General features: G+C 45.5%; 2 protein-coding genes across 3 annotated transcripts; one reads left to right on the top strand and one right to left on the bottom strand.

Annotated features, from left to right (window-relative positions):
- Positions 1-45285: 45285 nt before the first annotated feature.
- Positions 45286-53000, bottom strand: LOC122921017 (interferon-induced transmembrane protein 5-like). Its single transcript, XM_044270889.1, has 2 exons — positions 52631-53000; positions 45286-45995 (listed from the first exon to the last, which is right to left on the bottom strand). The coding sequence occupies exons 1-2, from the start codon at positions 52814-52816 to the stop codon at positions 45771-45773; spliced, it is 411 nt and encodes a 136-aa protein (XP_044126824.1). The 5' UTR covers positions 52817-53000; the 3' UTR covers positions 45286-45770.
- A 34953-nt stretch (positions 53001-87953) lies between these two features.
- On the top strand, positions 87954-136503 carry DAGLA (diacylglycerol lipase alpha). Of its 2 annotated transcripts, none has more exons than XM_044270081.1 (20): positions 87954-88053; positions 102526-102663; positions 105973-106184; positions 106270-106371; positions 106505-106643; positions 106732-106819; positions 113390-113524; positions 121033-121110; positions 121202-121326; positions 122548-122707; positions 125141-125224; positions 125653-125730; positions 126219-126299; positions 127547-127689; positions 127771-127839; positions 127914-127986; positions 128068-128264; positions 128344-128473; positions 129871-130061; positions 133466-136503. In XM_044270081.1, the coding sequence occupies exons 2-20, from the start codon at positions 102569-102571 to the stop codon at positions 134385-134387; spliced, it is 3102 nt and encodes a 1033-aa protein (XP_044126016.1). In that variant the 5' UTR covers positions 87954-88053; positions 102526-102568; the 3' UTR covers positions 134388-136503. The 2 variants fall into 2 exon arrangements, with proteins under 2 accessions (XP_044126016.1, XP_044126017.1); XM_044270082.1 differs by lacking the exon at positions 87954-88053 and adding an exon at positions 89544-89689.
- The last annotated feature ends 7676 nt before the right edge of the window (positions 136504-144179 follow it).

Below are 144179 nucleotides of genomic sequence, written 5' to 3'. Positions count from 1 at the left end.
CAATGGACAGCATCTTCCAAGGACAACTGATGGACCACTGTATGTCTCAGAATAGGTCAGCATTCTTCAGGGAGAATGGTCGTCGGAACACTGCGCGTGCCACAATAGTCAGCATCCTCCTGTGACAGTGGACAGAACACTGCATACAGTAAGTCACAATTGGCCAGTATCCTCCATGGACAATGGTCGGAACACAGTGTGTGTCACAATTGGCTAACATCCTTCAAGGAAATTGGATGGAACACTGTGCATGTCACAATGGACCAGCATCCTCCAGAGACAATAAACGGAACACTTCGCACATCACAATGGACCAGCATCTTCCAAGGACGACTGACGGAACACTGCACGTGTCACAATGATCCAGCATCACTCTGTGACAATGGTCGAAACACTGTATATGTCACAATGGGCGAGCATCTTCCAGATACAATGAACAGGACATGGGGCGTGTCATAATGATCCAACATCCTCCAATGACGATGGACAGAACAGTGCCTAACACAATGGGCTATCATTCTCTAGAGACAATGGAAAGAACTCGGGGCATGTCACAATGGTCTGACATCTTCCAAGGACAAGAGATAGAACAAAGCTCCTATCACAATGGGCCTGCATCTTCCAGAGACAATAGATGGAACGCTGCACATGTCACAATGGCCCAGCATGCTCCTATGACAATGGACGGAACACTACATATGTCACAATGGATCAGTATCCTACAGGAACAATGGTTGGAACAATGATCGTGTCACAATGGTCCAGCATCTTCCTGTGACAATGGATGTAACACTGTGTGGACAGCATACGCCAGGGACAATAGACCAGACTCAAGCTTCACTGCAAACATGAGCTGATGGGTTTGAGTTTGGCACACCACATATGCAATGGCCTCCTAATTCAACTTGAGGCTATCTGCTTCCCTTGTGGCTTTGTTGCACACTATTTGTCTTTCACCTGTAATCAGAACTCTTATTCTCTATGTAAGAGCGAGCATTTGATGGCTCAAGCAACTAGCCACCAGATCATTAATTTCTTCTACAAGGTTCCTCAATGCTTGGAACATTCATTCCTCCTCATTGGTGCATGTTGGCATCATAAAATGTTAAAAGGCAGCACTGATTTCTCCTGAACATCTTCAAGAATGGAGAATATCCAGTAGGGGAGTGGACTGCATTGTGGTACAACAATACCAGTTCTGCTACATAGTCTAGCTAGTTGTCTTTCTTCTGGTAGTAGAATCTCTGCACCTGAAGTCTTTTCTGAGCAAAAATGTCCCTTTTTCTCATGAACTCAGGTCACCACTTCTCAGTCCATCTTCTGATTGAACAATCTGCTATGTTGACCCCCATCTCACTCAGGAGCTAGAACACCATCTTGAATTCTAGTTGGTGGCATCTCCTCTCTCCATATGGCTCAGCTCAAAACAGTTAGGCCTCTTTCACATGGGCGTCCTGGATTTGCTCCCGATGCGTTGTGTGTGCATTGCAGGAATCCCGCGTGAGTAGGCACGCAATTGCAGTCAGTTTTGACTAGTATTGCGTTCAGATGTTCAGTTTTTTCCGCGCGAGAGCAATCCGTTTAGAAAAAACTGAATGTGTTACCCGGACTTCTTCACTGAAGCTCAGGTTTGGGTTAGGTGTTCTATTCATTTTATTATTTTTCCTTATAACATGGTTATAAGGGAAAATAATAGCATTCTTAATACAGAATGCTTACTAAAATGTGGATTGAGGGGTTAAAAAAAAAAATATGAATTCACCTTATCCAGTTGATCGTGCAGCTGGCATTGTCTTCTTGCTTCTTCTTTCAGGACCTGCAAAAGTACCTTTGATGATGTAATCTTCTATCTTCATTCAGCAGGACCTGTGCTGACGTCACCTCGCTCACCACGTGGTAAAAGCGATCACTTCATCAAAGGTCCTTTTGCAGGTCCTGAAAGATGAAGAAAGAAGACGATGCCGGCAACGCGAACACGTGGATGAGGTGAGTTAATTATTATTATTTTTTTTTTAACCCCTCAAGCCACATTTTAGGAAGCATTCTGTATTAAGAATGCTATTATTTTCCTTTATAGCCAGGTTTTTTTTTATCAATTTACTAACATCATCTCCTAGCAACCATGCGTTGTGTGAAGTTGCGTGAAAAATATTACAGAATATAGAACATGCTACGATTTTCACTCAACGCACAAGTGATGCGTGAAAATCACTGCTCATGTGCACAGCCATGTGAAGTGAATGGGTCCGGATTCAGTGCGGGTGCAATGCGTTCACCTCACACATTGCACCCGCGCGGAATTCTTGCCGGTGTGAAAGGGGCCTTACACTTCAAGCCCTTGCCACCCCTGACAGTTTCGGTCCATACATCAAAGCTCCACTTTTTTAATCTGATGTGTTAATTTATGTGGTAGTAACTTTAGAATGTTTGTATCTACATGATTTAGATTTTTTTCACCACTTAATCATACTACTGAAAAAAACGAAATAAGTATATATAAATAAAAAAGATTACAAAATACGAGAGTATTGCGGTGTGCGGGGATACTTTTTTATTGTACTAACCTGATACTTAAAAGACAAGCTTTCAAGAGTTTTCCTTTCTTCTTCGGTATTGCTTCAGACCTGAGAAAGAGAGAAACAATCTCGAAAAATTTCTTTATAGTTTAAAGCAGTTTCAGCAAACACCAGGGCTGTGTAAATAATCCCATATGTTAAACATGTCACTAAAGAAGACCAATGAACAGACGCTCACAGGCTTATTCACAAAAGGGTGAAAAGTGAACAATCTAGGACAACATAACTGAATAGGAAAGTGAGCTGAATTGGAGAATTGTTTTCAAACCAGCCATGTTGTCCAATATTGTTCACTTTTCCTGACTTCTCCAAACTCTTCACCCTTTAGTGAAATAACCCTGGGGGTGTTGTTGGTGTGTGCAACTAATACTACTTATTCTGCTTGTAACGCAGAGTGCGGCGGTCTGGGGTGTGTGTAACTCAGGGTGCTCTGGTCAGGGGTGCTTGTAACACAAGGTGTGCTGGTCAGGGGTGCATGTAATGCCAGGGGTGCATGTAACGCAGGGGCGCTGGTTAGGGGTGCATGTAACGCAGGGGGCGCTGGTCAGGGGTGCATGAAACGCAGGGGGCGCTGGTTAGGGGTGCATGTAACACAGTGTGCGCTGGTCAGGGGTGCTTGTAACGCAGGGTGCGCTTGTCAGGGGTGCATGTAACGCCAGGGGTGCATGTAACGCAGGGGGCGCTGGTTAGGGGTGCATGTAACGCAGGGGGCGCTGGTTAGGGGCGCATCGCAGATAGAAAAGGTACTTACAGTTCTGATGTGCTCTGTCCTCGTGCCTTCTTCCCCCAAGCCTCATTTTTTTCTGCCTCTGCAGGCCCTGCTAGGCTGAAATACACAGGCAGCCAATGGCAGTGCTGCCCTCTCCCTCCCAGCCAATAGCAGCTGAGGTGGGCGGGGGAAGATTCACTTGGCTGCCGACTGCCGAGGAGCCTGTAGTGAAGCGGGTGGGCAGCACGGGCAGTACTTTCAGTTTCGCAAAACTGAGAGATCGCTGCTGTACTCAGGGCCGTCTCTAATATTGATTGGACCCTGGGCAAGAATTTACTTGGGCCCCCTGTATCCCGCCTTCCCACACCCTTGCATGCGATCACGCCCTCCACCACAACACACACAAAAATAATAATCCACACACCTCGTAGAGTAGTAAACTTTAATAATGATGAGTGGCCACTAGAAGGGTTCCATGGCAGTAATGTAAATACTGCCTTTTTTTCTGAAAAGGCAGTGTTTACATTAAAAAGCTTGCAGAGACGCGCTATAGGCACCAGAACTACTACGTTTAGCTGTTGCGGTTCTGGTGACTATAGTGTCATTTAGGGCTCTTTCACACCTGCGTTATTGTCTTCCGGCATAGAGTTCCGTCGTCGGGGCTCTATGCCGGAAGAATCCTGATCAGTTTTATCCTAATGCACTCTGAATGGAGTGAAATCCGTTCAGGATGCATCAGGATGTCTTCAGTTCCGGAACGGAACGTTTTTTGGCCGGAGAAAATACCGCAGCATGCTGCGCTTTTTGCTCCGGCCAAAAATCCTTTAGACTTGCCGCAAGGCCGGATCCGGAATTAATGCCCATTGAAAGGCATTGATCCGGATCCTGACTTAAGCTAAACGTCGTTTCGGCGCATTGCCGGATCCGACGTTTAGCTTTTTTAGAGTGGTTACCATGGCTGCCGGGACGCTAAAGTCCTGGCAGCCATGGTAAAGTGTAGTGGGGAGCGGGGGAGCAGCATACTTACCGTCCGTGCGGCTCCCGGGGCGCTCCAGAGTGACGTCAGGGCGCCCCAAGCGCATGGATCACGTAATCGCATGGCACGTCATCCATGCGCATGGGGCGCTCTGACGTCACTTTGGAGCGCCCCGGGAGCCGCGCGGACTGTAAGTATACCGCTCCCCCGCTCCCCACTACTACTATGGCAACCAGGACTTTAATAGCATCCTGGCTGCCATAGTAACACTGAAAGAATTTTGAAGACAGATCCGTCTTCAAATGCTTTCAGTACACTTGCGTTTTTCTGGATCCGGCATGTATTTCCGGCAAGTGGAGTACACGCCGGATTCGGACAACGCAAGTGTGAAAGAGGCCTCAATATAGAGGGGGGAAAAAGAATCAGCACAAAAGTATCAAATAAAATCGCTGTATAATTATTCAAAAAATTAAAAAAGCACAACTTCTGACACAAATATATAGTATTTTTCAGATTTTTTTCCTTTTTACAATGTGCAGATAGTACTGTACTACTAACCCCTCCATCCACCTCTACATACAGGGTAATACATCGCCACATACAAGTTGTGTTCAAAATAATAGCAGTGTGTTTAAAAAAGTGAATGAAGCTCAAAATCCTTCTAATAGCTTTTATTTCCATACACACAAATGCATTGGGAACACTACACATTCTATTCCAAATCAAAACATGAAGAAAAAAATAACAAATTTGTGTTGTTTCTCTAAAAAATTGAAGAAAAGTGAATATTAGACTGTTCAAAAAAATAGCAGTGTTTGTATTCTTCTTCACAAACTAAAACATTCATATATAAACTGAAAAACGTTTGAAGATTTTGCTTTCCTTTGAATCACTTCACTAATATTTAGTTGTATAACCGCTGTTTCTGAGAACTGCTGTACATCTGTGTTGCATGGAGTCAACCAACCTTTGGCCCCTGTGAACAGGTGTTCCAGCCCAGGATGATTGGACTACATTCCACAGTTCTTCTATATTTCTTGGTTTTGCCTCAGAAACTGCATTTTGGATGTCACCCCACAAGTTTTCTATTGGATTAAGATCCGGGAATTGGGCTGACCACTCCAGAACGTCAATCTTGTTGGTCTGGAACCAAGATGTTGCACGTTTACTGGTGTGTTTGGGGTCGTTGTCTTGTTGGAACACCCATTTCAAGGGCATTTCCTCTTCAGCATAAGGCAGCAGGACCTCTTCAAGTATTCTGATGTATTCAAACTGATCCATGATCCCTGGTAGGCGATAAAATGAGATTTTTGTGAACTCACCTGTAAAATCTTTTTCTCGCTTGATTCATTGGGGGGACACAGGACCGTGGGTATAGCTTGCTGCTGCCACTAGGAGGCGACACTAGGCTGAAAACTGTTAGCTCCTCCCCTGCAGGCTATACCCCCTCCAGCCTGGAGAGAGCATTTCAGTTTGTGCTCCAGCAGTAGGAGAGACCAAATTAAAGTAAAAATCAACAGAAAACTGTACACTGTCATGAGACCGAACCAAACACAAGGTCCCAACAGACAAATCAGGAACCCCACTTGCCTCACAACAAAATGTGGGTGGGTGCTGTGTCCCCCAATGAATCAAGCGAGAAAAAGATTTTACAGGTGAGTTCACAAAAATTTTCTCGCTCATATCATTGGGGGACACAGGACCATGGGACGTCCTCAAGCAGTCCCCGAGGAGGGAAACAAAATTCTCCCAAACCAACTCTCTATGGAAGTCACTGAACTGCAGCCTGCAGAACCCTGCGGCCAAGAGAAGCATCCGCCAAGGCCAATGAATGCACCCAGTAAAATTTAGTAAAGGTGTGTAGAGAGGACCAAGTCGCTGCTTTACACAGCTGAGACACAGAAGCGTGGTGGAGGTGTGCCCAAGAAGCCCCGACCGCTTTGATAGAGTGAGCCTTGATCCCGGGTGGAGGAACCTTGTCCCTGGAACGATTGGCCTTGGCAATGGCCGAGCGAATCCACCGAGAAATAGTCACCTTTGAAGCCGCCAAACCTTTACGAGGGCCTTCCGAGATAACGAACAGAGCGTCAGTGGGTCTAAAGCGGGCCACCACCGACAGATAGATCTTCAAGGCCTGTACTACATCCAGACGATGGAGGGAGACCTCCCGCGGATGAGAAGGCTGAGAGCAAAACGAGGACAAAACAATGTCTTCATTCACGTGAAAGGCAGAAACAACCTTTGGTAAAAAAAGATGGCACTGGACGAAGAACCACCTTATCTTGGTGAAATACCAAAAAGGGTTCCTTGTAGGAGAAAGCTGCCAGCTCCGAAACCCGTCGAATAGAGGTAATGGCCACTAAAAAGGCCACTTTCCAGGAAAGTAGACAGACGAAAACTTCACTCAGAGGTTCGAACGGCGCTGTCTGGAGTGCACCGAGAACCAGGTTCAGGTCCCAAGAATGTAATGGGGACCGATATGGGGGAACGGTGTGAGCTACTCCTTGCAAGAAAGTCTTGACCGGACCTAGGACGGCTAGAGTACGTTGGAAAAAAATGGACAGGGCAGAGACCTGCCCTTTGAGGGAACTGAGAGCCATGCCCAGGTCCAATCCTGACTGAAGGAACGCTAGAACCGTCGGAAAGGAAAAATGCCTGGGAGGAAGAGCTCGTTCCTCGCAGAAACACAAGAAGGATTTCCAGGTCCGGTAGTAAATCCTAGAAGAGGAAGGTTTCCTGGCCCTAATCATGGTTCGAATGACCGCATCAGAAAAACCTCTGCGTTTCAACAGAAAGGTTTCAACAGCCACGCCATTAAACGTAGCGTATCTAAACTCTAATGGAAGACTGGGCCCTGGGCGAGTAGATCGGTTCTGATTGGCAGAGGCCACGGAGCATCTCCTAGCAGAAGAATGAGTTCTTAGTACCAAGCTCGTCGAGGCCAGTCTGGGGCGATCAGGATCGTCTTGATGCCTTCCTTCCTGATTCTGCGTAGGATCCGAGGTAGAAGTCGTAACGGTGGGAACACGTAAAGAAACGCGAAGCTGTCCCAAGGCACCACGAGCGCGTCCACGCCGTGTGCTGTTGGATCCCTTGCGCGAGAGAGGAAGCATGGGAGCTTGTGATTGAACCTGGACGCCATCAAGTCCACTTCCGGACGTCCCCACCTGAGGCAGATGGCCTCGAACACCTCTGGATGGAGGGACCACTCCCCCGGGTCCACTGTTGTCCGGCTGAGAAAGTCTGCCATCCAGTTGTCCACTCCCGGGAGGAAGACTGCCAAAATCATCGGAACATGGGACTCCGCCCACTGTAAAATCTTCGCAGACTCCTGCATCACCGGAAGGCTGTGTCCCTCCTTGGTGGTTGATGTAGGCCACAGCTGTGGCATTGTCCGACTGCACCCTGATCGGATGACCCTGCAGAAGTGGAGTCCAATGGACAAGGGAGAGATAAATGGCCGGGAGTTCCAGTATGTTGATGGGAAGTTTGGACTCCGATGGAGAACTCCGCCCCAACCGCGAAGGCTCTGGATCGTCCATATCACTGGAAGGAAGGATTTCCCCGCCAACAGGTGTGCAGACTCTGTCCACCAACCGAGGGCTGTACGTGTTTGAAGAGACAGCCAGATCCGGCGATCCAGAGAATCCGGGGATTTGTCCCAAGATGACAAGATGGCTCGTTGAAAACACCTCGTGTGAAATTGAGCGAAGGGAATGGCCACCATCATGCCCAGCACCCGCATGCAATTGCAGTTAGACGTATTGCGGCGTTGGAGTAATATGCGTATAGATCTCTGAATGTCCACGCTCTTGTCCAATGGCAGGCGTACCACGGCTGCACCTGAGTCTAGTATCATGCCCAGAAACCTGATTTGTGTGGTGGGAGATAAGCAGGATTTCCGCCAATTGACTATCCACCCGAAGCAGGACAGGGTGCTCAAAGTGATCTGAAGACTCTCCTCGCATTGGGAGACCGTAGATGCTTTGATCAAGATATCGTCGAGATACGGGAGGAGAGTGATGCCCCTGGAGCGCAGGAGACCCAGGAGGGGGGCAAGCACTTTTGTGAACACTCTCGGAGCTGTCGCTAGGCCGAATGGCAGGGCGACGAACTGGTAGTGACATGAATGAATGGCAGAACTAAGAAAACGTTGATGAGCGGGTGCGATGGGAACGTGTAAGTAGGCGTCTTGGATGTCTATCGATGCCATGAGTCCCCCCTGTACCAAAGAGGCAATCACGGAGCAGAGTGACTCCATCTTGAACCGTTGAATGCGGAGGAAGCGATTCACTATCTTGAGGTCCAGCACTGGGAGAACATCGCCTTCCTTTTTGGGTACTACGAAAAGGTTTGAATAGAAACCTGAAAATCTTTCGTGTAAGGGGACCGGAATTATCACGCCCCATATGAGAAGGGACTGGAAGAAAGCAGCCGCCCGACCTGGATCCTTGGGCAGCTGGGAGAGGAAAAAACGGTTGGGTGGGATAGATTTGAATTATATCTTGTATCCTGATGTCACTACCTCTCGTGCCCAAGCGTCCGATATATGAGTTCGCCACATTTCCTGAAAAAGAAGTAGACGACCCCCCACCTGTAAGGGTGGGGCCGCACCTTCATGCTGAGGGCCGTTTCCCGGGAGCAGAACGAGGCTGTTGCGCTCGTGGACGCCATGCTGGCTGGGGTTTGAAGGATGGGCCTTTTCGCTGGTCCTGATTGGGTGGGGCCGCCGGACGAGAGCCCGCAAACCTACCAAAGGACTGATAACGGGAAGATGTGACCCTAGGAAGAAAGGAACGTTTCACCTTGGGTTGCGGTAAATGGGTGCTTTTTCCCCCTGTTGCTTCCGAAATAATATCATCTAGCCGGGTACCAAAGAGTCGAGACCAGGCAAAGGAAAGTCTTGAAAGAGAACGTTTGGAGGATGAATCCGCCGACCAGACTTTATCCACAGTTCTTGGATATATACCGCAAGAGCCGAGGAATGGGCGACCATCGTCCCCGCGTCCAGAGCCGCTTCGCAGAGGTACTTTCCTGCCTGCGAAATTTGTACCGCCAAGGACTGGAGTTCCGCCGGAGGAAGATTGGTCGCAAGATCTTGGTTCTTGCGGAGGGCCCACTCCGAATCCGCCTTGGCTACCCATGCCGATGCGAAGATCGGGCGTAAGGCTGAACCACTGGCTGCAAAGACCGACTTCGATAGCGAGTCAATGCGCCGATCTACTGGGTCCTGGAGAGAGGAGCCATCCGCCACCGGAATAGTTGTGTTCTTTGTGAGGCGAGCGATCGGTGGGTCTACCTTCGGAGGTGAGGCCCATTTTTCCACACAATCAGTTGGAAAGGGGTAGAGCAAGTCTAACTGCTTTGGTACAATGAAACGTAAACCTGGCTGGTCCCAAGCCTTTGCGACAACAACGGAAAAGTCGTCGTGTACAGGGAAGGACTTAGGGGTCTGCTTTGTACGCAAAAAAAAAAACTACCATAGACGCAATCTGGGAACACTGCTCCAGGTCCATCTCCGTATCTGAATCCGCAATCTCACCATCTGATAGTGCGTCACCTAAAATGGAGGACGTCTGAGATCGGGAACTGGGAGGGGATCTAGAGGCGTCAGAAGAGGAATGACGACCTGATCTGGGACGCTTGCTAGTAAGCCTGCTCCTAGTTTGTGCTGCCTTGCGAAGGTGAGGGCTGCACTGTGGGTGATCTCTCTACCAAACGACCCAGCAATGAAAGGGTGGAATGGGAGACTTTGGAGAGGTCTTCTACTGCCCGGGACAGGAACCTTGCCCAGTCAGGTTCTCTACAGCCAGAAGGGTCTTGAACTCCTGTGGGTTGTGACAATATGGATGGATGGCTCTGTGGGGCCGCCTGACATGCAGAGCATAGTGAGAGTGACTGGCCACGAGGGAATTTAACAGAACATGAAGTGCAGGCATAATAAATGGTCCTGCATGGTGCCTGGGGAGGGGTCTTGGCTGGGTCTGACATTGTGTGGCTTCTCTATGCTGGAGGGGGTAGCGATCTCCTACCATTAGAAGTCCCAGGTCCTGTGTCCTTGTGGCAAGGGAGCGCTGGAAAGGACTTCCGGAGTGCCGCGGTGGGAATATAGGCTCCGCCCCCCGCACAGGGAAATAGGCTCCACCCCCCACACGGTCGTGTGAGGAAATGGCCGGGAAGAAGCCACACCCCCCGCTTGCATGCTAGGAGCCGCCATGAGACGGGAAGGGGTTAATATAGTGCCGGACATGTTGCCTCAGGAGATGCCTGGAGACTTAAGAAGTGGGGTGGGGAGGAAGAGGGCTGAAGAGGGAGAGATTGGACCGCTCTCCTTGTAGTAGCAGAGCCGCTGCAGCCGCTATGCTGGCGACATTAACCCCCGCAGTGCCGTACTGCCACTGCTGAGGATCTGAGGACGCAGGTAGGGAGATCGCTACCCAGCAGACAGGGGTGAGGAGCTAAGGGAGGGAGAGAGGGGAGTAATACTCACCTGTCTTCTGTGGACTTCGCCCTTAGATGTTGTCCCAGCAGGGCCACCTAACGGCCGCTGGCAGAGGCATCGGGGGTCCGGCCGGGCAGGATAGGGCTGGTGAGTAGGTGGCCCTATTGCTGGTGGGAAGCAGGGGAGCGAGGCTGCCCTGGTCCACTTGTCTTCTTGGGGGGGTGGGCAAGGCGGTGGGACAACCGTCATCGTCTAGCCTCCCAGGGAGACAGAGACGCCATGCGAATCTGTGCCCCATGAACCTAATAAAATAAAAAATAAAAATAAAATTTCCAAAGAGCCACCCTGCTAAGCAGGGAGGTCTGCCTCCTACGACACTAAGCTAAAAAGTGAAATGCTCTCTCCAGGCTGGAGGGGGTATAGCCTGCAGGGGAGGAGCTAACAGTTTTCAGCCTAGTGTCGCCTCCTCGTGGCAGCAGCAAGCTATACCCACGGTCCAGTGTCCCCCACTGATATGAGCGAGAAATAGGCCCAACACCGCAGTATGAGAAACATCCCCATATCATGACGCTTGCGCCACCATGCTTCACTGTCTTCACAGTGTACTGTGGCTGAATTCAGAGTTTGGGGGTCGTCTGACAAACTGTCTCCGGCCACTAGACTCAAAAAGAACAATCTTACTTTCATCAGTCCACAAAATGTCTCTTTAGGCCAGACAATGTGCAAATTGTAACCTCTTTAGCACATGTCTTTTTTTCAGCAGTGGGACTTTGCGGGGGCTTCTTGCAGATAGCTTGGCTTCACATAGGCGTCTTCTAATTGTAACAGTCCTCACAGGTAACTTTAGACCTTCTTTGATCTTCCTTGAGCTGATTGTTGGCTGAGTCCTTGCTATTTTGGCTATTCTTCTATCCATTCGAATGGTAGTTTTTTGCTTTCTTACACGTCTTTCAGGTTTTGGTTGCCATTTTAAAGCATTTGCAATCATTTTAGCTGAGCAGCCTATCATTTTCTGCACTTCTTTATATGTTTTCCCCTCTCCAATCAACTTTTTAAGGTACGCTGTTCTTCTGAAGAATATCTGGAATGACCCATTTTCCTTAGAATTTCAGGGAGAAATGCACTGTAACCAGCATGTACATTTGCTGCCTTCCTTCCTTAAATAAGGGCAATAATTGCCACCTGTTTTTCAAAGAATGAATGACCTCACTCATTGAACTCCACACTGCTATTATTTTGAACATGCCCCTTTCAATAAGTGATTGGATTACAGAGAATCAGCAGCATGCATGTCATGACTGTTGGGTTTCTATTACTCTACTACACCTGCTAGTAAATTATTTGCCATGTAGAAATATAATTTCTACCAAAAACAGTGATTGATCAGGTTAGTGATGTCTGACTGCTATTATTTTGAGCACAACTGTACCTTTTACATCCAGTGACGTCTCTTTGATGTAGATGTTCTCTTTCCTCATCATCTCCTTTCAGATCTTCAGACCAGACCACCATTTTTTAGCCATTTCTCGTCTCTGCAGTTTGACAAACAAAATCTTAGTTTACTACTTTTCCATCATCCTCCCATCTTCTGGACAAATCATCCTACCATCCTATCCTGCCTGCAGCCTATCAGAGGAACGGGGAAAGGAGATGCCTGAGGTCGGCGATACAGATGACTATGGATATTAGCACTTCCACAATGGAAGCGCTCATCTCCCTGTGCCCTGATGCCGCCCCCCACGTCACCAGTGGCCAGCGGGGCTCAAGAGGCAGCTGCCTTAGGCCCTCCAGGAGCAACTGGGCCCGGGGCAGCTGCCCTTTTTGCCCCGCGTTAAAGACGGCCCTGGCTGTACTAGCGGTGGCGGCAGCCAGCGTTCTAAAAGCAAATCACTGGGAAGACACGGGTGGGGCAAGGTGTAAGCCATGTACCGGGGTGGGCTCCCCAGTATACAGCAAAGTCACAGACAAGGAAAGCGACACTGACACCAGCTTTTTTATATGCAAGAACAGAAACGTTACTTTGGCAAAAGTAATAACACAAGTATAACCGCAACAATACAAACATGCATAGAAAATGCTATATCCCGGACCCAAAGTCACTGTCCCTGCCCACTGGACAGGCCTAGCCGATGGCGGACACAGCAGAGCCTGCAAAGTCAATACTGTGCCGCAGAACAGTTCTGTATAGCCTGGCAATCACACAACCCGAACTATCTATCTAGTTTCAGGCCTAGGCTTAGTCTCTGTTGCTTCAGGCGCCACTAGTATAAAGCAAGGAGTAAACGGGTGTACTGACCTGCATCCGTTCTGGGCCCTAGGATGCCGCTTACCAGGGATGGCCACCAAGCTCTCAGCAACCATGCGGCCTTGCTTGATGATAAGGCTTTCTGTCCACACACTGGAACTGGTCTTCCTGTTACAACCTCTCTTTCAAAGAGCTGGATCCAGTAAGGGGACAACAGCTACTTTCCTTCCTTTGAGTGTCCATTCACTGCCGGTGTAAAGGGGGAATATTAATCACCAATATTATGCGAATATCGATAATTAATATTCCTAAATAGGAGGAGCCACCTGGTGATGACTCCGCCTATTTATACCTTTATATGATAACAATTACAATACTTTCGCTATGCTTTACACTAATCACTAATGCTAGCTGCATGCGCCTTACTTACTACCACTAACAAATATACACTACACACAGAGTGCAAATATAACGGTATTTATTACACACTAAGCACGCAATACAGTAATTACTAACAATACACAGCACTACACATATACAATACTCAACTACACTATACGTTCCCAATGTCCACCCACAAACTATCTAGACAATTCACACATACATGTAACGTTAACAACCCACCCACCTGACTAATATTCTATCCCTAGGGGGGCACAACAAGGGTTAATCAAACCACACACTAAGGGGGATACAGGGGTAAGAATACAGGATAAATCAGTGGGACAGGGTTACTTAGGGGCAAATGACAGGGTTAACCAGGGTTCAGGGGTGATAGGATCAGGGCGGGGGATCAAGGGTACCTGGGACTGGGATGATCAGGGAAGGGACTAGGATGTAGGGTCAGATATGGGGTACAGGGAGGTGGGATAGGGGGGGAGATTTGTGTGGTATAGGGGGGTGGTGAGGGTATAGGAGGGTGTCGTTGGTAGTATAGGGGGGGTGGGTGATACTTAGGGTTTATTGCTCGTTGTCCAGGGGGGGCTCGTCGTCCAGGGGATGATCCTCAGGTAGGGTGGGCGGCCGGGTCTCTTCTCCGGAGCGCCGGACGCGCTCTCTTCCACGTGGGGGCCCTCACTCCAACTGCCCTCCGAGCGCAGGACGCGCTCTCTTCATGTGGGGAGGCCCACTCCTAACTTCTCCCTGAGTGCCGGGCCGCCGGATATTTAAACCCGGCCGCCCGCACTCTCGCGCCGCCCACCAGGGGGCGCGCGCGCCCCCATCATCCACGTGGGCCGGCGCAGTGATATGACGTCACTGCGCCGGCCCGCACATCGGGGACGCGCTGCAGACAGACGGGAGATGCCTTTGATCTCCCGTCTGTGGCGCTCTGCATTCCGGCCAGCGAGATGTAAATTTCGCTGCCGGAATGCGCATAATAGAAGGAGGAGAGGCTTCTCCTCTTCTATCATGCGTAATTATCTCCAGCGGCGCTGGAGATAATTACAACAAAGGGCTCAGATTCTGTTGAATCTGAGTCCTTTGTAGTCATCAGTATGACCAGACCTTAGTCTGGTCATTCTGATGCCAACCAGACTGCATCTGTGGGAATGCTTGGGGCACATTCACACAGATGTAATCTGGTTTCAGGTATAGGGAGGGGGGGGGGGAATATATATATATATAATATATAGATATATATATTATACATGGGTATGGATGCTTGGGGCACATCCATACCCATGTATACAGTAACTATACATCAGGGGGCACAGATAAGGGGGCACAAGCCCCTACATATAAGGGGACACAAGGCCCCTACGCTATAAGGGGACACACGGCCCCTACCATATAATGCATGCATATATATCATACATGCACGCACGTGTTTGCATGCATATATGTATATATATGCATGCGTCTCAACCCTTCCTCAACAATCCCCCTGTTGTCGGACTATATAATACGACAATATATTGGGGGAACGGGTTGAGATATTTGCCCCCCCCTCAACCCTATCATTGGTGAAAGTTCAGGAAGAACTGTAGTGCACACTGCTTTAGGTACTTAGACATCCCTAATCCAGCTTCCTCCGACCTGCCCTTCACCGTAACCTACTCTTCCGTCCACAGGATACAGTCTTCTTCTTGACATCTTTAGGATACCACACACCCACAGTCTCTCAGTTAACTGGCCTTTCTTTATCAGTCTCTTGGTGTCGGCCACCCCCACTTTGGAGTGACCACACCCCCACAGTCTCTCGGTAATTCTGCCGATCTTCAGGTATCTTCGTCCCCCCCAATTCTGGAGCGGGTTCACCCTTACAGTCTTTAACTGGCCTTTCTTTTATCCGTCTCTTGGTGTCAGCCACCCCCACTTTGGAGTGACCACACCCCCACAGTCTCTCGGTAGTTATGCCGATCTTCCGGTATGGCCCGCCTCCAAGGAATCTGGAGCGGGTTCACCCTCACAGTCTCAGTCCCAACTTTCTTCTATCTTCCATCTTGCGATTCTCCCGTGGACAGATTAATAGTTCTTTACAAGGCAGGTCAGACTCTTACGCGGCGATGTCACAGTACCTAAATTCTACTGCGGAGAACACCTCCGCCATACTACACCTCCAGCCCTTCCCTTAAGAACCTCACCGTTCCAGGGTTCAAGGTGGCAAATAAATGATGCCTGTCCCTATCGTGACCTAACCTTATCCCCATTCACACAAAATACATGTCATATCCCTCCCAATACCAAATTCCATTATATGTGTGTACCCATAGAGACTCATGCAACCTGGCATATCTCTCTACACCTCCAAAGACACCGGTAGGTCGCAGACCCCCGTGTCAATGGGAAACGACTATAGGATGCAAATGTGTACAGTCAAATATAGGCTGTCACACATTTGCACCTAGAGTGTCCATGGGTACACAATCAACCAGCAAACAAAATCAATAAATCAATGTGTACAAAATCAATAAATACAATGTGCTATGGGGTTACAGGGTAGTACAAGTTATACGTCCTGAACCCTCATAGAAAACAAAGTGTGTCCATACAATAATATTTGGCTACAGGAACTATGTTTGGTTATGTCCTGAGCCTCCTCCTCCAGATAGTTCTGTAAAGTTCTGTCTGGTTCTGGTGTATTTTGGTCGATAAGTCCCTTGACCCTCCGACTGTAGATGACGATCACCAGAACCAGAAGAAGTTTCACTGGGTGAAACAAGTGATATGCTCTTCCACCCGAACGTCTCCAAATCTTCCTCCAGAGCCTTAAGTAATGCTCCTGCTGGATTGTGGCACAGTCTTCCATCTAACACCTCTAGGCAGAGGTCGCTTGGTTGCCAAAATCCAGTGGGATCCTCTGGAGCCTCACAAAATTGTCAGGGGAAATAGCTGGCCTCTTCCGTGGCCTCTCCTGGGTCTTTCTTCCGCTCTATACAAAACCTATGGCAGAAGAAAAGACCAGGTGCTCCCAGGGGAATTTCTCCCCTAACGGTGCAGTTAAAAGGTACAAAAATTCTCAACACCAATACCTTTGACCCATGGGTAGAGAAAGGTATTGGGCTGCCCTTTGTCTCACAGGACTCCTCATTATCCCAACACTGGTGTCTGAACACCCTACCTTCAGAGGAGCGCGTCCTCTGCTACACATCCCTCTGTACCAACAGATAAGGATGGCCGGCCTACTAGGTTAGGATAACTGGAGTTCTGTGGACAAAGCATCATCTTGTTATTGATGGCACCGCATCCCTGTCCACTCATGTGTACCCAGGCTGACTTCCCCCTGTGATCCCATCTTGTGGAGGCCCGCAGAACCAACGGCATAGGCATGCCCCGGCTCCTCAGGACCCCACAACACAAGAACACAGTCCACACTCTGCTGCCAAACACTCTGCGTCCAACCCCTATCAGAGCTGTGCTACCTGCTCGGACTAGATTTAAGTGCGCAGCACAACATTACACCAATGTTGTCTGTCCGCCCCAGTCCCCAGCGCAACACAGCCCTACCGAAAACCTTGAGCACAACAGTGTTATCTGTATCGATCCGAGACCCTGGTTGCCCAGAATAATATCACATCATCCTTTGTGTGCTGCATGAAGAAGGTCCTTATGCCTTCTCCCGACCAGCAGGATTTCCTGTGTGATATTATCTGCTCGCGACCCTATACGTTCTCGATCCACAGTATAACACTGCTCCGCTCCAAGGGGACACAGAATGAAACAAGACAGCAGACGGGACATTACAACACTACATAAATCAGCCTGGTGGAACACACTCATAGACAAGGACCACCATCAACATCAAAGAGAACGTTACAATGGACAACAAAAACACACAACATGGACATGTATAGGGTACAAACGGTGTAACAAATAGTACAGGGGTGTCAAATGTTGCCTAGCCTAGCTTGGCCACTCTGGTTCCTCAGCAGCTGATGATGCTGCCAAGAGGTTACCCCTTTATGGCCAAGCTGACTAGACCCCGCTGCACGATTTGCTACCTGAATCCCATCACTGGACACATTGCAATTACTTGCACAAGGGCAATTCCTTGCAATGTGTCCTTTGTTCCCACACCTGAAGCACCTGATTGGGCTTTCTGTCCTGTGTGTTTTGCAGTGCTTCGCTATATGACCCAAGCCACCACAAGCAAAGCATTTGATGTTTGCCCGGTGTGGCCTAGGTCCGTCCACACTGCAACCGCGCTCCCTGAATTGTTCCATCTTCAGGGAGGCACTTTTCACGATGTTTCTTTTCCCCAAAGTCAGGGAGAAATCTCTGTTAGTCTGGACAGGCTTGGTCTGGTGATTTGGCCTGTCACAGACTACTCTCCCCCCTATTTGCCCTGCATAGGGCAAAGTTTTGGGATATTCCGACCCTGACTTTATGGGAAAAGAAAGGGCCGGCACCAACTTGGTGAAGACCTGTTGCAAGCCAGTTATTATCTGGGAGCTTACAGCAACGTGAGCCTTCAATTTGGCTACCGTCACATTAGTAGAGGCAGTCCGCTCTTTGAAGGCCTTGACCTCAGTATAAGACTGGGTCAACTTAGCCTCAATTTCCTCCTTCTGCTTCTGCATTTCCACTAATTGTGACTGTATTCGAGCCACCTGCGCATCTCGGTCAACAGTAGACTGCACATTCTCTGCCAGCTGTGCCCGTAATGCCGAAACCTGGTCGGAACTATTGGCACAGCACTGGCAGTGAACAGCCGGAGGAATTGTCTCTGTTGACTGAGACACCAGCGCCACTTCCTTTGGCTTACAGATGCTAGCCTCAAACGTATGAACGAGTTTGGCCAGCATCCGAAGCCGTTTAGTGGCCTTATTCAACACCGTCCGTTTGTTAACACAAAGCTTGTCATAACTACAAGCCTGTGCCAACAAATCGGACCACAGCATTTCTGCTGACTTGTATGTGGTGGGGAGGATGGGACTGAATGTACTGTGTTTGCTCAAGTGCTGCAGTGTGGGGAAGTCCATACTCACCGTTTGAGCATCCATCTTCTCCTTGGGGCCGTACCTCCTCGCAGCTGCTTGGAAGAAGTCCATTTTCCCGGAACGCCTCTTCCCGACCAGCCTGACTTTGTACGTTGCTCCCACGAAGATGGATCTCTTCCAGTGACGTATCCTCTTCTCCCTCGCAATCACTCGAGCGGTGTAGTGACCGTGCAAAGCAAATAGCAAAATATTAATTCACAGATAGAACATAGATTCTCTGCTAAAGATTTTGATCTGCGTTTGGTGCTGTGAGGAAGAGTCGCGTTTCCTGTCCGAATTATCAGGTCCTAGACGCTCAGACCGCTGACCACGTCTCTCCTAGACGCTCAGACCGCTGACCGCGTCTCTCTTGCCTGACAATTCACAGGACAACCGACCTCTATCCTCAAAACCAAACACAGATTTCAAAATCCAAGCAGTGGGCCTGGCTCGCCAATGTAAAGGGGGAATATTAATCACCAATATTATGCGAATATCGATAATTAATATTCCTAAATAGGAGGAGCCACCTGGTGATGACTCCGCCTATTTATACCTTTATATGATAACAATTACAATACTTTCGCTATGCTTTACACTAATCACTAATGCTAGCTGCATGCGCCTTACTTACTACCACTAACAAATATACACTACACACAGAGTGCAAATATAACGGTATTTATTACACACTAAGCACGCAATACAGTAATTACTAACAATACACAGCACTACACATATACAATACTCAACTACACTATACGTTCCCAATGTCCACCCACAAACTATCTAGACAATTCACACATACATGTAACGTTAACAACCCACCCACCTGACTAATATTCTATCCCTAGGGGGGCACAACAAGGGTTAATCAAACCACACACTAAGGGGGATACAGGGGTAAGAATACAGGATAAATCAGTGGGACAGGGTTACTTAGGGGCAAATGACAGGGTTAATCAGGGTTCAGGGGTGATAGGATCAGGGCGGGGGATCAAGGGTACCTGGGACTGGGATGATCAGGGAAGGGACTAGGATGTAGGGTCAGATATGGGGTACAGGGAGGTGGGATAGGGGGGGAGATTTGTGTGGTATAGGGGGGTGGTGAGGGTATAGGAGGGTGTCGTTGGTAGTATAGGGGGGGTGGGTGATACTTAGGGTTTATTGCTCGTTGTCCAGGGGGGGCTCGTCGTCCAGGGGATGATCCTCAGGTAGGGTGGGCGGCCGGGTCTCTTCTCCGGAGCGCCGGACGCGCTCTCTTCCACGTGGGGGCCCTCACTCCAACTGCCCTCCGAGCGCAGGACGCGCTCTCTTCATGTGGGGAGGCCCACTCCTAACTTCTCCCTGAGTGCCGGGCCGCCGGATATTTAAACCCGGCCGCCCGCACTCTCGCGCCGCCCACCAGGGGGCGCGCGCGCCCCCATCATCCACGTGGGCCGGCGCAGTGATATGACGTCACTGCGCCGGCCCGCACATCGGGGACGCGCTGCAGACAGACGGGAGATGCCTTTGATCTCCCGTCTGTGGCGCTCTGCATTCCGGCCAGCGAGATGTAAATTTCGCTGCCGGAATGCGCATAATAGAAGGAGGAGAGGCTTCTCCTCTTCTATCATGCGTAATTATCTCCAGCGGCGCTGGAGATAATTACAACAAAGGGCTCAGATTCTGTTGAATCTGAGTCCTTTGTAGTCATCAGTATGACCAGACCTTAGTCTGGTCATTCTGATGCCAACCAGACTGCATCTGTGGGAATGCTTGGGGCACATTCACACAGATGTAATCTGGTTTCAGGTATAGGGAGGGGGGGGGGGGAATATATATATATATAATATATAGATATATATATTATACATGGGTATGGATGCTTGGGGCACATCCATACCCATGTATACAGTAACTATACATCAGGGGGCACAGATAAGGGGGCACAAGCCCCTACATATAAGGGGACACAAGGCCCCTACGCTATAAGGGGACACACGGCCCCTACCATATAATGCATGCATATATATCATACATGCACACACGTGTTTGCATGCATATATGTATATATATGCATGCGTCTCAACCCTTCCTCAACAGCCGGACATCCGCAAGCCAGGATGGAATCGGATTCAGTCCCTCACGGCACAATCCTTCCACCATGTCAGATCAGCTCAGACTTCCTGGTTTTCAGAAGCAGCTTGCATGAGTCATCATTTGCTTTGCATTTGCAGATCCCAGAGTGTGCTGACTGTAGCTGCAAAACAGTGGCCTCTAGTGCCCGGAATGCCAAATGACAGCTCCAATACAATCTAGGCATAAACATTATGCAAGCAGAGCTTTTCCACAATCTCACAAAGGAATAACTTGAGGGGGGGGGGGGGGGAATTGCCCCCCCCTTGCCCCCTTGAAGCGATGCCTATGGGGGCATGGCTTTTCTAGAAAGGAGTGTGACTAAAGATGAGTGAACTTCTGTTTTCAAGTTCGGCTCACCATGTTCAGATTCGGATTATCTAAGAATTCTATTATGGATTCCGCTACCACGGAACTTATGGTTGGTGGTAGTTGAATCCAGAACAGAATTCTTAGATAACCATAACCCCAACTTTGTACGCTGAACTTGTAAACAGAAGTTTGCTCAACACTAGGTGTGACCTCACCTAACTGATATGAAGTGTAAATTCAGTCTAGACAGTTTTTTGGCACATCGGCACAATTTTTTGTGAAAGGCCAAAATTCTAGCATAAATCTGGTGCAGGATTTACGACACTCCAAATTTGCAAAGGTCCATGCGCCAGAGTAGTAAATTTGTCCTCCTTCTGCTTTTTACACTTTTGCGAAACAAAACAACTTCATATAGGAAATAGCTTTTTTTAAGAGTAAACTTTTTTTGTAAATTTATGTTATTAAAATTTTAGCTTAGTTTTTAGTCCCACTAGAGGACTTTACAATGCAATCACTTGATCACTTCTATAATGCTTTGGCATACTCAGTATGCAAAGCATTATTGGCTGCCACTCAAACTGACAGGCAGTCTATTAGGCCATGCGTCTGGCAAACATCTATGGCTGGCATGGGAACCTGTTCTAAGCCTCCTCCTTGCCATAAAAATCCATTGGTACCCTGCAATCATGTCTATGGTCATAGTCGGAGCCCCCTCCCTCTTTCAAACCACTTAGATACCGTCATGAACAGGGCCGCATTGTAGGTTGAGAGTAGACGGCGTGATGACGTGAATACGTCGCGTCTCGTCCTCCCCCTCCACCGGCCTCCCCCTCCCAGGCTCTCGCGTCTATCCGAATAGCCGATGCCGAACAGCTGATGGCTAGTGCTGCGACTCGGCGCTATCTTCTATCTCCGTTGGAGGCTCTTACCCCGTGCTCTCTGGGTCTGGCTGCCTGGTGCGTTGCTCTGGATCGCTTGTTGGCCGGTGTGCGGCGCGACGTGCGGTGGGATTCTCTGCTCCTTACCCTGCTACTTGCTCTGTATTCCGGTCGGACCATCTAGCTCTGCTCAGGAGGCGGGCTTCAGCTGATTGATCGTCTGGACCGTGTGCTGCTGGGTCGTCTCTCTGCCTGCCGCTTGCTTGCTGCGGACTGTCTGTCGCTTCGGTCCTCACTGTCCTGCTGCCCTCTACCTTGGACTGCTGCCAACTCTCTCGTCTGTCCTCGACATTTGGATGTCAGCTGTGGAGTGCCCCACGAGCAGGACTTCCTCTCTGGATACGTGAGAAAAAAAATATACATATATATATATTGCCTATTTTTGACTCTCCTAAGTTTTTTCTGAGCTGTTCCATTCCCGATGTGCAGGCTTTTCTTTTTCTTTTTTTTGAAAGGAAAAGGGTAAAAGGCTATAAAGAAAAGGAATAAGGAAAGAGGGAGAGAGAGGGAAAAAGGGGAAGAAAAGAAAAGAAAAAGAGAAGAGGGGAAGGGAAAAGAAGGGGGGAGGGGAAAGAAAAAAAAAAGAAAAGGGGGACAGAAAAAAAAAAAAAAAAAACGGAGAATACATTCTCTTCTTATTAGAGAATGGCTCCAAAGCGACGTTCAGTCGATGCCTCTGTAATCAAGGTGGGCTCTAAAACTCCAGAAAATAGGATTGATAAATTCCTGAAATCACCTCTCCCATCTGAAAAGAATTCAGTAAAAACGAATCCCTCCGCTAATTTGAGAAAATTTGCTAAAATTCCCCAAAGAGTTGATCAGTCTGAGGACGGATTAGAGGATGCAGATCAGGAGACGGGGGAGGAAGGCCTCCTTTTACAAACACAAACTGAATACGATCCATCTCTCTTGGACAAAATCCTTGGCGCTGTGGAAAACAACGGCAGCTTAGTACAAGGGATGTCCGTTCAATTGGGGTCAATGCAGATCGATATATCCTTAATAAGAGATGACCTAGCAAAGATCCGTGACCGAGTCTTGCATATGGAAAAAACAGTTGCCTCTCTGCAAACTGACATGGACATGCTAAAATCTAAAACTACGCTTCTCGCCGCAGAAAATCAAGCACTCCAAAATAAGTTAGAGGACCTTGAAAATAGGTCAAGGCGAAATAATGTCCGAATAATTGGCTTCCCAGAAGGAGTGGAGGGTCGACTCTTAGAGGAACAACTTAAAGACGTGGTTTTGCATAGCCTAGGTAGCGATAACTTCTCATCGGGATTTCAAATCGAAAGAGCTCATCGAATCCCAGGAGGGAAACCCATTCCAGGGAGGCCCCCGCGCGCAATCATAATGAAACTATTATTGTCCTCAGACAGAGATATGATACTGAGAAGAGCAAGAGAGCTGACACCCATTGAATACCAGGGCACAAGGCTGCTCTTCTTCCCTGATTTTGCTCGGCAAACTCAGGAAAAAAGAAGAAATTTTACAGAGATAAAGAAACGCCTAGCATCCAAGGAGATTAAATATTCTCTACAGTACCCAGCGAAACTGAGAGTGATCCACAATGGGACTCCCCTTTTCTTTGAGACACCGCAACAAGTGCTAGAGTGGATAGATCAAAAGGGCATCTGACATTGTGTACTTTCATTACTGGAGAGTTGGGAGGGGGGTGGGCTAGAATGGGGGAGAACGGCCGAAGGTTAGAGGTTCGCTGAATAGACCGGGCGAATCAACGGAGAGGGGGGGGGGAGGGAAGGGGGGGATGATTACCCACTTTGCAGGCGGGGTTTTTTTTTTTTTTTTTTTTTTTTTTCTCTTCTTCTGTAATTGATGTCTATTAGAATGGTATCTTGGAATGTTAGAGGGCTGGGGGAAAAGGTAAAAAGACAGGCCATTATGGATGCAGTAAAAAGATATCTCCCAGCAATTATCTGCATAGTAGAAACCCATTTAACTAAAGAAACCGTCTCTCGTTTGACAACGGGATGGTATTCTCAATCTTACCATTCTACTTTTAGCAGTTCTGCTAGGGGGGTTTCAGTTCTTATCCATAATTCCATAGATTTTACCCTTATAAAATCCCATGTAGATGATCAGGGCAGATTCGTCTTCCTTCATGGCGAGCTATCTGGATGCAGCTATATCCTCGCTTTTTTTTATATACCCCCGCCATTTTCAATGTATCCACTGATCCAGTTGATGCTCTTCTCTGAAGGGAGACCAGAGTCTCGGCTGATCTTGATGGGAGACTTTAATGCGGTTATGGACCCCAATAGAGATAGATTTTCATCAGACACAGAAAGGCGGAGGAATTCTTGTAACTCCCCGCTGCCTCAGTTTTGCTTGGAAGTAGGGCTGGTTGATATATGGGAACATCTTGGCGGAGGAAAGAGAGTGTATTCCTGTGTCAGCAGGGGCGGTAGAGCAATGTCTAGGATCGATTTAGCACTCACTAATGAGTGTAACTTGAGTAACATCCGCAGGGTGCGATACGGAGTAAGAACAATCTCAGACCATTCGCCCGTTTTGATTGAGGTTTGCACTGGGGAGAACAAGGATATTAGGGGGCTGGGATTTAAGCTGAATCCATACTGGCTCACTATTATGGAAAGTCATCAAGCTATTAAACTGCTGATTTCTTCCTTTTGGGAGGTGAATCTGCCCTCTGCAAATATCAATATGGTATGGGATGCCTTGAAAGCATACCTGAGGGGGACTTTTATAAGTGAGATTGCTGCATTAAAGAGAACATTTAAAAGAAAGGAGGAGGAATTGGCTAAGACTGCGGCATCTACAGCTGAGCGATTCACCAGGCAACCCTACGGAGCAAAACAGGGAAGAGATGCAGAAGGCTAGCTGCCTCCTGGAGAATTGTGTAATAGAGAAGGCAAACCACAGGGTATTTTTTAAGGGGTTAAATTACTTCTCCGAGTCTGGACGACCGGGCAAGCTTCTAGCCAGAATAATCTCACAACAAGATAAGAAAAATCTATCTATTACCCTGATTCGGAATACAGAGGGGGAAATTATAACAGATTCAGAAGGAATCAGGAATAGCTTTCTGTATTACTTTGCTCAGATATATAAATCCTCCCCTGGCTTGACATCTGAACTGGCGATGCGGTTCTTGGAGAAAATTCCACTCCGCACCTTAAATGAAGCTCAAATAAAATATCTGGAAGAGGAATTGTCTCTCTCAGAGCTGCAGGAGGCCCTGGGGTCTATTTCGGGGAACTCATCGCCAGGCTTGGATGGCCTGCCATACGAGGTTTATCGTAAGTATAGTGACGTGATTCTTCCTCAATTGCTCGAGGTTTTTTCCCAAGCAACACAGGGAGGGGGACTACCAAACTCCATGATGGAGGCTCTCATTGCTTTAATCTTAAAAAAGGATAAGGACCCGGCAGAACTGAGCTCTTATAGACCAATCTCCTTATTAAACACGGATGCTAAGATACTATCCAAAGCTCTGGCTAGAAGGCTGTCGCGGGTCATATCCACCATTATCCATCCAGATCAAAATGGCTTTATGCCAAAAAGGGGTACTCAGCATAACTTGCATAGATTATTTACTGAATATTCAGTCCCCGGGAGGTGGTGCCCGCTCCATCCTGTCGTTGGACGCTACCAAAGCCTTCGACAGGGTGGAGTGGACTTTTCTCTGGGAGGTAATGAAGAAAATGCGTTTTGGACCAAAATTTATGGCAATGATTCAGCTGTTATACAATTCCCCGGTTGCCAGGATTAGGATTAATGGGACAGTGACAGAGAGTTTCATCCTGGAAAGAGGTACCCGCCAAGGCTGTCCCCTCTCTCCCCTGCTATTTAATATTTACATCGAACCTTTAGCAACTAGTATAAGGCAGGACTCAAAGGTGGCCGGTTTCGGCATAAATGGGGAGTATGATCGTGTTTCACTTTATGCAGATGATATCTTGGTTTTTATGCATCAAACAGACATTACTCTCCCTCGTATAATGGAGCTGGTTGGTCTCTTCTCTGATCCATCCGGCTTGGAGATCAACTGGGATAAGACCGTCCTCCTTCCTATAGACGAGCTGCGTGGCGAACGGGATAATCAGTTGACGATCTCTGAGTCAATAAAATACCTGGGGATAACAGTTTCTGCCAAACCGCATGAATATCTACAATTAAATCTGATTCCGCTGTTAATGAAGGTGAGGGCTAAAATTAAGGTATGGCAAAAAATCTTGCTCTCTAGAGCGGATAGAATTTCATTAATAAAAATGGTAGTGCTGCCCCAGGTTCTTTATATTCTGCGCAACTCGCCTGTATGGATTGCAGATAAGTACTTCAGACTGATAGACCGAATGCTCAATGATTTAATATGGGGGAGGAAGCGGGTGAGACTAAAGGTACTCTATTTCTCTATGCCCTATGAGCGGGGAGGTCTCAACCTCCCCTATTTTAGGGGTTACTTTATGGCCTCCCAATTATGTCTTTTTAAGGACTGGGAAAATAGCCCTCTCTGCAGTAGAGTGGTGAAAGACTCAGGATTCTCGGATTTCTTCACTGTATTGGAGTCTGATTATCTAGTAAACATACTGAGTGGGTATACACTGTTCTGCAGAATGGCTATGAGGACTTGGTTGGCCATAAGGAGATGGTGTGGAGTTAAGGCTTCACTTATTTGTACCCCATTGTGGCACAACTCTAAGCTCCTTAATTTAAATGACTTAAATTGTTGCCAGTATTGGAGGAACAAAAATGTTCAGTATCTACACCAAGTGGTCAGTGAGGGACAAATATTGCCCCTCATGGAACTAAAACAAAGGGCAAATTTAGGTGAGGTGGTTTGGTTTCCATATTTCCAACTGAGGTCAGCACTATCTTGCATACCGGATAGCCAATTTTTTATTGATACCCCTTTATTTCTACACGATTTAATTTGTAAGAAAACTGTCACGAGAATTAAAATATCACATTGCTATAAACACTTAATGAATAATTTTTGTTCGGATGTTCTTTCTCCAGGACAGAGAGCCTGGTCTTTCTTACTTTCAGAGGTGGGTTCTCCAAGTTGGGAGAACATGGGGGATAGTTTAAAGTTGGTTTCACACAATTTCAATCACATTGTTGTACAATTTAATATTTTGCACAAAATTTATGTGACACCCACATGGTTATATAAAAGAGGCCTTAGGGCCTCTTCTGATTGCCCACGCTGTGGCGATCCCGGGGCAGACCATTTACATCTGTTCTGGGACTGCCCCATGGTGAGCAGATACTGGAGCCTGGTCCAAAACAATCTGGCTCACAAACTCAACATTTCTATCCCTTTGTCACCAAGGATATGGGTCCTGGGAGATTTATCGGAGCTTAATTGTCAGCCTATAAAACGCCAAATGCTGATTAAGGTTATGTTTTTAGCTAGGCTCCTGATCACTAGATTATGGTTTTCCCCTTCTGCACCAGAGTACAACAAATGGTTGGGCCTGGTCAAGAAAGTGAAAACTTATGAAAAGATTCTGCACAAACAAAGAGGATCTTACTTGAAATGGGAAAAACTCTGGAAAGATTGGAATAGGGTTAATTAATTAGAACCTTTTTCCCCCTTAGGCTCTCCATGAAGAAATCTTTTTCCTTTTTTTTTTTTTTTTTTTTTTTTTTTTTTTTCCTGCAAAGTGGGGTCGGGTGGGGGATTGGCGAAGGGAAATTAATGTCATTTAATATAATTGACGGGTTTATGAATTTTATAATATCGCAAAGTAATATTGATATAAAGTTTTGTACTATAACAATAAAGTATAATAAAAGAAAAAAAAAAAAAAAAAAAAAAAAAAAAAAAAAATGAATGGGTGAACAGGATAAACTATAAGGCTCCATTCACACATCCGCAACGTGCTTTGTGGGTCCACGGAGCCACGGATCCGCAAATCACGGAAAGCGGCAATGAGCGTTCCGAATTTTGCGGACCGCACATTGCCGGCACTAATAGAATATGCCAGTTTTTGTCCGGACAAGAATAGGACATGTTCTATTTTTTTGCGGAACGGAAGTGGGGACCCGGAAGTACGGATCCGCAATCCCGTGTCCGGGCAGCACATCGTGCTGCCCCATAGGAATGAATGGGTCCGCAATTCTGTTCCGCAAAATGTGGAACGAAATTGCGGACGTGTGAATGGAGCCTAAAAATGATTAATTCTCCAATGTGAAATCATTGTCTTTTTTGCTTGGCTATGCTGTTACTACTGAATGGTATCACTCTTAGGATTGACTGTACATTGCTATATGTATTGCGGTAATGAAGGGATAAACATCTTTCTATGATTATTACAATTAACAATAGAGAAACAATGGACTACGAAAAAATGGGCCATGACCTTCAATAGATGGATGAATGAAGAGAATGCAATCTGTCATGGAACATGTGAAACACATAAGCTCCAGCCCCCACTGTCTCCTACAGCAAGCAGAAGACCAATTGACTTTGCATTGAAGGTCAGGATCATACAGTCCTCCTGGCCTGTTCCAATAATTGTTAGGGTTGATAAATCTATCTTAATATTTGGCTGGAGAATAATACAGTAGGCAGACATGCCCACACCATGTACTGACAATCATACATGACGTACTGGACATGGACACAGAGCAGTGGATCATATAGAATAAGAAGGATATTATGGAAGATTCCAGAGACACGTGAGGTACATGCTAACACATACGTGAAAGAACAGATCCGGAAAATCATATTAATCATGCCAGAGGACTGGGACTTACAGGGGATACTGGGAATTATTTTCACTTTCTAACACTGAAGCCATGGAATTAGGTAATACACAAGCATGCTGCTGCCAAGGCCAATAAGATAATGGGTTGCATCAGAAGGGGCATAGATGCCCGTGATAAGAACATAGTCCTACCACTTTACAAATCATTAGTCAGACCACACATGGAGTACTGTGTACAGTTCTGGGCTCCTGTAAACAAGGCAGACATAGCAGAGCTGGAGAGGGTTCAGAGGAGGACAACTAAAGTAATAACTGGAATGGGGCAACTACAGTACCCTGAAAGATTATCAACTTTAGGGTTATTCACTTTAGAAAAAAGACGACTGAGGGGAGATCTAATTAATATGTATAAATATATCAGGGGTCGGTACAGAGATCTCTCCCATCAGCTATTTATCCCCAGGACTGTGACTGTGACGAGGGGACATCCTCTGCGTCTGGAGGAAAGAAGGTTTGTACACAGACATAGAAAAGGATTCTTTACGGTAAGAGCAGTGAGACTATGGAGCTCTCTGCCTGAGGGGGTGGTGATGGTGAGTTTAGGAGGGGCCTGGATGTATTTCTGGAGCGTAATAATATTACAGGCTATAGTTACTAGAGAGGGGTCTTTGATCCAGGGAGTTATTCTGATTGCCTGATTGGAGTCGGGAAGGAATTTTTTACCCCTAAAGTGGGGAAAATTGGCTTCTACCTCACAGTTTTTTTTGCCTTCCTCTGGATCAACTTGCAGGATGACAGGCCGAACTGGATGCACAAATGTCTTTTTTCCGCCTTCTAAACTATGTTACTATGTTACACAAAATAACCATTGTTAAAATGTGTGTTCCCATTTGCAGAGTCTACAAAAATATATTTCAGAATTGATACTGTACAAGTTATCTCACATTTCTGCGGTACTCTCTGCCCAAGAAACTTGTCACGCCATATATCAAATGCTATTGTAAGGGTACGTTCATACAACGGATTTTACAGCAGAATTTTCTTGCCGACAGCTGCAGGGATAATTCCGCCGAAACCTGCCGGCAGGCTGTATCTTTCCTGCTTCCCATACATCTCAATGGGAGGCCCACCTGAGGATCGTGGAGTAGCCTCTTATACCTATGTAGACATGACCCTTCTTTGCATGGCCATGGCTTTAACCCGCCGCTCCGTGATCCTTAGCAATGCTTCCCATGATATGAATTGGCGGCAGAAAGGATATGGCCGCTAGCAGGTTTTTTGTGAAGTTTCGGGGCAGCTGTGTGCGTTAAAATTCTGCTGTAAAATCCGTTTGTGTGAACGTCCATTAACAACGCTGGTTGTACACTAGACTGGACTTCACCTATAGGAGTAGTCTTTCCCAGGAACTGACAGTGTCTCCCAGTACTCAGATACCACCAGGACTGATACCACCCTCTTGAACTCTTTTTGGATGACGGCATAAAAGGACAGTCAATGGAGCAGATGAAGATGGTGATGGTTATACAGACTGAGAGTGGATAAATGACAGCGAACAGACTATAAATGACAATGACAGAAACTGATCTACTACTCTAGCAAGGCAACAAGAAGGATCAAAGACCAAGAGAGAAACCAAAAAACTAAACAAACAGGCAACAAAGAACAATGAGTACAACCAATCAAGACCTCCTCCGTAATATAACCAAGCTGAGCAAGGTGATCATCTGACCCGGAATAAGGTGCGTGTAAGGCAGTTGCATAGCAACTGCTCTAAACAATGCTAGTAAACAGGAGAAGACAAGACAATAGGAAAATCCCTGCTGCCTGTAACATAAGTTTAGACAGAAACACAATTCACTTTATCAGTGATCAGTGAGGGTTCTGACGCTTATAACCCCCTCTAACCAGCTTCATTGTTTACCAGGCACACCTGTCACGGAAGGTGTACAGAAAACTAGAAGACACAAAATGAAGATCCGACTGACTGGATCCAAAACTAAGGAACCAAAGGGAGAGCCCTGCAACAGACCTGGCTCTCTCCCTAACTGCTCAGCCTGTGCAAAAATCTCAATGGTAGATGATCGCATATCCTCGTTCCTCGACTGTATAACACCTGAACACCCTATAATAGTGAGGGGACACGACCACCGGCTCCCTACACTTGATACGGAGGGAGTCAGGGTCACCTGGGATCCAGCAAACAAGAAAACAGAAATGAATGAACAAAACTTATCTGTAGAAGACTCAGTAGTAGCATCCAGTATGCACACACTCCAGGAAGTTGTATAAACCGCAAAGTGATGCAGTATGGGAAGGGATTTAAAGGGATGCAATTAGTGCAACTACATGACAGCTGAGAGAGGCTAACGAGATGAGAAAACGAAAGCAAAACAAAAGGAACCTGAAGGAGGAGGTTCTGAAGAACGTCTGTCAGAGCTTTTCAGATGTCTGGTGGTGACAGTACCTCTATACTTTCTGTAGAGGCTGTGAATGTTATCCAAGGTGTCTGAATCCAGAACCGCTTTTTGGATACCTAATCTGGTGTTGAGATTCCTCCAGGATTGGAAGTATTATATCCTAAGCTTCTGGGGTCATGAAAACTGAATTATAGGACTCTAAAATGCAGCTACTATCAGCTTTATACGGAGGCTCAGTGGTTAGCACTGGTGCCTTGCAGCGCTGGGGTCCCAAGTGTGAATCCGACTATGGACAACATCTGTGTTTGTGTGGGTTTCCTCCATGTTCTCCGGTTTCCTCCCACACTCCAAAGACTCCACAACCTGTAAAAGTTCTCCTCTGCTAGAATTGCTGAATGGCCACACAGCGCCCTCTAATGTTTAAAGCTGAAAGCTAAATAAAAGACAACATTATAATAAAAGTAATCATTGTAATAATAAATATGCTATGGATTTTTCTGTTTTGTTTCATGGTTGTTTGATTTTTCTTGCACGTACATAACAGGCACATAAGAAAAAATAAAATCAAGAGGATCATTGTTGGATATACACTCATTTACGTACAGAAAACTGACAAAGAGCTGTTAGGACATAACGTTTACCAGAGTATTAGATGATTCTCCAGTTGGCTCAGACTCTGATACCATAGTAGGCCCCAAAGATCTAGGTGAAAAACAACTATTGGCTGCCTTTGAAGCCAATCACTTGCCATTGAGGTTATCTCTTTGACTCAGGTGTGTACCACCAATGAGGACAGGTGAGACGATCGCAAGAGGGTGCCCCCCTCTTGCGGAAGGACCATGGGGAATGAGCGCTTTCATTGTGGCAAAGGGGTTAGGTTAAGAAATTGGCATGGGGGGGGCACCGTTTCAGTTTTCGCCTCAGGCAGCAAAAAGGCTAGGTGCACCCCTGCTTTGACTCAAAACAATATTAAACTTATTGATGATATAGGGGCTTCGTCTCAAGAATAATCTTCATCCCAGTTTCTTTTGAGTAGTGTGGGGGTTTTGCTCTGGTAGATAGGGTAAGCGGGCGCAGTACAGAGGCAAAATACAAGTTCTTAACTCAAAACGTCAGTGTTTATTCACACTTGAGGCAATTGAACAAAACAGCACGTAACTTTGCAGTCTTGGTGTTAATTCACACACGATGGAAAGTTCATATAACACAAGTCACCTGGCTGGCAGTTCTGCCTCCAGTAGTCCACAGCAGGCTTTAGGGGGCCTCTTTTCCCAGCATGCAGCTCTCAGCCCTCCAAAGCCTCAGATCCCAAAAACAGAGACATCTCTGCTGAGCCCAGCTGCCTATTTAAGGACAGTCAGGTGCTGCCAAAACCTGGACCGGCACTTAAAGGGAACCTGTCACCAGGATTTTGGGTATAGAGCTGAGGACATGGGTTGCTAGATGGCCACTAGCACATCCACAATACCCAGTCCCCATAGCTCTGTGTGCTTTTATTGTGTAACAAAACTCATTTGATACATATGCAAATTAACCTGAGATGAGTCAGAGCTTGAAAATTTGACTCTTCTCTGGTCACTCAAGTAAGATATGACTCTTTTAAGTTAATTTGCATATGTATCAAATCAGGTTTTTTACACAAGAAAAGCACACAGAGCTATGGGGACTGGATATTGCAGATGTGCTAGTGGCTATCTAGCAACCCATGTCCTCAGCTCTATACACAAAATCCTGGGGACAGGTTTCCTTTAAACTCCGGTATTTGACCTCACCTGGCTGGAAACCAGCCCAGCTGTACATGCTGGGAGGAAAATACCTGCCTTGCCAGACACAACCCCTCACTGTGTCACATACCTTTGTTCAATCCTGAGGCGGTGGACAGACACCAGACAATGCACTCGGGACAGGGCATCCGCGTTTTCCTGCAACCGGCTTGCTCTGTGTTCTACCGAGAACTTAAAGTTCTGCAGAGACAAAAAACATCTGGTAACCCGGGCATTCCTGTCTTTGGCCTGGCTCATCCATTTGAGAGGGGAGTGGTCGGTCACCAGGCGGAACTTTCTCCCCAACAAATAGTAGCGGAGAGACTCGAGTACCCATTTGATAGCCAGGCACTCTCTCTCCACTATACTGTACCTGGTTTCGGCTGGGGTGAGCTTGCGGCTTAGGAAGACAACGGGATGCTCCTCCCTGTTGACTTCCTGAGACAGTACAGCACCGAGGCTTACTTCGGAGGCATCCGTTTGTACCACGAACTCCCTCTTGAAGTCGGGCGTCACCAAAACCGGTGACCCACACAGGGCCGACTTCAAAGAGGCAAAAGCCTAGCGAACCATCACTGATTTTCGTCCCTTCAAGAGTGCGGCTAGTGTAGCAAAGTGGTGGACAAACCTCATGTAATAGCACACCATTTCCAGGAATGACTTTATTTGCCTAGTGGTGACACATCGGGGCCAATTCCGTATCACCTCTATTTTGTTCACTTGGGGTTTGATGACTCCCTTCTAACCCTATGGCACATTTTTGGGTTAGCGGTTAGGCCAGCTTTCTGAAGAGAGTCCACTACAGCCTGCACTTTGGGTAGGTGACTTTCTCAGTCGGTACTGTGGATGACAATATCGTCCAGGTAAGCCGAAGCGTACCGACGATGTGGATGAAGCACAATGTCCATTAGTCGCTGAAAAGTGGCGGGGGCGCCATGCAGACTAAAGGGTAAGACCTTATATTGATACAGCCCCTCAGGCGTGGTGAAGGCAGTTTTTTTTCTTTGGCAGCCTCTGTTAAGGGCACCTGCCAGTACCCTTTTGTGAGGTCCAAAACAGAAAAATACTGGGCTTGCCCTAATCTCTCGATGAGCTCATCCACCTGGGGCATGGGATACACATCGAATTTGGAAACCTCGTTAAAGTCGAAAGTCGTTACAAAACTGCAACATCCCGTCCGGCTTCGGTATCAATACTAGAGGACTGGCCCACTCACTTTTTGGACTCCTCAATGACGTCTAGCTGCAACATTTGCTGCACCTACTACGATATGGTTTGTCGCCGAGCCTGGTATGGTTTTAATCAGACTTTTGATTGAGGCTCAGTGACAATGTCATGCTAGATTATGGAAGTGCGTCCAGGGAGGTCCGAGAACACATCTGTGTTCCGACTAACGAACTCCATGACCTCCTGAGTCTGTTTAGAGGAGAGGCTGTCAGCAATTTTTACTGTGGCAGCCGCCTCTCTAGCATCAGACAGAGGGGCCGGTACCTCTTCTCCTAGAAACCCGGCCGCGGGCTGTCTTCTGTACAGGTTTCCCTATCTTTTCACGGTTTGAGTAAATTCACATGGTAAACCTGCTCCGGCTTTCGACGCCCTGGCTGGTGTACCTTATAGTTTACATCTCCAATTTTCTCGAGTACCTCGTAGGGCCCCTGCCACCGAGCCAGGAACTTACTGTCCACGGTCGGCACCAGAACCAAAACCTGATCACTCGGGTTAAAGATCCGGACCTGGGCCTGCCGATTATAGACCCGACTCTGGGCTCGCTGAGCTGCCTCCATATCCCTAACAAGAGGCAACACTGTCTCTATCTGATCTTGCATCTGGGTAACGCACTCAATGACACTTTTATGTGGAGTGGGATGTTGTTCCCACGCCTCTTTGGCCACGTCCAAGAGACCGCGAGGGTGTCTGCCATATAGCAGTTCGAAGGGGGCGAGAACCCAGTAGAGGCCTGGGGTACCTCTCGCACTGCGAACATGAGATAGGGCCTTCCCATCTTTAGACACTACCTTTTTCAACATATTTTTTAATATTTGGTTAAACAGTTCTACCAGACCGTCCGTTTCCGGATGTTAAACGAACGTCCGTAGTTGTTTAACATCCGTAGTTGTTTTATGTGCAGCAACTTACATCACCTTGGACATAAAAGGGGTCCCTTGGTCGGTCAGAACCGAGTGGCGTAGTCTAGAATGAATAAGATGTGTTGATGCCCTCTGGCGGACTTTGGTACTGGGCCTTTGAGGTTCATAGCTATTCGATCAAATGGTACTTTGATAATCGGGAGAGGTACTACGGGACTACGGAAATGTGTCTAGCGGCTAGTTATCTGGCAGGTCGGGCAAGACTTACAAAACTCTTCCACTTCTTTGAATATGCTGGGCCAGTAAAACCACTATAGAATACGATCCTGAGTTTTCTGCAGCCCCAGTTTTTTTAAATTGATGATGTATCCTTTGAATTCACTTGAATGGAGCTTGGCCGCCCAGGCCAGTGATACTAGTCGTGATGTCACTGGGCCTGCGGTAAACAGCAAGAAGGCCACGGTGCTACTGCCAGCGCCGCTGCCTTCTCAAACAGCTGATCAGCGGGGGTCCTGGGTGTCGGACCCCCGCCGATCATCAGTTTAAAAAAACTGCAGAACCCCTTTAAAGGGGTTCCCTGGGATTACTTTTTGATTTTTAACAGATCTGCTCATGTAGTTGCTTACCACACAAACTGACCTGTTTTCACCATGCAAGCCACCCCATCTGGTTTGTTTCCATCCTGTATGCAGCACTTCATGTTGCTGTATCCAACCAAACCCATGATGCACTTCTCCTTTCACTGCCACAGCTCCAGCATCGCCCCTAACAATGCCCTGGCTAGTTTATAGCTCCTCCCACCAGCTAGTTACATAGACACTCCCCTATCACTGCCCCTAAAAACGACCATCCAGTTTATAGCTCCTCCTACCCAACTAGTTACATAGACACTCCCCTATCACTGCCCCTAACAACGCCAAGCTATTTTATAGCTCCTCCCATCCAACTAGTTACATAGACACTCCCCTATCACCGCACCTAACACCGCCCAGCTAGTTTATAGCTCCTCCCACCCAACTAGTTACATAGACACTCCCCTATCACTGCCCCTAACAATGCCCAGCTAGTTTATAGCTCCTCCCACCCAACTAGTTACATAGACACTCCTCTATCACTGCCCCTAACAACGCCCATCCAGTTTATAGCTCCTCCCACCCAGCTAGTTACATAGATACTCCCCCTATCACTGCCCCTAACAACGCCCATCTAGTTTATAGCTCCACCCATCAGCTAGTTACATAGACACTCCCTTATCACCGCCCCTTACAACTTCCTTCTAGTTTATAGCTCCGCCCATCAGCTAGTTACATAGACACTCCCCTATCACCGCCCCTAACAGGGTTCATCCAGTTTATAGCTCCTCCCACCAGCTAGTTACATAGACACTCCCCTATCACCGCCCCTAACAACACCCATCCAGTTTATAACTCCTCCCACCAGCTAGTTACATAGACACTCCCCTATTACCGCCTCATAGACATGACATCACAGTAAATAAGAAAGATCTGCATGGACATGGTCATGTGACCACAGCCCACAGCAGGAGATCGGAGTTATAAAGGTAAATGATTATTTTACAGGATGTTTATTCAAACGGGAAAACGCCATTAATTAAAATGTCTGCCAGGCTCTCAGACAATCCTATGCAGCGTGTGCTTTGGTAGTCCAAGACATGCCCTCTTCGGAGAGACAAGCGGTGATATCCCTGTTCAAAAGTCACATGCTTGGTGACTGCAATCTTTGAGGCAGGGTGGGCCCTACATTTTTGGGTCATACGGTGCAGACAAACATTTTTATAAAGTCCAAAATTAGACTGGTTCTTTAAAGCGTAGGTACTATTTTACTGATTCATACTGTGTGCAGAAGGAGAAATTGGGGCTCACAGGTTGGGGACAGTCAACATTTTCTGTGCTGTTCTCATATTCTTCTCCACTAAATCACTTTAATCTGGATTAAGAATCCAAGAAACATAGAATCAATCTTCCTCGTAAAAAAATAACCATATGCTGTGGTGAGTAGACCACATGTGGGAGCACTTACAGAGGGAATATATAGCTTTGACGGCTCTTTAATTACAGAACAGGCATCCATGGTCTTCATAGTGTGCACCCTAAGACAACCACCAGCATGAGACCCCTCCTAAAATACCGGGTACAGGACCAGTTTGAAACACGCAGGAACAAAAAAGAAAAAATGTTTACAAGCTTCTTCACCTATAATCACAGGGCTCCCATCTTGGTCAGTTTTTCTGAAGACTTCAATCATCTATTTGCAGAAACTTCACACTTGGTGGGATCTTGGCTATAAATATATGGTATATAAGGTATGTACCGCAGTATAACTACTATCACTTTTATTTCAAAAAGAATAAAAAGAAATAAAACAAATTAAACTGGATGGGTTTGACTTCTAGAGATGCCAGAAAAAGGTGCTCAACACTTCATATGCAGAATGGTGGACCTGTAGAGTAGTCTGGTCGCCCATTACTAAAATACTCGCTTGGGCAGAGGTATAAATAGTGGGGGGAGCTAGCAAGGTGTGTTCCCTGGGTGATGGGTACCAGGGGGGTAGCTACAAGGCACTTACCTCTGTCCATGATATTTACATACTGGCTAGGACATTGAACTCAAGCTTTGTCTGGGTGAAGGAAAAACCTATTACAACTGCACCCAAATGCCACACACAAGCCGAGTCACTGGTCTAATGCAATAAACTGATTTGATAGGATCTGACAATAGTACATATCCCTCAAGACCTACTTTATTAAACTCTCATGTTCCTCTGGGGTCCAGCTCTCCTCAGAGTACACCGCCCTCAGGGATCTCATTATACCCTTTTAAAGGGGTTTTCCAGGCTATAGATATATAGAGGAACAATGCTTAGGATACTTCATCCATATCAGATTAGTGGGGGTCTGACACCCAGCACCCCCCATAAATCAGCTGTTCACAGCAGCTAACAGGGCCACAGAATCTGATTGTTTAGTCAGAGGGAGGGTGCTTCCTCAGACCCCCAATGGCTCTCTCCTCTCCACCATGAAATTGAAGGGTGCCGATAAGTTGTTATGGCAGCCTGGGCCTTGTGAAGACTCTCAGGTCTGCCATAGTGATCTCCCTGTGGTAGAGTTCAAGAGGAGCAAATAGGGAAGATCAGCACTCGACCTATTACCTGCACGAGAAAAGAGCGAACTCCAGACCAATAGCAAAGGAATCTTAGTGGACTGCGGCTTCGTCAATTCATATGCTTAGTATTTATTCCATAAATCCTTACAGTAATTGGACGCGTTTCGGCCCGTCCAGCCTTCGTCAGCAAACATTTCACAAAGTGATATACATCTCAAATTATAGTAGCTATCCCACACACATGGGCTGACATCAGACGCCTTACAAGTATCATGGGGATGGGGCTAATAATAAAAGTTTTAAAAAAGTAAAAGAAAATATTAAACAAAATAATGAAAAATTTAAATTTACATTTTACATATACAAATCAATCAATAAGTAAAAAATAAACATAATTGGTAGTGCTGCATCTGAACATATCCAAGCGATTACAATCTAAAAGTATTTATCTTGTATGGTGGGTGCTGTAATGGGAAAAAACAATTCTAAGCCATAATTGCTGTTTATGGTCACCACACTCCGTGAAAAATATGTACTAAAAAGTGATCAAAATGGCGTATGTCTCCCAAATTAATGCTTTCCCTGCAAAAAAATAAATCAAATGAGATAGTAAAGCAAGAAAATGGAAGAAGGAGGATTTTCGGTCACACACAAATTTATAGCTGTCAGTACGGGGAACTGGGGCTGTCACTATTCTCTACTATTGAAATGGATGGCGTCCATGATTGAGATTGGCAAATACTGTAATGTTGGCATGATGGGAAGTCCAGCAGTAAAGCTGCAGCTATTGGTACAGTTAGAGCTGCTGCACTGGCAGAGGTAGAGCCGCAGCATTGGTAGAGCTAAAGCCACAGGACTGGTAGAGGTAAAGCCAGAGGACTGATAGAGGTAAAGCCACAGGACTGATAGAGGTAAAGCCACAGGACTGATAGAGGTAAAGCCACAGGACTGATAGAGGTAAAGCCACAGGACTGATAGCGGTAAAGCCACAGGACTGATAGAGGTAGAGCCAGAGGACTGATAGAGGTAAAGCCACAGGACTGATAGAGGTAAAGCCACAGGACTGATAGAGGTAAAGCCACAGGACTGATAGCGGTAAAGCCACAGGACTGATAGAGGTAAAGCCACAGGACTGATAGAGGTAAAGCCACAGGACTGATAGAGGTAAAGCCACAGGACTGATAGAGGTAAAGCCACAGGACTGATAGAGGTAAAGCCACAGGACTGATAGAGGTAAAGCCACAGGACTGGTAGAGGTAAAGCCACAGGACTGATAGCGGTAGAGCCACAGGACTGATATAGGTAAAGCCACAGGACTGATAGCGGTAAAGCCACAGGACTGATAGAGGTAAAGCCACAGGACTGATAGAGGTAAAGCCACAGGACTGATAGCGGTAAAGCCACAGGACTGATAGCGGTAAAGCCACAGGACTGATAGAGGTAAAGCCACAGGACTGATAGAGGTAAAGCCACAGGACTGATAGAGGTAAAGCCACAGGACTGATAGAGGTAAAGCCACAGGACTGATAGAGGTAAAGCCACAGGACTGATAGAGGTAAAGCCACAGGACTGGTAGAGGTAAAGCCACAGGACTGATAGCGGTAGAGCCACAGGACTGATATAGGTAAAGCCACAGGACTGATAGCGGTAAAGCCACAGGACTGATAGAGGTAAAGCCACAGGACTGATAGAGGTAAAGCCACAGGACTGATAGAGGTAAAGCCACAGGACTGATAGAGGTAAAGCCACAGGACTGATAGAGGTAAAGCCACAGGACTGATAGAGGTAAAGCCACAGGACTGATAGAGGTAAAGCCACAGGACTGATAGAGGTAAAGCCACAGGACTGACAGCGGTAGAGCCGCGGTGTTGATAGAGGTAGAGACGCTGAATTGGTAAATGTAGAGCTGAAGTGTTGGTAGAGGGCATAGCCAAAGCATTGGTGGAGGTAGGGCTGCAGCATTGGTAGAGGTAGGGCTGCAGGACTGGTAGAGGTAGAGCCAAAGCATTGGTAGAAGTAGGGCTGCAGGACTGGTAGAGGTAGAGCCAAAGCATTGGTAGAGGTAGGGCTGCAACACTGGTAGAGGTAGAGCCAAAGCATTGGTAGAAGTAGGGCTGCAGGACTGGTAGAGGTAGACTCGCAGCAGTAGAGACACATTGTTGGTAGAGATACAGCTGCAGCTTTGGAAGAGGTAGAGCTTCAACATGGATTCAATAGGAATTTTCAGTAGAGCTGATTACTGGACTTGATTCGACTGTTTCCTTCAGCACCATACACTTTGAATAGAGCAACAGAGGGCTTGATTGCCACTCCATGCAAACTCTTCCCAGCCCTTTCTTTTGGTTGGGGCAAATGAGGGGCTCATTCTAGAGATTGTTGGGATCCCAATGGTCACACCACCACCATTCTAGCATTCACCACCTATCTAGTGGAGAGGTGATAAATGCTTCAGGCTGGAACACCCCGGTATGGACTTGATAGCTTCCTGGTCTGGCTCTGTGTAGGTATTTTCAAGGCAAAGGGCAGGCAGCAAGAAATCACAGGGTTGCAGGAAAACACGGGGCAGCCATTATGAGTTGTAATCAGTTTGCTTATCTATCTTTCTAAGGCCGAATGCACACGGCCGTGTTCCGCGGCCGAGAGCGGTCCGTGGTATGCCGGGCTGGATTCCTGTTCAGAGCAGGAGCGCACGGCGTCATTGGTTGCTACTACGCGTGCGCTTCATGCCGCCGCTGCACTACAGTAATACACTAGTATAGATCATACGAGTGTATTACTGTAGTGCAGCGGTGGCATGAAGCGCACGGCATCATAGCAACCAATGACGCTGCACGCTCCTGCTCTGAACAGGAATCTAGCTCGGCATACCACGGACCGCTCTCGGCCACGGAACACGGCCGTGTGCATTTGGCCTAATACTGATGGCCTATCCTCAGGAAAGACTGCAATGATGGGATATCTGTTTTTGGTCAACCATCATAACCATATATAAAGGGGGTTATTTCTATTGAGGGAAATGGCCATCCTTATAGATATGACATTGTTAGCAGATCTCTTTATAATTGGCCGCGGTGGATACAGGATAACTGTTAGATTGGTGGGGTTCTGACCACTGGAACCCCAACCGAACACAAGAACAGACGACCAGTGTTCCTCATTTGAACAGAGCGTTGGACGACCATGTGGACTCCTTCTTCATTTATCTCTAAGACTTAACTGCAGTCCAATAGGCTTTGAATGGAGAAGTGGTGCGCATGCATTTGGATCTCTACCAATCTAACATTATCCCCATCCTGAGTATAAGACTAGAGTGAAGACTGGTGGGGGTCTAACCACTGGGACCTTCACTGATCACAAGAACAGAGGACCAGTGTCCCTCGTTGAATGGAGCGTTGGTCTAGCACCCCCCCCCCCCCCCTTCATTTTTCTCCATGAGAATGCTGGAGATAGAACCGCTCCATTCATCTCTGTGGGACCGCCAAGCTCCTTCTCCCGCAGTCCCATAAACTTTGTATGGAGCGGTGGTGCTCATGCCTCCGAGAATCCAAGCCTCCATCAAACTAACAGTTATCCTCCTATCCAGTGTATAAGAGTGGATTGTTCTAACCAGAGTATTGCAATGATTTTTATTATTACTAGTATTATTATTAAAGACGGGAAGTATTTCTGCAGCAGTAGAAGGGTGCTGCTTTTTTATATGCCTTGCTCTAACCAAAAGCTAACAGGTAGAGGACATGCGGAAGGATGAGCAAACCAGATGTCAATGGTAGAACAAAGGAAGACGTGAATTGCGCTTTGGTCATTGAGGGGCATGTACTCTAAGATGTGCAATCTCATCCATTTTAAATTATAAGCTTCTAGTATTTCATAGAAACAATGCTGGCACATTGTCGAGAGGTTAAGGGGTGTTTTTGGGACTCCTATATTGATGACCGATCCTCAGGATAGGATAGGTGATAAGTGTTGTTTGTGAGCCAGACCCCTTTAAATACTCATTCAGGTTATAACAGGTGGACGAAGATTTCTTCATGAAGGTTCTAGTAGTTACAGGAATATTGCTGCAGTTATCGTCATGTCTTTCATGACCCGGAGATCCAGTGGCCACTTCCTTGTCTGTCTCTGTCCAGTGTCCATCATATATACCCAATCATATAGATGAGTCTTGGATATTTAGGTACCGTATATACTCGAGTATAAGACAAGTTTTTTGGCACATATTTTTGTGCTCAAAAAGCCCCCTCGTCTTATACTCGAGTCTAGGTCTGTATTATGGCAACTTACATTGCCATAATACAGACCATGACATGTTGGGGGCCGGAGAAGCTGTTACTTACCTTTACAGCTGCTCCGGTCAGCTCCCAGCACGTCCGCGCGGCACCTCTTTTAAGCTCCCAGTGTAAATCTCGCGAGACACGCGGGCCGCGAGATTTACACTGGGAGCAGACCGCGAGATTTACACCGGCAGTAAGTACCGGCCCCTGCACAGCCTCCCCTCCCCCTGGACAGCCCTCCCTCCCCCTGGACATCCCCCCCCTCCCCCTGGACAGCCCCCCCTCCCTGGCCAAGTATGAAGTAGGGAGGGGTATTTTCTTGATTGCGAAAATTAGCAAAAAAATCGCATTCAAATTTTCGCATATTCGCATGAACTGGTATTTTCCCAAAAATCGAATATTCGCTTTAGTTGGTTTTTGTACTGTTAAAGTTATTGTTGATACCATATTGTTTTTCTTTGAAATAAATATTCAAAAACCTTTAACCTACTGATGCCTCAATTAATGTAATTTTATTGGTACGGTATCTATTTTTATTTTTGAAATTTACCAGTAGCTTCTGCATTTCCCACCCTAGTCTTATACTCGAGTCAATAATTTTTCCCATTTTTGGGGGGTAAAATTAGGGGCCTCGGCTTATATTCGGGTCGGCTTATACTCGAGTATATACGGTACTTTTATCTCAACTTGTATGGAAGACTACAAATATAGGCTCAGCATACCTGCACAGTAATTGTGCTCCGTTTCTCCCCACTGCTGTTTGTTTTCCTGCCTGCAGCAGTGAGGTCCCATGTGAGGGCCAGTGATTGACTGCAATGGTGACATCCTGTGCACTAGTAATGCCAGTAAATGGCTGCAGCAGTGACATCCCCTGCACTGTTGTGACCAGTCATTAGCTGCAGCGGTGACATCCTGTGCACTACTGAGGCCAGCGATAGGCTGCAGTGGTGAGATCCCGCGCACTGCTGAGGCCATGATGACATCCCATGTGTAACGCCCCAGAGGTGCATTACCACCTTTTACACCCCCCACTATCTTCTATTGTTGATTTAATGTCATCATGTGTATTTATTCCAGGTCCTGCACATTCTGTATCTGTATTCCTGATTTTGTAACTGTTAACATGTAATGTGCCTGGTTCGTCAGCAGGTGGTAGCAAGCTTGGCAGAGCTGTTTTATCTGGAATGGAGCTTTTCTTTTCCATTCTAGCCCTCTCTAGAGAGGGAGGAGTTTAGTTAGTGATGTTCAGTTGAGACTACCCCCTCTAAGGGGAAGGAAGCAGGCCCTTGTCCCTGCTGGACAAGCCCTGCTAAAGCCAGCAGAGCACCATCAGCTCTGCTGGACCTGAAGGCCCGAGCTACAAGCCTCAGGAGTAAACATTCCCTGGATAAAGCTAAAGAGAAAGAGAAAAAGTCAGACTACAGAGAGTTGAGCATACAGCAAAGGAAAAGTTCCCATTTAACCCTGTTAGCACAGCAAAGCCAGATAGCAACTGATGTAGCAGAGCCGAGTGTGTTTGCCTGCCAGAATTTATGCCAAAGCCTGCTGGTGACCAAGATAAAGTTGGAAGATTGTTGCCTGATGAAAGTTTATTCAGGTAAAGTTGTTATCAAGTTCATCACAAGGTCTGGACTCAATTTATTCCTTCCTCCCATCATTCAACTATCCCTTTTTCCTGCAACGGACGACAACACCTGGGGTTCCCGGATATCCAGGTAGGAGCACCGTTACAAGTGGAATACCACTAAGGGACATTAGGCCACCCTACACCACTCTGGCATCCCTATACTGGGTACCCACCACCAACACCATCTACTTATGGGGGCCTTGTGCCCTCGTTGCTGCAATGCAGCTGGCGTCACGACAAACACTTATACCATCATCTTAAAAAGGGACCCCTTGCCGCTGCAGTGCATCGCACATGCACTGCTGAGGCCAGTGATTAGCTGCAGGATTGACATCACATGCACTGCTGAGGCCAGTGATTAGCTGCAGGATTGACATCACATGTACTGCTGAGGCCAGTGATTGCCAGCATGGTGACCCAAGTACATGGAACCTCACTGCTGCTGCCAGGAAGATGATGTTATTGGCAAGGAGGACTGGAACTCAGCATTGATTCTTTTGTTATGTTATCACATTTACAGAGGCTGCCCGAGTTTATGTTTAAGACAACCCATTGAACACCATTTTACATTAAAGGTGTAGACAACCAATCCAATCCTTGGAACCTGTGCCCAATAAAAAAAAAAAATGCGGGGGGAGGGGGGCTTGGTCCCACACCAGTCAAAGGACCAAGCCACTTCTGCTTCAGTGGGCACCCAAAGCAGCTGAGGATTGGGTTGGTCAATATTACATCATATTTAACATTCCCCACATTCGCTCTGGAGGACCCAATACATCTGTGCTTTGCAGGGAAAGCCCATAGATTTTAGTTGAAACTGTGTAATGATTAATTTCCCCTGTGGGGCCGCTAATTTTCGCAGATTACAGCTGATTGCAGCTACGGACAACTGGTCATCAGCTTATTGTTAGAGGAGCCTCCTCACAAAAAAGTGTTCTCCAAGACAAGTAGACAACCACTTTAAAAGGGCATCTATCAGCAGTTTTGTACCTATAACACTGGCTGACCTGTTATATGTGCACTTGGCAGCTGAAGACATCTGTGTTGGTCCCATGTACATATGTGTCTGCATTGCTGAGAAAAATGATGTTTTATTATATGCAAATGAGCCTCTAGGAGCAACGGGGGCGTTACCGTTACACCTAGAGGTTAAGCTGTCTCTGCAACTGCTGTGCCCTCTGCGCTTTGATTGAATTTTGGAGAAGTCAAGGCCAGATGTGATGACATTTTCACTGTCTGGTTCTGTCAAAGTACAAAGGACACGGCAGCTGCAGAGACAGCAGAACCTCTAGGTGTAATGGCAACGCCCCCGTTGCTCCTAGAAGCTCGTTTGCATATATCAAAACTTCTTTTTTCTCAGCAATGCGGACAAATATGAACATGGGACCAACACAGATGTCTTCAGCTGCCAAGCGCACATGTAACAGGTCAGCCAGTGTCATAGGTACAAAACTACTGATAGATGCCCTTTAAGTCTATCCCATAACACGCAATAAGCAGCAACAACTTCAAACATAAAGTTCATTTTATTAGATAAAGTATATTAACATAAGGATGATATGTGAAATCAATAATATTGTTCACCCCATTGCTGGTGACACGTTGAAGTGATTTGTATCTTGACATTATATCTTTTTATTTAATAACCACGTGGGCATGGTTCTGTATCTTCTCAGATGTCCATGCTCTTTTCAGTTGTCCATTGTTTGGCTTCGTCATATACTAAATATCTCAATATTCTTTTGAACTAATTAGCCTTTCTTGATTCACTCGGCCTTGTTACCTTCTATCAGAAGAAGACTTTGCAGGAGTCTGATCCAAGCCGAGGACAGGGAAAACCAGTCCTACAGTTACTATAAGAAGTCCTGCCTTAGCCTGCCATCGGCGGGAAGGACTAAATCAAAGCTTCGTGTGATGTATAATTGTTCTTCTCAGGAATAAATGCTTTCGCAAGTGATCTTTGGGGGTTGTACCATGAATATCCTTGGTTGATCTTCTGAAACTTTTAATATATTTCTTTTGGTCAGTGTGTAACTATTACTTTTCTCTTGTTCAATTACTGTCATCATCAGTATTGTCCAAGTAGCCTCGAAGGCTGAAGAGGTCAAGGGAAGCATTTACCACCTGTGACAGGTGCACAATGCCTGTGATCACCAGAGCCATGACCAAAGCGGGGAGAGCAATGTTCCACACCGTGGCCAGGATATTGTAGCATCGTGCCTTCTGACCATAACGTCGAGCGGCCGGCTCGTTCCCCTGCACCCTCTGGTCTCGCGCCTAGGAGAAAATACATGACACATTAAGATAAAGTAAAAATCTTGAACCACTTTCTCACTGTATCACACTGAAATCTTTCCTGCGATGTAGGTGAACAAGAAGAAGGAGCAGGCGGAGGGGAGTAACACATGACTGCATAATCAGACTACATACAGGGTTTGTTTGTAGTCTGTAACTATGGAAACGCATAGGTCTGTGCAGGAAATGCGTATAAAAAAAACAGCAGAATATCAAAGCAATATTGCTCAATTTTTATATTAGATCATAACTTTTTTCACATCGAAAATATTCATGTATAAACCTGACATTTAAATGCTATTTTGACCATCTTGTTTATTCTGGTGTTACAACCAAAAATCACTAGTTTCTGCTGCAAGCTAGCCACACAAGAGGAACATACAGTTCACAGCGCCAAAAATAACTCAGAGGTTTCTTATTGAGGACATGGACACATGATGTACACTGAATGTATTAACTTTTCTATTTGGTGCTACATGCAGTATATGGTGGGTAAATATGGTATAAAATATCTAAAACACAATAAATAAAATACATTCTAAGGTTAATTAGTCACAGCTTTCTAAGGGCTCATGCACATCCATTTCTGCTCTGTTTTTTTACAGGTCCGTATGTGGAATCATTCATTTTAATGGGTCCACAAAAAAATTTAAATTACTCAGTGTGCATTCTGTTTCCGTATGTCTGCATGTCCCTTCCGCAAAAAAAAATAGAATATGCCCTATTCTTGTCCATTTTGCGGATAAGGACAGGCATTGTTACAATCCACACAAAAAAAAAAAAATGATGCAACATGGATGTCATCTATTTTTTGGGGGGATCCGTGTTTTGCGGACAGCAAAATACATACGGTCGTGTGCATGAGCCCTAAGGTTAATTAGTCACAGCTTTGTAAGGGCTCATGCACACATATTTTTTTCTGTTTCTGTTCTGTTTTTTTTTTTACAGGTCTGTATGCTGAAGTCATTTATTTCAATGGGTCCGCAAAAAAAAAAATGAAATGACTCTGTGTGCATTCCATTTGCATGTCTGTTCCCCCAAAAAATAGAACATGTCCTATTCTTCTCATGTCCATTTTGCAGATAGGCATTGTTACAAATAACGAATGAAACGCGGATGTCACATGGATGTCATCTTTTTTTTTTGTGGATCCGTGTTTTACGGACCGCAAAATACATGCGGTTGTCGGCATGAGGCCTAATATAGAAAAACAACAACACATTTATTATTATATTTGGCAGCTTTAAAGTTAAAGAGCGTCTGTCAGCATGATCAAACCTAGTATCAACCAGGGTTGATCATGCTGAGTGCAAGGACACCCTCCAATGTATGTTGTTTAGCAAGAAAGGCATACTTTCATCTTTATGCTAATGAGGTGCTCTGAGCACCGAGGTGTGGGGCTAGCCCCTTGGAGCTCCGTTTCACCCTCCGTCTTTCACTGCCACTCCATCTCACTGACTGATTGACAGGGACAGGCTTCCTCACTGTTCCGATGCCTGGAAATGAAATCCCACGCATGTGGCGGCAAGAGCACAATCGGCGCATGCACAGTTCAGATCTCAGAGTGGGGACAGCTAGATGAGATCCGCTGCAGCAAGAGAGAGGTTGCTGCCCTCAGCATGATTAACCTTAATGCCTGGTTTACTAGGGTTGATCATGCTGACAGATGCTCTTTAATTATGATTTCATTAAAGTTAAAGTAACACACACAGGGAGTGTGTATGGTGTAAGGGAAAACTGGCTTAGTTGCTCGTAGCAACCAATCAGATTCCACCTTTCGTTTTACAAAGAAGCTATAAAAAGTGAAAGGTGGAATCTGATTGGTTGCTAGGGGCAACTAAGCCAGTTCTACTTTACACCAGTTTGATAAATCTCGCCCATAGTTTGTAAAGTTGAAAAAAAGCCATACGTCCATATAGTTCAGCTTATTAACCCACAAAGTTGATCTACAAAAAAACAATTTTGCTCATTTTAGGGAAATAAATGTCTTGTTTTGAGTTGGTTTCCAAAGCAGAGTTACCCAGAAGATAAGAGTGGTCCTAATATGGCTGCACGCTTCTCATAAATGCCTGCCACGGAGGAAACAGGTAGTTAATCTAATCTAGAATACAGAATTCTTTACCCACTCCTATATAATGTTACCCGGAGAGTGGCAACATGACTTAGGGGTTCCTCCTTTGTAATCAGACCACTGGGTTGGGCCTCACGCACAGGAACGTATTTTCTTTCTGTATCCGTTCCGTTTCCGTATGTCCGTATTTCCGTTCCGCAAAAAAATAGAACATGTCCTATTATTGTCCACATTACGGACAAGTATAGGACTGTTCTATTAGGGGCCAGTTGTTCCGTTTAAAAAAATACAGAATGCACACGGATGTCATCTGTATTTTTTGCGGATCCGTTTTTTGCGGGCCGCTAAATACATACGGTCATGTATATGAGGCCTTAAGGTGTTGCAGATAAAAGATTGCTAAAGGACACTAATGAAACGCATACGATTTAAAGGAGCCTTTTCAAAGGAGTTGTCCCATGAAGACAAGATCTTCTTGAATTGAATCCAACCCATTGATCAGCTGATTGACACAGATTTGGTCCCCGAATCCCCAGACAGATGGCTGCTACCCCTGGTTAAAGGGAATATTTCACCATGATTTTGGACTATTATCTACAGCAGGGATCAGCAACCTCCGGCACTCCAGGTGTTCTGAAACTACAACTCCTAGAGTGCTCCCCCGTCATATGCCGCGTTCATCATTGATTAAAAAATAATAATAATAATAATACTCACCTCATCCGTTTGAGCACAAAGAGGCCGCCGTGGCCATCTTGATTGAAGATCCTGCGTGAAATCTCACGCTGTGCGTGATGACGTCATCACACTGGCCAGGGTGGTGACGTCATACGCCACCACACATGAGATTTCACGTGGGATCTTCAATCAAGATGGCTGGGGCAGCCTCTTTGTGCTCAAAGAGATGAGGTGAGTATCTTTTTTTTTTTCTTTTATGCCAGGTCAGGGAAAATTGATTCTTTACCACAAAGCACCAGGAAATTTGGGTTTGCAGTGAATCGAATTCTCCCTGAATTCCACTTCGGATACTTCGATTTGCTCAACCCTACTGTAGATAATAGTCCAAAATCGGTGGAAAAAGATTCTCTTTAAAGTTCTGGCCAGTGGCCACTGCAGGTGAAATGCAGTATTACATTGAAAGGGGTTGTCATCCTGAAACAATCCCTTTAAATTTGCTTACTAGGCGCCTATGCCGAAGGCCAACATACACCTTCTTGCAGGAGATTTATTAAAACCGATGTAAAGGGAAATTGGCTTAGTTGTCCATAGAAACTAATCATATTCCACCTTTAATTTTTTTGAGCTCCTTTGGAAAATGAAAGGTGGAATCTGATTGGTTAATATGGGCAACTAAACCAGTTTTCCCTTCCTTCCAATTTCCCCCTTGTTTCGTAAATAAGCAGCTGCTAAGGTTGAAATCTTATTTTGCACCACTGGTTTCTGGGGAACCAGTGATCTGAGTCTTCTGCTCTCAGTGGCAATTACAGGGTCAGTGGGCGATGCACCTTCTTGCTGGTACATGGGTCACATAGCCTACAATACAGAAGATTGCTGGGTTCTTGGAGCGTATACTGCAGCCACAAGATGACAGAGAAGTAAAGCCAGAGGACAGCACACTGCTGTAATTAAAGCTTGTGTGTTCCACAGGACTATATTTGTGACATGCCACTAAAGTTGCTAAAAATGACCCCTTGCTGCCGCTTCTTGCTTTCCCTTTAATTTCCAAGTGCATTAGATTGTATAAAATGTCCTAATATGAGTACAGAAGATTGACTGTGAGCTAGTCAAGACTGAAGCCACAGAAGTAGTCTCACCAGACGATGGTACTGGACAGAGACGGTAAAACGGGTTTCGGGTCTGATTTGGTCGATCTGGACGTCACATTCGATTTGGTCCAAATAAATTTGATCTGTATTGAAAGTGCCCTGAAAAGTCATGTATGATGCTCTGAGGTCTCATAGGACTGTATCCCACCCCTTTCATGCTTTTCAATACCAAGGAAGCTTTACTAAATGTTATAGTGACATGTATGACTACGGGTAAATGGACGGTAGCGGGTGGTAACAGCCTGTTTAATAACACCCTGCACTGTAGATTATTTAAATCCTTTTTTAATGCTTTTAAAAAAAAATGATACCTTTTTTGTGGCAGATGTCTTCTCAACTGTGAGATGGAGGCAGATATTTTCAGTGATTCGTGCGGGACGAATAACAAAAGTTTGGGTTTTGCCCAAAATTTTTATCTTTTTGGTAAAAGTTTGTAATAAATTAAATTTGCTCATCTCTAGTTGACGGTATTTTTTGTACTACTTTAGAGCCAAAGCTGATGTTATGTATTTTGGGAGGTTGTAAACTATCATAGACCAGTGTTTTACGCCAGTCTATGATATCCCCTACACTGCCAGAGGATTATATCTAATTTAGGCCTCACGCACACGACCGTTGTGTGTTTTGCGGTCCGCAAATCTGCAAAACACGGATGGTGTTCGTGTGTGTTCCGCAATTTGTGGAACGGCACGGACAGCCATTAATATAACTGCCTATTCTTGTCCGCAAAGAAGACAAGAATAGGACAGGTTATATTTTTTTGCGGACCACGGAACGGAGCAACGGATGCGGACAGCACATGGTGTGCTGTCCGCATCTTTTGCGGCCCCATTGAAATGAATGGGTCTGCATCCAAGCCACAAAAACTGCGGCTCGGATGCAAACCAAAACAAGGGTCGTGTGCATGAGGCCTTATGATGAGGTGCATGCTCTGGCAGTTTGTACACCTAAACTGAAATTTACACCAGCTCAGAGCTGGCATAGATTTCAGTCTTCTTTTACTCCAGGAAACTGTTGTAAAAGAAGATAACTATGCAGGGGCGCAGGGCACACTCCCTTCTTGGATTAATGGGGAGGGCGGCGTAGAAAAGACACTAGGTGTAATGGCGTCTAAAAAGTTGGAAACATGAGGTTTGCTACTTTTGTACGCAAAAAAAAAAAAAAAGGTGTGTGTGTGGGGGGATAATACATTCACCCTGTAAGATATAATAGATATAATAGATCCCATAAGGCAGTGATGGCTAACCTCCAGCACTCCAGCTGTGGTGAAACTACGACTCCCAGCATGCTCTATTCATTTCTACGGAGTTCTGAGAACAGCCAAGCAAGTGTGCATCTTGGGAGTTGTAGTTTTACCACAGCTGAAGTGCCGGAGGCTAGCCATCACAGCCATAGGATGTTGCTGAGCAAAGTACTGTTTCAGGCCAGATTATTGACTCCAAGAAAATGGAAATATAAAGCAGCATTTTCACTAATAGATTGGGGAAAAAACTATAGGATTAAGTAGGAAAAACATAAATATGCTGTATGAAAATAAAGCTCATGATTAAGAAGATAGGTGACATTGTATGAACATGCCATCGATATTCCATTCCTCCTACTTGGAAAAGTGGGTAGGTAGTAATGATTTATGGCCAGGCTCGGACTGGCCCACAGGGGTACAGGTGAATCCCCCGGTGGGCCCCTGAGTAAGGTGGGCCCTTAGTCTCCCACCCCTTGCACAAGTAAACTTACTGCACTACATACATATATTCAATGAACAGCACCTCAACCAGCCTATGTTCATATAAAAAAAACTTGTTAGATTATTTATTATATTTAAATGTATCCGTACGGTGGGCACCCAAAATAAATTTTACTGGTGGGCCCTAGGTACCCCAGTCCGACACTGTTTATGGCTACATCTATATCACTTCCTTGCTTTTAGGTTATCTTTTGTAGGTTCTTTTGTAGTCAGTAGGAGTGGAAATTTTTATGGTCTGTAGGCAAGAAAAGAAGATAATAGGGAAATATTTGTTTCAAGTTCTCAAAATGTTCATTAAGGTTGCAAAACAAGCGAGTCCTGTAGACCAAACCTGAGAGAAGGCATGGGTGAAGAAAGAGATGAGTAAAGGATATTACTCCACGTGGTGTGGAGAACAGAGGACTATGGGTCATTCTAGAAGCAGGAACGTATACAATGAAGTGGAAAACGAGTTGTACTGTATAAGCCCATGAACCTTTAGGAGATTTCAAATTAAAAATCTGTAAAACCAAATATGTTATGGTATACCCAAGACAGCACCAGTGATATTCCTTTTCTATTTCAAAATGTATCCTCATATTCTTTCTGGTCATTCTGTAAGATTGGATCTTTCATGTATAATTTCCCATGTATATGAATGATACACACCTCTAAAACGAATTCTATGGAACGAAAAGAGACGAGCAGCTGCCAGAGGGAAAACAATAGAACAGCTATTATCTCTAATATATTTTCCTGTCTTTAGGTCTTGTAGCCCCATTGACCCTAGATTGCCATTGACTTGCTCCACAATCCTTAGTATACACCAAAAATGTTAAATGTTAATTGACTGTATATGAGTAACATCCCCCCAGTAAAAAAAGTTAGGGTATAGGTTCAGCAATCATAGAAAACCATATGTACACTGTACCAAGTCCACACCTTTACAAGTTATAACAGTGCCCCCTTCCATAACCCATTACATGCTTTCTCTCACCTTGACAGAGTAGACCAAAGCCATGAAGCCAAGACAGAAGAGGTTCAGGTACACGGTATTACACAAGGACCAGAGCAGATGATCTCTGGGAGTTTTGGGGGCTCCAATATCGACAACAGTATGGGCATTATCTGGCTTGTTGGGGTGGGTGGTGAAAATATCTTCACGGGGGTAGGAGGTGTCCATGTCTGGAGAGGTGATGAGTTAATGTAGGCCAAGTGGATCAAGTGGAAGATAAAGTGTGATCGGTGAGCTAGGGATGAATGGGAAAGGATTGTACATGTATTAGATGTAGGAGCAGGTGGTTAGTTGTAGGTAGAAGGAAAAATGATAAATGTAGTAGATGCAGAAAAGGAAGCTGCCAGCTGGACAGATGTCTGGGAAGAGAAGGATTGTCATGTATGTCCTCTTTATACACACCACCACACAAGCTACGTCTGTCCCCTCCCTGCTTCTATTACAGGGTCCCTTTCACTACATACTCATTTTGGTCACCATGTAGCTGTTTTTGCCTTTTCTGTTTGCTGCGCCTGCCCCAGCTTCATTTCTCAGATTTGCTACTTTATGACATTTATTTTAAATTCAATGTATAAATATTGTATCGACATGACATGTAATATCACTTTTAAAAGCTGTGAGCGCAATCTGTGCTCTTCTGCCTTCCTAGCATGGCTCCTGACTAGATAAAAGAATATACAAGCTCGGAAGAAACATACAACACCCACTATGATCTCAAAGCAATTTCCCATTCATTATCAAAACATAAAGAGTTTCATAGGCAACAAAACAAAGAAGGCCACCGCCAAGGGAGTGGAAATCGAAACTAGCAATTTGATTAGTTATTCGTATAAGGCAATACTGCCTGACCATACTAACGGCATCTTAGTAGTTAAAATGCTTCTGCAGCATCTTATCTCATGGTTAGCATTCTTTAGCAACATCATATAAAAGCCAGAAAGAACAGAATCTGTCCGGCCTTAAAGCTACAGTTTACCATAGTCCACACCATTTCCATCACAAAGCTGTAGACACCTTTGGGGGCAATTTGTTTTTATTATTGCATTCTCCTCATTTTGGGCAAAGAAAATAAATTTTTCAATTGGCCTTTATTAAAAATGTTCAACAGTTTTGCCTCTATAGCCTTCATGCTCAGTATATCAGCAGACTATTGCTTCTGCTTCTCAGTGAATCCGTCAGATGGCTGCTCTGATGGTTAAATCTGTAGCCCTTATGTCTGAACTCCTGACAGCTCAGCAGCACAGATTTAAGAGGGTATCCCAGTTATATAAAGTTATCCCCTATCCACAGGGGCATTCTGTTTTGCATTGAATCCATCAGAGGGCTGCTCTGGCAGCTCGATCTTTAGCCTTTATGTCTGAACTCCTGACAGATCATCAACACTCATTTAAGATCAATTCTTATCAAACTGATAAAAAAATTAGCTGTAATATAATATACTGCATGAAGCACATAAGGGTCTTTATCTGAGTTGTGGCTGCTCTGAAGGTTAAATCTGTAGCCCTTATGTCTGAACTCCTGACAGCTCATCAGCACTGATTTAAAAGGGTATTCTGGTTATATAAAGTTATCCCCTATCCACAGGGGCATCCTGTTTTACATTGAATCCATCAGGGGGCTGCTCTGGCCGCCTGATCTTTAGCCCTTACGTCTGAACTCATGACAGATCATCAACACTCATTTAAGATAAATTCTTATCAAACTGATAAATATTCAGCTGTAATATAATATACTGCATGAAGCACATAAGGGCAGGGATTAGCAGGGTGACAGGGTCCCCTAGATATAACTTTGCTCGGGACCCAAGGCACCACTGGATGTACTGGGCTAGAGAATGATCTCACTTCTGCAGTCACCATAATTACATCCAACTTGCTGACTACACCAAGTTGCAAGGTGCAGGTGGAGGGACAAACAGACTGGTTTGAGAGTAACTATTTATTTACTGAGGAGAATAATGTCAAATCGGGCTAGATGTAACTTGTATATACTTACAGAACAGCCTATATATGCTCACCGAGGCAATCAGGATAATATAACACTTGAACAGTTTCTGCACTCAATCACTCTTGATAGAGCTGATGACGACTCCAGTCAGACCCATAGCCTCTGCGTACATCAGGTGCCCTTTTCTGAGGATGTCCGTCCCGGGGATGCGACTTGCCTTTATTTTTTCAGGCAGCACTGTGTACACTCCTGGGCGTCTTTAAGCTTCGCTTGCTGCCAGCTCCTCTGGTATCCCTCACCACCAAGCTGAATTTCCTCGTGCTTCGTGGTAGTGAATCGATTTTCCCTGAATGGCGGTAAAAAAATAAAAAATAAAAATCATGATTACATCATCTGTTTGAGTGCAAAGAGCCGGCCGCCGCCATCTTGATTGAAGAACTTGTGCGCAATCCCGTGCTTGGTGAATTATTATGTCACCCTGCCGGCCGACGTGATGATGTCATCACGGATTGTGCAAGATTTCACACTAGATCTTCAATCAAAAGGACGGCAGACAGCTTCTCGCGATCAAATGAATGATGTAAGTACAGTATGATTTTATAAATTTTATTTTTAATTTTACACTGTATTATTCCTATCAGATGCCGAAATCAGCTATAAACGTGGCATCTGAGGGGTACAATGACGGGGAGTGGCACAAGCACCGTTCCCTGTCATTGAACCCACTACTTACAAAGAAATGCAATTCGGCGAAGCTTCCGAATCGAATTTTTCAATACTTCGCTCATCACTGACTAGGACCATAAGGCTGTACCTTCTCTCCTCTCTAGCTCTGAGCTGCACACCTACTTTCTGCACACACGCACACACACTGGAACAGTACTCGCTGCACACTTCCTATCTGGGCTGAGTCTCCTTCCCTGTCCATCCTAAAACTACAACTTAAAACTGCTCATAAAACAAGGGGTGATTTATTATATGTCATCATATATTGTGAGCCCTCACTGCAGGAAGTACATATAGTAAACTTCCTTTAAAGGGGGTGGCCCATTTGGGACATTAATGGCATATTGCTAGGATATGCCATCAATATGAGATAGGTGCAGGTCCTACCTACTATCTAAAGAACGGAGTCACCAAAGTAAAGCGCACACCGCATATGCAGCTCTACATCTGCATCATGCACAGTATTATAAAACTGTCTTGCTGAAGCCACCACTAGGGGGAACTCTAGTGCACAGGAATTCAAACATTAACCATTAACTGCAATAGAAACTGTAAAAAAAAAAAATTGCTTGGCATTTGCTCTTCCTAGTGGTGGCTGCATTAAAAATTTTCATGTTGGAAGGAGTTCAATGCCGGGCTCCCTCCATGCCCCATAGCAGTTGCATAGTCTGGCTTAATGGTAGGTACACCGCTGCCTATCCTGAGGATAGGTCATCAATATCCACCTTTATGTGAAAATCAGAAAACAAACAGAGGACAATATCAAATTTCATGATGCTGTAATGGAGACATCAACTAACGTATCCAAACAGTCACCAGGGGACCACAACTTTAAAAAGGCTGTCCGGGACTTAAAAAACATGACTTTTTCTTCTTAAAACAGCACCACATCTGTCCACAGGTTCTATGTGGAATTATAGCTCAGCCCCAGTCACTTCAAGGGAGCTCAATAGATATTGCAGGTGGTGTTTAGCTAGGAAACACAAAAAGACCCAAAAGGGTGATAAAGTACAGTACAATAAAAAAAAATCCAAAGATGGAGGCTCACCTTATGTGGTTGTGCTAAATGTAGGCACAACTCTAGTGTAGGCTTATCGGGGGTGTTGAGTACCCCTTGCGGTCGGAGGTATGCAGCCAAGGATGCAGTTGCTTCTGATGGGGGAAAATTCTCACCAACATTTTTGCAGTGGCACCAATTATATCAACCAACTTCTGTATAACTATCTATCCCGATGTGAATGTCAGCAAATCCAGGACTAGAAAGTTTTACAGACCTGGTGTGCCACCTAGTGGTCATTTTACCACTTACAGCAAAACCCAAAATGAATCATGGATGGTAAGATCATTGGTGTCTGTTGCTCTAGAACTGATGTCATGGACCTACTTATATAAAAGTGAGCAACTAACTACCTGTATGATAATAATTAGTAGTTAATCTCACCACAGACAACCCTTTTTAATATAGGAGACATTACTGCGATCAACTACCAGACAATTCACCCTCTCAGTTTTGGATGTCATCTTTGTTTTAAAGGGAATGTGGCATCATAAAATGACCTATTGTTTAAATCATGCTTTTATGTTCAACATATTTTTTTGTTTGAATTTTTAGCGATTTTTGTTTGAATTTTTTATATCACTATCTATCAATCATCTATCTATTACCAATCTGTCTATCTATCTATCTATCTCGTATTTTTCGCTTTATAAGACGCACTTGATGATAAGATGCACCTAGGTTTTAGAGGAAGAAAATGAGAGAAAAAAATATTTTAAATCAGACCTCAAAACAGACCCCCAATCTTCATAAGACTTTAGATCAGACCCTCATATCAGATCTCAGATCGGACCCTCATATCAGACTTCCATATCAGACCACCATATTAGACCTCAGATCAGACACCCATAATAAACCCTCAGATCAGACAACCATATCAGACCACCCTCTGAGCTCAGATCAGACCCCTATCACAGCTTAGATCTGACCCTCATATCAGATCAGATCCCCATATCAAACCTCAGCTCTGAGCCCCATATCAAACCCCAGATCAGACCACCATATTGGACCTCAGATCAGACCACCAAATCAGAACTCAGATCAGACCACCAAATCAGAACTCAGATCAGACCACCAAATCAGAACTCAGATCAGATCCCCACAATAAATCTCAGATCATACAACCATATCAGGCCACCATCCAGACTCAGATCAGACCCCCATCAGAGCTTAGATCAGACCGCAATCAGAGCTCAGATCAGACCCTCATAAGAGATAATTTACGTAAATAATCTTACCTCTCCTGCCCCGCTGTAACCCTGCAGATCTGGCTGTCTCTCCTACAGTCACCGCTCCCTAGTCTTCTACGGCCCGTGCTGCACTGTGACATGAGGTCATAGTGCAGCGTAAGGTTGTAGTGTGAGCACTATGTCCTGACACTGTATGCAGTCAGGACAAGTGCAGCATGGCACCCAGAGGAAGACCAGGGAGAGGCGAGTACAAGCTGCGCTTCACTCCCCGCGCCTCCAGCATACTAGTGAGCACTTCCATAATGAAAGTGCTTGCTGGTGTTCACTTTATAAGACACACTGACATTTTCTCCATGTTTGAGGGGGAAAAGGTGTGTCTTATAAAGCAAAAAAATATATATTAAAATCCTAGTATGTTAAGACTTCCTGTCCTGTACAGGTAACTTATCAGTAGCCATCACATTATCATGGCAGGCAGAATTTCATTGACAGGTATCACTTCTGTATAGATAACACAGGATCTACTACCGTCAATATGCAATATCACAGCTTATCTACTCCCTCCTGACATGTCACAGAGCATGCCTAGAAAACTTTCCCATTGAAGTCAATGGGGTCCCCTCCTGTCCATTGTGTTTAAGGCCTATGTGGCTGCTCGGAAAGAACAGGGAGCCTTGACATATTTAAGGCCTAGTGGTCAGTGTGAAAAAAGTGCATGACAATATAGATAGGGATGTTGTTGTTTTTTTAAATCACCAAAAATTCTAAAACATTATATGCATAACATCAAAACTTTAACCCCTTAAGGACCAGGCTCATTTTCACCTTAAGGACCAGGCCATTTTTTGCAAATCTGACCAGTGTCACTTTAAGTGCTGATAACTTTAAAACGCTTTTACTTATACAGGCCATTCTGAGATTGTTTTTTTGTCACATATTGTACTTCATGACACTGGTAAAATAAAGTCAAAAAAATTAATTTTTTTGCATAATAAAATACCTAATTAGGAAAAATTAGCAAATTTCAAAGTTTCTCTACTTCTGTAATACATAGTAATACCCCCAAAAATTGTGATGACTTAACATTCCCCATATGTCTACTTCATGTTTGAATTATTTTGGGAATGATATTTTATTTTTTGGAGATGTTACAAGGCTTAGAAGTTTAGAAGCAAATCTTGAAATTTTTCAGAAATTTACAAAAACCCAATTTTTAGGGACCACTACAGCTCTGAAGTCACTTTGCAAGGCTTACATAATAGAAACCGCCCAAAAATGACCCCATTCTATAAACTACACCCCTCAAGGTATTCAAAACTGATTTTACAAACTCTGTTAACCCTTTAGGTGTTGCACAAGAGTTATTGGCAAATGGGGATGAAATTTGAGAATTTCATTTTTTTGCCTAATTTTCAATTTTAACCCATTTGTTCCACTAACAAAGCAAGGGTTAACAGCCAAACAAGACTGTATCTTTATTGCCCTGACTCTGCCGTTTACAGAAACACCCCATATGTGGCCGTAAACTACTGTACGGCCACACAGCGGGGCGTAGAGTGAAAGGTGCGCCGTATGGTTTTTGGAAGCCAGATTTTGCTGGACAGTTTTTTTGACACCATGTCCCATTTGAAGCCCCCCTGATGCACCCCTAGAGTAGAAACTCCATAAAAGTGACCCCATCTAAGAAACTACACCCCTCAAGGTATTCAAAACTGATTTTACAAACTTTGTTAACCCTTTAGGTGTTGCACAAGATTTAATGGAAAATAGAGATACAATTTCAAAATTTCACTTTTTTGGCAGATTTTCTATTTTAATATTTTTTTTCCAGTTACAAAGCAAGGGTTAACAGCCAAACAAAACTCATTATTTATGGCCCTGATTCTGTAGTTTACAGAAACACCTCATATGTGGTTGTAGACCGCTGTACGGGCAAACGGCAGGGCGCAGAAGGAAAGGAATGCCACATGGTTTTTGGAAGGCAGATTTTGCTGGACTGGTTTTTTGACACCATGTCCCATTTGAAGCCCCCCTGATGCACCCCTAGATTAGAAACTCCAAAAAAGTGACCCCATTTTAGAAAGTACGGAATAGGGTGGCAGTATTGTTGGTACTAGTTCAGGGTAGATATGATTTTTGGTTGCTCTATATTACACTTTTTGTGCGGCAAGGTAACAAGAAATAGCTTTTTTGGCACGTTTTTTTTTTGTTATTTACAACATTCATCTGACAGGTTAGATCACGTGGTAATTTTATAGAGCAGGTTGTCACGGACGCAGCGATACCTAATATGTATACAATTTTTTTTATTTATGTAAGTTTTATACAATAACTTCATTTTTAAAACCAAAAAATTGTTTAGTGTCTCCATAGTCTGAGAGCCATAGTTTTTTCAGTTTTTGGGCGATTATCTTGAGTAGGGTCTAATTTTTTGCGGGATGAGATGACAGTTTGATTGGCACTATTTTGGGGTGCATATGACTTTTTGATCGCTTGCTATTACACTTTTTGTGATGTAAGATGGCAAAAAATTGCTTTTTTTACACTGTTTTTTTTTTTTACGGTGGTCACCTGAGGGGTTAGGTCATGTGATATTTATATAGAGCCGGTCGATACGGACGCGGCAATACCTAATATGTATACTTTATTTTTATTTATGTAGGTTTTACACAATGATTCTATTTAAAAAAAAAAAAAATGATGTTTTAGTGTTTCCATAGTCTAAGAGCCATAGTTTTTTCAGTTTTTGGGCGATTATCTTGAGTAGGGTCTCATTTTTTGCGGGATGAGATGACGGTTTGATTGGTACTATTTTGGCGTACATGCGACTTTTTTGATCACTTTTATTACCTTTTTTGGGAAGTAAGGTGGGCAAAATTTCAATTTTCTCATAGTTTTTATTTTTTTATTTTTATGGCGTTCACTGTGCGGGGAAAGTAACATGACCGTTTTATAGATCAGGTCGTTACGGATGCGGCGAAACCTAATATGTGTAGTTTATTTAATTTTTTTAATTTTTATTCAGTGATAAATGTTTTTTTTTTAATCTTAACTTTTTTCACTTATTTTTTTTATTTTTTGACCCAGACCCACTTGGTTCTTGAAGATCCAGTGGGTCTGATGTCTGTAAAATACAGTACAGAACCTATATAGGTTTCTGTACTGTATTTTACTTACACTGAACAGATCTATGCTTTCAGCACAGATCTGTTCAGCACCATGGACAGCAGGACGCCTGAGCAGGCGTCCTGTTGCCATGGGAACCTTCCCCGTCTGCTCAGTTATGGTCAGAACTGCGCAGACGGGGAACTGTAAGGACGGGGCTCTGGGGGGGCTGTCTGGGGGGCTCTCTCCCTCTCCCATCGGGGGGCTGCAAAGGCACAGCAGCCCTCCGATCGGAGAGGGAGGGAGCTCCCTCTTACTGTTAACCTTTTCCATACAGCGGTCCGTACGGACCGCTGTATGGAAAGGGTTAAACGGCTGACATCGCATCAACGATGTCAGCCGTTTATACCAGGGTGCCAGCAATGTGCTGGCACCCTGGTATACCCACTGTACACCAACGATTACGCAATAGGAGGCGGGCGGGGGATCGCGATCCCGCCTGCCGCACCGCCCGCCTCCCGCAACGCCCCCACCGCTTGCGACACCCCCCCCTGCACCACCCGCCGCCATCAAATCATGCAGGGGTGCAGGGGGGGGGATGTACTATATTGATTTTAGGCACTCTAAAGTTTCTGATCCCCGCGGTCAGGGACCGCGGGGATCAGAAACTGCAAAGAGCGCAGCAAACCGCAGGTCTGAATTGACCTGCGGTTTGCTGCGATCGCCGACACGGGGGGGTCACATGACCCCCCCGGCGTTTTAACAGGATGCCGGCTGAATGATTTCAGCCGGCATCCTGTTCAAATTAACCCCTGCGGCGCCGGAATGCAGATTTTAAAGTCAGGACGTACCGGTACGTCCTTGGTCCTTAAGGACTCGGGAAATAGGGCGTACCGGTACGTCCTATGTCCTTAAGGGGTTAAAGGGAACCTGTCATCAACTTTATGCTGACCTTACTGAGGGCAGTATAAAGTAGTGACAGAAATGCTGATGTCAGCGGTGTGTCACTCATCAGCTAAAAGTAAGTTGTTACTGAGAACCAGCATCATTATCATTGCAGCCCGGGCCTGGAAAAGAGTCAAATCTACCTGAGAAGAGTCCTGGTTATTCCTAATCTCCTGCTCTCACCCATCTGCTGATGATTGGCAGTTCTCTCCTAGAGAGAAAGGGAGAAAACTAGGTAGAAGCCTGTCAGTCATCAGCAGGTGGGCAGGAGAGCAGGAATCCATGAATAACCAGGACTCTTCTCAGGTGGCTGGGACTCTTTTCCAGGCCCAGTCTGCAATGATTGTGATGTTGGTTCTCGGCAACCACTAACTTTAAACTTTTAAGTGACAGAGCGCTCACCTGTCTGTACTTTATTCTGCCGTTAGTATGGGCAGCATAAAGTTGATGACAGGTTCCCTTTAACAAAATAAACATAAAAACTAAACAAAATAGGTCATTTTCTAAATCATATATTTCATTTCCAACGGGGGGGGGGGGGGGAAATCCCATTGTTTTGTGTCGGTGCAGACCTATGTGTCTCCATGGTTACAGACTACAAATTCTGTGTAGTCAGATCCTGCAGTCATGTACTACCTACTTCATCTGCTCCCTATCCCGTTCTCTGTGGTTTAGTAAGAACAGGGAGCAGAGTACTGGAAGAATCACAGCCACACGCAGGGTTGGTTTGTAGTTTGGGAGATGCAGTACGTAGGTCTGCACAGGAGCTGTGTACACAGAACAAAATAGTTCACTGGTCGCTTTAGTGTTTCTTTTTGATGATTGGCGTAATGACAAACATTGGCTGCAAAACTGTAGGCCCCCCTCATTGCTGCTTTATCCATCGTTCTCTGCCTTTTGAGATCTTTTTCTAGTAACAGTTGCTCCTTAGCTATTGCCATGGCTTGTTTTCCCAGGGGCTCTTCACAGAACAATTACTGACAAGAATGTACCTATTACTAAGGAACTCGCCATACGTGGAAAGGTATTCAGAAATATGTAATTAAATATATAAATAATATTTTAATAAGTTTTACCATCTGGACCAAAACAAATTTATATTTAAAAACGTACAATAAAACAATATATTTGGGATGAAACTATTAAAAGCCCACTTAGGGCCAGGGCTTAGTCCCACCTTGCTGTTTCCATGGCGAGATGGGACAACCCGCTTAAAGGGGTTGTCCGCTTTTTACGATTGATGTCCTCAGGATAGGTCATCGACATCAGGTCCTGGCGGGGGAAGGGGTCTGACTCCGGGCACCCCTGCCAATCAGCTGTTTAAAGAGAAAGCAGCGCTCATATGAGTGCTGACTACTCTGCTTTGTTTACCTGATCGGTGCAGCAATTGCAGTGGTGGGCAATTAATTACAAGTATGGCGTCCCTATTCAATTCTATGGGACAGCTCTGTCTGTTTATGTGAATACTACAGAGCGTCCCATAGAAGTGAATGGGGACGCCATACTTGTAATTACACCTTCTCACCACCGCAATTGCTGCAGTCAGCAGGTAAATAGAACAGAGAAGGCAGTGCTCATATAAGCGCTGCTTTCTCTTTAAACAGCTGATCGGCAGGAGTGCTGGGAGTCGGACCTATCCTCAGGACAGGTCATCAATATCAGATCGGCGGGGGTCCGACACCCGGCCCCCACCGATCAGCTATATAAAGGGGACGGCGCGCGCTGTGCTTGTGTCCCTTCTCTCTTCCTGTCCGCTGCTGCTGCCCCATAGACATACAGCAGGGAGCAGGAAGAGAGACAGGAGACGGCACGTGCACACTGCGCACGCCGTCTCCTCATACAGCTGATGTGCAGGGGTGCCGGACCTCTGCCGATCTGATATTGATGACCTGTCCTGATGATAGACACAATATTTATATATCCGGTCTATACACTTCTGTATTAGCTTGATAAAGGCTAAAGATGTAGCCGAAACGTTGCTGTATCAAGATTGCGTGTACTGTCTCATGCACTATGTGCGAATAAAAGCTTGTTTGGATTGGAGATGCCGCCATCTATTTCTGCAATTTACACTGTCCTGATGACAGGTCATCAATAGGGATGAGCGAATCGACTTCAGATGAAACATCCAAAGTCGATTCGCATAAAACTTACTATACAGTGTTAGAATGTATTGGCTCAGATGAGCCGAAGTTATTACTTCGCAAAGTCTCGCGAGACTTCAGGTAATAACTTAAAAAATGTATTTTTACTGTTAAAAAACCTTTTCCCGAACTCGGGTTCGGTTCCAAGGTTGGAACCGAACCCGAGTTCGGGAAAAGGTTTTTAACAGTAGAAATTAATTGTGTTCAAACGAAGTTTTATGCGAATCGACTTTGGATATTTCATCCGAAGTCGATTCGCTCATCCCTAGTCATCAATATGAAAAAGCCCCGGAGAACCTCTTTAAGGTATGACCAGGTCACAGCTGGGGACTGTACTTTGTCTTAGGGTACAACCTTGCAGAAGTGGTTGCCACAAGGCCGCGCTGCGGTTAGATAACATACGGCTGCAGAGGGTTCCAATGAAGACTACACTGTTTGGTGACGCGTGCTATTGAAGGTTGTGGGCAGGATAAACAGCACGGTCTCATTAGTTTAATTAGGAACAACTGCGGCCCATACCTGACCACAACTGTGACATGACTGCACCGTGTGGTCATACCCTAGGATAAAGCGTAGTCCTCAGAAACGGGCAGAGCCTCAGCTGTGACTCTACTGTCCCACTTAGGCTACTTTCACACTTGCGGCAGAGTGATCCGGCAAGTAGTTCTGTCGCCGGAATTGCCTGCCGGATCCGGCAATCTGCATGCAAACAGACAGCATTTGTAGACGGATCCGTCTCACAAATGCATTGCAAGAACAGATCCGTCTCTCTGTTTGTCATACGGAAAAACTGATCTGTTTCTATTATTTCACATTTTTAAAGGTCTGCGCATGCGCAGACCGGAAGGACGGATCCGGTATTGCGGTATTTTTAATGCCGGAACCAGCACTAATACATTTCAATGTAAATTAATGCCGGATCCGGCATCTGATCCGGAAACGCCGTTCAGTGACTGAACTGAAGACATCCTGAACGGATTTCTCTCCATTCAGAATGCATGGGGACAAAACTGATCAGTTCTATTGAGCCCCTGTGATGGAACTGAGTGCCGGAAAAGAAAAACGCTATTGTGAAAGTACCCTTAGTCCTGATGCTTTACTAGCTACTGCCACCAGAGGGCAGCATAACTCTCCTGCGCTGTGCAGAAGACATAAAGGAGTTGTCCCATCTCACCGTTTCCACAGGGAGATAGGACTAAGGACCGACCCTAGGTGGCCGGGTTTATGGAGACATCAGAGAGTGCCGGTGCTCTGCTGTTTCCATAACTCTCATTGTACTGCATGCAGCACCGCAGAACAAGCTACGTTGCTTCCATAAAAGATGCATACATAGTGCTCACCGCGTATAGATAAAAATAGTCGCACTTTATTGTACTTACAAAGTTGTTGTCTTAATCAAATCACATAAAATATCACTGCCGTATGCATCTTTTCTTAAGGCTGCAGCACTGGAATAATGGGCAAAAACGAGCATTGCGGTACCTTCATTCAGCACTGAAGTATATCGCCGTTACACAGTGGCGGATCCAGAGCCTGGTCTCGGGAGGGGCACTTCCAGGTTATTTTCTGTCCGCCGCCACAAAACAATGGTGCTTATAGAACAGACTACACAGTGTAGCGGTATACTGTATATTGTGTGGCACAGTGTAGCGGTATAGGGTACATTGTGTGGCACAGTGTAGAGGTATACTGTATATTGTGTGGCACAGTGTAGCGGTATAGGGTACATTGTGTGGCACAGTGTAGAGGTATACTGTATATTGTGTGGCACAGTGTAGCGGTATAGGGTACATTGTGTGGCACAGTGTAGAGGTATACTGTATATTGTGTGGCACAGTGTAGCGGTATACTGTATATTGTGGGGCACAGTGTAGCGGTATACTGTATATTGTGGGGCACAGTGTAGAGGTATACTGTATATTGCGTGGCACAGTGTAGAGGTATACTGTATATTGTGGGGCACAGTGTAGAGGTATACTGTATATTGTGGGGCACAGTGTAGAGGTATACTGTATATTGTGTGGCACAGTGTAGCGGTATACTGTATATTGTGTGGCACAGTATAGAGGTATACTGTACATTGTGTGGCACAGTGTAGAGGTATACTGTATGTTGTGTGGCACAGTGTATGCTATATGTGTATAATAAATATATTTCACATGAAAACGTACAGTTACTTGGCTTGGCCCTTGGGGATCTCGGACGCCACTTCCACACTTGGCCGGGGGCTCGGTGGAGCTGATGTGTTTTATCCTAATGAGAAAGATTTCATAATAAGGATTTGGAGAAGGGGCAGAGGGATAGCAGAGCAGGGAGAGGCTGGTGCTGCTACTAGGGGGTCATACCATGGGGGAGTAATAAAGCCCACCATAATGCCCCCCCAGTAGAAATAATTCTCCTTATAATAGACAGTGCAAAAAATACCCCCTTGTAATGCCCCCAGGTGAGCTAATGTACCCATAGTGCCCCCATAATCTCAGCTGATTGTAATGGTGGAGCAGGAAGCCATCCGCTCCCGCTTTACCATGTCCCTCAGCAGCCGGCGCTCCACAACAGGCAGGATACTGAGGACCAGAGACAACCCATTCCTCCTCAGATGGACAAATGGAAGTCTCTGTCTCAGGCCCAGATACAACAACAGGGAATATAACAAATACAAACAAACGTGAAACTTAACTTCTGTAGAGATGGAAGAACAGGAACACCAGGGAGGATCTCACACCAGCTCAGCCAAACCCAAATGAAGCTATCAACCGCATAGTCAGAAGAGTGGGGTGAGACTATAAAGGGTAGAAGTGATGACCAATTGACCACTGAGCAACAGCTGAGAAAAGGGAAATGGTCATTAACCCTATCAACACTGAATCAAGAGAAATCAAGGAGGCTGTTAGATTCCTCCACGCTCAGCCAATCTCCTTGATTTCCTGACATCAGAGGGACCGTGACAATATCTTGGTTTAACTATTGTGAAGGGGGCACATATCTGGGCATAACTACTGTGAGGGGGCACATATCTGGGCATAGCTACTATGGGGGGGGGGCAAATATCTGGACATAACTAATGTGAGGGGGCACATGTGAGCATTCTTACTGTGAAGGGGGGACATATGGGCATAACTACCGTGAGGAGCACAATGTGGCCCTTACTACTGTGAAGGGGGGACATATGGGCATTACTACTGTGAGGGGCACAATGTGGGCATTACTATTGTGAAGGGGTACATATCTAACCATAACTACTGTGAAGGGGGCACAATATGGGTATAACCACTGGAAAGGGGGCACATATTTTGGCATACCTACTTTGAAGGGAGCACATATCTGGGCATCACTGCTGTAAGGGGGCACATGTAAGCATTACTACCGTAAAGGGGCACATTATAGGCATTACTACTGTGTGCTGGCACAAAGGGGGGATAATTAATTACTATGTGGGGGCATTAAGGCGACAGTGTATAGTTATCCTTTGGCAGAGTTAGAGGCATGGTCTAATATGAAAATATTGTCCCTCTTTGCGATTTTCTAAAGTTGGGATGTATGCCTTTAAGGATGTGTACATATCTTCTGCTGATTTGATTGGAAGAATAGGGATACAACCAGTGGCGTACATAGAGAAATAAGGGTCCCATAGCAAGGATCAAACCAGTCTCCCACACAGGACAGAAGGGTTTCTGCCTAAACCCTTTACAATGACCCTTGGGCCATTTTTCCACTGCCTGATTTGCTAAAAGTTGTTCCTTTAGAGGGTAAAGTCCTGACCAAGTTTTCACCCCCAGTAGAAGAGAAGATGATCCCAACTTAGACTGGGCCCCCTCTTGCCCTGGGCCCCATAGCAGTTGCATGGTCTGCCGCTAAGGTAGTTACGCCCCTGGATGCATGTAGCAAATGGAATTTGAAAACCTCCAACGCAAATGTGCTTAAATAAATGACCCTGACAATTATCAAGCTGAACTTCTGTGCCCAGGGTGAACGGGTGCATGTTGGTACCTGTATATATACTTACATGGGGCAATTAGGCATCGGGAAAGAGATAATTGCATGCCTTCTCATCCAGAATGTCAAGGAGTCTCTAGATTCCTGGCAGAGCAGGCAAAGGAGCTAATTCTGTAGCCACCACTAGAGGGAGCTAAGTGCATATGAATTCATATTACTCACATTTAGGATTTTAAGGTGCTGCTACACTGTTTTGGTGCGCATTTTTTTGTAAAAAGAAAAATGTCTGCCTTGTGCTGCATTTGTTTGCATTTTTAGTCACATCTCAATACTGTTTTTGTGGGATTTTTTTCCCACAAATTATAGGTTTCAGCACATGGTTTTTTATGGATTTTTTGCAAAACACTTTCTACAGGAGAGTTTGTACCCCCCTCTGATGTCACCTCCATGGTAAACCAGTATGAAAAAAGCCACTGTAAAAGACACCGCTGTGTAATGTCAAAAAGATGCAACACACATGGCCTGTTGCTTTTTTCAAGCAGGGCTATAAAACTAAAAAAGATATCTATTGGACAAAAATGTCAGAAATAAACGCCATTGACCTGAAAAAACGCAACTCAAGTAAGGAAAAATGCCATCCGGAAAAATAAAACTTTATGTTTGCACTTCATTTTATAATTCCCATAGAATTCCAATTAATATTTATGCATAAAAGAAAAAAAAAAAGCAACAAAAAACACAAACACCACAAAAATGCCAAAATAGACTATGGGGGTTATAGTAAATGCCAGAAACTGGCATAAAAAGTCACAAACCAGAGGTTTGCAGCTTTTTAACCCCTTAAGGACCTTGCTATTTTTCACCTTAAAGGCTATGTACACCTTTTGGTGCATTTTTATTATTATTATTATTATTATTATTATTATTATTATTGCATTTTACTAATTTTGAGCTAAAAATCTTTTTTAAATTGGTGTTTATTAAAAGTACTAGCATTTGCAAGGCATACGGTATTTCATGTAATGATTCTGGGTGTCATTAAAAGATATCGACAGTATCTCCCATAAGAGTGACCTCTACAGCACCCAGCCCCCTTAACAGTGAACTCTACAGCCCCCTACCCCCTTAACACTGACTCTCCCCAAAGTTCCCTGCCTCCTTAACCACCTCCCGACCGCTGTACGCGTATATGCGTCCGGGAGGTGGTTGCTTTATTCCTCCTGGACGCATATACGCGTCTTCTCGCGAGACGCGAGATTTCCTGTGAACGCGCGCGCACAGGCGCGCGCGCTCACAGGAACGGAAGGTAAGCGAGTGGATCTCCAGCCTGCCAGCGGCGATCGTTCGCTGGCAGGCTGGAGATCCGAATTTTTTAACCCCTAACAGGTATATTAGACGCTGTTTTCATAACAGCGTCTAATATACCTCCTACCTGGTCCTCTGGTGGTCCCTTTTGTTAGGATCGACCACCAGAGGACTCAGGTAGGTCAGTACAGTCCCACCAAACACCACACTACACCCCCCCCCCCCCGTCACTTATTAACCCCTTATAAACCCCTGATCACCCATGATCACCCCATATAAACTCCCTGATCACCCCCCTGTCATTGATCACCGCCCTGTCATTGATCACCCCCCTGTCAGGCTCCGTTCAGACGTCCGTATGATTTTTACGGATCCACGGATACATGGATCGGATCCGCAAAAAGCATACGGACGTCTGAAAGGAGCCTTGCAGGGGGGTGATCAATGACAGGCGGGTGATCACCCATATACACTCCCTGATCACCCCCTGTCATTGATCACCACCCTGTCACTGATCACCCCCCCTGTAAGGCTCCATTCAGACGTCCGCATGATTTTTACGGATCCATGGATACATGGATCGGATCCGCAAAACACATGCGGACGTCTGAATGGAGCCTTACAGGGGGTGATCAATGACAGGCGGGTGATCACCCATATACACTCCCTGATCACTCCCCTGTCATTGATCACCCCCCTGGTAAGGCTCCATTCAGACATCCGCATGATTTTTACGGATCCATGGATACATGGATCGGATCCGTAAAAATCATGCGGACGTCTGAATGGAGCCTTACAGGGGGGTGATCAATGACAGGCGGGTGATCACCCATATACACTCCCTGATCACCCCCTGTCATTGATCACCCCCCTGTCATTGATCACCCCCCTGTAAGGCTCCATTCAGACGTCTGCATGATTTTTACGGATCCGATCCATGTATCCATGATCCGTAAAAATCATGCGGACGTCTGAATGGAGCCTTACAGGGGGGGTGATCAGTGACAGGGGGGTGATCACCCTGATTACCCTGATCACCCCCTGTCATTGATAACCCCCCTGTAAGGCTCCATTCAGACGTCCGCATGCGTTCTGTGGATCCGATCCATGTATCCATGGATCCGTAAAAATCATGCGGACGTCTGAATGGAGCCTTACAGGGGGGGTGATCAGTGACAGGGGGGTGATCACCCTGATTACCCTGATCACCCCCTGTCATTGATAACCCCCCTGTAAGGCTCCATTCAGACGTCCGCATGCGTTTTGTGGATCCGATCCATGTATCCATGGATCCGTAAAAAATCATGCGGATGTCTGAATGGAGCCTTACAGGGGGGGTGATCAGTGACAGGGGGGTGATCACCCTGATTACCCTGATCACCCCCTGTCATTGATAACCCCCCTGTAAGGCTCCATTCAGACGTCCGCATGCGTTCTGTGGATCCGATACATGTATCCATGGATCCGTAAAAAATCATGCGGATGTCTGAATGGAGCCTTACAGGGGGGGTGATCAGTGACAGGGGGGTGATTACCCTGATCACCCCCTGTCATTGATAACCCCCCTGTAAGGCTCCATTCAGACGTCCGCATGCGTTCTGTGGATCCGATCCATGGATCCGTAAAAAATCATGCGGATGTCTGAATGGAGCCTTACAGGGGGGTTATCAATGACAGGGGGTGATCAGGGGTGATCAGGGAGTCTATATGGGTGATCACCCCCCCTGTCATTGATCACCCCCCCCCCCCTGGTAAGGCTCCATTCAGACATTTTTTTGGGCACAAGTTAGCGGAAATTTTTTGTTTGTTTTTGTTTTTGTTTTTTCTTACAAAGTCTCATATTCCACTAACTTGTGTCAAAAAATAAAATCTCCCATGGACGCACCATACCCCTCACGGAATCCAAATGCGTAAACATTTTTAGACATTTATATTCCAGACTTCTTCTCACGCTTTAGGGCCCCTAAAAAGCCAGGGCAGTATAAATACCCCACATGTGACCCCATTTCGGAAAGAAGACACCCCAAGGTATTCCGTGAGGGGCATATTGAGTCCATGAAAGATTGAAATTTTTGTCCTAAGTTAGCGGAAAGTGAGACTTTGTGAGAAAAAAACAAAAAAAAATCAATATCCGCTAACTTATGCAAAAAAAAAAAAATTCTAGGAACTCGCCATGCCCCTCATTGAATACCTTGGGGTGTCTTCTTTCCAAAGTGGGGTCACATGTGGGGTATTTATACTGCCCTGGCTTTTTAGGGGCCCGAAAGTGTGAGAAGAAGTCTGGGATCCAAATGTCTAAAAATGCCCTCCTAAAAGGAATCTGGGCCGCTTTGCGCATCTAGGCTGCAAAAAAGTGTCACACATCTGGTATCGCCGTACTCAGGAGAAGTTGGGGAATGTGTTTTGGGGTGTCATTTTACATATACCCATGCTGGGTGAGAGAAATATCTTGGTCAAATGCCAACTTTGTATAAAAAAATGGGAAAAGTTGTCTTTTGCCAAGATATTTTTCTCACCCAGCATGGGTATATGTAAAATGACCCCCCAAATCACATTCCCCAACTTCTCCTGAGTACGGCGATACCAGATGTGTGACACTTTTTTGATGCCAAGGTGGGCAAAGGGGCACATATTCCAAAGTGCACCTTTCGGATTTCACCGGTCATTTTTTACAGATTTTGATTGCAAAGTACTTCTCACACATATGGGCCCCTAAATTGCCAGGGCAGTATAACTACGCCACAAGTGACCCCATTTTGGAAAGAAGACACCCCAAGGTATTCCGTGAAGGGCATGGCGAGTTCCTAGAATTTTTTATTTTTTGTCGCAAGTTAGTGGAATATGAGACTTTGTAAGGAAAAAAGAGAAAAAAAAAAAATCATTTTCCGCTAACTTGTGACAAAAAATAAAAAATTCTAGGAACTCGCCATGCCCCTCACGGAATACCTTGGGGTGTCTTCTTTCCAAAATGGGGTCATTTGTGGGGTAGTTATACTGCCCTGGCAATTTAGGGGCCCAAATGTGTGAGAAGTACCTTGCAATCAAAATGTGTAAAAAATGGCCTGCAAAATCTGAAAGGTGCACTTTGGAATATGTGCCCCTTTGCCCACCTTGGCTGCAAAAAAGTGTCACACATCTGGTATCGCCGTACTCAGGAGAAGTTGGGGAATGTGTTTTGGGGTGTCATTTTACATATAACCATGCTGGATGAGAGAAATATCTTGGCAAAAGACAACTTTTCCCATTTTTTTATACAAAGTTGGCATTTGACCAAGATATTTTTTTCACCCAGCATGGGTATATGTAAAATGACACCCCAAAACACATTCCCCAACTTCTCCTGAGTACGGCGATACCAGATGTGTCACACTTTTTTGCTGCCAAGGTGGGCAAAGGGGCGCATATTCCAAAGTGCACCTTTTGGATTTCACCGGTCATTTTTTACACATTTTGATTGCAAAGTTCTTCTCACACATTTGGGCCCCTAAATTGCCAGGGCAGTATAACTACGCCACAAGTGACCCCATTTTGGAAAGAAGACACCCCAAGGTATTCTGTGAGGGGCATGGTGAGTTCCTCGAATTTTTTATTTTTTGTCGCAAGTTAGTGGAATATGAGACTTTGTAAGAAAAAAAAATAAATAAAAAATCATCATCATTTTCCGCTAACTTGTGACAAAAAATAGAAAGTTCTATGAACTCACTATGCCCATCAGCGAATACCTTAGGGTGTCTACTTTCCGAAATGGGGTCATTTGTGGGGTTTTTCTACTGTCTGGGCATTGTAGAACCTCAGGAATCATGACAGGTGCTCAGAAAGTCAGAGCTGTTTCAAAAAGCGGAAATTCACATTTTTGTACCATAGTTTGTAAATGCTATAACTTTTACCCAAACCATTTTTTTTTTGCCCAAACATTTTTTTTTTATCAAAGACATGTAGAACAATAAATTTGGCGAAAAATTTATATATGGATGTCGTTTTTTTTGCAAAATTTTACAGCTGAAAGTGAAAAATGTCATTTTTTTGCAAAAAAATCGTTACATTTTGATTAATAACAAAAAAAGTAAAAATGCCAGCAGCAATGAAATACCACCAAATGAAAGCTCTATTAGTGAGAAGAAAAGGAGGTAAAATTCATTTGGGTGGTAAGTTGCATGACCTAGCGATAAACGGTGAAAGTAGTGTAGTGCCGAAGTGTAAAAAGTGCTCTGGTCATGAAGGGGGTTTCACCTAGCGGGGCTGAAGTGGTTAAATTGGGACCTCCACAGTAGCCCACCCCCTAAACTTTGACTTTCACAGAAGCCCGCCCCTTTAACAGTGAGTTCACAGCACCCATCCCCCTTGACAGTGATCTCTACAGCACCCCGCCCCTTAACACTGACCTCCATAGCAGACCATCCCCTTAACTGTGACCTCCACCGTTCCCTGCCCCTTAACAGAGATCTCCACAGCGCCCGCCCCTTTTAACAGTGACTGCCACAGTACCCCGCTCCCTTTAACAGTGACTCCACAGTATCCTGCTCCCTTAACAGTGACCTCCACAGTCCCCTGCCCCCTTAACAGTAACATCCACAGTGAACGCCTTTTTAACAGTGACCTCCACAGTGGCCGCCCCTTTATTCGTGACCTCCACTGTACCCCATCTCCTTAACAGTGATTTCCACAATAACCTTCCCCCTTAACAGTGACCTCCACAGTCTCCCGCCCCCTTAACAGTAACCTCCACAGCATTCGTCCCTTTAACAGTGACCTCCACAGTCTCCCGCCCCCTTAACAGTAACCTCCACAGCTCTCGCCCCTTTAAGGGTCCATTCACACGTCCGTTGTTTCTTTCCTGATCTGTTCCGTTTTTTGCGGAACAGATCTGGACCAGATCTGGACCCATTCATTTTCAATGGGTCCTGAAAAAAAATCAGACATTGAGCTGTCCGATTTTTTTCAGGACCCATTGAAAATGAATGGGTCCAGATCTGGTCCAGATCTGTTCCGCAAAAAACGGAACAGATCAGGAAAGAAACAACGGACGTGTGAATGGACCCTAACTGTGACCTCCACAGTGGCCCGCCCTTTATTTGTGACCTCCACAGTAGCCTGTCTTGTTAACAGTGATTTCCATAATTACCCGCCCCGTTACACGGCTTTTCTCTTAACATCTGACGACAATCATCCAATCGAATTCCTTTTCTCACAGGGCATTATTGTCTTTAATTGACAGTATATAAAACCCCACAGAATTAACATACACTTAAGGTCATGTGAGTTACATCAGCCTCTACAACAAGGTTGGATAAGCGTCAAAATCGAAATCATATTAACTCACACATAAGCTGTCTTATAATAGGAATGTCCTTCGTTGCCTATAGCAACCAATCAGAGCGTATTTTTTGGCAAATAATTGGAAAGCACAGAGTCAATGACATTTTCCGAGTCACAGGAGGCGGCTGTGCAAAATTTCGTGATTGTAAATGTGACGGTGCGGATTCCTTTAGCGAACATACACACATACACTCAGCCTTGTATATTAGATGGAGCCCTTTTTTCTGTACAGAGCTGAGATGCTCTAGTAGCAGCCTGTGGATTTTCTCTTTTTTCCATCATTTGGGGAGCTGACGGTTCCTTATCTCTGACCTTATAAACACTCATTATAGCTCATTTCTTATCTTACTGATAAGAATGTGGCTTAAATAAGTGTTTATGACCTCTTAGTAATTTAGAGATAAGTGGGGTCATTAATCAAACTGGTGTAAAGTAGAACTGGCTTAGTTGCCCATAGCAACCAATCAGATTCCAGCTTTCATTTTCCAAAGGAGCTATAAAAAATGTAAGGAGGAATCTGATTGGTTGCTATGGGCAACTAAGCCAGTTCTACTTTACACCAGTTTGATAAATTACCCCAAAGGTTTATTAGATGACCGTCACAAAGTGAAAGTACCAGTCACACAGTTAGAAAAACAGTTAACCCTTTGTGAGAGAACAGCTCAATATTTGTAATAAAGGCCAATTGAAAATATGGATTTTAGCCAAAAATTTGTAAAATTCAATCATAAACAAAAATTGCCTCCGATGGTGTACATAGCCTTTAAAGGTGTTTTCCCATTCTAGGATTTGGTCCCCCTGAGCGTGTGGTACCTAATGCAAGGTTCATACTCACCTGCTCCCCGCTGCTCCGGTCTGGCGCTCTGGCTCTGCTTGGCAATCTACCAGTCCCTGGCTTGTTTGCTTCTGCCTGGGGTATGGCTGAGGTCATTTGTGCCTCTGACGGCGATGACTGGTCTTAGCAGTGTCGTGTCCTCAAGTGGCATGTCACTGCTGGATCACGTGCCGCTGAGGTCAGCTATTGATAAGACCAAGGTCCGTACACTTGTCAGACATAACCAGGAGACTGGAAGAGCATCAAAACAGAGCCAGGGTGTCGGGACTGGTGGACCGATGCGGGGGAGCAGGTATGATTCTATCCTCAGGTGCCATATGTTATGGCGGCTACTTAAAGGTAACCTGTCAGGTTGAACATGGTGTCTGAGCTGCAGGCAGTATGTTATAGAGCAGGAGGAGCTGAGCAGATTGATATATAGGTTTATAGGAAAAGATTCAGTAAAACTTGTATTTCATTCATTTAAAGTCCTGCTCATTCTAAGCTTTGAAGTCCAGGAGGCGGAGCTATCAGTGATTGACAGCTATATACATGCATGGTCATAGACGGAAGGCTGTCAATCACTGATAGCTCCGCCTCCTGGACTTCAAAGCCCAGAATGAAAATAATAACAATAATCTTTATTAATATATAACGCCAACATATTCCGCAGCGCCTTACAATTCAGGGGTTCATGTACAAACAGTCATAAATAACATAGCAACAGACAAATCGATTATTAGAACAAGAGGAATGAGGGCCCTGCTCGCAAGAGCTTACAATCTATGAGCGGATAGGGGTGACACAAAAGGTAGAAGTGCTTGTTATGTACGATAGTCCAGCCATCTTGGGAGAATAGGGGAGCAGATATAAAGCCACATGAGCCGGTCAGCAGCCAATATACTAAGTGCTTCTGGGTGCAGAGGAGGCTCCGCTTCAGGGAATGATCAATGGGCTATGGGAGGTGACAGGCCACCCTGGAAGGATGTGTTTTTAACGAACACCTAAAACTGTGCATGTTGTGATTAAAGGGAACCTGTCACCTGGATTTTGTGTATAGAGCTGAGGACATGGGTTGCTAGATGGCCGCTAGCACATCCGCAACACCCAGTCCCCATAGCTCTGTGTGCTTTTATTGTGTAAAAAAACTATTTGACCACGGCCGTGTGCATTCGGCCTAATACAAACGCAGGCTGCGCTGCGGGTGCCCGACATATCCCATACCCAGCACCCAGCCTCTATGACTGCGCGCTGCAATCCGCCGCCATTAACCCCTCAGGTGCGGCACAGGGAAGAGGGACTGCCTCCTTCTCCCCCGTGCTGTGGAGAAGAACATGGCACGCTCTGACAGCAGCGCGTGCCATGTCAGTTTGTGAAAGCGGCAGAGCAGCAGCGGGTCTAGGCGCAAATGGCGACAAGACTACAATATCTTGTCACCATTTAGCAATTCTAGGTCGCATTTGCGACCATTTTGGTCGCCATCTGGAGCCCTGATGTATCAAATCGTTTTATTTTACACAATAAAAGCACACAGAGCTATGGGGACTGGGTATTGCGGATGTGCTAGCGGCCATCTAGCAGCCCGTGTCCTCAGCTCTATACACAAAATCCCTTGACAGGTTCCCTTTAAGCCTGATTTCTTGGGGTAGGGCATTCCAGAGAACCGGTGCAGCTCGGGAGAAATCTTGGAGCCGGGAGAGAGAGGTTTGGATTTTTGTGGAAGTCAGTCGTAGTCATTGGCTGAACGGAGAGCACGGGTAGGGTGGTAGACAGAGATGTAGGGTGGTGCAGCACTGTGGAGGGCTTTGTGAGTGAGGACGAGCAGTTTGAATTGGATTCTATAGTGTATGGGTAGCCAGTGCAATGACTGACACAGGGCGGAGGCATCAGAGTAGCGGTTGGACAGATAGGTGACCCTGGCTGCTGCATTAAGAATAGATTGGAGAGGGGGGAGTCTGGTGAGGGGGAGGCCGATTAATAGTGAGTTGCAGTAATCAAGGCGGGCATGGATCAGGGCAACAACGAGAGTTTTTGTTGTTTCCATAGTGAGAAAGGGGCAGATACTAGAGATGTTTTTGAGGTGCAGGCGACATGAGCGGGAGAGAGATTGAATATGGGGGGTGAAAGAAAGATCAGTGTCAAAAGTCACCCCGAGACAGCGGGCGTGTTACCTAGGAGTGATGACGGTGTTGCACACCGAGAGGCAGACATCAGGTTTAGGTAGGTTAGTAGATGGAGGGAACAAAAGAAGTTCCGTTTTTGGGAGGGCGCATGCGCGCGGCTTGCAGGGAAGACATGGCTCTGTAAGCTCCGCACTGACCGCTGACGGATTCCCTATACCAGCGCCGTTTAAACGGCTCCACCAGCCCTGAATACTCATGCAGGGGTCGCAGAAGACTGCCCGAGGCAAGAGGGGAGCTAAAATCCCTGGGTACGCCGATACCTTCACAGACCATACCAGAGATCTTACGGAGCACGAGGCAATCCATCATGGCGGATAAAGCTGCATCCCCAGCAAGCCCAGCCTCCTCTATCGAGAGTGAACCCCGCACGGACACGGCAACCTCACAAGCAGGTCAGGCTGATCTATATGCTAACATAGCAAGCCTTTTTAAAACCGAGCTTTCCCAGGCGGTTGCAGAATTCTCCCGCCAGATAAACGATCTGGGGTACAGAGTCTCGGACCTGGAGTCCAAAGCGGACTAACTTTCTGACGCCATAGGCGCCGACAGGAAAGGCATTGATGCGCATTCTCTCCACTTACAAGCGCTTGAAGCGAAACTAGAGGACTTGGAGAACAGGTCCAGGAGAGGTAACTTGCTGATCCTGGGGCTTACCTGAGTCCTACCAGGACCTCACGACCACCATGGGCGCACTGTTCGCCTCTTTACTACCCCAGGCCCAGCCGAATCTGTTGCGGTTGGACAGAATACATCGAGCCCTGGGGAAAGCACAAACCCCGGATACCCCCAGAGATATTATCCTGAAATTTCATCACCCGGAGGTGAGGGACATGATATTAAATGCCGCACGAAATATGACGGCCATGCCGGATCTCCCACCCACGGTGCACCTTTATGCAGATTTAGCCCCCACTACGCTTCGTAAGCGCAGGGAAATGAGGACTGTGACACAGGCGCTCCAACAAGCGCAAGTGCGCTATAGGTGGGGGTTCCCCTTTGCTTTATCTTTCCAACTGAACTCTCGCTCCTACACAGTTTATACCCCTGAAGAAGGGATTGAAAAGCTGCACCAGGCTGGATTGAAGGTGGATCGTTTGGAGAGACCAGCTGCGCCTCCGAGGCCTCAGCGCCCGGCCAGAGTCTGGACCCAAGTCCCCACAGCCACATTGCCAAAAAATAAGTCCCCGGGACATTGACTGAGCCATTATGTCCTACACTCTCCTGCCCAGGGATAAATGGGACACTAATCCAACATGTTCGGTTTTTACTAATGTTAACTTACTTTAAGAATGGGCTCTCTTTGTAGCCCGGTAATGTTGTATTTTAATTATAACCTCTTGCATGAGTTTCAATCAGGTTATCCGATAGGGACCCTGCGAATCGGATTCCTATGCTGTCCCTCCATTGTTGGGCTCATATTTGTGAGTGCAGGGATTGATATTATTCCCCTGATGCTCATATTCGGCCCAGTTATCTATGCTGGCCGTATTGGGCTCAGCCATTCAAGCTGTCTAACAGCGTTGTTTGAGTTATTGTCCTTTTTGTATGTTAATTTATTTATCTTATTGGAGATCCATACTTATGCTGTCCACTACGCTATGTGGTCTATTCAATTTGTTTTTGCTAAGCTACACTATTTACTGTTGGGATAATGTGTAAGTTGCTGTCACACAATGTGCGGGGTTTGAATTCCCAGAGGAAACGCAAAACGGCCCTTACATCCTATCTTAGGCATAACCCAGATATAATATGTATACAGGAGACACACTTTACACCTACCTCCCATCCCAAATTTTTCCACCCCCGCTACTCCAGATTTTTCTCCTCTACATTTCGCTCCAAAAGCAGGGGAGTAGTCACCCTTTTGCAAAATTCTTTCCCATTCCAGGTGGCTAACCACATTACCGATCCGGAGGGGCGTTATGTTATCCTATAAAGAGAAGTATAGTGTTCAAATACCTTGAACACTAGATATAACTTTATTATACATTTTTATTTTTTTCTCATTATTTCTATTTTTTATCCTCATTTCCATTTTTTATTCTATTTTAAATATATGTACATACATTTTTACATATATAATTAATTATATATAATAACGTAAATCAAATATTTAACTAAAAATAATAAATACAGCTTAATAAACCAAATGTGAGTGTGCCATCACAATTTTCCTTTCCGTTATGTTATCCTGTTGGGGGAATTGGAGGGGAAAATATTGTGTATAGTAAATGTATATGCCCCAATTGAGGATCCGATTGTCTTTTTCACCCAAATGTATCACAAACTTGAGGCACTAAGATATTATGAGATATTATGGGCTGGGGACTTCAACTTTGTGATTAATCCCTCATTGGATCGCTCCTCACCTCCTAACGCACCGCGCCCTGCAGCATAGGGATCCCAAATTAGAACTGTTATGGAGTCCCTTTCTATTGCTGACTCCTGGAGGGAACACAACAGCACCCAAAGAAGCTACACTTACTATTCACCAGCCCATAACCTCTATACTCGCATCGACCTGGTCCTGATCTCCACGTCCTTGCTACCCCTTTTGGCTTATTGCAGACACCAAGTGGCGGCCTGGTCTGATCATGATATGGTCATCACTGACATTTCCCCAGCTACTCCCACGAGTCGTCTCTTTACATGGAGACTTAATGAGTCACTGTTGTCCAGGCCGGCCGTGCGAGACCTGCTTCAGGATTACTTAAAGCAATATTTCCTGGAGAACACCAATCCAGACATTGACCCTGTTGTGATCTGGCTATCCCACAAAGCTTTTATAAGGGGCCAAATTATTAAGGAAGCATCACTGTTAAAAAAAAGAAAGACATGCCCTTCTGTCAAGCCTTGAGACCAAGCTCAGTAAATTGGTTAGGGCCCATCAAAGAGCCCCCTCTCTATATTTACTTAGAGAAATTAAAAACACCAAACTGCAAATAAAAATGATTCTCACGAACGATACAGAGAAAGCCTTACATTGGACCGCATCCTACTACTATAAATATGCTAACAAACCTGATAAGATGCTGTCCCGTCAACTTAAGGCTAGACAAAAAATCAACCAGGTGTTTCGGATTCGCTCAGGGTCAGGACAGGTGTCCTCCAACCCGGAGACCATATACCAGACCTTCCATAAATTCTACCAACAACTGTATGCAGGGCCGTCTTTAATATTGATTGGACCCTGGGCAAAAATTTACTTGGGCCCCCTGGATCCCGCCTTCCCACACCTTAGCAGGCAATCACGCCCTCCACCACAACACACACACAAAAAATCCACACATCTGGTAGAGTCCAGTGAATGACTGTAAATACTTCCAGTTCTGAAGACTCCAGCGGCTCAGGATCAGTGCTCTGGGCAGCTGGGCTCAGGCTGGAAGTGGGCACCGCTCTGCAGGAAGGAGACCAGGGCTCGGCTCACCCTAGTGTTACAGTGCACCCCAGCACCCCACAGTATGCAGTATAGCACCCTATAGTATACAGCACCACACAGTATGCAGTTTAGCACCCCACACTATACAGTACCCCACAGTATATAGTAGAACAGTATAGCAGCCCACAGTATACAGAACCTCACGGTATACAACACCTCACTGTATACAGCACCCCAAACTATACACGATACAGCCCCCCACACTATACAGTACAGCAGTATAGCACTCCCCCCCACTATACAGGCCCCCCCACACTATACAGGCCCCCCACAGTATACAGCCCACCACACAGTATACAGCCCACCACACAGTATACAGGCCGCCACCCCCCCCCCACACAGTATACAGCCCACCACACAATATACAGCCTACACATATAGCCACCACAATATATAGCCCACCACACAATATACAGCACCCCACTATACAGTAGTTTACAGTATTTTAACATAACAGCCCCTGTCACCTTTTTCTGATGTAATCTTTACACAAAAAAGCTCCACAGTTAACTTCTGCAACACTCCACAGGACCTGTGATGACCTCATAGCCATGTGACCAGTAATTGCTAGGTTACTGGTCACATGGTAATGATGTCATTAAGGTCCTAGAGCAAAACTCATTAAGGTCCTAGAATTAAGATCATTAACACAGTACGATCATGATGCCTGTGTAGCCGACAGCCTGACACCCGGGGCAGTAGCTAGCAGGGCTCAAGAGGCAGCTGCCTTGGGCCCCCCAGGAGCAACTGGGCCCAGGGCAGCTGCCCCTTTTGCCCCTTGGTAAAGACGGCCCTGACTGTATGCTAAGCCAGGTGCTACACAGGGACAATCGGATAGCAATTTTCTGAGGTCCATCAGGCTCCCACAGGTTTCCACCGAGGCTTTAAACGACCTAAGCAAAAAGATAGTGAATGAAGAAGTAGAGTTTACGATTAAGGCCCTGAAGTTAGACAAGGCACCTGGGCCAGATGGGCTTTCGGCCCTCTACTATAAAAGATTCGCCTCCTTGCTAACCCCTCATATCACTAAATTTTGTAACCATATAATGTTAGGTAATACCCCTCATCCAGATTTCCTTGCCGCTAACATCACGGTCATTCCCAAGCCTAAAAAGGACCACCTTTCCCCATCCAATTATAGACCCATTTCATTATTGAACCTAGATACGAAAATCCTCCCATCCATCCTGGCCCGGCGACTAAATAATCTCCTTCCGAGTCTCATTGGTAAAGACCAGGTGGGATTCATACCTGGTAGGGAAGCCCCTGATAATATCCGAAAAATCCTCAATCTGATCCAAGTAGCAAATAAACGGAACACCCCGTTAGCTGTTTTGGCCCTTGACATAGAAAAAGCTTTTCATTCTGTCACATGGGACTACTTACATCAAGTCCTCCTGTCCATGGGTATTAGGGGACCATTTGTGCAGGCAGTCAAAGCCCTTTACTCCAACCCAGTTGCCTATCTTAAGCTTCCGTCCAGGAACCCTGCTCCCATCCAAATACTCAGGGGTACGCGTCAGGGGTGCCCTCTTTCCCCGGCTCTCTTTACCTTAGCAATGGAACCCCTCGCCATTTCTATCAGAAACACTGAACATAAGCTGAGCCTGTTTGCGGATGACCTCCTCTTATCCCTTACAAACCCTCTAATTTCCCTACCCCGAATCTGTTACAAATCCTGAAATCCTTTTCAGAAGTCTCTGGGCTGCATATCAATCACCAAAAATCTGAGCTTATGTTATGCAATGTTTCCCCATCACTAAAGTCAACACTATTGCAAGACTTCCAGTTCCAATATTTGCCCAATCATATTTCATACCTGGGTACTATGGTGCCCACTCAGCCCCACTTGATGTATAAATTGAACTATTCTCCCCTATATCGAACAATTAGAGATGATCTTAAAACATGGGCCGCGCTGCCAGTGTCTTGGATAGGCAGGATACACATAATAAGAATGGTAGTTCTACCTACAGGGAGTGCAGAATTATTAGGCAAGTTGTATTTTTGAGGATTAATTTTATTATTGAACAAAAAACTCATTAATATCAAAGCTGAATATTTTTGGAAGTAGTTTTTAGTTTGTTTTTAGTTTTAGCTATTTTAGGGGGATATCTGTGTGTGCAGGTGACTATTACTGTGCATATTTATTAGGCAACTTAACAAAAAACAAATATATACCCATTTCAATTATTTATTTTTACCAGTGAAACCAATATAACATCTCAACATTCACAAATATACATTTCTGACATTCAAAAACAAATCAGTGACCAATATAGCCACCTTTCTTTGCAAGGACACTCAAAAGCCTGCCATCCATGGATTCTGTCAGTGTTTTGATCTGTTCACCATTAACATTGCGTGCAGCAGCAACCACAGCCTCCCAGACACTGGTCAGAGAGGTGTACTGTTTTCCCTCCTTGTAAATCTCACATTTGATGATGGACCACAGGTTCTCAATGGGGTTCAGATCAGGTGAACAAGGAGGCCATGTCATTAGATTTTCTTCTTTTATACCCTTTCTTGCCAGCCACGCTGTGGAGTACTTGGACGCGTGTGATGGAGCATTGTCCTGCATGAAAATCATGTTTTTCTTGAAGGATGCAGACTTCTTCCTGTACCACTGCTTGAAGAAGGTGTCTTCCAGAAACTGGCAGTAGGACTGGGAGTTGAGCTTGACTCCATCCTCAACCCGAAAAGGCCCCACAAGCTCATCTTTGATGATACCAGCCCAAACCAGTACTCCACCTCCACCTTGCTGGCGTCTGAGTCGGACTGGAGCTCTCTGCCCTTTACCAATCCAGCCACGGGCCCATCCATCTGGCCCATCAAGACTCACTCTCATTTCATCAGTCCATAAAACCTTAGAAAAATCAGTCTTGAGATATTTCTTGGCCCAGTCTTGACGTTTCAGCTTGTGTGTCTTGTTCAGTGGTGGTCGTCTTTCAGCCTTTCTTACCTTGGCCATGTTTCTGAGTATTGCACACCTTGTGCTTTTGGGCACTCCAGTGATGTTGCAGCTCTGAAATATGGCCAAACTGGTGGCAAGTGGCATCTTGGCAGCTGCACGCTTGACTTTTCTCAGTTCATGGGCAGTTATTTTGCGCCTTGGTTTTTCCACACGCTTCTTGCGACCCTGTTGACTATTTTGAATGAAACGCTTGATTGTTCGATGATCACGCTTCAGAAGCTTTGCAATTTTAAGAGTGCTGCATCCCTCTGCAAGATATCTCACTATTTTTGACTTTTCTGAGCCTGTCAAGTCCTTCTTTTGACCCATTTTGCCAAAGGAAAGGAAGTTGCCTAATAATTATGCACACCTGATATAGGGTGTTGATGTCATTAGACCACACCCCTTCTCATTACAGAGATGCACATCACCTAATATGCTTAATTGGTAGTAGGCTTTCGAGCCTATACAGCTTGGAGTAAGACAACATGCATAAAGAGGATGATGTGGTCAAAATACTCATTTGCCTAATAATTCTGCACTCCCTGTAGACTACTATACCTCTTCCGCACTATACCATTGCCAGTCCCGAGTCGGGATCTCCATGACCTACAAAAGGACGTAATGAAATTTATCTGGGGCAATAAGCGAGCTCGTATTGCTCGGGCTACCATGTGTCGACATAAAACGCAAGGGGGTCTTTCAGTACCCGATTTCGTAAAATATTATAAAGCAGCTAGACTAGCTCAACTTTTCCTGACGCATCTGAAGCCAGAAACTCACCCCTTATGGATATCAATAGAACAATCACTCCTTGCACCTTGGTCATGGAGGGCCCTGCTTTGGACGAGCCTGCCTATCCCGGCGGCTATTCGTTCTAATTCACCGCTATCCTATCAGGCCATACTGATGTGGAGGTCTGTCAGGGTAAAGTTGGGCCTGCAGTCTAAACATACACCACTGCTTCTCATAATAGGTAACCCGGCCTTCCCACCAGGGCTTAGGGCAACCGATTTTAGTTGGTGGATCAATAATAAATGTGTAGCATTACATAAGTTCCTGGTTAGGGGGAAATTAACCACACTGTCTGATTTCAAGGATAGGTTTGAGCTCCCTACTAGTGAGTTATTCTCAGCCAATCAAGTCTTTTCATTCCTTCACTCCTTAAAGATTGACGGTATGTGCTTAGATTTTACTCCCTTTGAGCGTTTTGTTACTTTCTCACTATGTAAGCAGGGATTATTGTCTAGATTATATGGAATGCTTGATGCTTCACCCGGGGGGGGGGTCAAACTTTCGTATATGGTGGAGTGGGAGAAGGATATACAAGAAGAATACCCACTTTCGGAGTGGTTTCTGCGTTCCCAGACTTTAACCAAAAACTCATGGCAGACCACTCTGGCAGAGACCTCCGTGAAAGTACTTCATAGAACCAACCTGGTACCCTACAGGTTACACCACATATACCCAGAGGTCTCGCCACTATGCTTTAGAGGTTGCACAGAGGATGGTACAGTTTTCCATATTTGGTGGACTTGCCCTCATGTCCAGCGGTTTTGGTCTAAAATGGCAAACTGATTTCCACAGTGCTAGGTTGCACCTATAAGCCCACCCCTTCACTATGTCTACTAGGGGATAAACCCCCTTGGCTGACTTTCGCCAAGTTCAAGTTATCGCAACATATTTTGCTAGCTGCTAGAATCCATATTGCGTCCAAATGGAAATCTGATACATTAGGTATTTGTGCAGTTATTGATAGAGTCAATAAGATTTTGCTATATGAAAAGCTGCCAGCCATTCGCATGGATAAGTATGAACCTTTTGAACAATTGTGGGAACCTTGGGTCTCCTCCTCCTACTCTGTCAATGTACAACAAAGTATTTCGTTATGATATCTACTACGCCCTGTTGAGACCTCAAACATGCGAGGCCTATAAATCACTTGAAGATGTATGGATGTAACATTTTATTCCATTCCCTTGTAATTGACCACTGTAAGATCTCCTTTGGATATTTGTTTAAGTAATTTTACTTTGTTCCTTTTGTTTTACTATATGTATGTACCAAATACCTGTATCATTGGTATCTCATAAAATATTTCTGATGCTATAAAACTTCAATAAAGCATTTGAAACATAAACATTGTATTCTCTGAAAACAAAAAAAGAAGTTCAGTTTTTGAAATATTTAGTTTCAGATAGAGAGAGGACATAATGTTAGAGACGGCAGAGAGACAGTCGCTGGTGTTCTGTAATACTGCAGGTGCGATGTCAGGGGATGAGGTGTATAGTTGTGTGTCGTCAGCATAGAGATGGTACTGGAAGCCAAATCTGCTGATGGTCTGTCCAATTGGTGCTGTGTACAGGGAGAAGAGGAGGGGGCCTAGGACTGAACCCTGAGGAACCCCAACTGCGAGGGGGAGAGGTAAGGAAGTTGAGCCAGCGAATTATACACTGAAAGAGCGACCGGAGAGATAGGAAGAACACCAGGGGAGGGCGGTGTCCTTCAGGCCGATGGATTGGAGCACGGCGAGCAGGAGATGGTGGTCTACAGTGTCAAAAGCTGCAGAGGGGTCAAGGAGAATGAGCAGAGAGTAGTTACCGTTGCATTTTGCTGTCAGGAGGTCATTTGTCACTTTGGTGAGGGCAGTTTCTGTAAAATGCACGGGGGCGGAAACCAGACTGTAATGGATCGAGCAGAGAGTGATCAGAGAGATAGCGGGTAAGGCGAGAGTAGACCAGACACCCCAGGAGTTTAGAGATGAAGGGAAGATTGGAGACTGGTCTGTAGTTAGTTGTGCAGGATGGGATATAAATGAATAAACTATACAGAATCTTTTCCCATAAAACTATATTTCAATCTGCTCAGCTCCTCCTGCTCTAATAACATGCTGCCTGCAGCTCTGACACCATGTTCGTTTTAAAGAGGTTGTCAAACCACCCCTCCTGGCCAGACCTGCAAAAGAAGCATACCTGATCCCCGCCGTTGGGCCCTGGTTCCTTCACCACGCCCCCCACCGCTGCTGCTGCTGCCTCGCTGTCAACATGACACACATCATGTGACCAGCTGGTCACGTGATACAAGGGGAACAGGTCCCCACAGCGATTGCCTGCAGCGGTGTCAATGCAGATGTTGACAGCTGGGGACCCGAGAGAGGCGGCCGGGAAGGAGCCAGTGGGAGGGAGCAGGTAAGTATGCTTCCCTTTGCAGGTATGCACAGGAGGAGGTTGCCAAATACACCCTAAAAGGTGGACAACCCCTTTAAAGGGCATCAGTCAGCAGATTTGTACCAATAAAACTGGCTGACCTGTTACATGTGCGCTTGGCGGCTGAAGGCATCTGTGTTGGTCCCATGTTCATATGTGCCCGCATTGCTGAGAAAAATGATGTTTTCATATATGCAAATGAGCCTCTAGGAGCAATGGGGGCGTTACCGTTACACCTAGAGGCTCTACTATCTCTGCACTGCTGCGCCCTCTGCACTTTGATTGACAGGGCCAGGCAGTGTAAATGTGATCACGCCTGGCCTTGACTTTTCCTAAAGTCAATAAAAGTGCAGAGGGCGCAGCAGTTGCAGAGAGAGCAGAGCCTCTAGGTGTAATGGTAACGCCCCCGTTGCTCCTAGAGGCTCATTTGCATATATTAAAACATCATTTTTCTCAGCAATGCGGGCACATATGGACATGGGACCAACACAGATGCCTTCAGCTGCCAAGCGCACATGTAACAGGTCAGCCAGTGTCATAGGGACAGATCTGCCTTTAAAAAGGGACCACATCCTGGAAAACCCCCTTTAAATATATACTATCGCCCCCTTGTGGTGGCTGCAGACAGCCATAATTATAATTAAGTCAGCTTTCTCCTACAAATGTGGTACTGACTGACCGGCAGTTATTTGGGCACCCTGCTGTCACATGACCACTTTGGGTACCATTATGAGGGTGTGACCCGTAGATGTGGGCGGGATTCCCCGGAGTGCAGGTGTCTCCCATGGCAACCAATCAGCAGCCAGCACATGTTACTAACGGAGGTTACAAAATGAAAGCAGGGATGTGATAGGTTGCTATGGGCAACTGCACCCCTCCAGTCTGTCATCCCTCAGGCCCATGCTCACGTCTGATATCACTCATCCGGGCTTTCCCCGCTGCACCATGACGTCACGACAATCCCTGCGCTCCGTCACGGTGGTGGAGCAGTTGCCATGCATACCGCCTGTGAGGGGAGAGAGGGGTGGGGGGTGAGGAGGTTCCGGAAGTGACGTCAGGTCCCGCCCCGGTGCGGACGTGCCTCTGCGCCGGGATCACGGAAAGAAGGAGCAAGAGAGTAGGCGGCATGGAGCCCCCGAGAGGTGAGAGCAGTGATGGAGGTGGAGGTCCGGGGCAGGTGCGACCCCCAGAGCCCCGGGGAGGAGCAGGGCCCGCCTGGTGTACAGCTGTGCATGATGTCACCGGGGGGGTCGTACACGCAGCCATGTCCTCCCGCTGCTGTGACATCTGTCATCCTGACACCTGATCACCTCCGGTCCGCCCGATCCTTCTGGAGATCGTGTCCGATCGCAGCGGGAGGCAGTGCTGTTTCCATGGCTGTCATGCAGTGTGATGGTTGGAGCATTCAGGAATGTGTGATAGATGTTACTACAGATGGAGCACGCCGGGGAAACCGTCAGCAGGTCGCAGGGTCGGTGCTCACCCTGCATCCAGATCACAGGTCGGTCCTTTTACAGGGGCATTGATTTCTGTCCCTCCTGTGCAGTACCGCAGGCTCTTAGGACATACATTTGCCACGTAAAAATCTATGGGATCAATGTATTTTTTTTTTTTTCGCACTTTGGACCTAAGGACATCCTGCGCACCCTGCACTCGGTGGTCGTGGTCAGGCTAGGTTCACACGAAGTATTTTCTGAGTCAGAATCCACATCAGGTTTTTTTCCTTCAGTTTTTTTCCTGAAGCATTTTTAAGGGCTCATGCACACGGCCGTAAGTGTTTTGCGGTCAACAAATTGCGGATTCTGGCCTAGTGCACGCCGCCATTCATTATTTAATTTTTATATATATTTTTTTAATGTCTGTAGAATTGTACTTTTTTAAAAATTTTTTTTTACAAGTCCGCAAAACGGAAATTGAAATGAATGGATCCGCATCCGCTCCGCAAAAAATGCGGACAGAAACTGTGGCCATTTGCATGAGGCCTAATGAGGGTCACAGATCCGGCACCAATGCCACAGCTGTCGGCCCGACAAAAAAAATAAAAATTTCATGCAACGTTTTCTGTCCGGCCGAAACCCGCCAAAACTGTCAGACCTCATTACTGTCGATGGGGATGCGGCGGTGAACTAGAGGATCCAGCAGTGTCAGTGAAACTCAGTAGGTTGTTCCGCCAGAGAACCGCTTGGGGGAGATGTGAATGAGGCCTGTTGCAGTTTTTGGTGCGGTTTTGGATTTTTTATTATTTTTTTTTAAACGCAAATAAAAAAAAATTTAAGCGCTGTACGGTTTAACAGTCATATTTCCCATTGAAATCAATGGAAAAGTTCTGCGTGCGTTTTTGCTGTGAATTGGCCAATGCCACTCTGTATGTGGCAGTGCCCTAAGAGCTGTCACTCTTGCTTTGCAGCAGCCAGTGTTGGTCAGGCACAGAGTAACGTCCAGTACCAGCTGAAGCTTTACCACGGAGCCGCTGCGAATCCGATTGTTTCACACCGCCGTAGAAATCCTTGTGCCTTTAAGGCTTCTTACGAAATTCCGCAACTACCTATGTAAACACTTGGTTCTCAAGGTGTGTATGTACTGGGGCGGTGGCGGATGCTTTACTGGTGCTGGAAGGGATGCTCCTCGGTTATAACTTGTAGGACAGGACAGATCTGCACTGGCATGCACGACTTGGAAGACGTTCAGGTTCCGCTTCCGTTGTTTCAAGATGGCCCGTCCTGCCCTCCGGCCGCAGATAATCCTGTCTGTGGTGTCAGATATATTGCCGTCTTTGAGGTGACATCTCTTTTTCGTGTGCGGTAAGCCGGAGGTTGGAATGACGCGTCCCTTTAAGCACTGACGTGGCCTTCTTTCTTTGGGGGAAATCGCTTAAATAGCAATCCCATAATAGAGTGTGCTGATCGGAATCGCTCATTATTATTATTTTTTCTCTCCACAAAATGGACAAAAATAGGACATGTGCTATAAATTTGCGGAACGGCCACATGGATGCGGTCAATACGTATGCTGTCCGCATTTTTTGCAGCCTTGTAGACATGAATGGGTCCGTGTCCGGACTGCGGACCCAGTATGCGGTCGTGTGCATAATGACTCGTGCTAATAGGCGTATTACAGCCCCATGAAGCCCACGCAGGCTGCGGCCATTCTATGTACTGTAAAAATTTCAGCCTTGCGCCTCATGCAGACAGACGTAAGGGCTCCAGGCCCGTGCTGCGGTTCGCAAAAAGCGGCCTGCAATGCACGGGCACCAGCTGTGTGCACTCCGCGCTGCAGATGCGGACCGCATTGACTTGCCTGGGACATGTCTTACCTTAGGAGGCATGGACCGGAAATCCGACTGGAATCGCTTCATAGTTTTTCCATGGGCTTCCTATTTGCGTGTCCTACTACGCAAAAGAAAAGGACATGTCCTATCTTTTGCCGTATCTTGCGGATCGCGGACCCATTCAAGTCAATGGGTGCACACGGCTGGTGCCTGTATATTGCAGACCTGCCGCTTGCGGTCCTGCCTGAGCCCTTATGCTGCGCTTTTTGGCATTTTTTTGTTCCTCTTTCTGTGGTGTTTTTTTTTAACAAACTGGTGTAAAGGAGAACAGGCTTAGTTCCCATAGCAACCAATCAGATGCCACCTTTCATTTTCCAAAGGAGCTGTGAAATATAAAAGGTGGAATCTGATTGGTTGCTATGGGCAGCTAAGTCAGTTTTGATCAATCTCCCCCAGTCTGTTTTAACACATGCATTTTTTATGGTGTTTTTTAGCCACCATAAAACTACGCAACACATTGACGCTCGTGTGTTTCAAGCGGTGTAAAAAAAAAACCCCCAATGAATGTCTATAGGACAAAAATGACAGAAAATGAGGAAATGAACACCCCACGAGGACGTGCTGCGATTGCAGTGTAACGTCTTTGACCAAAAAAACCTCACAAAGTGAAGAAGTGAAACTAAAAAGGACGCAGAAAATCCATGTTTGTCCTGGGTTTAATCATTTCTATAGACTTACAGCCAATATTAGGAGGTGGCATATATATATATTTTTTGCCTAAAGAAAGACAAAAAAAAAAAACACCAGAAGATGCAAATCTCCTAAAAACACCAAAATAGCGACTGAGGGAGATTTTTGAAACTGTCAAAAAGCAAACCTGTCTTTGTTGCCTGTAGAAACCAATCACAACACAGCTTTTATTTTCCAGGAGCAGGATTTGAAGTGTCATCTGCGCTGTGATTGGTCGGCAGATGAAGTTAGCACCCGGCCCCTAGGGAGCCGTAATACAGAACCCATAGCAGGATATGGCGGCCTGCTGAACGCCTCATGCAGATCTGAAAGCGATCTGACCTGCCAGAAATATTTCTTACCCGATCACCGGTACTACCGGGATCTTAGTGTAATTTAGGGCTCATGCACACGACCGTATGTATTTCGGATCTGCATAAATAAAATAAAATGGGTAACATCCTTATTGCATTTTTTTTTTTTTTTTTTGTGGATTCATTGTAAGGCCTCATGCACACGACCGTTGTTGTGTTCCGTTCCGCAAAATGGGGTTCCGTGATTTGTTTCCGTGTGTCTTTCTTTATTTTTGGAGGATCTCCAGACATGAAGCAAAGTAAAAAAAAGTCTGTCAAGCTTGCCATGCAAATGATAGGGAAAAAACGGACGTGCGGATGACAATCTTGTGTGCCTCCGCGTTTTTTCACGGTCCCATTGACTTGAATGGGTCCGCAAACCGTTTTCCGTAAAAAAATAGGACAGGTTATATTTTTTGGACTGACTGAAACCACGGATCACGCGGATGACAAACGGTGCATTAGCCGAGTTTTCAATGGGTCCGCAGAAAAAAAACGGAACAACGGACACGGAATGAAACAACGGTCGTGTGCATGAGGCCTAACATTGACTGTCCTTGGCTGCAAAACAGACAAGAATAGGACATGTTCTATTTTTTTTGCAGGACAGACATACAAACGGAATGCACACTGAGTCATTTCAGTTTTTGGGCGGACTCGTTGAAGTGAATGGTTCCACATACGGACCTGTAAAAAAACGGAAAAAAAAATAAGTTTGTGTGCATGAGCCCTAATTTAAATCATCTGGATTTTTTTCTGATCGCTATCATTTGTCTTAGGCCTCTTGCACACGACCGTATGTGTTTTGCGGTCCGCAAATTGCGAATCCGCAAAAAAAAAACGGATGACATCTGTATGCCATCCGTTTGTGTTTTTTCGGGCGGATCCATTGTAACAATGCCTAAGAATAGGACAGGTTCTATATATTTTTTTGCGGGGCTACGGAATGGACATACTGATGCGGACAGCATTTTTTGCGGACCCATTGAAATGAATGGGTCCGCATCCTATCCGCAAAAAAAGGAACGGACACAGAAACAAAATACGTTTGTGTCCATTTAGCCTTAGGCCTCTTGCACACAAATGTTTTTTTTTTTTTTGTTCCGTTTTTGCGGATTCCGTATACGGAACTATTTATTTCAATGGTTCCGCAAAAAAAAATTAACTGAATGAACTCCGTATGCATTCCATTTCCGTATTTCCATTCCGTTCAAAGATAGAACATGTCCTATTATTGCCCGCAAATCACGTTCCTTCATTCAAGTCAGTGGTTCCGCAAAAAAAAAAAAATGGAATGCATCCGTATGTCTTCCGTATCTGTTCCGTTTTTGCGAAACCATCTATTGAAAATTTTATGCCCAGCCCAATTTTTTTATGTACTTACTGTTTAAACATTATTGTATGCTTCGGCATAAATGGATCACAAACGGAAACCAACGGAACGGCAAAACAGAAACACTACTCAAACAAAAAAATGGATCTGTTAAAAATGGACCGCAAAATACTGAAAAAGCCATACGGTCGTCTGCAAGAGGCCTTATTCTAAGGATATTTTTACATTTGGGGCAAGGCCATCTGGACGCCAGTTCCGGCAGAGATTGCTGCGAATCGGCTGGGCACAAACCACTGTCCGCATCGGTTTCTGTCCGACTAATTTTCAGCATTTTTGATCCATTGCGGCCGGATCCCATTATAGTTAATGGGGCCAGCGCCGCTGCAGTGAATTAGGTTGGGCTGCAACATCGGGCACAACCGGTAGACGTGGCACTGTTTTTGGAAGAATGCAGCCATGTTTTTCTAAACCCCTTTAAGGCTACCTGCGCACATTGCAGATTACGTGCGTTTTTCTCTGTGCGGGAAAACCACAGTGCGGTACCAGCAGAGTGAGATTAGACAGATCTCCGGTACACTCTGCTTTATTGTTCCCATTCGTTGACCTGTCGTGTAGATTTAGAAATGTCAATTGTCTGTGTGGATTTTCCCCTTTTCGATGCAAAGTGGTTTTTGGTGCAGAAACGCATGGACACTTATGAAATTTTCCATTTGTCAACCTGCACCCTGTGTGCAAGCAGCATAAAGAGGGATTCCAGGACATAAATACGGATGACCTATTCTCAGGATACGTAATCAATATCCGATTGGTGGGGGTCCGACTCCTGGCCCCCCCACCGATCAGCTGTTAGAAGGGGAGGTGGCACTCTTCCCTGAGCTGTGATGTCATGGCCTTTGTGCAGACCAGTCCCATTCTAGTGAACGGGATCGAGCGGCAGTATCGGGCACGGCCACTACACAATGTACAGCGCTGTGCCTGGTATCGTAAGAAAAGGCCACAGCGCTCGTCGGATTGATGCGGACCCTGATTGGCAGGAGCTGTGGGTGTCCCACCGATCAGTATGAGGATAGGTTATCAATTAAGAAGTCCTCGAAAACCCCCTGAAAGTAATGGGATGTCGGTTTGATTGCAGGCGAAGTCAGATAAGACCGTGTGCACACCTGCGGGGTTAAAAATAAAGGACGAATTACTAATGTATGCAGCGGTATTTCATCTGGTACACGTGCCAGAACCTGACAGACCCCATTATGGAGAATGGCATGCTGTAGGCACCAGTAGTGTCCAGCATACATTGAATCCAATTATTCCAGTATACAGGTCATATGCTGGAATCTAGGAGCACATCTGCGCCTAGCCTCCGCCAGCCTCGCGTAGGCGCCTAGCCTCCGCCAGCCTCGCGTAGGCGCCTAGCCTCCGCCAGCCTCGCGTAGGCGCCTAGCCTCCGCCAGCCTCGCGTAGGCGCCTAGCCTCCGCCAGCACTATTAAGTGCCTCTTAAGGTGGAGCTCCACCTTCATAAAGTTACTTGATGAGGCTCCCTGGCCTCTTTCCGCGCCTCCCGGCTCTTCCCAGATCCTCTTTTCTTTAATTACAGTCTCATAAACAGATTAGCTGAGATTTTATTACGTCGGAGTAGTGCTGGAGATTAGTCCTGTATTACAGCTGAGCTCAGGAGGCCGTGCGCTGCTGGACCTCGCTTACCAGTGTGACAGTGTGCCGTCATATGGAGAATAAATAGGACATGACTAACGGCTGCATAGGACATCCTGTTATGACTCTTCGTGACATTTATTTGGAAGACTATAAGCGAGAATGAGCTTTGTCCTGATGCCCTCTCCGGGATTCATCTTCCTTTTCCTGAAGAAAATAAAAAATAAAATGTTGCACTGTAAAAATCCTAATTAAGCGCAGATTTGACATTTTACCCCTCGGGTTTCTTGCTTCGTTCACCTGCGCCTCCTGTCGCCCACTGCTAAGCCCCTTCTATCCGCCGCCTCTTGCCTCATAATTGTTCTTTGAATTTTTCATGAGTTCACTGGTAAATTAGTCAGCGTCGCCGGGGCAGGGCGGTTTTCAGAATGAGCGGGGCCTGAGGCGAGGGCTGCTGTTCTCTCTGATGATGGGTTTTTCTTACGAATATTTAAATTCAGAGGTGTTTTCCAGCGTCCTACAAATACGTTTCCACAGCTGCCAGATGCTGAGAAGAAAACGGTTAGGCTGCCTGCGCACGCCGCACAATACGTACGGTATTTCCATGCGGATTCCCATGCAGAAAAAACTCAACGTATTTATGTACCTGCAGAGTGTCTGATATTACACAGATCTCACGTACACTTTGCAGGTTTTTTCAGTGAGGAAATTGACCTGCAGCACGGATTTCCAAATCTGCAGCATGTCTATCACCGTTTGCTGTTTTAGCTGCGGATTTTGCCCTTTTCAGTGGAAGGGTGAGATCTGTGGCAAAACCGCATCTGAGGCCCCATGGTCAGACAACCGTTTTTTGCGGCTCGGATGTGGACCCATTCACTTCAGTGGGGCTGCAAAAGAGGCGGACAGCATCTGTCCCTATCCGTTTCTCCGTTCCGTAGCTCGTTTTGCGGACAAGAATTGGCATTTCTGTTACGGGCGGCCCGTTCCGTTCCACAAAAACGCACACAGCCGGCATCCTTGTTTTGCGAATCCGCAATTTGCAGATCGCAAAACCCTGTTAGACATTACGAATTTTGGTGTGGATATGCTGTAGAAAAGCACAGAAATCTGCCTGGGTCTTATGTGTGTTCACCCGCATCGAGTGCAGGTGGCCTAAGGGTGCTGCACACACAATGCGGATTGTCATGCGGATTTCGCTGCGTTTCCTCACCAAACCCACCCACAGTCCGCACGTGTTACTTGCGGATTTTGCCGCAGATTTGCCCCAAGTCTCACACTTTGCATTGCAAAAGGTGGAATCCGCACTGAAAATCTGCAAAATTGGCATGCTGCAGATTTCAAAATCCGCAGTTTCCGCACGGTGTAGATATGATTTTGAAAATTCCACCTACTTAGCGGTACTGTGATTTTACACGCGATAATCCACGCATGATACGCACTGTCTGCATATACCCTAAGGGTACCTTAACACAATGCAGGTTGTTCACGTCTTTTCCGTCCAGATTTACGTACTGAAAAATCGCAGCGTACTATAGTACCAGCAAAGTGAATGAGATTTGCCAAATTTCCTGGGGTTAATTTACTAAAAGCAGTGTCTTTATCCCCCCCCCCCCCCCAGCACTGGCGGAGAAAGCGCCTACTTTATGATGAGGCTCAGGCCACCTCCTAAATTAGGCGCACCGCTGTTAGTCCTTGTGACTGGAGTGAAAACCACACCAGCCCCTGATTGGCGCAGTCTTCGCTCCGCTTTTATACCTGTTTCCAGGTGTGAAAGATATTAAATGTTTTAACCCCAATGGGCCGACCCCTTGCGACTTTTTTTTACACCAAAAACTGGCATGGCGCCCGTTGTAAATGACCCCCATTGTGTTTTTTGTACACATGGAAAATGATTCACAGCATGTGAATTGTTTGTGTGATTCCGCACCTTCTGTAGAGTGGATTTCCCCATAGACTTCAATTGAGATGTTAAACAGAAAATCAGCTTTTTTTTTTTTTTTTTTTTTTTTTTTGCTGTTTTTATGTGGACGGTTGCAGATAGCCTTTGGATTTTTTTTTTTTTTTTCTTATGCCGAGATTTTCATTTGGTGTTTTTGACCCCTAAATACGCAAGCTGCTTGCATTTCTTTCCATACCGCATGTATTATTTTAGTAGTGTATTTTTTTTTATTTCTTTTAAAACAAGTGCATGGACGGTGTGTGGGTTTTTTCACACTGGAGTAGATGGAAAAAGACCTGAAAAAATGCCATTGTTTAAACATGTTGCATATTGTTTTTTTAAAGTCCACCAAATTGACAATGGCACCCCTAGCAAAAACTTACTTCCCATAGGCTGATGTCTGGAGCTGCCATTTTTTTTTTTTTTGTTGGCAGAACTGATTGGATAGAATCAGACTGTGCAGGGACACCCCCCCCCCCCCTTCCTCCAGCTCGTAACACCCCTCTGGACCATCATTGCAAACTGCCAGGAATGAATTCCTAACTTCTAGAAGGAATAATAAAGGACTGGCACAAAGTAGTGTCATAAGAATAGATACTCGGACGTTACAGGAGAGGTGAGAGGAAGCATTTTTTTGTAATTATGGACAATTCCTTTAAGCTGCCTTTTAGGTGCACTATCCTTCGTAATAAACGATCACCTATGATTGCCCTAACAAATAAAGCATGGGGAGCAAGTCCCATGGCCGAATAAACGTATCTAATGTGACGTGATGGTATCTATAGACCAGGAGAGGGGGGTATTTTCAAGGGGTTTTCTGGGATTTTGATATTGTTGGTTGTTGGGGGTCTGACTCCCTTTACCCCTGCAAACCAGCTGTTTGAAGAGGCTGCGGTGCTCCGTTGAGCGCTGCGGCCTCTTCCTAGGCCAGTGACGTCACATTCATCGGTCACGTGGCCCTAGTAGCTGCTCAGTTCCGTTCAAGTCAATAGGCCTGAGCTGCAATACCAAGCACAGCCACTATACAATGTATGGCGCTGTGCTTGGTGATCTACGAGGATGCCAGGAGTCAGACCCCCCCCCACCAATCAGATTTTGAGGACTTATCCTAAGGGTGGGCTATCAGTGTCAAAATCCCAGACGACCCCTTTTGCTGTTTGCTATGGCACCTCACGTGCTTCTTTTCTGCCACCTTATAAACCGCCCTGACCAAATATCCCTACAGCATGTTGACATTTCTCACTATATTGCAAATATGGAGCCGGATGTAAAGTGGAGACATGGATCAGACGATCGAGGTTTTAGGATGATTGAATCTTTGGTTTTCCTGAGAGATAAGCGGTCCTAGAGACCCCCTCTCATCTCCCATATTGAAGCAGCCAGAATTTTTTGCAATTCAGAAAGTGCGCGCTTATGGGCGAGTAGGTCGGACAGCGAATGGTGACCCCGTTGGAGCCCCAACAGGGTCTCATAAGGGCGATACCAAAGCAAATGTTGGCGGATTTCTCCAAAATGATGGATTTTGCCACTTAGTTTAGACCTTATTAGTCTACTTTCACCCTGGCGTTTTGGCTTTCGTTTGTGAGATCCGTTCAGGGCTCTCGCACGCGGTCCAAAACGGATCCATTTGCATTCTAATGCATTCTGAATGGAAAAGGATCCGCTCAGTTTGCCTCCGTTTCGTCTCTATTCCGCTTTGGAGGCGGACACTGCTTGCAGCGTTTTGGTGTCCGTCTGACGAAACTGAGCCAAACGGATCCGTCCTGACACACAATGTAAATCAGTGGGGACAGATCCGTTTTCTATGACCCAATCTGGCATAATAGAAAACGGATCCGTCCTCCATTAACTTTCAATGGTGTTCAAGAAGGATCCGTCTTGGCTATGGTAAACATAATACAAACGGATCCGTTCTAAACGGATGCAGACGGTTGTATTATCTGAACGGATCCGCACCAAACGCGAGTGTGAAAGTAGCCTTAGAAAGGTTGTGGGCATAGTGGGATCTTTTACATTAGCGTTTCATTTCTGGCGTAGAGTTCCGTCACAGGGGCTCAATACCGGAAAGGAACTGATCAGGCATATCCCCATGCATTCTGAATGGAGAGTAATCCGTTCAGTTTGCATCAGGATGTCTTCAGTTCAGTCGTTTTGACTGATCAGGCAAAAGAGAAAACCGTAGCATGCTACGGTTTTATTTCCGGCCCAAAAAAACGGAAGACTTGCCCATTTCCCTATAGGAATGTATTAGTGCCGGATCCGGCATTCAAAATACCGGAATGCCGGATCCATCCTTCCGGTCTGCGCATGTGCAGACCGGTACAAATGTGAAAAAAGATACAAGACGGATCTGTCTGTCCGCATGACAAGCGTGATGTGAGCTCCCCGGGGATCATTCATCCTCATACCGTGTCCGTCAGTTGAAGGCACTAGCGATGATCATCTTGTTTTATCAAGGATCGTCCTTATGGCCCTACAATGGGCCACCTGCACACGTTGCGGATTACGTGCAATTTTTTGCGCAGATTCTCCTGCGGAAAAAAAACAGGGTAATACAGTACCAGCAAGGTGAATGAGATTTTTTTAAGATTTTGAAATCCGGTGCAAGTCAATTGTTTCTGCGGAAGTTTAGGGCGAATGTCACCCTTTGCGATGCAAATCCGCAGGTAACCTGAGCAGATTGTAGCGCGGCTCTGGTGCGTGAACACGGAAAATCTGTTTTTAAACCCACACCCATGTTGCAAGGTACCCTTAGGGTTCGTTCACGCAATGTTTTTTGGCGCCGTTTTTTATGTGGCCTCTAAATTCGAGGTGGCATGTCCTATTCTTGGCCGTTGTGCAGATGTGAGGGAAAAAAATGGTGGTCAGTATCCGTCGTTTTGCAGATCCACGATTTACGGTCATGTGCATAAGGCCTTACCGAGAGATAAGTGTTGCCAGGGATTCCAAACAGCCGCTTATGCCTCACGTTGAAAAATCTGTATATATGGCAATTCTGAAAGTGCACGTTCACGAGGAAGTCATAGCTGTCGGATGAATGGTCGGGCTGCACATGGCGTCCAGGTTGGATCAAGTGTTGAGTAGAGAGGAAATATAGGGGGTCATTTATTAAGACCTAACCGTTGCACCGCAATCTGCTTCTGAAATATGCCTAAAATAGGCGTATTTCAGGATAAAAAAATGAACCCCATAGAGTTGGATATTAGGAGACTGGCTCTGCCCAGGAAGGGGTTAAACGCCTGTAGAAAATGACGGCACAGGACATTTCACCCATTTCCACCTGCGGCACCAGGCAAAGATCAAACTGTCAATATTGATCTGTAAAGTCAATAGTCCAGAGAGAGGGAGAGACGAGACGGAGAGCGCAGCGCAGGACCCGCAGGAGCGCAGCAGGTACTGGACAGAGGGGGGAGGAAGACAGAGGCGTCTGGTCATTTGTCATGGGCATTCCGGCTGGAGATATAACCATGCTGTGGTGCCGACTGGTAATGTAGCGGACATGAATACCTCCGGCTTCAGAGTACTGAGACCCACACTCAGGACCAGCATAGCGAGGGTTGCCCCATGTCGCACACAGATCCAGAAAACCTAGATTTGGGGGGGTGTTTTGTGGTGTCTCTTACCGTGCCACCTAGAGGAAACATGGTGGTCAAAGGCATGAAGACGAAATAACAACTCTGCTGCAAATGGGGGAGGGGGGATCAATTTTGACTCATTGACCCAAGCCCTTTGAAAAGGGAAAGCAAATGAGGTGACCGGGAGGGCCACACAGTATAAGGAGCCCAGCAAACAGCACCCTACATCTCAGCCGTCTGTGCAGAATAAATATAGTGTATTTTGAGTAGTTAAGAATAAATAAAAAAAAAAAAAAGCCAGATTTTAATTCGGATGGTTTGTGAGCGGAACACACCGTGCGAGGCAGCAGGTTATGTAATGGGAGCAGTAAGCAGGGCAGATGGTCCATGTCCTGGGAGCAAGCCATTTTTCTGAGATCTCTTAAGACGCTGTGTAGACCCCACGGCTGCTCCGGCAGCGAAGGGTTAACCCAAGGAATGATTGCCGGATTTGGCCGGATTTACACGGTCATTTGCCTCGATCGTGTGCGACTAGTCAAAAGTTTCTTCATCTGGTAAATGGTGATCCGAAGAGAAACCCTGATTAAGGCAATAGCCGGACTCGCGTGCAACTGGCGAGATCATATCTGTATCGGAAAAATACCGCCAACCTGGGGCCCGATGGGGGTATTCTCATGAAGAAAATGCCTGGGAGCCGGGGCGAAGAGCTGCTAGGTAAGGCTGTGTTCACACTGCACTCAGTAGAGGTCATTTACGAAGATTTCTACGCCGGTTTTGCAGGGTTTTTTAAACACCCGTGCAACAGTATTTTGACGCACAGGCAATTTTCTGGTGTCTTTGCCACTTGGGAGTGGTGGAGGCCGTGCCGAGACTTTGGTTCCGTCAAAAACTGGCGTAAAAGAGAAGTAAAAACTCCAGTCAGGGACTGAGTCATTTTTACGTTAGGACTGCCAACGATGCGCCTAATTTATGGCGAGGTGGACACCTTGTCATAAATTAGCCAGGTCTTACAGCAGTGTAGGGGGAAATCTATGAACGGCGTGACTAGCCTCCAATTAATTTCAAAGCCGATCCTTTCGTTTTTAAGGAAGATATGCCGTAGCCAGAGGGGTTGTGCAGCAGCTTAGGCTGGGTTCAGACATGAGCGTCCTGACCTGAGCGCTGTGTATGCGCGAATCTCCGGCGTCTCACATACGCGGCTCCAGTAGTATGCGAACGCCCATTGTCGCGCGTTCCCGGAAGTCTATGTACGGGAACGCGCGACAAGACGCCCCAAAGTTGCTCATGTACTTTTTTGAGCGTCGGGCGTTTTACAGCGCGATCGTACGCGCTGCAAAACGCCCAGGTGTGAACCATTCCCATAGGGAATCATTGGTTTCTCCTTGTTGAGCGTTTTACAGCGCGTAGGAACGCGCTGTAAAACGCTCAGGTGTGAACCCAGCCTAACTCCTCTCTCCCTATGGAATGCCTGGCTGAACTGAGCATGCGTGTGTATGGGGGGGTTGGAGAAAAAGGGTCGGATGCACTAGCGTTTGGCTGACCGCTATTAAAGGTGTGTGGTCGCTTTAAGATCTGATTAGAGAGGTGCAGGGGCCCACTCACATGGTGGTGGACTTTGCCTCTGCAGCGTATTCCCCAGCAGAAACCAATAGGGTTTCCACCACGGTTTTTCAATTTGAATGCCATACACCCGCTAAACCAAGAGCGGACGCCCACCGTGCCGTCTGTCCAGACACTGCGCCAAGAACGGACGTGTCTCTCCTTTGTGTGGTCATGGCTTTAGATTGCCAGACGCTCAAATGGCAGAAAGAATAAAAAAATGCCACCAAGCAGTGGTCTCATGAGTTTGCCACAAATTAGTAAACCAAGGGCAACCGGAATCATGGTGGTAAACCTTCAAAGCATGGAGCGGCTTATATAGGTGGGGACGGCTCTGGCGGCCTCTGAACAGGGTTATGGCGCCTCAGATAAGATGAGATCTACAGACTCTTTGGGGGAGATTTATCAAAACTGGTGTAAAGGAAAACTGCCCATAGCAACCAATCAGATTCCACCTTTCATTTTCCAAAGGAGCTCTGAAAAATGAAAAGTGGAATCTGATTGGTTGCTATGGGCAACTAAGCCAGTTTTCCTTGGCACCAGTTTTGATAAATCTCCCCCATTAGGACAGTGGTCAGACTACACGAGGCTGCCCTTCTGGCAGGTGGACGTGAGAGCAGGTGCCGCGGCTGTAGACGTCATAGGAATGGACGCTGGTGGGTGCTGATGCGAGTAGGAACAGAGGCTGCTTGTTATATAGAGGCGGACGAGGACTTTGCTGTACATTCACAATTGTTCTGGTCGTGTCCTGGGGCGGCAGAAGAGGCCGGAGCCCGAGGGGCACATTGGAAGCTGGATGTATAGTCTCGTACAGCTATGAAAGGCCAGATTGTAAGCTCTGCGGAGAAGAGCGCTTTCCTGCGGCCTGTGGTGCTGACGTAATGTCTGCTAGTATAATAGGACTGTAATATTTAACTATTACTATGCTGGGGCGCCTGCTCCTTATATTGCCTAATAAGTCGGCGATCAGCTCACGTCCTTGCTCTGGATTGGAGAGTGCCTAGTATAGGCTGGGCAGAATCGCCATTCAACGCCTGCCAATCTCTTCTGGGGCTTTTTTATGGCAGCCATATTGGTTGTCACTGAGCTTTATATGGTTGTATAGACACATTTCCTTTTTGTTTCCCAGTCCATTGTGTTTTTTTTTTTTTTTGTTTCCCCCCTCCACAGACAGTAAGGGCAGGCCGCGGTGACGTAGTGCTTGCTGCTCACCATGCCGGGGATTGTGGTGTTCCGCCGGCGCTGGTCTGTGGGCAGCGATGATTTGGTGTTGCCGGGAATCTTCCTCTTTGTACTGCACAGCACGTGGTGAGTAAAGAAGGCTTCTCGTGTATCCATCATAATCCCGGGCTATCCGGTTAATCAGATCCTTATCCCTGAGGACAGATAGTACAAAGCTGACTGATTTTCTCCTAAGCAGATAAGAGTCTGCATCTCTGCTTTATTTCAGATACACACAGAGATTGTCAGCCCGGAGCCTGTAAGGAGGGCCTCCTGCCTAACCCCTTGTCAGCCCGGACCCTGTATGGAGGGCCTCCTGCCTAACCCCTTGTCAGCCCGGAGCCTGTATGGAGGGCCTCCTGCCTAACCTCTTGTCAGCCCGGAGCCTGTATGGAGGGCCTCCTGCCTAACCCCTTGTCAGCCCGGAGCCTGTATGGAGGGCCTCCTGCCTAACCCCTTGTCAGCCCGAGCCTGTATGGAGGGCCTCCTGCCTAACCCCTTGTCAGCCCGGAGCCTGTATGGAGAGCCCCCTGCCTAACCCCTTGTCAGCCCGAGGCCTGTATGGAGGGGCCTCCTGCTAACCCCTTGTCCCCTGTATGGAGGGCCTCCTGCCTAACCCCTTGTCAGCCCGGAGCCTGTATGGAGGGCCTCCTGCCTAACCCCTTGTCAGCCCGGAGCCTGTATGGAGGGCCTCCTGCCGAACCCCTTGTCAGCCCGGAGCCTGTAAGGAGGGCCTCCTGCCGAACCCCTTGTCAGCCCGGAGCCTGTAAGGAGGGCCTCCTGCCGAACCCCTTGTCAGCCGGAGCCTGTAAGGAGGGCCTCCTGCTAACCCCTTGTCAGCCCGGAGCCTGTAAGGAGGGCCTCCTGCCTAACCCCTTGTCAGCCCGGAGCCTGTAAGGAGGGCCTCCTGCCTAACCCCTTGTCAGCCCGGAGCCTGTAAGGAGGGCCTCCTGCCTAACCCCTTGTCAGCCAGGAGCCTGTAAGGAGGGCCTCCTGCCTAACCCCTTGTCAGCCCGGAGCCTGTAAGGAGGGCCTCCTGCCTAACCCCTTGTCAGCCCGGAGCCTGTAAGGAGGGCCTCCTGCCTAACCCCTTGTCAGCCCGGAGCCTGTAAGGAGGGCCTCCTGCCTAACCCCTTGTCAGCCAGGAGCCTGTAAGGAGGGCCTCCTGCCTAACCCCTTGTCAGCCCGGAGCCTGTATGGAGGGCCTCCTGCCTAACCCCCGACAGATGATGTCACAGGAAAGAAGGACTGAGATGTTTAAAGAGGACCGGTCACCTTTCCTGACATGTCTGTTTTAGTATATACTTACATTCCCCATGTTCTAATAATTCTGAGGCATCTATTCTTATGACTCTTTGTTGTGCCATTCCTTTATTATTCCTGCTAGAAGTTATAAATGAATTGCTAGCAGTTTGCAGTGAAGATCCAGATGGATGTTACCAGTTGGGAATGTGTCCCTGCACAGCCTGACACTGGCAGCACTGAACGGATAATGTAAGACTGTGCAGGGACACACCGCCAACTAGTAACACCCATCTGGACCTTCACTGCAAACTTCTAGCAATTCAGTCATAACTTCTAGCAGGAATAATAAAGAAATGGCACAGCATACGGTCATAAGAATAGATGCTCCAAATTAGCTATTACAAGGGGAATGCAAGTAGTTACTAAAACAGACATTTTGGGAGAGGGACTAGGTACTCCTTAAAGAGGTTCTCCGGGAATTAAGAAAATGAAAATACTTAAAGGGTTTCTGTCATCAGTAAAATAGTTATGAAGCTGGCTGACATTAGCGATGTGCTAATGTCAGCAGAACAAAACTGTATGACTTATATCTCCCTGCCTGCCGCCGTTCACGCTTAATAATTACTTTTATAATATGCAAATGAGCCTCTAGGTGCTAGTGGGGCACTGCTGCACCACCTAAAGGCTCCGTCCCCTCACCGTTTGGCACGCCCATGTAAAGGTGATTGACATCCTCGGTCTCCTCCGTGCCCCACAAATTCCGCGCCTGCGCCGTACATTTTAGTAATAGGCGCAGTGAGTGAAGGATGCTCGCCTGCTGCGGTCCTTTACTCACTGCGCCTGCGCCTAATACTAAAATGTACGGCGCAGGCGCGGGATTTGCGGAGCACGGAGGAGGCCGAGGACGTCAATCACATTTACAAGGGCGTGCCAAACGGTGAGAGGACGGAGCCTCTAGGTGCTGTAGCAACGCCCTACTAGCACCTAGAGGCTCATTTGCATATTATAAAAGTCATTATTTAGAGCGAACGGCAGAAGGCAGGGAGATATAAGTCATACAATTATGTTCTGCTGACATTAGCGATGTGCTAATGTCATCCAGCTACATAACGATTTTACTGATGACAGTTTAAATCTTACTTTATAATAAATATATTCCCAAATACCTTTCTTCAGTTAGAGTGGCTAGTTTTGTCTACGGAGCAATCACTAGGAGAAATAAAATGGCCGCCCTCCTACCAGTACACACAGAACCTGTCCTAATCACACAGCAGGGCAAGTTGCTTCACAGCACTGAACTAAAGGGCTGCCTCATCCTCCTCTCAGCTCTGTGGGAATGGAAATGATGAGGAGACATGAAGTACAGAGAGGAGGGTGGGGGTAATGAGCAGCAGCACTTCTACGCAGTTTCCATGTCCATCCTCTCTGTACTTTATGTACTTCAACCCTCTGAACTTAATTCCCCAGAGATTCAGCTAAAGATCTTATCAGCTGTAGAGCAGAGAGGAGGATGAGGCAGCTCTTTACCTCAGTGTTGTAAAGTAACTTGTCCTACTGTGTGATTAGGACAGGTTCTGTGTGTACTGGCAGGACAGCAGCCATTTTGTTTCCCTTGATGATTTCTCCCCCCGACAGAACGAGCCATTATAAATAATAAAAGGTATTTGGAAATATATTTATTATAAAGTAATATTTTAAGTATTTTCATTTTCTGAATTCCTGAAGAACCCCTTTAAATTCAGTGCCCGATCCTTTTCTTCCAGCAGAGTTGTATGGCAACAGCTTTCTCCTCTTACTGTTAAAACACATGAATGCTCTGTTGAACCCAACATACATATGTTTTTGGGATTCAGCTCTCCACCGATCACAGCTATTGAAGGTTATGGGGGAAAAGATTTGACTACAGCATAATAGGATAGACCATCAGTGTGAAAGTGTCGGAGAATTCCTTTAAAATTTGACGCTCCTTTACACCTCCTGCATGGCATTGAGTGCTTTTGGCTTGCTGATAACAATTATACCCATGATTTGGGCATTTTTTGGTTACAATGACTTTGAGTTAGGGTGGCACAGATTTACGTTGGGCATTAAGCAGAGCTGTGACAATATTGTACTTCCGAATATTTGATTCTTAATTACTTCTTCTCACAGGTTTGTTATCCTATCCGTGGTGCTCTTTGGCCTGACCTATAACCCGCATGAGACATGTTCCCTGAATCTGGTGGATCACGGGCGTGGGTACCTGGGTATTCTGCTCAGCTGCATGATTGCAGAGGTGGCCATCATCTGGTTGAGCATGAGAGGGGGAATCCTGTACACCGAACCTAGAGACTCCATGCAGTATGTGCTCTACGTCCGGCTCGGTGAGTAAGATTTCCAGGTAAGCTTTCCCTCGGCATGCGTAACGTGGAAATAATCTATATTTACACGGTCTTCCATCCCTTGTAGCAATCCTGGTGATTGAGTTTGTGTATGCCATCGTGGGTATTGTCTGGCTCGCTCAGTATTACACTTCCTGCAATGATGTCACCGCAAAAAATGTCACCCTGGGTAAGTGGAATCGACTTCTTTACATGGCTGCCACGTGAAGACCCTCGATGTCTGTAGCTAACACTTGCCTATCTGTCTATTGTGTGTCACCGACCGTTTTGCAAAGTCTTTCATGCTTTACTTTTTTTTATAGGGATGGTGGTATGTAACTGGGTGGTCATCCTTAGCGTCTGCATTACTGTTCTCTGTGTGTTTGATCCAACTGGAAGAACCTTTGTGAAGCTGCGTGCAACGAAAAGAAGACAACGGAACCTGCGCACTTACAACTTGCGGTAAATGCCATTCCTACCCCTCATTTATTTTATTTTTTATATTTCTCTTGCTACAGCCTCACCCTTTTTTATTTCTGCGTGGTCTTAGACATCGCCTGGAGGAAGGTCAGGCCAGCAGCTGGACCCGTCGTTTGAAAGTCTTCCTGTGCTGCACTCGCACTAAGGACTCTCAGTCTGTAAGTACATGCAGATGCACGGAAACCAGATAATCCAGCACAGTGTGCAATCACTACCTGAAAGCCCACTGATTTTTATAAAGGGTCGATTTTCCAAACTCAGCGAAGCCCCTAACCTCACCAATATAAAAGTACTGGACAACCCCTGTGAAACCAGTAATATGTATTAGCTTTCTAAATATAAAAAACTGTATTCTCAACATAAAAGGGCCCTAGGCTTGGAGGTAAATGTTCTGCCTTCTGTTTAGAGGGTCTCGGGTTAAAATCCCAAGAGAGACTTGTACTTTTTTTTTTACAAGTTTTTGACATTGACCAGTCTGCTGGTCAATGTCGGTATAGCACTGACATTAAAATGCAATGCACTATAGGGATAGTGCATTGTATTTTAAAAGCAATATAATATGCCTGTTATAGTCCCCTTGTGGTAATAAAAAAACATTTATTAATTAAAAAGATCCGCTTTTTCCATTGATAATACGCTTTTCAATGAACAAAAATTGCAAAAATAAAATCTCCCCCACATGTTTGGTATCACCCCGTCCATAACAACCCCCACTACACAAATATCATGTAAATTATCCCCTACAGTGAATACCGTAAAAATAATTTCTAATATAATCTTAATCGCCACAGATTTTTTTTTATAATTGGCAGTCAAAGTTCATTTACCCCAAAATGATACCAATAAAAACTACAAGTCGTCGTCAAAAATAAAGCCCTCGCACAACTCCATAGAAAGAAAAATAAAAAAGTTATGGGTCTTGGGAAGCAACGATGCAAAAAATATTTTCTTTCTTCCTTCTTTTTTTTTTTTTATAAAACAAAAGGGAGGTTTTATTTCACAAAAGTAGTAAAAGTAAAAAACTATGTATTTAGAATGCCTATAATCGTACTGACCCAGAGAATAAATATATTATGTTATTTATACTGAAAAATCAAGACTGTAAAATTTATCATTTAAAAAATCTCCCTCCCAGAAAGAGTTAATAAAAAGTTAATCAGAAAGTTATGTGTACCCCAAAATGACACCATTAAAAACTACAACTTGTCCTGTATAAAAACAAGCCCTCCTACAGCTACTTAGACGGAAAAACAAAAAAGTTATAGCTCTTGGAAGGCGACGATGAAAAAGGAAGAAAAACGCTTGGTCAGTAAGGCCCAAAACAGGCTGGTCACTAAGGGGTTAAAATCTTGTGTGAATGGCAAAATGGCCTAATGCAAGTAATGCTGTAAGTAGTGTATATGATATTGTGCTATGACACAGCTTTCCTAATACTCATACAAAATACTCCCCAATGTAAAGGCAAAGGTTGAGCCAGAGCTGCATGTCACTGATATGAGAAGGATGACTGCATCTGCTGCTTCTGCCCTTACCGTACTTGATGTCTAACCCTGTCAATCAAGGGGACGGTGGAGGGTGCAGAGCAGAGGGGAGTTACAAAGGCAGTGCTCCAAGAACTCAGGCCGGCCCCTTGGTGCTTGAACTTGATAATTTGCAAATGAATAAAAACACGCTGCAGCTGTTTAACATACAGACAAAAGAAAGGTATAATTTTAATCAGCATGATCAACCCTACCAGGCAGTATGCTTGCTTTAATAGGGTTGATCATGCTTACAGAGGCTCTTTAAAGGGGTTTTCCAAGATTTTATCCTCAGTATAGGCCTCAGTATCTGATCGGTGGCGGCCCAGCCTTTCTATCTGCTTTTCCTAGGCCAGTGACAAACACATTCATCGTTCACGTGGCCTAGGAGCAGCTTCGTCCCATTCAAGTGAATGGGGCTGAGCTGCAATACCAAGCACAGCCACTATACAATTTACGGCGCTGTGCTTGGTGAACTGTGAGAAGGCTGTGGTGCTCACAGGAATGCCACGGCCTACTCAAAACAGCAGATCGGCAGGGTCCCGGGTGTTGGACCCCACCGATCAGATACTGATGTCCTATCCAGAGGATAGGTCATCAGTAAAAAAAAAAAAAAAATCTTATAAAATGCTTTTAAGACCACCCTTCACTTCTATATAGTGTGGTTTGTTTAAGTCTAAAAAGGTATTTGTAATTATGTGTATATATATATATATATATTTAAATCATGCATTAATTTTTTTTTATTTGCACTGTAAAGGGGTTTTGAAGATTTTCATATTGATGGCCTCTCCATAGGATAAGCTATCAATATGGGATCGGCGGGGGCTCCTTGAATGGAGCTATGTTGCAGTTCCCTGCAGTTCAAGCCAGGCTGTTCTGCACTTTGCAGATTGTTACTTTCCTGGTTGTGGTTTTGCTGAAAAGCTAATGTGGCCTGAGGCTACCCTGTTCCTCCAGAATTTTAGAAGAAACCTTTGGTGGGGTGAAATCTCTGAACCATGTTTATGGTCCATGTTTCGTCTGAAAAAAACGGATCCTATTAAAACAAATCTTTTCCCAAAGAGAAGCGGTGACCTGGCCTACTTTCCTGTAATGATATCCTTCACGAAACGGTATTTGGGTGGAACTCAGACCAGAAATAGTCACTCGACTGTTCCCTTAGTGCAAACTTTTTATCTAGGTAATGACCTACTCTAAATTGTCATTGTCACCTGTCCTGACCATTTACTAATAGCAGCTTTTTTTTTGTCCATTACTTACATGGATTGAGGGCTAGGTTTTGAGTGACTGTTATGCTAACGTCCATTAAGGACATCTGTGAGCAGATCTGTCCCTATGACACTGGCTGACCTGTTACATGTGTCATTAGCAGCTGAAGACATCTGTGTTGGTCCCATGTTCCTATGTGCCCGCATTGCTGAGAAAAATGAAGTTTGAATGTATGCAAAGGAGCCTCTAGGAGCAACGAGGGCGTTGCCATTACACCTAGAGGCTCTGCTCTCTCAGCAACTACCACGACCTCTGCACTTTGACAAGACCAGGCAGTGTAAACGTGATCACGCTTGGCCCTGACTTTTCCTAAAGTCAATCATAGTGCAGAGGGTGTAGCAGTTGCAGAGAGCAGAGCCTCTAGGTGTAATGGTAACGCCCCTGTTGCTCCTAGAGGCTCATTTGCATATAATAAAACATCATTTTTCCCAGCAATGCGGGCACATATGAGCATGGGACCATCACAGATGTCTTCAGCTGCCAAGTGCACATGTAACAGGTCAGCCAGTGTCATAGGGACAAATCTGCTGGCAGATGCCTTTTAAGGGATTTACTGCACCAGTTTTTATCCACATTCTGTCGTTTGGCTGGAAATGCAGAGTCTTTACCATTAGACAGTGTAAAGAGGAGATTCCAGGTGCAGAGGTTGTACATGGCCTTAGCTGAGTTCACGTTAGCACTGGTAACATTGCAGAGATGGATGCGGATTGCTGGGCGTCATTATTTCTTGTAATCTGTTTCAGCCTCATTTCTAATACAATTAGAGGAGGTTATGGAGCATTACTGCCATAATTACCGCGTTACTAGCCCCCCAGGGACCTTCCACCATCCCCAGATTGCCGTGTAAAGAAAATCAAGCACTCGTTGACGTCTCTCTCAACAAGCTTAGAAGAGATTCAGTTCTCTGGAGGAACGCTGAAAGTAGTGCGGCTCCCTCCCCCCCCCCCCCCCTCCTTACTGGTCCTGCTCCCCAGTGATCTGGACGTCTGTGTGGATGTTCATATGGGCTGATCCTCTATTATGGCATGTGCAGAGAACTGTCTCTTGTTCTCCAGAGTATCATGTGCAGCTTAGGACTTCAGGCCTTCAGCTGGTCTTGAGTAGTGATGAGCGACAGGGGCAATATTCTAATTCGCAATATATTCGCAAATTCGTGATCTCCAGGCATTATTTTCTTGATTGCGAATATTCGCATAAAAATCACATAAAAATTTGCATAAACTGTTATATAAAAATATTTGCGATTCCGAATATATTTTGCGATATTCGCGAATTCTCGAAGTGCCGATATTCGCCATTAAAATTCGCAATTCGAATATTCGTGATCAACACTAGTCTTGAGTAGATCACTGAAATCCATATGTTTTTTTTTTTTTAAGCAATGCAAGCAATGCGGATGATCTAGTTCAGGGGTGCACAACCTTTTTTGGTCTGGGGGCCGCATTGTCACATCGTTCTATTTCAAGGGGCCGCAAATAAAAAAAATGTTGATCGGCACTCATCTGCCTATTACACAAGCCAGTGCAAAGTGACAGGGGAGGACTGATCGCTGCCACAGTCGTGCTGCAGATAATCGGACATCTTTCATCCTGATAAATAATGCAAATCAGCCGACAAATGAGCAATTCCTTGATAATCGACTGATCAGCTGCACGATTATACTGGCCAGATATAAGATATGAGCGCTCCTATGAACACTTGTTCCCAGTAATTGTCCCAAATATCGTGCTGCAGCATAACCCCTAAAACCGAAGAGTTATACTTACTTGCTCCCCGCCTCTCTGGTTCTTCGAATTGCCTCAGCTGTTTACACCTGGCAGTGCATGGACATGGTCATACACCACTCCAGACAATGACTGGCTTAGGCGGTGATGTGGACACAAGCAGCGTGTCACTGCTGAAGCCAGTCATTGACTAGAGCCGTGCAAGTGACCATGGCCATGCACTGACAGGTGTAAACAGAGCAGGAACCGGAAGATGGAGGCAGCGGGGGCAGTGCAGAGGACCAGAGCGGAGTGGAGCAGGTAATTATGAATTTTCGATTTCAGAGGCCATGCTGCAGGAACTTGTTAAAAATCTTTTTTTACCAGAAAAGTGGCGACATTTCCTTCCATCCTGCCTCCTATTTCTAAATCAGCGTTTTCCTTCACTGCAGAGGACGGAGCTCACTGGTTATTACCATCTCCTGCCAATCCAGTTATAGGCGCCCTGCAGTAACCAGTAAGCACATTACCTTGCTAGTGGGGAAGGCGCCTATTGGTTAACGCTTGAATGACCAGGCCCGAAAAGGCCTTAATGACCAGACACTTTTTTGTGATTTAGCGCGCGTGGTGTTTCAAATGGTTGTAATTATCTTATTTGTTGGACTACCAAAATAATTTTTGCAACAATTTTTATTTGGGGGAAACTGTACAAAACGTTTTTAAAAAGTATATTTTTTTCAAACTATAGCTCCTTATTCTTTCAATATGCAAACTGACACCAAAATATATTATTATAATTAGTTCTCTATTTTGTGTAGGCTGTTTTGCTATATAATATGAAAAGTTTCACGTGAATGGTGACGGTAATGGTGACGGTTTTGATTGGTGTGGGTGTTTTTTCTTTTATGTACCTTTTTTTTTTTACTTAATATATTTCTGCTACATAATATGTCCCCCAAGAGGTCATAAAAAGACTTTGGGGGACACTGTCACTTTTTTAAATTTTGCACTTTTTCATAAAAAGACTGTGGTGGGACAGTGAACACTCTCTTTTATTAAGCACTTTTTCCTTTTTATTTAATTTTTTAATTAATTTATTTTTTTTCAAATTTTTTTGAATCATTTTTTTAACTTTTTTTTTATATATATATATATTTTTACCACATAATTTGTCCCCAAGAGGTCACTGAAAGACCTTTGGGAGACAATAAGTGACTCTTTTTTTGTACTATTACCACTGTAGCTGGATCATCCAAAGGAGCCCCAGTTTTAGGGAAACCAGCCTGCTGCGGAGGCTTTGTACCAGGGCAGCGCTCCTCTGTTCCCGAGACACCCAGCGATCACATGATCGCTGGGTCCACACTGCAGAGTGCTCATAGAGGAGGAGGCAGAAGCGCTAATAAAGCGCTTCTGTCTTCTCCTCGGCTTCCCCACTCTTACTAATAGCCGGGGACCCTTTCTGCTCCTGCTACAGTAGAGGAGCAAAACCTGTGATCCATCTGCTGTGCGGCGCTCTGTGCAGAAACACAGCTGATTGCAGGATCAGCTGTGTTTCTGCCCAGCAGGGCGGCGGCCGCAAACCATGGCTCTGGGGGCCGCATGCGGCCCGCGGGCCGCAGGTTGTGCACCCCTGATCTAGTTCATGGTCTGAAGGCGCATTTACAGACACCGACGGAGCAGCAGTTATCGGGAAGGGCAGTTCCTTCACGATGATTGCCTGCTCGTCGGTGGAGAAAAGAGCTGCGTTTAGATGCATCGATCACCTCCACTGTATGGGGACAAGCGATGGCTACTGCATAGTCTACTGCCCAGAAACGATGATTTAACCTGCTGCATAAACGATGAATTCCCCCGATGAACGAGTGATTGGCGGCACATTTACACAGGATTCGTAGTAACTTTGGATCCACGATCGTTGGCCTAACAATTGTGCGGTGTAAATCCGCCTTTTAGGCCTTCATAGTAGAGTTGAGCTAGAAGTGTTAAAATAAAAAGTCACTTTTACCATTTGTCCACTGGGGGGTCCCTGTTCCTGGTACCATACTGGTTGACACTGCTCCATGGAATCAGTTCTTATGTAATAAGATGGGACCAGTATACTGTCTCTGCTCTGTTTAGGAGAAACTGTGTTCATCATATACTTATATGCAGTGCAATACGCAATAACATGTACCGTATTCGTATGTAAGAATGGAGTATATGTGCACAGAGTAAGTTACGCCTTCTCTTTCAGGACGCATATTCAGAAATCGCTTACTTGTTTGCAGAGTTTTTCCGAGATCTGGATATTGTGCCATCTGACATCATCGCTGGGTTAGTTCTGCTGCGCCAAAGGCAGAGAGCAAAGCGCAACGCAGTGCTGGACGAGGTAAGGTCCCTTTAGCCGTGGCGACCTATACGGCTCACCATGGAAATAAGTGCGTGACAAAATAAAATAAAACTAGAAATAAGCTCACCCAGAGACCCGAGACGTTATCAAGTGTATGTGTGACCAGCTGATCACTGTCTACACCAAAGGGATGAGATCACTGTCCCCTTTAAAGGGTTGTCTCATTTCGCCATTACTAAGGCAAGATGAGTCCTAACCCAGACAGCCAGGAAACAGCTCATTGGGCCAGCCCTGCGCTGCGCTGTTTCAGTAGTTTCCATGCACAGCAATGGGAGCTGCTGAAACAGCGAAACGCCAGGGGCGTTTTGGCCCTAGACCCTACATGAAAATTTCCAGTGGGCTTATGCCCAGGGGCCGCTCCTGACAGTTGGTATCTGGGAACATAATGATCTGATGCTGTCAGCATTAACTAATTCTAGAAGCATCAGATACTTATGCACCTGGGTGAAGGCCATAGGTCTCCTTCTGAATTCAACCATATCACCATCTTAAAAACAGTGATACAGTTGAATACTGCAGCGGGGGCAGCACTGTGGTATTTCATTCTGTTGGGGCGGTATTTTCTGCTGCATTATAGTATTGCTGGCCCCACCTACTTATATCCCCCCTTCTTCTGTCATTTGGGACCTGCCTACAATATGGGACCACTTTTAGGCCCCTTTGCACCTGCGCGGAAAACTCGCTCGTGTGAATGCGTGACGTGAACGCATATCACCCGCACTGAATCCTGACCTATTGATTATTGATGTTTTTTCACACATCAGTTCTGCGTTGCGTGAAAAACGCAGCATGTTCTATATTCTGCGTTTATCACGCATCCCTCGCCCCATAGAAGTGAATGAGGCTTTAGTGAAAAACGCATTGCATCCGCAAGCAGGTGAGGATACAGTGCATTTTTCACTGATGGTTGCTAGGAGATGTCTGTAAACGAAGAAAGTTATAACGTACAGCGGCTCACCCCTGTTGCGTATGGGCAGGTGCTCACCCTCTGGTCCTACCCACAGGACCCAGATAAGATTGTAGAGATTTGAGAGAAATGAGGGGGCACACTCAAAAGGGATCACTGGATGAAGTATAGATATTTATTAATATTTTAAGAACACACCCTTAAAATCATTAAAATATATATTAAACAAAATGTGCAAAACTTCACTAGTTCTAACACCAATCTAGGAAAGTTGCCAACAGTGATATGGTAGCAATGGGTATCCCAGTGAAAGTTTTCCAGTGAAAGTTTTTTCCACAGAGGTGTAGGACTAAGGCCTATAATGTTGGGGCAATGGTATAGTCGGTATCAGGCCCAATGGCTCAGTCCTATTGGAGCGCTGATATTGCTAATGTCTATTTGTCCAATATGCTGGATTAGCAGAGGTATGTGGCAAATGGGAGACTGTGCTCCCGTACTTACAGTCTCTTGTCGCTTGTAGTGTTACGGCTCACCCTTCCTAGCTGGATCTTCACAGCGTGCGTACGCTCGCAGCGTCTTGCGGGGTGTACTCGGTCAAACCGTGGCGTCCCACGTGACCTAGTAGTCTTGGGTGCCGGCTAAACACTAGACTGACGTCACTAAGTTGACGTTGGACTGACGTCAGTAGTGTGCGACTTGTATTCCGGTTTTGATGAAAATAGAGATATCTCGTATGTCAATGTCTTTTAAATGAAGAGCTCTCTTGTTCTTCTCAAGAATCCGCGCTCACTCTGTCTCTGCCAGACGCGTTTCTGGGTCATACACCCCTTCCTCAGTGGCCACTGAGGAAGGGGTGTATGACCCAGAAACGCGTCTGGCAGAGACAGAGTGAGCGCGGATTCTTGAGAAGAACAAGAAAGCTCTTCATTTAAAAGACATTGACATACGAGATATCTCTATTTTCCAGTCTTTTGAGTGCAGCTACATGGGCCATAGACACAATGATCAGGGGCTGATATCCATTGGCTTAAATGGTAGATATTTCTAGGTGCTCTGTGACCGGTGCAGAGGTCAGGAGGGAGTAGATATCACCTATTGTCAACAGCGGATCCTGTGTTATCTATAAAGATGTGTTACTTGTCATTCTTCCTATGGTGATAATGGATATTGAAAAGTTACCTGTACAGAACAGGAAATCATGACCTAGTGACCTGGAAAAATGTCAATAAAAAAATCTCACCAAACATTCTAAAAAAAAATACGTTTAAGATAAAAACATGATTTAAAGGGAACCTGTCACCGGGATTTTGTGTATAGAGCTGAGCACATGGGTTGCTAGATGGCAGCTAGCACATCCGCAATACCCAGTCCCCATAGCTCTTTGTGCTTTTATTTTTGTGGAAAAAAAACGATTTGATACATATGCAAATTACCCTGAGATGAGTCCTGTACGTGAGATGAGTCGGGGACAGGACTCATCTCAGGGTAATTTGCATATGTATCAAATCGTGTTTTTTTTTTTTTACACAGTAAAAGCACACAGAGCTATGGGGACTGGGTATTGTGGATGTGCTAGCGGCCATCTAGCAACCCATGTGCTCAGCTCTATACACAAAATCCCGGTGACAGGCTTCCTTTAAATAATAGGTCTGAGGGCAGAATTATTCAGCTCACTATGCAATCTGCGGGAAAGACGTTGAGTATCTACAATATATATGGCCCCAACGACTCTTGCGAAAAATTTTATAGGGCAGTCTCAGAGATTGTTAGGGTATTTGAATGTAGTGGCGGATTGGGTGGAGGATAGAAGAACAGACAGAGGGGCTGCTCCCCCAGCGAAACGTAATGCCCATATACTACAGGATCTGATGTCAACCTTAAAGGGAACCTGTCACCGGGATTTTGTGTATAGAGCCGAGGACATGGGTTGCTAGATGGCCGCCAGCACATCCGCAATACCCAGTCCCCATAGCTCTGTGTGCTTTTATTGTGTCAAAAAACCAATTTGATACATATGTAAATTAACCTGAGATGAGTCCTGTATGTGAGATGAGTCAGGGACAGGACTCATCTCAGGTTAATTTGCATATGTATCAAATCGGTTTTTTTACACAATAAAAGCACACAGAGCTATGGGGACTGGGTATTGTGGATATGCTAGTGGCCAAATAGAAACCCATGTCCTCAGCTCTATACACAAAATCCCGGTGACAGGTTCCCTTTAGGCTGGGTTCACACTTGAGCGTTGCGCAAACGCGCGTTTTACGCGCGTTTTTGACGCGCATTTTTATGCGCGTTTTTGTAATAGTAAACGCGCGTTTGCCGCGCGTTTGTGTGATTCACTACAGTGTCCTATGGCCACAAACGCCCCAAAAGTCGCTCATGTACTTTTTGGAGCGTCGGGCGTTTTACAGCGCGATCGTACGTGCTGTAAAACGCCCAAGTGTGAACCATTCCCATAGGGAATCATTGGTTTCTCCTTGTTGAGCGTTTTACAGCGCGTAGGAACGCGCTGTAAAACGCTCAGGTGTGAACCCAGCCTTAAACTTGGTTGACACTTGGAGAGCTTTACACCCGGAGGGGCGAGAATATACGCATTACTCGCTAGTACACAAATCGTGGTCTTGCCTAGATTACTTATTATTATCAAGGACTCTGTTTGGGAGATGTAAATCCTCTAACTATAGGAGACTTGGTGATCTCAGATCACGCTCCGGTCATAATGTGGTTGCAGGATTATACACCGAGGGGCCCAGATTATATCTGGTGTTTCCCATCAGATCTATATGATAATGCAGATTTTCATAAACTACTGATGGGTTGGTGGGATGAATACATTAATACTAATGATATGCCTGATAATGCCCAGTTGACTTGGGATGCTGGAAAAGCTGTGTTGAGGGGTCGATTGATCTCACACTGTGGCGAGGCTTAAAAAGAAAATAACAGCCGAAATTGAAGCCCATGGCTCTAAACTAAGACAAGCTTATCTAGCCTTTACAATAAATCCGTCAGATGCGACAGAGAATACGTGGAAGAGAGAGAAGCAGGAATACGAATATTGGTTACAAAAGAAGGAGTTAATGTATAGATCCAAAGCAGACGCACAATTGTACAAGTTCGGGAATAAGCCCGGGAAATTATTGGCTAATTTAGCGAAGGGTTTTTATCATTTCACCCCGATTTTGGCCTTGAAAGATAAAAAAGGGACAATTAAAACATGACCCCAAAGATATAAATGAGATTATAAGATAATTCTATAGCGACTTATATAAATTTAAGAAAGAAAGAAACGTGGACAGTGGAGTTAATTGGCTGAATTCCATAAACTTACCGCATGTCTCCCCAGAAGATTTGGCTTATCTTAATGCCCCGATATCCCAGCAGGAAGTTCAGACAGTAATATCAGGTCTAAAGCTAGGGAAGGCCCCAGGACCAGATGGCTATACGGGAGAATTCTATAAAATCTTAGGGGAAAGAACAACGCCACTTTCGACAAAAGTATATAATTCCCATATGTCTGGACTCCCACTTCCTGAAGTATCCAACACGGCCCATATAAAACTAATACCAAAACCAGGGAAAGACCCCTTACAGGCCGCCTCATACCGACCAATATCGTTAATTAATACAGATATCAAGATTCTTTCAAAGATTTTAGCAGAGAGACTTGCGAACATTCTCCCCAAGATCATCTCAGACTCTCAAGTGGGCTTTGTAAAAGGCCGCTCGGCAGTTACGAACATCCGAAAGGTCTTGGCGGTGTTAGATGAGGTCAAGATGAGACCGAATGTGCATCCATCCCCAGCCCTTCTGACAATAGATGCCGAGAAAGCGTTTGACAATGTGAGCTGGGGATGGATGGATAGAGTCTTAGATAAGATAGGGTTAATGGGGAATTTTAGGTCTTACTTGCGGGTATTATATACAAACCCTTCGGCTAGGATATTTACCCCGGGATATCTTTCACCAGCTTTTTCTATAGGTAAAGGAACAAGACAGGGTTGTCCCTTGTCACCATTATTGTTCAACATTGCCCTAGAACCGCTGTCTCGCTACCTAAGCAATACCAGGGACGCAGAAGGGATTAAAGTGGGATCCATGGAGATAAAACATGCATTATATGCAGATGATTTGCTAGTTTTCTTAGCGGAACCCCACAAGGACTTACTTCCCCTGTTACATATGCTAGCAGAGTTTGGAAATGCGTCGGGATTTAAAATGAATGCGGCTAAGAGCGAACTCCTGCTTCTCTCTCAGACACATAGCGTTGGGGCGAATGATTTTCGAAATCTTCCAGTAAGGCTAGCTACGCAAACCATTCGTTATCTGGGCATCAATATAGGGAGGACACCAGAATCCATATACTCGCTAAACTATCCCCCTCTGTTTCGGAAAATTCAGGGAGACATAGAGAGATGGATCCAGCTTCCCCTTTCCTTGTTGGGTAGGTGTCATTAATTAAAAATGATTAGCTTCGCACGCTTATTATACCCTATGCAGACAATACCGTTATTAATCAAACATGCAGATATTCAAACACTAGAATCGGCGTTCCGATATTTTCTCTGGAAAGGAAAACGCCCGAGAATTTCACTGCGGAAACTGCAGCTTCCCAAAGAAAAAGGAGGGGTGAATTTCCCAGCTATTAGGAGATACAATCTCGCCAGTAACCTTAGGCCTGGCTTGGACTGGTTGACTGGGAAAAGCAATTACTCAAATTATAAATTGGAGTCGCATTTGGCTTCTCCTTGGTCTCTTACCGCACTGCTTCATACTAAATATGCCAATCTGCCGCAGGCCATGAGGAAAAGCCTCATAATAAGACACGGTAGCGACATGGAAAGCAGTCCGCAAAGAATTTGGGTTACCATATTCTCTGTCCAAACGCATGTCTATTTGGGGGCACCCCGAGTTTTCGGAAGGCAGGTTTAATAAGCAATTCGGGGAATGGAGACTTAAAGGGCTTCTGTCACCCCACTTTTTTTTTTTTGTGTACTTATAATCCCTATCCTGCCATATTGCCATACACTATGTTATTAATAATTTTCGTTCAGTAGATTTAGCCAAAAACTTACTTTTACTAATATGCCTAATTACCTTTCTACCAGCAAGTAGGAGTCTACTTGCTGGTAGCAGACGCAGAAAACTGCCCCCTCCTTGTGTTGATGACAGGGCAGCCGCGATCTCCTCCCGGCCAGCCTGTCAGCATTTCAAAAATGCGCGCCTATGTTGATTCGGCGCAGGCGTCTGAGATAAGGAGGCTCGCTCCCAGCATCCCTCAGTACCCTGAGAGATGACGTCTTCTCTTTGCGTGAAGTCATCGGCGCAGGGCGCACTGAGGGAGTTACTGAGAGGGAGCTCCTTATCTCAGAGCGCCCTGCGCCGAATCAACACAGGCGCACGATTTTTGAAATGCTGACAGGCGGCCGGAGGAGTGAGATCGCGTTTGAGTTTAACCGTGGAAGGCTTCCAGCGGCTACCGCAAGTAGCGCCTACTCCGCAGAAGGTAATGCATCATCTGGCCCGTTTTTTGGCTAATCCCCGCAACGGACACTGTAACATGATTATGCAATTTCGGGTGTCCGCCTGGCCGTGCGGAGGCAAACGGATCCATCCAGACTTACAATGTAAGTCAATGGGGACGGATCCGTTTGAAGTTGACACAGTATGGCTCAATTTTCAAACAGATCCGTCCCCCATTGACTTTCAATGTAAAGTCAAAACGGATCAGTTTGCATTATCATGAACAAAAAAAATACATTTATTTTTTTATTTTTTTGTTCATGGTAATGCAAATGGATCCGTTCTGAACGGATCAAAGCGTTTGCATTATAGGTGCGGTTCCGTCTGTGCAGATACCAGACGGATCCGCACCTAACGCAGGTGTGAAAGTAGCCTAACACAGATAACACATGTGTATTATGGCAGCAAAACGCTGTTTGCTAAAAAAAAAATTGGCTATTCCAATCAACTTCCTAAGTGAAATGGTGTCTAGTTAGGGAGTTTTTCGCAGCAGAACAGGGATCTGAAAAACAAATAAAAAAACGTATGTCCAGATGGAGAAGTTTTATTGTAAGCGTTTTAGAACCTTCAGAAATGAAAGGGCTCATGGATCCGCTAAAACAACCGTCCTGGTATCTGATGGAACAGCTGAAGGGCACTCTGGGCATGTTAGAGCAGTAGGATATTGTCTGGCCTTGAGATAGGCACTCACCAGGAGATCCTTGGAGATTTAGAGAGTTTAGGCACAATGGGAAGCGGGAGGGTAGATATTGTGATAGTTCTATAAAATATTACTGTTTGTCCTTGTGATATTGATAAGACATAAATATTGCTCCATTGTAACATCTGACAATGTAATTACGGTATATGCTTTTACGTTCATTGGACAAATGTGTTTTATGTCATTCCCGGCAGAGGGACAAACTAAATAAAAATTTGGTTTATAAATAATAGGTCTGATGATACATCAGAAAAAAAGACTATGTGGTGATGGGGAACAGCAAAGATGAGTGTTAATGCAATGTAGATATGTTGAAATACAATCGCAAACTTTCTGCGTTTTCTCTGTTTTCAGGCTAATAATGATATCTTGGCTTTCTTGTCGGGCATGCCAGTCACTAGAAAAACAAAATATCTGGACCTGAAAAATGCAGTGAGTATTGCCGCGCCTCAGCCTCGCCCTGTACAGGTACGGCCTGTCCTGGTTCACCTCTTCTCACAATGTCCTTTCTGTCCTACTACAGCAAGAGATGCAGCGGTACAAGGAGGTCTGTTACTACATGCTGTTTGCACTGGCGGCATATGGCTGGCCCATGTACCTCATCCGGAAACCAACTTGTGGCATCTGCCGATTGGCGGGCGCGTGCTCGTGAGTTATCCTAAGATTCCTATTGTTTTTACACTTTTTTTTATTTGACCTTCCTGTATCTATGCTAAGACCTCATGTACACAAGCGTGTGCATGCTGGGTAATAGACGTGTATTACGGCCACTTAGTCCTGAGTGGGGCTCTGTTTTAACGATTAAAGGGGTTGACCACTTTCTGGTGAAATTTCCAAAATGCCATAAACAGGTGTGTGTACCAGCGAAGAAAACTCTGAATCCCTCTGATTCCTTTCAGTATCTGTCGGTCGAGCGATTGTCTCCGGACTCCCTCGTACACATGCACCTTCTGCTTGGCCGAACATGTATGTGTATTCAGTGAGGGGAGGGAGATCGCTGCCGCCACTACCTCTAGGAGAGCAAAAGCATCAGACGAAAATATTCACTTTGCCCGATCCTTCTCTCCCCCAACATCATCTGTCGGGGGAGACTCGGGAGTTCTGCGAACACATCAGACTGTCGGCCGAACCCTTCGACAGGTTCAGCTGCCAATGCACTAATGTGAGGGCCTATACAGCAACACATCAGTTCTAGGTCCCCTGCTGCCCTTCAATATGGCAGGCAAACACTGGACGGCACCACCTCGGGATGGTGGCACTCACATGATTGACTGCTTAACGTTCAGCGTATAGCGAGGCACAGGGATCAGAATCTGCTGTATATACGCCTGCACTGAACGCTTTCAGCACCTGCGCAAAAGAGGGCACAGCCGGGGAAACGGTCGTGTCAGTAAATCACGTGACTGCCACAATCTTGAGTGGTGTGGACGCGGCAGCTGTCTCTGTCCAGTGTTTGCCAACCATATCCTTGCACTGAGGGTCAGGGGTAGGGAAGGAAGGGGAATTTTAGAGTTTTTAATACCAGGTGACAGCAGTTTATGGCATTTTAGAAGTTCCATAAGATAATGCCAAAGCCCTTTAAGGTTACCTGTAGGAAAACATGAATTCAGAGCTCCTAGAAGTGAACTCCATATGATATGGAACTTGCAGTTCAGCCAATACCATCAAACCCTGCCTGGATTTACCTGCCATGGCGCTATGCATAGCTTCGCTAATGCCCTATCTGGGGTCCGTGTGATACGGATGCCAAATACGCTTGTGTGTATGAGGCCTCAGCCTTGTGTATATATTGCTGTACATGTTAGTTTTACAGCTTGGCCTTGTCTGTCTAACTTCCTTGTCTCTGTGTTCTCGGTTTGACATCTGCAGCAGCTGCTGTTGTCTCTGCTCTTCTCGTCCTCGCTTTGCCCCTGGAGTTACCATCGAGGAGGATAACTGCTGCGGTTGTAATGCAATTGCTATAAAGCGTCACTTTCTGGATGAGAACATGAACATGGTGGACATTGTGTACACTTCATGTCATGATGCGGTTAGTCTTCTTTCCTGTCTGCTTCATATACCTTTCCTCAGTCGCGTTGTTCTTGATGGTCAGTGGCCTCGTTTATGAAGACCAGAGTAAGGAGATTGAGCTGTTACCCATGGCGACCTGACCGCATAAATGACATCTTCTTGGATGCTAAATTTCCATCCCGACCTCTGTGGAGCTTCATTCACACAGGTGTAACATCACCAGCTGCTGAGCAGCCATCAGCATTGCCATTACTGTGGCAGTGTTATCTCTGCGGATGGTGTAGAGCAGTGTTTCCCAACCAGTGTGCCTCCAGCTGTTGCAAAACTACAACTCCCAGCATGCCCGCACAACCAAAGGCTGTCCGGGCATGCTGGGAGTTGTAGTTTTTCAACAGCTGGAGGCACACTGGTTGAGAAACACTGGTGTAGAGATCTGTGGTGTCCCCTATCATTAACCCCTTAATGCATAGGCACGTATATCTACGTCATTACGTGTAAGGTGTTGTATGGAGAGGGTTGCTGGGCTGAGCCCACTCTACATGGCTGTATAATACAGCAGGCACCCGTCTGCAATCAATGGGATCAGCGATGCCGCTGACCCCGGGTCATTTAAGCCCACAGATGCCGCAGTCAATAGCGATCGCAGCACGTGTGGAGTAAGGCTAGGGCTAATGTGTTACGCAACATATTTTGTAATGCTAGTCTACGGTGTTGCACTGCGACGTGGCAGTCACAAAAAATCCATCCATGAATGTCACGCGACACATGTTACAGTGCAATTGTACCCTATTTGACACAAAAAACACTTCATAAGTAATATTAATATAAGTTTTATTTATAACACAAAAATATAAAAAATAAATATAAAAATTCATGAAAAGTGGCTACAGGTACTTACTGAGATATCAAGTCATTTAGAATTAGTGTTCAGCGAAGCGAGCTTCGGATCCTAGATCCGAAGTCGCTTCGGTCAAAACTTTGTTTGAATGCTGTACGGAGGATCGTCTCCGTACAGCATTCAAATGTATGGCGAAGTGAGTTATCACCGAAGTCTCGCGAGACTTCGATGAATACCTTCGGGCATCGATTTTTAAACCTTAAAACTATTTTTAAAAATGGAACCGAAATTGGCTTCGGTACCGAGGTACCAGTTAGTACCGAAGCCGATTTCGGGTCCATTTTCCAAGCCTATTGAATAAATAAACTCCTATGGGAGTTAGTTGTGGGTAAAGACATACACAATAAGACGCAACAATGCAAAGGGAAGGTAAATGGATTACCGACCGATATGTCGGAGCCCTCCTCCCAGGTAAACTTCCTGTACAGCCCTGACAAGCAGAGTGTCAGAATCCTATAGACTGCAATGGTATTCTATTGTGGTCTATGGGACAAGGAATCAGAAGATCTCAGGTTCTAGGTCCCTGAGGGGACTAGAAGTTATTGTGTAAAAAGTAAAAAAAAAAAATTAAAAAGAAAACACTGAAAAATTCAAGTCGCCCCCCATTCCAAATTTTACATATAAAAATAAACAATAAAAAAACAAAACATAACAGGTATTGCCGTTTCACAAAATGCCCAAATTCTTAAAGTATAAAAAAAAAAAATCCTGCACTGTGTAAAAAAATTTAAAACATGCAATTCACCATTTTTGGTCGCCTTGTTTTTTTTTAATAACTATGATAAAATAGTTATAGGTTCCCCAAAAATGATGCCAATTAAAAACTTCAGTTTTCCCTTCATAAAACAAGCCCCGCATACAGCTCTTTAGACGGATATATAAAAAGTTATGGCTGTCAATTTCACCCTACAAATATTTTTTTTCCCGTTTTCTAATACAAGATATGGTAAATTATTTTGTGCCATTAAACAATACTACTTGTCCCGCAGAAATAAGCCCTCCTATGGCTATATGAACGGAAAATGTAAAAAAGTATGGCTTTTGGAATGTGAGAAGGAAAAAAAAAAAATGGGTCTGTTCGTTAAGGGCTTAAAGGGGTTGTCCCATGACGGCAATATGGAATAAGAGTCTGATTGGTGGGGGTCAACTGCTGAGGCCTCCATCAATCACTTGAACGGTTGACGTTCTAGTTAACTCGGTGGGGCTGCCAGAGATAGCGGAGTGCAAGTGCTCGGCTGTCCTTAGCAGGCCCATAGGGTTGAATGGAGCAGCAGTTATCCCTGGGGACCTGGAAGGGACCCTATGGCTGTCTGTACACCAAGCCAGCAGCCAGTCATAGTGACACTGGCCATGATGTAGCTGAGACCTGTGGGGGGTCCTTCTCCTGGCTCTTCTGCAATCAGTAGTGTTTCAGGATGCCAGGCATGCCAGCTGCCATTACAGTCTATGGTAGGTACAGAATTAACCAGTTAGGCGTTTTTAGAAAGTCCCCCCCCTTCATCTATATTTTTAATGTGGTGTCATTGGCATTCATCACTTATTCTCTTTCTCCAGGTCTATGAAACCCCATTCTTTGTGGCTGTTGATCACGATAAGAAGAAAGTGGTGATTAGTATACGTGGCACACTCTCTCCAAAGGTAGGCATGCTTTCTTATTAAAGGGGTTCTCCCTTAAAAAAAAAAAAACAATTAACCCCACAGGGTATGAGGCGTGTCTTATGGCAGGGGTGTATCAGATGTGGCCCTAGCCAATCACACGTTCCTATTGGAATGGAGCAACAGTTGCACATGTCCGCTGCCCCTTCATTCGGCTGTATAGGACGTCTGGAAACGGGCAAGCTCTGTACTCGACCTTCTCCAGCAGTTCCACAGAACTGAATAGAGCTGCAGCAGACATACAAGACCACCACTACATTTAAACTGCGATACGAGTGGCCCCTGCCGAGCATCCTGTGGATAGGGGGTTAAGTGTTTTGTTTTTTGTTTTTGTTTTTTTTAAACCCTCTAAGAACAAGTAGTGTGTGTCTTGTAAGACGTCCCAAACTTCTCACTATTCATGTTCCCAGGATGCCTTGACAGACCTCACGGGAGATGCAGAGCGCTTGCCAGTGGAGGGTCACCATGGGACATGGTTAGGGCACAAGGTAAGGGTCAGTTTTTTTGTATTTTTTTCCGCATCAGCTTTTCTCTCAGGCTCATGGAGGGTGTAGAGCGCAGAACCGTTGCCTGACTTGGCTCTCCCTCATATATCTCCAAGATCTCCATGATGTGTTCAGATATCCTAATGCTCTTTATGGAAGTTATTCAGTGATCACGATCAGTACTCCATTAGATGTTTTCTGAAATCATGGTGTTTGCAGAAGTCCCCACCTCGGGCTCATACGCTTACATACATTCAAATAATTCCTTTTGACTTTGCAGCACGTAATAAGTTTAGTGCCCCGTTTATCTCTTAACCTCTGTGTGACTCTGGCACCATCCGTATTAGTCATGCTCGTTACATCATGCACACAGTTTACCCTTTGGAAGTAGATGAGCGGCAAGTCATCTTTGCCGTTCAGTAATGTCCCCCTGTCATGCCACCTTAATGATCAGACGCGGTGATGTCATGCTGCTGTCTTGCTGTTTTCAGGGAATGGTTCTTTCTGCTGAGTATATTAAGAAGAAGTTGGAGCAGGAAATGGTGCTGTCTCAGGCGTTTGGCAGAGATCTGGTAAGATGCACAAACTAAAGATAAGTGTCATCAACATATGTCATGTTTCACGGTATAGAGTGGGTCCGTTTTCAGGGTAATTTCGGAAAATAAATTAAAGCTAAGCACAGTTATAGTGGTATTTCATTATGGACATTTATGGCAAATGCACAGGATAAGTGTCCGATAAGTATGGATGCCACACCTATCTTGAGGCACTGACTCGCTCCGCTGTGAATAGGGAGGTGACCGCGCATGCGCAGCTCTCTGTGTATTTCTGTGAGAGTTCTGAAACTAGTAAGTCACTCTTAGGGCTCATTCACACGGCCGTATAATTTTGCGGAAGTTCTGCGGATCAATTCATTTCTATGGGCCCTCAAAAGATGCAGACAGCACACGTTTTTCAGTACCGCGGCTCTGCAGAAAAGATAGAACATGTCCTATTCTTGTCCGCATTCACGGACAAGAATAGGCATTTTCTATTATGGTTGCGGCCATGTGCGGTCCGCAAATTGCGGAAACGCACATGGCCGGTATCCGTGTTTTGCGGATCCGCAAATTGCACCACGACCGTCTAAATGGGCCCCAACTCTTACGCTGTTTTTGGAACTCCCGTAGAAGTGGATGGACAGAGCCGTGCATGCAAGACCACTTCTCCATTTACAGCAGTACAAAATAGGATCCCAAGAGGTGGGGAAACCATTCCGGTGCCTGCGCACATCACCCTCACGCCTGCGCACTGCATATCACTATGCCTTTGCCCACAGTGGGCAGTGTACTGCGCAGATGCCGGATTTCGGCTGCAGAAAAAGAATGTCGCGCGCATACAGGGCTGGCCGGAGGATACACAGGGGAGGAGTTAGTCACAAGTAAGGCCGGGGGAGCCTGGGCACTTGCAGCAAATGAGCCACCCCTAGGCACTTGCGATGGCTCATTTGCATATCTTTAAAACTTGATTTTTGGCACTTTGGAGACTCTGACAAAGGTAACAGCAGCATGTACTTGTGTCCCACACAGCTTTATAATCAGTTTAAATCGTGGCCAGTAGGTGAGAGACTCCCTTTAATTCCGGTTTTGAGATTCTCTGCCGGATCTCCAAACCGGCACAGATGTGAAAGTAGCCTGAGCCACCACATAAAGGGTCTGGCAGCCGCTTATTCCTCTCTGTGAAAAAGGGGGGCAGTCGGGTATACGGTCTAAAGTTTCTAACATTTCGTAGATTAAACTACTGCTGACTTGGTCACACAGACTATTTCTTGTGTTCCCAGGGACGTGGAACCAAACACTATGGCCTAATTGTAGTGGGCCATTCACTTGGAGCCGGCACCGCTGCTATTCTGTCCTTCCTTCTGCGTCCCCAGTACCCTTCCCTAAAGTGTTTTGCCTACTCTCCACCAGGGGGCCTCCTAAGGTACGTGTTCTATACATGTTTTAATTTACAAGATGGCCATGGATAAGCTTCATTAACTAATGCACCATGCACTTTTTTCAGTGAGGATGCCATGGAGTATTCCAAGGAGTTTGTTACGTCTGTAGTGCTTGGGAAAGACCTAGTACCCAGGTAATTTAAAAAAATGATTTTCTGTAGTGTAACCTTCCTAGTTGAATATACATTGATCTTCCTTTTCCTTTTAGGATTGGTTTGTCTCAACTTGAAGGATTCCGCAGGCATCTCCTAGATGTTCTTCAGAGGAGCAACAAGCCAAAGGTTAGATGTGGAGAGATTACTTTGCTGATGTGGGCTGGTTTTATAGCACTGCTGTATTTAAATGCATCCCTTCTTTTCTAGTGGCGGATAATTCTAGGGGGCACTAAGTGTATACCTAAATCAGAACTTCCTGATGAATCCGAGGGGATAACGGTGCCCAGTAATCGGCTCTGGACTCACCCCAGTGATCTAACCATAGCACTGTCAGCCAGCACCCCGCTCTACCCTCCTGGACGGATCATTCATGTTGTGCACAATCACCCGGCAGAGCAGTGCTGGTGAGTCTCAGTGCGGGTATTGTAGGAGGCTGTTATGTGATGCTGATGACCAGATCATCAAAACTAAATTTTTTCACAGTTTCTGGGATCAAGAGGAACCCACTTACTTTGCCATTTGGGGCGACAACAAAGCATTTGAAGAAGTAATCATCTCCCCAGCCATGCTGCATGAACACCTTCCACATGTGGTAATGGAAGGCCTCAATAAGGTTAGGGGGATTACTATATGTCGTGAGATTTCTTAAAGGGGGGAAGGGGAAACCTGTGATCTGTTGTCTTTTTGTCCTTTTTTTTTTATCCAGTATTGCTGCGTAGTTCCATTTACTTATAGGGAATGTGTTGCTGATTTTTTTTTTTTCTATTGTATTTTATTTTTTATTTTTTTTATTCTACTTTCTGAACATGATTATGGGGCGGCCATCTTGCCTGAGCTATTCTTAACAGGATTTAGAAATAGGCTTTCAGCAGCCAGTATGATTTATAGATACAATGGACAGGAGGGACCTCAGTGAGGTCAGGAGGGAGAAGATAAGCTGGGATATCACCTATGATGAACGGTGGATCCCATGTTAACTGTATATAGGTGATATCTGTCATTCTAATCCCGCCTGTAGTGATAAGCAGGTAACTGCAGTAAAGTGATCTGTACAGACCAAGAAGTGGCACCTATTAGTGTGAAAACTTCAGAATTTTTTATTTTATTTATTAAAAATAACCACCAAAAATTCTTTAAAGGAAACCTGTCACCAGGATTTTTTGCATAGAGCTGGGGACATGGGTTGCTAGATGGCCGCTAGCACATCTGCAATACCCAGTCCCCAGAGCTCTCTGCGCTTTTATTGTGTTAAAAAACAGTTTTGATTGATATGCAAATGACCTGATATGAGTCCTGTATCCGGAGATTAGTCAAGCGGAAAGGAGCCCAGCACCGCCCCGCGTCCTCCGAATCTCCTCCTTGCTGGCTGACGTCACAGAGCTGGAGCGCTGAAATCTTGCGATGCGCGAGCTAGCGCATGCGCAGTGTCGGCATCATGTTCACTCCCTGTACTGGCATCAGCACAGGGAATGAACTACACATGCGCTAGCTCGCGCATCGCGAGATTTCGGCGCTCCAGCTCTGTGACGTCAGCCAGCAAGGAGGAGATTCGGAGGACGCGGGGCGGTGCTGGGCTCCTTTCCGCTTGACTAATCTCCGGATACAGGACTCATATCAGGTCATTTGCATATCAATCAAAACTGTTTTTTAACACAATAAAAGCGCAGAGAGCTATGGGGACTGGGTATTGCGGATGTGCTAGCGGCCATCTAGCAGCCCAAGTCCCCAGCTCTATGCAAAAAATCATGGTGACAGGTTTCCTTTAAATATATAACATAAAAACACTATTTAAACGACAGGTCATCTTCTGATGACACATTCCCTTTAAATGTAATACCAGAATAATCCATATAGAACAGTGACCATGTATCTTGGGGGGGGGGGGGGGGGGCAGACCCTTTTTCTAATCCCAGAGACAACTCCTTTTAAACTGGCAGCCATGGAAATAACAAGGTACAAGGAGCCACGCGTACAGAGCCGACACCTTTGATATCTCTCTCTCCTAAACAGGTGTTGGAAAATTATAACAAGGGCAAAACCGCCCTGCTTTCAGCTGCCAAAGTGATGGTGAGTCCAACAGAAGTTGATCTGAACCCAGAACTGATCTTCAGTCAGCCGCCACATCTGTCGCCTCCTATTCTGGAGGTGATCCCTGCCATCATGCCTGGCACAAATGCCAACAGGAGGAACAGCAGCACCAAGTAAGTTGGAAACTTGCGGGAAAACCAATGAGGGGTTGTGCCATGAGTTGAGTTCTTTGGGAAATTATTTTGTGGCATTTCTGTTTTTTTATTAACCCATCAAATGTTGATGTGTTTTTTTTAATTCTGTGCCTCATATTTTGTTGATTTCTTATTTTTCTCCCTCTGTGCCTCGCCCTTCTCCCCCATTTCCTTACGCATGTTTCTTGTCCTCATTATTCAGGGTCGTGTAGTTTCTCTTTGCTCGCCTGTGTAATGGACACTGTCCTGTCAGTTTTTCTTGCATTACCATGGCCTGTTTGTCGTGATTAGTAATCTCTCATCTGTGAGTCTTTTTTCAATCTTTATCATATTTACATTTACGCTGTTGTTTTTCCTCATCCATCTTTATCTGTCATAGTTGCCCGTGAGTATCCCTCCCTGCCTAGTTTTCGTTAGTCCCTCCTTTTGGTAGATTAATGGCTCCTCTGGCATAAATCCTTACTGATTAGAATCAGGAATTGCTCTTCCTTTGAATGTCTGCCTGTGTTTTTATAGGTTTACCTATATACCGATATAAGGGTTTGGAAAGGAGACATTATCATTGCGATTGAAATCCTGGGTACAGAACTGATGGTCCGTTCTCGCCCAACGGTTCATACTGACAGCTGTCTCGGCATTTCAGATGGCAATTTTCTGGAATGATTTTCCATTCTTGATGGGCCTGTGTGTTGGTTCTAAATTACAGCGACAATTCAATATGTAATGTCTGTCTTTTATCTTTGACTTCTCCACAACCACACCTTTTAGTTTCACCACTGGAAACCATAACCAATACATCCAAAATATTGAAATGACCCTTAGAGAAAGAGGACAAAAAAATGTAGTTGCACATTGTGCTATTGACAAAAATACATTTAAAAAAAGGGAAAACTGGCTTTTTTTTAAACTTTTTTGCTAACTCTAAAAAATACTAAAATAAAAATGACAAAATATAAAGCCCCATGTATCACCTAAAAAAAAAATTACCGCAAAGATTGTTTAAATAACCAAACAGAAAAAAAAGTTATGACTTTCAAGGACCCGTTTACTAAAAGAAAAATGGAAAATGTGCCTGGTCAGATAGGGTGTTAAATGGCCTGGGCTTAAAAATCTGTTGCTGTGGATATCACCCTGAAATCAGTGGCAATCTGTGGATTTTCTGACCCAAAACACATGTGGACGTTCCTGTATAGTGTGAAGATCAGGATTTTTTTTCCCCCTTTTTTATAGCTCTAGTGACAGGTTCACTTTTGTCCCTGGATTGCGGCTTGTATTGCAAGTGCGCTCTCCAAGTAAAAGGCGCAGTACCCGACACCCATCAAGGAACAAGCTTGGTACTGTTTCAGTAAGAGAAAATGACATTTTTGGCCTTGTAAATATTAGAACATATGGAAACTAGTCTGACAGTGTAACAGACTTTAGAAGAGTGGTGGTCAACCTGACTTTCACACTTGCGTTCGGTGCGGATCCGTCTACATTATATTTAAGAAAAGTCAGACGGATCCGTCCTGACTTTACATTGAAAGTCAATGGGGGACGGATCCGTTTGCAATTGCACCATATTGTGTCAACGTCAAACGGATCCGTGCCCATTGACTTAGATTGTAAGTCTGGACGGATCCGTTTGGCTCCGCACGCCCAGGCGTACACCAAAACGCTGCAAGTAGCATTTGGGTGTCCGCCTCCTGAGCGGAATGGAGGCGGAACAGAGCCAAACTGATGCATTCTGAGCGGATCCTTATCCACTCAGAATGCATTGGGGATGTACGGATCCGTTCGCGGCTGCTTGTGAGAGCCTTCAAATGGAACTCACAAGCGGAAACCCCGAACGCAAGTGTGAAAGTAGCCTTAAAGGGCATCAGCAGATTTGTACCTAGGACACTGGCTGACCTGTTACATGTGCACTTGGCAGCTGAAGACATCTGTGTTGGTCCCATGTTCATATGTGCCCGTATTGCTGAGATTTTTTTTTTTTATATATGCAAATGAGCCTCTAGGGGCAATGGGGGCGTTGTCATTACACCTAGAGGCTCTGCTCTCTCTGCAACTTCTGTGCCCTCTGCACTTTGACAGGGCCAGGCAGTGAAAACCTCATCACACCTGGTCCTGTCAATAAAAGTGCAGAGGGAGCAGACCCCCTAGGTGTAACGGCAACACCCCCATTGCTCCTAGAGGCTCATTTGCATATAATACATAATTTTTCTCAGCAGTGCAGACACATATGCCCATGGGACAACACAGATGCCTTCAGCTGCCAAGCTCACATGTAACAGGTCAGCCAGTTTCATGGGTACAAATCTGCTGACAGATTTTAATATAAGGTTTGACTCCTAATTTTCGAACGTTACATTCAGCTAGGGTCTGTTAAAGGGGTAGCTGACATACTTGTGTGTGACTTTTTTGCGACCAAGTTTTCTCCATATGTTTTATTTTGCTTGGACTCCACAGACACTTTCTAGGGTCCCTACGTAGAGGTATATACAAAAACACACATAACAGATCTTGTGGGGGAGAATAAGATGCCACAGTGCCCCCATAACATAGGAGAAGATAGACCATTTCAGGTGCATGAGAGCTGCATATAGTCTGAGGCCCGCCAGTTTGTTAACACTGTTAAGGAGCCAGAGGAGCTTAAAGGGCACCATCATCAGATTTGTACCTATGACACTGGCTGACCTGTTACACGTGCGCTTGGCAGCTGAAGACATCTGTGTTGGTGCCATGTTCATATGTGCCCGCATTGCTGAGAAAAATCATGTTTTAATATATGCAAATGAGCCTCTAGGAGCAACAGGGGCGTTGATGTTACACCTATCTGCTCTACTGTCTACAACTACCATGCCCTTCAATGAAAGCAAAGAGGAAGCATCAGTTGGAGAAAGCAGATTCTCCGGGGGTAAAGGCAACACTCCGGTTGCTCCTAGAGGCTCATTTGCATATATTAAAACATGATTTTTCTCAGCAGTGCGGGCACGTGTGAACATGGGACCAACACCGAAGCCTTCAGCTGCCAAGCGCACATGTAACAGCTCAGACAGTGTCATAGGTGCAAAACTGCTGACAGATGCCCTTTAAAAATGTACCCTACCATAATGCAGTCATTATAATGACACTATTAATGACCGTATTTTTTGGACTATAAGACTTAATTTTTTAGCAGTAAAGAATCTGGAGTCTTATGGTCTACAGTCAGGGTGGCCTAGTTTTAATTAGTAAAAAATATTTGTCTAATTTCCTGTTGTCTAAACCTGGGAGGCGTCTTATGGTCGGGTGGGTCTTATAGTCCAAAAAATACTGTATCTTTTTACCTTTGACATACTGCCTTTTTCTTTTATCTCCATCTATGTATTGATATTATTCTTCTGTTGCCCAAACCTCTGCAGGAGTAAGCAGTCTGAAATCAGCCTAGAGGGATTTTATGACTCCCGTCTTCTGTCCCCGGTGCTGAAGGATCCCGTTGAGCTTTTATTGATGAGCACCAAGGATTGCCTAGCGGTGTCACTGCAAGACCGCAGAGCACCATTAGCTACAATGGAGAGCCTCTCAGACAACGAGTCAGTTTACAGCTTCGATTCCAGGCGTTCTTCTGGATTCCGAAGTATTCGCGGTTCGCCCAGTTTGCGGGCTGTCTTGGAGCGGGACGAGTCGCACTGCTTCTTCATTGACCCAACCATTCCAGAGGAGAATCCATCCTTGAGCTCTCGTACTGAGCTGCTTGGAGCAGATGCCCTTTCAAAGCACTCTCAAGAGAGCCAGCACACTGAGATTATCCATAATAGTGGTCGGTCCTCGCCCGGAGATTTGCCACCCTGGGATGAAGAAGCGGCTGCGGGAGCAGAGACCACCAGGGTGCAGACCCCAGCCCAGGAGGAACTGGCTTTACAAAATGGACGCCTCACCGAAGTTCCAAGCCCTCAAGTACTAGAATTTGCAGAATTTATAGACAGTCTTTTCAATCTAGACAGTAAAAGTGGCTCTTTGCAGGACCTTTATCATATGATGGTGTCAGAAGGAACAGACCGTGAAATGCCGAAGTCTATAAGTGATCAAGAGATACTCTTAAGAGCACAGTTTGAGCCAAATCTGGTGCCGAAGCCTCCCCGCCTTTTTGCCGGCTCAGCAGATCCATCATCTGGCATATCTGTTTCTGCCTCTTTCCCTCTTAGCTCTTCAGGTGAACTCATGGACCTTACACCGACAGGTATGAGCAGCCAGGAGTGCCTGACCCCTGATCCCACACGGACTGCCACACCTACAGGACCAACTCACGGCAAACCGGAAGAACTACTCATCTCCGCTCTCTAGCAAAACGCACATAAGCAATTGAGTCCAGGATCTTTGATGGAAATGCAGCTTTAGGAGTAGAATAATGCAAGCTTACAATAGGAAGAGATAAGCCAGAGCTTAGTTACCTGTGGTAATTGAGTCGTAGGGAGAGCTGCCCTCCCACCATCAATTTTTATTTTTATGCCTGTGGCACCACTATGTTACAGACTTCGCGCAGCTGAAAGGGATTTTCAGACCTTTTTGTGAAGATCACAAACCAAGGAAGGTGATACATTGCACTAAGAAGATGCCACTACATTGGCAGTCTTGCATGGCTTGTCTTTTTACCAGCCAAGATTACTTGCCAACCTTGCTTCAGGAGTCTGTGGTTGACGACAGACAAACTGTGTAGGCTTTCGGGGTGGTTTTACCTCTGGTCTGCATTTGGGTATTTATAGTGGATCATACTATTGCGGAGGTGTGTAGGTACAGTACCAGCTGGGGCAAAGAAGGACACCCCTTCTGCCTTCATTACATTTAGGTGCCATGTTTAAAAAGACAAATGTTTGAGAAAAAGGGGCATCATTCATTAATCTTTAGTCTGTAGGCTGGACCTCTCCCCGGTATAGCTGATGTAGTGTGGGAACTAATTTTAAAGGGGTTGTCTCATCATAGACAATGGGGGCATATCGCGATCGACTCTGGTCCGGCCACCACCGAGCCGGCTCCCCATAGGAGTGAATTGGAGTGTACCGCGCATGCGCGGCCCCCACTCTCACTCATTTCTATTGGGTTAACGAAAATAGCCGAGCGCGCGCATGCGCGGCCCCCGCTCTCACTCATTTCTATTGGGTTAACGAAAATAGCCGAGCGCGCGCATGCGCGGCCCCCGCTCTCACTCATTTCTATTGGGTTAACGAAAATAGCCGAGCTAGCGCTCGGCTATTTTCGCTGGCTTCAAAGAAAATGGAGGACTCCGTTCTCAATATTGGAGCAGGACCCACACCTGTAAGAAAATAGGGGCATATCGTAGCGGTATGCCCCCATTGTCCATGATGACAACCCCTTTAAGATCTCTTGTTTGTATCATTGCAGGTACATATACAGTTACACTTCCTATCGTGACATTCTCTTCCAGGTAGCCATAGAAATGTAGTCCCCTTTTTATGATGCTCAGATCCTGTGTCCTACTATCAAGTCCATGGATCCCACTAGCAGTGGGATCACACAAAGTTGTGCTTCTATACGACCTGATTGTTTCCCAGGCTGTAAGATCAGACCTTTTCACCATCACTTTTAGGCAAACTATCTAGCCTTCAGATCTTCCTTAGAGCTTACCTCTAGAAGACTTGGACATGCTTTCCTCTAGCTTATCATAAAGCATGAGCTTTTCTCATGACCATACACTATACAAAGTACTGCCTCACAATTTTCTCCTGCCATGGTGTCAGCTATGATTGTATTTTATACATTTGGCCTTGTCTTATCTGTAATTTTAAGGGTTCCAGTGGTGGGAATAAAGGGGTCCTCCACCATGGCACAGATATTACTGACACATATGAGTTAGGATAATTTTTACTAAAAAGAAGTATGCACCCCTTTTAGTCTTGCCAAACATTAGTTGAAACTATCTTTCCCCAACTTTCGTGGGCTATGTTTACATTACAGTTCGCATATATATATATATATTTTGGTCCTCGTTAGGACAGTATATGTTAATGTACCTTATCCTTTTGCAGGATGGAATGGTGTAGCAGACTATGCTTTCCTTATAGAGGTTGCAGTAAAAAAAAGTATCCGTTTTTTGTTTTTTTCACAATGGAAGCTTAGGTCTGGCGTAGCCTACTGCATGCCTTCCATCAGAGGTGTCCATCGCAAGGTCCTCCCATCATGTACCTCTAACAGATTCTAAACTTGACTGGTCATCTCAGCAAACCAGGCCTATGGAAGGTGGAGGTGACAGAGGTTTGGACAGGTCACGATCCAGTCTTATGTGACCCTTGTTTCCCCTGACAGGCGACGTTGTGGGACTGTTGGGCGGAATCCATAGACCTGGATAGATCATTGGTGGGTTCACCCATAAATCTTTGGAATCTGCAGACCAGTGATGGCCAGTTCGCATTGTTCACCTGCGAACACATGCGGACTGCCATCTTGACGCACAAGTCTGGCGATGCACAGGTAAGCCCTTACCTGTGCCGCGAGCCGGTCTGAAATCAAATGCGGTCAGCGGGAGCAGGCAGTTCCGAGAACAGCCCCATGAAGGCCCCCGGCAGCTGTTCTCGGAACTGCCTGCTCCCGCTGACCGCATTTGATTTCAGACCGGCTCGCGGCACAGGTAAGGGCTTACCTGTGCATCGCCAGACTTGTGCGTCAAGATGACAGTCCGCATGTGTTCGCAGGTGAACACTGCGAACTGGCCATCACTGTTGCAGACAGTACTGAGTAGCCAGCATAAATACTAACACTACAACCTTTTCCCATTTCTTGTGACGTGCAGAATGTTAATATCTATAATCGTTATATACAATCACACCAGCACCCCATACATATACCATTCATGACTGTATCCATGGGAGACCTACTGAAAACACTGGCTGTCAGAGCACCTTACTATTAAAGGCTATGGACATTTTTGGGCCAGGAAGAGACCGGACAACACATGTTGTCGTGACGTCACCACTGCAGCCGGTTGAACAGAGAACAGCCGGGATAACCAGAACACTGGCGCAAAATCAGGTAAGTAATGCTCAGTTCTTTTTTTTTTTTTTGCAGAGGGATCCCATGTGTTGTCCATTTTCTTCTTGAAGTCAGACAACCCCTTTAAAGGCTATGGACACCTTTTGGGGCAAATTTTTTATGACTGCATTTTACTCATTTCAGGCTAAAAATCATTTTTAATTAGTTTTTATTAAAAATGTTCAGCTGTTTTTGAAATACAGGGTTTAAAAGAAATCTGTCTGTTTCTCTTCTCAGTCCTGAGGCTCATGTGGAGCCTTACCTCTGATCTCCTGACCTCATAAACACTCATCATAGCTAAACTCTGAGAACTGATACTCTGCAAACAGACTGCTTTTTTTTAACCCTTATGTCTCAGAAACGGCTGAACATTTTTAATAAAGACCAATTGAGCTAATTACTTTTAGCCTAAAATGAGTAAAATGCATTCATCCAAAATAATTGTGTCCATTTCCTTAAAAGGAGTTGTCTGGTTTCAGGAAGAAAACGGACAACACGTGGGATCCCCCTGCAAAAAGAACTGAGCATACCTGAAGGCCGTGGTTTGTTCAACCAGCTGCAGTGGAGGACCCCCTGTGTTGTCCAGTCTCTTCCTAAAACCGGACAACCCGTTTAAGGACCGTATTTTACTATATGTACAAAAGGAAGAGAACCCCTCTATTGCCATGCAGTCTGAAAAAAATGCTTTTTCGTTTTTCACTATGGCGACCAGATTTTGTATTTTTTTAGTTTGTCCTGTTTACAAAAGGAAAGTCGATGGCTGATCGGCACCACCATACCCCCTTCCCCAGCCGATTTTGTGTTTCCCGCTCTTGCTATACAGATTCCTTAGAATAAGGGGTGGTAGATATGAAGATGGTTCTTTAAGTACTCACATTGCAGTATTTATTTTTCTTCTGTGACACACGTACGCCATACACACGGCCAAACATATATCTGTCTTAAGTCAAATCCTGTGCCAATTAATAAACACTTATTTGTCGTTCATAGTGGCATATGCCCCAAAGGAGCGAATCACCTACGGATGTTGATTGACTGACCTCCATATGTAAGGAATGTAGCTGTACAAGCTTAAAAAAAATGCCAGATAATGTGTTAAACTACTGTGTAAGTGTCAAAAAGGATATTGGAGGGATACAAATGTGCAATGCCATCTGGGATGGCACCAGTTCCTTTGCTTCAGGAAACAGCGGGCCTGGCAAGTAGTAGTAGCGTGCGGAGCGCAAGACTTGTACCCTATGGGAGCCATAGTGGTTGGCACTTTTACGTCCTTGAGACTCTTCTAGCAGCAATGGGTTAAAAATCCAAAGTCTTCTTGATCTTTTTTTGTATGGGAAGGAAATGACACTGATTCCTCTCTCTTCAAATACAGAGAAGAGCCATGTTGTCCCTCTCATTGAACTGTTCATCGCAAGGTACGTCGTTCACACAATAATGGGTTCTTTGAAAGATGCCTTCATGTGTCAAAGTCGTTTGGGGCTGAGGCGTCCTAGGAAGGCCGAAACGGCCTACACGTTGCACTGAAGTCCCAACCCCCCATCACTGGTTTTACAGCTTTTACTGTGGTGTTTCAGAACTTTATTGCCTTTTTTGTTTGGTTTTTTAATTGTGTATTTATTGTTCCCCTGTTACATACATGTTTTCTGTTCCCCTTGTCGTGTGGTCCTCCTCTGGGTTATCTTCACTGCTGGGGACATCTTGACACTGGAGTTAGTTTGTGTCCTTTGCACAGTAGCTATTTCATGAGTGTTAGATTTTGCTCATTATACAGTGTTTCCAAATGCACGTTTTTTGCCACTGATCTCTGCTTAAAGAGGACCCGTCCTCTCCCCTGACATGTCTCTTTTAGTAACTCCTTGCATTCCTCATCTAATAATTCTGGAGCATCTCTTCTCATGACTCTGAGTTGTGCTATTCTTTTATTATTCCTGCTAGAAGTTACAAAATTGTTAGCAGTTTCCATTGAAGGTCCAGATGTGTTTTACCAGCCTAAGGGATCATGCACACGGCCGTGCCCGTATTGTGGCCCGCAAACCGTTCAAGTTGATTGGGTTTAGATCCGTCTGCAGCAGCCACACGGATGGTCCCCAATGGATGGAACGGCCAGCACACATAACACTAATGGACACTGCTAGCAATTCATTCCTAAATTCTAGCAGGAATAATAAAGGAATGGTACAACATACAGTCATAAGAATAGATGCTCCAGAATTTTTACTACATGGGGAATACAAGTAGTTACAAAAATAGACATGTCTAAAGAGGTGAGAGGTGAGAGGTCCTCAAAATTTTTCTTCTCTTGTGCAATTTCAATTATGGTTAGGCAAGTGCCTCCTTGGGACCTTTTAAAGGGTTGTTCCGGTTACAAAAAGTTATCTCCTAACTGCTAAATTGGGACTTTAACCGATCTCGAGAGTGTTTTCATGGAGTGGCAGTCAAGCGTGCACACCACCGCTCCATTCAAACTCTGAGGCCACCTGAGATAGCCGAATGCTGCCCTTGACTCTTTACGGTGGTCCCAATTAGATCACTGTCCATTCATAGCTTGTTGTTACTTGAATACCCCTTTAAGCCTTCGGTTTTTTGCCAAGATCGTAGAAAGGTATTGACTTAGCCAACGTCGAGGGCGTTTGGACCCATGTGCTTGACATGCACCATCTTGCTGTGTCATCTTGTAAACATAGATGTGTATGTACTTTTAATAGGGAAGCTGGCGCCCTCGCATTATATCACTGCCAGGGCAGTGGGCACTCAGGACATCTCTTACAATATGGGGGATTTTTATTGAACCCTCTGCCTGAGTGCCTTACGGGCTATTGATTTCCGAGTAGTTGGCTGAATTATTTTTATTTTTTTTCTGTGAGAATAAGAATGCCTTAATTCTGGATGACCTCTAAGCCCGGCTCCCTCCTCTAAGCCCTTGCCTTCTCGTCACTGTTTATAGACTACTGCCATCCTGCAGGGCTCAGAGGGACTGACGTCTTGCTAAGAGGCAAGCTATTGTGCATGTTCTAGTCGCCACCCGCTGCCGTGTTTTGTGCCATTGCCCAGCGTCATTTGTAGTTTATGTAAAAAAAAAAATATACAAAACTTAATATTGTAAAGAAAGCATATAAAAAAGATATAGCATATCCTATAAATATATAAATATATACATATGTTGTTGTATATTCTTTACAGACTGTATAAAAGGGAAGGGCTGCTCCATGCCCAGGGAGGGTGTACAATCCACCCCCTTGTATTTCAGGCTGTATATATTTCATTGCATCATTGAACCACAAAAAGGGGCCTCAATGCAGAGATGAGGGAGACACCAGGGACGGTATCATTGAAAGTGTCTCCGTCAGGGATCCGTTTGATGGCAAGACATGTTTTCCTTTTAGGGTACCGCCTCACGGTCAGGTTACCTGGGGTAGTTTTGGAAGCCAATTAAAAAAAGAGGAGAATTCGTATCTGTCCTTTTATACCGTCTCTACTTTTATGATCCACTCCTGATTTTGGCTTCCAAAGCTGCTTCAGGACGCCTGACCGTGCGGCTATGCCCTTAATGTCAAAGATTGTGCCAAAATCTGTGCCATCTGGTTACTTTAAAGGGGTTGCGCAGCCAGTACATAGTGATGATCTATCCTCAGGATAGGTCGTCAATATCTGACCGTTAAAGAGGAGGCAGCGCTTGTGCAGGAGCTACTTCCTCTTCAAGATTACACTGCACGTCATCTCCGAAGTACTCTCTCTATTCACTTGAATGGGACAAGCACTTGTAATTGCACTGTGCCACCGCTGCAAGGGAGGCAACGGGCAGTGTAATGAAAAGGATAGGTCATCAATATCTGATCGTTGGAGGTCCGATTCCAGGCACCCCCGCCGATCAGCTGGTTTAAAAAGAGGCAACGCTTGTGCAGGCGCTACTTCCTTTTTCAAGATTACACTGCCTGTCATCTCTGAAGTTTCAGCGGCGCAGTGTAATTATATTATTAAGTACTCGCTCTATTCCCTCGAATGGGACAAGCACTTGTAATTACACTGCGCCACCACTGCGACGGAGGCAGCGAGTAGTATAATGAAGAGGAAGCGGTGTTCATAGGAGCACCACCTCCGCTTCAGACAGCTGATCGACGGGGGTGCCAGGAGTCAGACCTCCACCAATCCTGAGGATAGGTCCTCAATATGTACTGGCTGCAACATGCTCTTTCATAGAGATTTAGGGGGAGATTTATCAAACTGGCTTAGTTGCCCATATCAACCAATTAGATTCCACCTTTCATTTTCCAAAGTAGTTGTGAAAAATGAAAGGTGGAATCTGATTGGTTGCTATAGGCAGCTAAGCCAGTTCTACTTCACACCAGTTTGATAAATCTCCCCCTTAGGTTTTACTGGGCCTGATGCCTGCAATCAGTAGACAGGCTGGGTTTTCCATTCCCCTCCAGCCCACCAGGAGGCGCTGCTGCATGCATTCATGCACATTGGTAGCAGTCCGTAATCATCGTGGACTGGAGGGATGGGATGACTCTCTATAGTTTAGTGTTGTCCTACTTACTGCAGTGCTCTCCATTTACGTTTGATGGCCTCGGTTCAATTCCATACCACCAGTGTCGCCAGTAGTACCCCACCTGGCACTGTGGGTTGTGGGCATTTGATTTCAATAGTTTATAAAAAAAATCAATATACTCTGAAATGGCTATGTATAGATATAGGTATTTAATGGAAACCCTATAGAAAGGTGCTGCCACTGTGGTTAGCATTCCTTGCAGGACAGCCTTTTATCCTTGTCTAATAGGAGTCCTGCATTGCTATTTCTTCACTACTTCTGCACCATTATTGGTATGGTCCTTAGAGATGACTGCGGTGAGAATATATAACATGCCTGTCTTTATAAATAATAGAAATTGGCACTCAGTAGCAATCCTTAAAGGGATTGTCTAGCTTTGGGGGCCTCCGGAGGAGACCTCTACCTCTCTGGACCTCTTGATGTCCTCTGGTCTCCATTTGTAAACTTCCAGTTTGATAGGGGTCCTGTGTGCTGCTGCAGCCAATGACTGGCCACAGTTTTGACATGTCCCCCTAGTTTACGAGCGGGGACCTGAGTACATCACTGGCAGCAGGGACTGAGGAAGCTGGAACCCAGCAGTGGGGAGCAAGTCCAGCCAAGTAGGGGGTCTGGCATAAACACCCACCAAAGCTGGACAACTCCTTTAAAGTGACTTTCCAGTCTTCTCCTTTCTAAGCTTCATTTATTTATATGTGACCAGATAATTAATCCTTAGTAATCTGTGTTTTGTAATCATTCTGCCCTTGCTGATATGGATATCAACTCTCCATGCTCTCATTGGTGAGCCTATCATAGACTTCTCAATTAAGAAAATACTGGGCACTCTAATTCATGGAATACCATATGTTTTATTGAATGATTTTGGTATAATACCTTAAAACATTGATAAAAAATAATTATTAAAAAAAGGCAGTACACAGTTGCTAAGATAAATGACCATATACAATATTAAAACATCATGGTGTTAATCCTAACTAAAATAACTGGAAATCTCATATATAATAGAAAGTCACTGGAAATCTCATATAATAAAAAATAAAATGACGCAAGTAAAATACACTGTATGTATGTCCGATTTTGTGGAGATAAATTAGATGATTCCTGGATACAGGGACAATTCGAATATTATTTCTTAGGTGAGCGTTAATGCGGCGTCCCGCTTTACTCACTTAATTCAGCGCTGTCTCGTTAAGTCCTTGCAAGGTCAGCTTGTTTGTGGCTGTTTTTCCGGTGCAGTGTGTTGGTGCTGCTGCACAGTAAAAGAAAATGACTCTGCCGTTCGGAATAGTCGCTCTGGACACCGCTCCGCTAGGTAATAGAGCCGGTATCCTACAAGCTTAGTATACCTTCTTCCACGCTCATACAGCCAGACGCTTGTGTGATCTCAGCTGTGTTCCTGTTAGTTAATTGGAATCAGCGTGTCAGGTCGTGTATCTCCGGCATAATCGTTATCAGAGTCCTTTTCAATAAATAAGCTGGCAAATCTTTAGGGGGGTCTTGAGCCAAACCAGACGCGTTTCGGGGGTTAATCGCCCCTTCCTCAGCCACAAACAAGCTGACCTTGCAAGGACTTAACGAGACAGCGCTGAATTAAGTGAGTAAAGCGGGACGCCGCATTAACGCTCACCTAAGAAATAATATTCGAATTGTCCCTGTATCCAGGAATCATCTAATTTATCTCCACAAAATCGGACATACATACAGTGTATTTTACTTGCGTCATTTTATTTTTTATTATATGAGATTTCCAGAGACTTTCTATTATATATGAGATTTCCAGTTATTTTAGTTAGGATTAACACCATGATGTTTTAATATTGTATATGGTCATTTATCTTAGCAACTGTGTACTGCCTTTTTTTAATAATTATTTTTTATCAATGTTTTAAGGTATTATACCAAAATCATTAAATAAAACATGGTATTCCATGAATTAGAGTGCCCAGTATTTTCTTAATTGATTGTATTTTTGTTCAGAGGAAGGGCGAATCCTCTTTACTGAGAGCACCTTTTCCAAGCTTCACCACTCCGGTGCGTCACATATTTAATTACATTTATCATAGACTTCTGTTTATACACAGCAGCCAATCAGAGAAGGCAGAGCTGCAGCCTCAACCAATGATGAGACAGGAGGTGTGTCTCAGACTTCCTCCTGTAGGCAAAGTGTAGTCACTGGTCACAGCTCTGGCCTAATAGATCTAAAGGGAGAAAAAAATCAGCCAAGTAACACAGAGGAAAATAAATATTAGGCAGTCATCACCTATAGGTGCTGACCTGTTTAAATTCAGACTGGACAGTCACTTTAAATTGTGATCTATCTTGCTACCCAGTAATATATATATATATATATGTCTGTCACATTGGCTCCAAATGGATTTGCATAGTTTGTTGTACAATTGTTCGGTCTTAAAAGAAGATTGAAGGGTGCGATGTACGTCCTATACACTGCTTTTTAAAAATGGTTATTTGCACAGCATCATTTATGTCGTCATGCATTACGCAGCAGCCTGTCGCTGATACTAATGCTACAATGCCACAGGCCG

Source organism: Bufo gargarizans, chromosome 10 (assembly GCF_014858855.1).
Source record: "Bufo gargarizans isolate SCDJY-AF-19 chromosome 10, ASM1485885v1, whole genome shotgun sequence".
In the NCBI taxonomy this organism is placed as follows: Eukaryota; Metazoa; Chordata; class Amphibia; order Anura; family Bufonidae; genus Bufo; species Bufo gargarizans.
The sequence above is the reverse complement of the archived record's forward strand: the minus strand, read 5'-3'. Positions and strand labels throughout refer to the sequence as shown.

Excerpts from the sequence above, each read along its gene's own strand:
- LOC122921017 (XM_044270889.1), bottom strand. The coding sequence starts at position 52,816 with ATGGACACCTCCTACCCCCGTGAAGATATTTTCACCACCCACCCCAAC. Across the intron at positions 45,996-52,630 it reads CTTTGGTCTACTCTGTCAAG|GCGCGAGACCAGAGGGTGCA; the intron begins GTGAGAGAAAGC and ends ATTTTCTCCTAG.
- DAGLA (XM_044270081.1), top strand. The coding sequence starts at position 102,569 with ATGCCGGGGATTGTGGTGTTCCGCCGGCGCTGGTCTGTGGGCAGCGAT. Across the intron at positions 127,690-127,770 it reads CCACCAGGGGGCCTCCTAAG|TGAGGATGCCATGGAGTATT; the intron begins GTACGTGTTCTA and ends CACTTTTTTCAG. Across the intron at positions 128,265-128,343 it reads CACCCGGCAGAGCAGTGCTG|TTTCTGGGATCAAGAGGAAC; the intron begins GTGAGTCTCAGT and ends ATTTTTTCACAG.